Source organism: Mastigoproctus giganteus, chromosome 5 (genome assembly GCF_048544385.1).
Source record: "Mastigoproctus giganteus isolate SK-2022 chromosome 5, ASM4854438v1, whole genome shotgun sequence".
Taxonomy (NCBI): domain Eukaryota; kingdom Metazoa; phylum Arthropoda; class Arachnida; order Uropygi; family Thelyphonidae; genus Mastigoproctus; species Mastigoproctus giganteus.
Genome location: NC_143579.1, coordinates 155724128 through 155847041, shown reverse-complemented (window position 1 = coordinate 155847041; position 122914 = coordinate 155724128). Strand labels below are relative to the sequence as shown.

The 122914-nt window shown below is 39.2% G+C and overlaps 1 protein-coding gene across 1 annotated transcript; it reads right to left on the bottom strand.

The window, feature by feature from the left end:
- Positions 1–39288: 39288 nt before the first annotated feature.
- Positions 39289–120470, bottom strand: LOC150085779 (dCTP pyrophosphatase 1-like). The gene is made up of 4 exons (XM_090373482.1): positions 120096–120470; positions 106533–106643; positions 89420–89460; positions 39289–39525 (listed from the first exon to the last, which is right to left on the bottom strand). Exons 1-4 carry the CDS (start codon positions 120314–120316, stop codon positions 39335–39337), a joined length of 564 nt encoding a protein of 187 aa, XP_090229608.1. The 5' UTR covers positions 120317–120470; the 3' UTR covers positions 39289–39334.
- Between the last annotated feature and the right edge of the window lie 2444 nt (positions 120471–122914).

Sequence of the window (122914 nt, the reverse complement as noted above, 5' to 3'; positions counted from 1 at the left end):
GAGAAATTTTGAACAGTTACTTCGCAAAGGAATGCCGCGGATCTAGCATAATAGTAATTTGTTTCAGGTCAACAATATGATAAGATCATCTTTCGCTCTAAGATATTATACAAAAGTGGACTCTAAGAAAAGGTGACTGAACGAAGGGAATTCGTTTTCGATTTAAATCAGAAGACATTTGTCTTCCTTGAAGATAAATTTTGAACAGTTAGTTCGCAAAGGAATGCCGCGGATCTAGCATAATAGTAATTTGTTTCAGGTCAACAATATGATAAGATCATCTTTCCTCTAAGATATTATACAAAAGTGGACTCTAAGAAAAGGTGACTGAACGAAGGGAATTCGTTTTCGATTTAAATCAGAAGACATTTGTCTTCCTTGAAGAGAAATTTTGAACAGTTAGTTCGCAAAGGAATGCCGCGGATCTAGCATAATAGTAATTTGTTTCAGGTCAACAATATGATAAGATCATCTTTCGCTCTAAGATATTATACAAAAGTGAACTCTAAGAAAAGGTGACTGAACGAAGGGAATTCGTTTTCGATTTAAATCAGAAGACATTTGTCTTCCTTGAAGATAAATGTTGAACAGTTAGTTCGCAAAGGAATGCCGCGGATCTAGCATAATAGTAATTTGTTTCAGGTCAACAATATGATAAGATCATCTTTCGCTCTAAGATATTATACAAAAGTGGACTCTAAGAAAAGGTGACTGAACGAAGGGAATTCGTTTTCGATTTAAATCAGAAGACATTTGTCTTCCTTGAAGAGAAATTTTGAACAGTTAGTTCGCAAAGGAATGCCGCGGATCTAGCATAATAGTAATTTGTTTCAGGTCAACAATATGATAAGATCATCTTTCGCTCTAAGATATTATACAAAAGTGGACTCTAAGAAAAGGTGACTGAACGAAGGGAATTCGTTTTCGATTTAAATCAGAAGACATTTGTCTTCCTTGAAGATAAATTTTGAACAGTTAGTTCGCAAAGGAATGCCGCGGATCTAGCATAATAGTAATTTGTTTCAGGTCAACAATATGATAAGATCATCTTTCGCTCTAAGATATTATACAAAAGTGGACTCTAAGAAAAGGTGACTGAACGAAGGGAATTCGTTTTCGATTTAAATCAGAAGACATTTGTCTTCCTTGAAGATAAATTTTGAACAGTTAGTTCGCAAAGGAATGCCGCGGATCTAGCATAATAGTAATTTGTTTCAGGTCAACAATATGATAAGATCATCTTTCGCTCTAAGATATTATACAAAAGTGGACTCTAAGAAAAGGTGACTGAACGAAGGGAATTCGTTTTCGATTTAAATCAGAAGACATTTGTCTTCCTTGAAGATAAATTTTGAACAGTTAGTTCGCAAAGGAATGCCGCGGATCTAGCATAATAGTAATTTGTTTCAGGTCAACAATATGATAAGATCATCTTTCGCTCTAAGATATTATACAAAAGTGGACTCTAAGAAAAGGTGACTGAACGAAGGGAATTCGTTTTCGATTTAAATCAGAAGACATTTGTCTTCCTTGAAGATAAATTTTGAACAGTTAGTTCGCAAAGGAATGCCGCGGATCTAGCATAATAGTAATTTGTTTCAGGTCAACAATATGATAAGATCATCTTTCGCTCTAAGATATTATACAAAGTGGACTCTAAGAAAAGGTGACTGAACGAAGGGAATTCGTTTTCGATTTAAATCAGAAGACATTTGTCTTCCTTGAAGATAAATTTTGAACAGTTAGTTCGCAAAGGAATGCCGCGGATCTAGCATAATAGTAATTTGTTTCAGGTCAACAATATGATAAGATCATCTTTCGCTCTAAGATATTATACAAAAGTGGACTCTAAGAAAAGGTGACTGAACGAAGGGAATTCGTTTTCGATTTAAATCAGAAGACATTTGTCTTCCTTGAAGATAAATTTTGAACAGTTAGTTCGCAAAGGAATGCCGCGGATCTAGCATAATAGTAATTTGTTTCAGGTCAACAATATGATAAGATCATCTTTCGCTCTAAGATATTATACAAAAGTGGACTCTAAGAAAAGGTGACTGAACGAAGGGAATTCGTTTTCGATTTAAATCAGAAGACATTTGTCTTCCTTGAAGATAAATTTTGAACAGTTAGTTCGCAAAGGAATGCCGCGGATCTAGCATAATAGTAATTTGTTTCAGGTCAACAATATGATAAGATCATCTTTCGCTCTAAGATATTATACAAAAGTGGACTCTAAGAAAAGGTGACTGAACGAAGGGAATTCGTTTTCGATTTAAATCAGAAGACATTTGTCTTCCTTGAAGATAAATTTTGAACAGTTAGCTTCGCAAAGGAATGCCGCGGATCTAGCATAATAGTAATTTGTTTCAGGTCAACAATATGATAAGATCATCTTTCGCTCTAAGATATTATACAAAAGTGGACTCTAAGAAAAGGTGACTGAACGAAGGGAATTCGTTTTCGATTTAAATCAGAAGACATTTGTCTTCCTTGAAGATAAATTTTGAACAGTTAGTTCGCAAAGGAATGCCGCGGATCTAGCATAATAGTAATTTGTTTCAGGTCAACAATATGATAAGATCATCTTTCGCTCTAAGATATTATACAAAAGTGGACTCTAAGAAAAGGTGACTGAACGAAGGGAATTCGTTTTCGATTTAAATCAGAAGACATTTGTCTTCCTTGAAGAGAAATTTTGAACAGTTAGTTCGCAAAGGAATGCCGCGGATCTAGCATAATAGTAATTTGTTTCAGGTCAACAATATGATAAGATCATCTTTCGCTCTAAGATATTATACAAAAGTGGACTCTAAGAAAAGGTGACTGAACGAAGGGAATTCGTTTTCGATTTAAATCAGAAGACATTTGTCTTCCTTGAAGATAAATTTTGAACAGTTAGTTCGCAAAGGAATGCCGCGGATCTAGCATAATAGTAATTTGTTTCAGGTCAACAATATGATAAGATCATCTTTCGCTCTAAGATATTATACAAAAGTGGACTCTAAGAAAAGGTGACTGAACGAAGGGAATTCGTTTTCGATTTAAATCAGAAGACATTTGTCTTCCTTGAAGAGAAATTTTGAACAGTTAGTTCGCAAAGGAATGCCGCGGATCTAGCATAATAGTAATTTGTTTCAGGTCAACAATATGATAAGATCATCTTTCGCTCTAAGATATTATACAAAAGTGGACTCTAAGAAAAGGTGACTGAACGAAGGGAATTCGTTTTCGATTTAAATCAGAAGACATTTGTCTTCCTTGAAGAGAAATTTTGAACAGTTAGTTCGCAAAGGAATGCCGCGGATCTAGCATAATAGTAATTTGTTTCAGGTCAACAATATGATAAGATCATCTTTCGCTCTAAGATATTATACAAAAGTGGACTCTAAGAAAAGGTGACTGAACGAAGGGAATTCGTTTTCGATTTAAATCAGAAGACATTTGTCTTCCTTGAAGATAAATTTTGAACAGTTAGTTCGCAAAGGAATGCCGCGGATCTAGCATAATAGTAATTTGTTTCAGGTCAACAATATGATAAGATCATCTTTCGCTCTAAGATATTATACAAAAGTGGACTCTAAGAAAAGGTGACTGAACGAAGGGAATTCGTTTTCGATTTAAATCAGAAGACATTTGTCTTCCTTGAAGATAAATTTTGAACAGTTAGTTCGCAAAGGAATGCCGCAGATCTAGCATAATAGTAATTTGTTTCAGGTCAACAATATGATAAGATCATCTTTCGCTCTAAGATATTATACAAAAGTGGACTCTAAGAAAAGGTGACTGAACGAAGGGAATTCGTTTTCGATTTAAATCAGAAGACATTTGTCTTCCTTGAAGATAAATTTTGAACAGTTAGTTCGCAAAGGAATGCCGCGGATCTAGCATAATAGTAATTTGTTTCAGGTCAACAATATGATAAGATCATCTTTCGCTCTAAGATATTATACAAAAGTGGACTCTAAGAAAAGGTGACTGAACGAAGGGAATTCGTTTTCGATTTAAATCAGAAGACATTTGTCTTCCTTGAAGATAAATTTTGAACAGTTAGTTCGCAAAGGAATGCCGCGGATCTAGCATAATAGTAATTTGTTTCAGGTCAACAATATGATAAGATCATCTTTCGCTCTAAGATATTATACAAAAGTGGACTCTAAGAAAAGGTGACTGAACGAAGGGAATTCGTTTTCGATTTAAATCAGAAGACATTTGTCTTCCTTGAAGATAAATTTTGAACAGTTAGTTCGCAAAGGAATGCCGCGGATCTAGCATAATAGTAATTTGTTTCAGGTCAACAATATGATAAGATCATCTTTCGCTCTAAGATATTATACAAAAGTGGACTCTAAGAAAAGGTGACTGAACGAAGGGAATTCGTTTTCGATTTAAATCAGAAGACATTTGTCTTCCTTGAAGATAAATTTTGAACAGTTAGTTCGCAAAGGAATGCCGCGGATCTAGCATAATAGTAATTTGTTTCAGGTCAACAATATGATAAGATCATCTTTCGCTCTAAGATATTATACAAAAGTGGACTCTAAGAAAAGGTGACTGAACGAAGGGAATTCGTTTTCGATTTAAATCAGAAGACATTTGTCTTCCTTGAAGATAAATTTTGAACAGTTAGTTCGCAAAGGAATGCCGCGGATCTAGCATAATAGTAATTTGTTTCAGGTCAACAATATGATAAGATCATCTTTCGCTCTAAGATATTATACAAAAGTGGACTCTAAGAAAAGGTGACTGAACGAAGGGAATTCGTTTTCGATTTAAATCAGAAGACATTTGTCTTCCTTGAAGAGAAATTTTGAACAGTTACGTTCGCAAAGGAATGCCGCGGATCTAGCATAATAGTAATTTGTTTCAGGTCAACAATATGATAAGATCATCTTTCGCTCTAAGATATTATACAAAAGTGGACTCTAAGAAAAGGTGACTGAACGAAGGGAATTCGTTTTCGATTTAAATCAGAAGACATTTGTCTTCCTTGAAGATAAATTTTGAACAGTTAGTTCGCAAAGGAATGCCGCGGATCTAGCATAATAGTAATTTGTTTCAGGTCAACAATATGATAAGATCATCTTTCGCTCTAAGATATTATACAAAAGTGGACTCTAAGAAAAGGTGACTGAACGAAGGGAATTCGTTTTCGATTTAAATCAGAAGACATTTGTCTTCCTTGAAGAGAAATTTTGAACAGTTAGTTCGCAAAGGAATGCCGCGGATCTAGCATAATAGTAATTTGTTTCAGGTCAACAATATGATAAGATCATCTTTCGCTCTAAGATATTATACAAAAGTGGACTCTAAGAAAAGGTGACTGAACGAAGGGAATTCGTTTTCGATTTAAATCAGAAGACATTTGTCTTCCTTGAAGATAAATTTTGAACAGTTAGTTCGCAAAGGAATGCCGCGGATCTAGCATAATAGTAATTTGTTTCAGGTCAACAATATGATAAGATCATCTTTCGCTCTAAGATATTATACAAAAGTGGACTCTAAGAAAAGGTGACTGAACGAAGGGAATTCGTTTTCGATTTAAAACAGAAGACATTTGTCTTCCTTGAAGAGAAATTTTGAACAGTTAGTTCGCAAAGGAATGCCGCGGATCTAGCATAATAGTAATTTGTTTCAGGTCAACAATATGATAAGATCATCTTTCGCTCTAAGATATTATACAAAAGTGGACTCTAAGAAAAGGTGACTGAACGAAGGGAATTCGTTTTCGATTTAAATCAGAAGACATTTGTCTTCCTTGAAGATAAATTTTGAACAGTTAGTTCGCAAAGGAATGCCGCGGATCTAGCATAATAGTAATTTGTTTCAGGTCAACAATATGATAAGATCATCTTTCGCTCTAAGATATTATACAAAAGTGGACTCTAAGAAAAGGTGACTGAACGAAGGGAATTCGTTTTCGATTTAAATCAGAAGACATTTGTCTTCCTTGAAGATAAATTTTGAACAGTTAGTTCGCAAAGGAATGCCGCAGATCTAGCATAATAGTAATTTGTTTCAGGTCAACAATATGATAAGATCATCTTTCGCTCTAAGATATTATACAAAAGTGGACTCTAAGAAAAGGTGACTGAACGAAGGGAATTCGTTTTCGATTTAAATCAGAAGACATTTGTCTTCCTTGAAGATAAATTTTGAACAGTTAGTTCGCAAAGGAATGCCGCGGATCTAGCATAATAGTAATTTGTTTCAGGTCAACAATATGATAAGATCATCTTTCGCTCTAAGATATTATACAAAAGTGGACTCTAAGAAAAGGTGACTGAACGAAGGGAATTCGTTTTCGATTTAAATCAGAAGACATTTGTCTTCCTTGAAGATAAATTTTGAACAGTTAGTTCGCAAAGGAATGCCGCGGATCTAGCATAATAGTAATTTGTTTCAGGTCAACAATATGATAAGATCATCTTTCGCTCTAAGATATTATACAAAAGTGGACTCTAAGAAAAGGTGACTGAACGAAGGGAATTCGTTTTCGATTTAAATCAGAAGACATTTGTCTTCCTTGAAGATAAATTTTGAACAGTTAGTTCGCAAAGGAATGCCGCGGATCTAGCATAATAGTAATTTGTTTCAGGTCAACAATATGATAAGATCATCTTTCGCTCTAAGATATTATACAAAAGTGGACTCTAAGAAAAGGTGACTGAACGAAGGGAATTCGTTTTCGATTTAAATCAGAAGACATTTGTCTTCCTTGAAGAGAAATTTTGAACAGTTAGTTCGCAAAGGAATGCCGCGGATCTAGCATAATAGTAATTTGTTTCAGGTCAACAATATGATAAGATCATCTTTCGCTCTAAGATATTATACAAAAGTGGACTCTAAGAAAAGGTGACTGAACGAAGGAATTCGTTTTCGATTTAAATCAGAAGACATTTGTCTTCCTTGAAGATAAATTTTGAACAGTTAGTTCGCAAAGGAATGCCGCGGATCTAGCATAATAGTAATTTGTTTCAGGTCAACAATATGATAAGATCATCTTTCGCTCTAAGATATTATACAAAAGTGGACTCTAAGAAAAGGTGACTGAACGAAGGGAATTCGTTTTCGATTTAAATCAGAAGACATTTGTCTTCCTTGAAGATAAATTTTGAACAGTTAGTTCGCAAAGGAATGCCGCGGATCTAGCATAATAGTAATTTGTTTCAGGTCAACAATATGATAAAATCATCTTTCGCTCTAAGATATTATACAAAAGTGGACTCTAAGAAAAGGTGACTGAACGAAGGGAATTCGTTTTCGATTTAAATCAGAAGACATTTGTCTTCCTTGAAGATAAATTTTGAACAGTTAGTTCGCAAAGGAATGCCGCGGATCTAGCATAATAGTAATTTGTTTCAGGTCAACAATATGATAAGATCATCTTTCGCTCTAAGATATTATACAAAAGTGGACTCTAAGAAAAGGTGACTGAACGAAGGGAATTCGTTTTCGATTTAAATCAGAAGACATTTGTCTTCCTTGAAGAGAAATTTTGAACAGTTAGTTCGCAAAGGAATGCCGCGGATCTAGCATAATAGTAATTTGTTTCAGGTCAACAATATGATAAGATCATCTTTCGCTCTAAGATATTATACAAAAGTGGACTCTAAGAAAAGGTGACTGAACGAAGGAATTCGTTTTCGATTTAAATCAGAAGACATTTGTCTTCCTTGAAGAGAAATTTTGAACAGTTAGTTCGCAAAGGAATGCCGCGGATCTAGCATAATAGTAATTTGTTTCAGGTCAACAATATGATAAGATCATCTTTCGCTCTAAGATATTATACAAAAGTGGACTCTAAGAAAAGGTGACTGAACGAAGGAATTCGTTTTCGATTTAAATCAGAAGACATTTGTCTTCCTTGAAGAGAAATTTTGAACAGTTAGTTCGCAAAGGAATGCCGCGGATCTAGCATAATAGTAATTTGTTTCAGGTCAACAATATGATAAGATCATCTTTCGCTCTAAGATATTATACAAAAGTGGACTCTAAGAAAAGGTGACTGAACGAAGGAATTCGTTTTCGATTTAAATCAGAAGACATTTGTCTTCCTTGAAGATAAATTTTGAACAGTTAGTTCGCAAAGGAATGCCGCGGATCTAGCGTAATAGTAATTTGTTTCAGGTCAAGAAAAGGGATAAATGACCAGGAAAGGTGTGTTTTTATAATTTTAAATCGCTTTCATGAATTTTTTAAACTTTGATTGCAAATTTCTTCATTTTATTAACATAATTCACTTACTATTTTATTTAATAAATTAATATAATTTATCTTTTAATATAAAAGTGTAAATTAATTTTGATAAAAATTTACAAAAATGCATCATTTTGTGCGGTGCGCATGTTGTAAAAGAGTTTGGATGTTATATTGGTGTTTATCTCAATTTGGTTCAACCTGCTATTGCAACTTCTGCTAGTAGTAGTAGCGGGAAAGGGAAAAATTACTGGCAAAAAATGTCATATACCGTAAGTAAAAAAAAAAAAAAAAAACACGCACACAGTTCATCGATCTGTTCCCTCCGAGAAAGTTGTGTAATTCTTCCTTGAATCCATCCCCTTCCACAACGACAGATGGAACCCTGTTCCAATGAACAACCCTCCGCTGGCTGAAGGCAAACTGCTGCACATCGATCCCGCCCCCATCTTTCCTCAACTTGAATTGTTGTCCCCTCTTGTGTGCAGTCTCAGCAAGGGGATGAACGCCTTTCACATTCAGCTTACTCAATCTATTGAACGCTTTATACCCCTCAATCAGTGTTCCACATAGGTGCTTGGACTGCAGACGATGTTGAATAACAGACGCCTTTCTAGGTAAGAGAACCCTTTTGTTCCCTTCACCAATGTCGTTGCCCATCGCTGCACCCATTACAGAAGATCTTCATCCTTCTTAAAGTGAGGCCAGCACACTTGTATACAATACTCAAGATGCGCCTAAGCATGGCCTTATTTATACAAAGGGATATTACTGCCAACACCCCATGAGGTGGCCTGGCAGCATGTCTACACTGCTCTGAGAATTCTAATGTCCCACTGCACAATAAACCCCAGGCATATTTCATTCTCCACTACCCTGAATGTTATACCACACAGTTGGTTCGTTGCTCTGGGATAATTGATACCCGGATGCAATATTTTTGCATTGGTCAATGTTGAATTTCAACTGCCACATCTCAGCGCATCCAGCAGTTTTCATGGATTCTGTTGCAGTTAATGAGTTATTTAGGGAGGGGAATGTTTGCAGTTCATCAAAATCTATTTTGTGTTAGATATGCTAAAAGACCAAGACTCCTGCCCTGATTTCATAGAAGTTGGGAAATACAGGAATGCTGAACACAGCAAAAGGTAATTAGTGTTTTGAGGTGAAATCCTCGTGGTTTGCATTAGGTTCAAAGATTAACAGGGACATGCGACGGAGCATTATCGTGATGAAGAAAACGTGTATAAGTAAGAATACATGTACGTCATCAGAGCGTGGCATTAGATAAAAGTCAGGCGTTGGCATTTATAAGCCAATGAACACCCACCAATGATGCTACACCATCAGAAACAGTGACGCAATATAACCATAACCCAACATCCTCCGAACTTAGTTGGTGGCACAAGGCACAACAATAACAACAGATATTATTCCTGCATTAACCACAGCACAACCCAAACCCTGCAGTAATAATATGAAGAATATGTGAAGGAGTATAGATTTGGGGTACTACTAGTTAGAGCTGAATACACCCAACGACCATAAATAAATATACACTGGTGTGCAAAACGTAAGGTCCAACACTATTTCTAAATGTTACAACTACATAATGAAACGAATTAGCCTGTGGCGATTTACGTAACTGTCGCCGTTTACTAGAAAAATGGTGCACGGGCAAAACTTGAATCGTGATGAGAGGACTCACATAAACAGATAAAAGTAACACTTCAGCAGTTTCTTTATTTTTTATTTGGTTTTTAGGAGCATTAGGGACAAAGGGCATATTGCTCCAGGGATATGCGGTGGTCATTCCCTGACCTTTCCGCCTCCTCCGTATTTGGTGGTCATGGGCTCGAACCCAGGTCTAATCAAAAAGTGTGTGCTACGCACTGCAGCTGCTGCCGCCCACTTGGTTATGGAGGCGGGAGCAATTCAGAAATTACCGACTGGTGAGCACGATTGGTACAGACGTTCCAATGGTACGATTCATATATTGCTACAGACAACGTCTCGATAACTGTACCCGGGGTGGTTCGAATATTTGGGAAAGTCGAAGTGCGAGGAGTGTGGCTGCAGAGTTCGGTATCGCACATGGCATCGTCTAACATGCGTGGTCAGCCTTCCCACAACGACAGGTACAGCTTTTTGAATGGCGAGTGAGTGTTGCTGGTTGACGAAAAACAATGCCGAACGATGGTCGCTATATACTCGTACAGGCGAAGAGGGACCGACACGAGACAGCTGGCACCATTGAAAACCAGCTGCCCAGGAGCACAAGAATCAGAGGCCATCGTGGTTTACAGTGGCCAGGCGACTGTACAAAGTTGGACTGTTTGCCCGACGGCCAGTACGCTGTGTCCCTTTAACACCTGACCATCAGACACACCGTTTACAATGGTGCCTCGAACACAAGGACTGGACAGCAGCGCAATGGGATAAGATACAAAGATAAGGTATTCATTACTGATGAGAGTACATTAAGTCTCAGCAGCGATTCTGGAAGTCAGCTGGTCTGGAGAGAGGTTGGCACACGGTTTCACCCCGCAAACATCACTGAAAGGGATCGATATGGTGGTCGGGATGTGCTTGTCCTGGGATGCGTTATCTTGGATGGACGTACACAACGCCATATACTGGAAGGCGGTACGGTAACCTGTGCATGCTACTGTGCTGAGGTAATACTTCCCCATGTACGTGTGTTCGGAGGTGCCATTGACCGCGAGTTCGTGTTTATGGATGATAACGCCACACCCCATCGCACTGCAGCTGTCAATATGCTTTTCGAAAGTGAGCACAATGTTCGTATTGATTGGTCTGACCGTTCAAGACGATTTAAATCCCATCGAACACACGTGGAACGCTCTGGGGAGATGCTAAGCGGCACCTCGACACCCACCAGAAAATGTTCACCAGCAGAAGATGGCGCAGACAGAGGAATGGGCGATGTTACCGCAAGAACCTGTCAACAACATTGTTCTAAGTAAGGACAGGAGGTGCAAACCCTGCATCTACATTAGGGGTGGCCATATCTCTACTGAGGACCACCTCTTCCCTTTGTTCTATCTTTGGCAGTGATGATCGGTATCATGACAGCCAGTGCCATGTTGCCATTTTTGAATGAAGTCCCTCTGCACCATTTTGTTTCCGTTGTAGTTTCCTTCATCACTTCTGTTGTTGTTACTTGGTTTTTGGGAGCATTAGCAACTAAGGCCATATTGCTCCAGGAATATGCGGTGGTCATTCCCTGACCTTTCCCCATCCTCCGTATTTGTTGGTATTTGGCTCGAACCTCGGTCTATTCAAGAAGCATGTGCTACGCACTGCTGCCCCTTCTCACCTAGCTGTGGAGGTGCCATTTTCATCACTTCTGTACTTCACGAGGTTCCTTTGGTATGCTTTTCAAATTTCCAAGCCACTCCTAAGAGAAGCTACAGGTGAAAACCTGACTGGTCCTTAACTTTTTCACATCAGTGTATAACTGTAAGCGATAATGATTTCAAAGTGGATAGGGGTAGTACCATCAACCGTAGGGCAATAATGCAATTCGAACCTGTAAAAGTAAAAAAAAAAAAAAAAATAATAATAATATTAAAAATAGTTGATGCTACAATTTCGATGATTTTAACGTCGTTGTCAAGGGCCAACCGTCAAAAACAAGAAAAAAAGCGGCAAGAAGTAAGGCCTCCGTTTCTAATGAAAGCTGTCCACGATGAGATCTTATTCTGGAAGTAGCGTATTCTCGACACTCTGTCGATCGAGGATAGTTCAATTTTTGTACAACCTCCGCGATAATGTGAGCCATGCGTCGGGCCCGAAGTATCATCCCTCTTTCAAAGTCGGACGCTTATCCAGACTAACATCGAATTGCCGTGTATGTGTAAGCAGCGTGCTTATCTGACAAGCGGTGGGTGATCAACAGCGCTAATTCTTCGAGGCACCAACTCCATTCCCAAAGATGTCTGAAAATATGTTTTCTGCAAAGCATTCCACAGTTTACGATTTGATGACAGTTGCATGTACATACGACTCCCTTCCTGTTGCAAAATACACTTTAACTGGATTACTGAGGTCAGCAGAATCTGGACATCGATCAAGATGCGTGATACCTTCGCTCTGTTCCTTCGACCACTCGTGGCTTAAGTTGTTAATGCTCCTAAAAACCAACATAACAACATAACATCAACCACTCGTGCACACGGGATCTGATGACGTCGGCAATTTTTTTACTGCCTTTTTCTCAACGGGATTGAATTAGTCGATCTAAGGTGAGGGAACGATGCTTTTTGTCCAGCAAATCGATCCGACAACACGAGCAATTTTCAGCCAGAAGATATTATACAAACGTTAACCCTTAAGAAAAGTCGTCTCAACGAAGGGAATACGTTTTCAATTGAAATCAGAAGACATTTGTCTTCCATGAAAGAGAAATTGCACCATCAGACTGGACATTCGTCGGTCTACCATAATAGTAATTTGTTTCAGGTCAACAATATGATAAGATCATCTTTCGCTCTAAGATATTATACAAAGGTGGATTCTAAGAAAAGGTGACTCAACGAAGGGAATTCGTTTTCAATTGAAATCAGAAGACATTTGTCTTCCATGAGAAGAAATTGCACCATCGGAATGGACAGTCGTGGATCTAGCAAATCGATCCGACAAGACGAGCAATTTATAGACAGAAGGGTGGAAGCAATATTAGTCGCCGATGCTCCTAAAACCCTCCTACAACAAGAGTGGGCTCGACAAAGGCGCTGTATGAGCTACCACAACATCATAATCGCAGCAATACCCACTAAGATAGGATTCTTGTGAGCCTCTTAACTCTGTTATCCGAACCTAATAACCAGTTTGCATACACTGGCGACAAGTTTATAGGTAAACGTTGATATTAGTGAGCTGTTAGGTGATTGACATCAATTTGATTTTGCTGTTGAGAAAGGAACACCCTGGACTAAGGAAGCGAACGCAGCACTCTTCGCTATGCACATATTTGACTGTGCTGGGGGATCATTTAAACACAGTCTGGCTTTTTACTTTTGATGAATTTTGGACGGTGACGTGAATGTAGGTATGTCTTCCAGCTTCTTGATTAGACCGGGGTTCGAGTCCGTCACCACCAAATACGGAAGATGCGGAAAGGTAAGGGAATGACCACCGCATATTCCCGGAGCAGTATGGCATTAGTTGCTAATGCTCCTAAAAACCAAACAACAACAACTGTGATGGGTGCACTGCTCTGTACAAGGCCAGAAGTGTGTGTAATATTCTGTTCGTGCAGTGTGCGTGTTTAGTTGTTTCTGGCCTCTTTGTCACCAGGCAGGCGATCACCTGGAAATGCTGCCCAGTGTCCGTCAACCTCACGGAGATATGATAGGCCACAAGTACTCATGTAGTCCCTTATACAGAGATAGGACAAGAAATCAGAACAATCTGCATGATGCTGAGTGCGGTTTCATGGGTGCATTCTTGAGTTGCACAGTTGCTATAATTACCATCATCCCTAAACACGGTGGAAAACACTCGGGTTCGAATCGTGCTGTCAATGACGTGAACAATTTCTGTGGGCTCTTTTTTTGACAACTCGATAAGTTTGTCTTTATCACGCGAGGGGCCGACCGGGCTAGCCAGGTGGGTAAAGTGCCTGCCTGGCAACCCAAAAGTCGCGGGTTCGAATCCCGCCTCGGGCTTGGATCAAAGTACTGCAAAAACCTTGGGAGGTGCACTATGGCTACAGAAGCAGATGCGCCAACAACTATAAAAAAAAAAAAAAGTCACGCGAGGGTAGCAAACATTTTTACTTCCGCAAACTACTTTTCGGTTAGAAATCACGCCGTTTTCAGACATTATACAATGTGGCCTCTCATCGCTGGGAGGATACCTGTTCACCCACGCACTCATCCACCGAAGAGAACCCAATAGGCTTCTAACCGGTACCGTCTGGGTGTCGGTATCCGCCGAAAATAAGTAGTAGTCTCCACAGGTGAAGGGTTACTTATTCGAGTGCAATACCACGGCAACGCTTTGTGAAGGTATTCACAATATGATATATAACAAAAACTTCGGTATAAATAGAAATGGTGCGTGTGTGTGTGTGTGTGGTACCCACGCCTAAGTAAACGCCTTCATCTTCTTGGACATTGTACAGTTGACACTCAATCCCATTTAATACACCTGTATTAAACTTTTACCCCACAATAAAATTAAACCATTTTTCTTCTACGTATTGTTTCAATTCAATTTGGGTCTCATTAACAAATCTCTTGCTTTCTGCTCCCATTTCACAAACAATCTTTAGTGACGTCTTTCAGTAGAAGAAGATTGGAGCTCGATGGGTGACCAAGGCCCCCACTATTATAACTCCATTCGATTAATGTACCCTATTATTCAATTCAATCCGATGTATATAATCATAAAATCCAATGTACAATCTTATGCAAAAAAGTAAAAAGCATAATTCGTTTGTACAGTTCCCAAACAGAGCCAGAAGTGCACTTAAGAAGTGGTGGCTCGTCTCCTTTAGTCAACTCGTACGCATTTCTGAAGTGCTACAATTGGTTTGTTTGTTCATTTAGAAATAAAGTTAGATCCTTCAAATGAGAATTCATTTCGTGTCTCATTAATGAATCGCTTACTTTCTCTTTAAGCCCATCTTTCGCTCTAAGATATTATACAAAAGTGGACCCTTAAGAAAAGTCGTCTCAACGAAGGTAATACGTTTTCGATTTAAATCAGAAGACATTTGTCTTCCTTGAAAAGAAATTGTACGATCGGAAAGGACTGCCGTGGATCTAGCATAATAGTAATTTGTTTCAGGTCAACAATATGATAAGATCATCTTTCGCTCTAAGATATTATACAAAAGTGGACTCTAAGAAAAGGTGACTGAACGAAGGGAATTCGTTTTCGATTTAAATCAGAAGACATTTGTCTTCCTTGAAGATAAATTTTGAACAGTTAGTTCGCAAAGGAATGCCGCGGATCTAGCATAATAGTAATTTGTTTCAGGTCAAGAAAAGGGATAAATGACCAGGAAAGGTGTGTTTATATAATTTTAAATCGCTTTCATGAATTTTTTAAACTTTGATTGCAAATTTCTTCATTTTATTAACATAATTCACTTACTATTTTATTTAATAAATTAATATAATTTATCTTTTAATATAAAAGTGTAAATTAATTTTGATAAAAATTTACAAAAATGCATCATTTTGTGCGGTGCGCATGTTGTAAAAGAGTTTGGATGTTATATTGGTGTTTATCTCAATTTGGTTCAACCTGCTATTACAACTTCTGCTAGTAGTAGTAGCGGGAAAGGGAAAAATTACTGGCAAAAAATGTCATATACCGTAAGTAAAAAAAAAAAAAAAACACGCACACAGTTCATCGATCTGTTCCCTCCGAGAAAGTTGTGTAATTCTTCCTTGAATCCATCTCCTTCCACAACGACAGATGGAACCCTGTTCCAATGAACAACCCCCCGCTGGCTGAAGGCAAACTGCCGCACATCGATACCGCCCCCATCTTTCCTCAACTTGAATTGTTGTCCCCTCTTGTGTGCAGTCTCAGCAAGGGGATGAACGCCTTTCACATTCAGCTTACTCAATCTATTGAACGCTTTATACCCCTCAATCAGTGTTCTACATAGGTGCTTGGACTGCAGACGATGTTGAATAACAGACGCCTTTCTAGGTAAGAGAATACTTTTGTTCCCTTCACCAATGTCGTTGCCCATCGCTGCACCCATTACAGAAGATCTACATCCTTCTTAAAGTGAGGCCAGCACACTTGTATACAATACTCAAGATGCGCCTAAGCATGGCCTTATTTATACAAAGGGATATTACTGCCAACACCCCATGAGGTGGCCTGGCAGCATGTCTACACTGCTCTGAGAATTGGTACGATTCATATGGTGCTACAGACAACGTTCGGGTCACTGCACCCGGGGTGGTTCGTATATTTGGGAAGGTCGAAGTGGGAGGAGTTTGGCTTCATAGTTCGGTATCGCACATAGCATCGTCTAACATGAGTGGTAAGCCTTCCCAAACGACAGGTACAGCTTTTCAAATGACGAGTGTTGCTGGTTAACGCAAAACAATGTCGAACGATGGCAGCTATATACTCGTACAGGCCAAGAGGGACCGACACAAGACAGCTGGAACCACTGAAAACCAGCTGCTCAGGATGCAGACGCTATCGTGGTTTACAGTGGCCAGCCGACTGCACAAAGTTGGACTGTTTGCCCGAGGGCCAGTACGCTGTGTCCCTTTAACACCTGACCATCAAACACACCGTTTACAATGTTGCCTCGAACACAATGACTGGACAGCAGCGCAATGGGATAAGGTATTCATTACTAATGAAAGTACGTCCAATCCCAGCAGCGATTCTTTACGTCAGCCGGTCTGGCGAGAGGTTGGCACACGGTATCACCCCGCAAACATCAGTGAAAGGGATCGATATGGTGGTCGCAGTGTTCTTGTCCTGGGAGGCGTTATCTTGGATGGACGTACACAACTCCAGATACTGGAAGGCGGTATGGTAACCGGTGCACGCTACTGTACTGAGGTAATACTTCCCCTTGTACGTGGGTCCCGAGGTGACATTGACCCCTAGTTCATGTTTATGGATGATAACGCCACACCCCATCGCACTGCAGCTGTCAACATGCCTTTCGAAAGTGAGGACAATGTTTATGGATTTGTCTGCCCGTTTCAGACGATCTAAATCCCATCGAACACACGTGGTACGCTCTGGGGAGATGCCTAGCGGCAGTCGACACCCATCAGAAAATGTTCACTAGCAGAAGATGGAGCTGACAGAGGAATGGACGATGTTACCGCAAGAACTTATCAACAACATTGTTCTAAGTATGGACAGGCGGTGCAAACCCTGCATCGACATTTGAGGTGACCATATCTCCTACTGAGGGCCATCCCTTCCCTTTGTTCTTTCTTTGGCAGTGATGATCTGTATTATGGCAGCCAGTGCCATGTTGCCATTTTTGAATGAAGTCCCTCTGTACCATTTTGTTTCCGTTGTAGTTTCCTTCCTCACTTCTGTTGTCGTTATTTGGTTTTTAGGAGCATTAGCAACTAAAGCCATATTGCTCCAGGAATATGCGGTGGTCATTCCCTGACCTTTCTACATCCTCTGTATTTGTTGGTGACGGTTCTCCAACCCTGGTCTATTCAAGAAGCATGTGCTACGCGCTGCTGTCCCTTCCCACCTGACTATGGTGGTGCCATTTTCATCACTTCTGTACCTCACGAGGTTCCTTTGGTATGCTTTTCCTATATCCAAGCCACGCCTAAGAGAGGCTACAGGTGAAAACCTGACTGGTCCTTAACTTTTTCACACCGGTGTATAACTGCAAGCGATAATGATTTCAAAGTGGATAGGGGTAGTACCATCAACCATCAACCGTAGGTCAATAATGCAATTCGAACCTGTAAAAATTAAAAATATATATATATAATAATATTAAAAGTGGTTGATGCTACAATTTCGATGATTTTAACTTCATTGTCAAGGGTCAATCGTCAAAACCAAGAAAAAGTGGGGCAAGAAGTAAGGCCTCCGTTTCTAATGAAAGCTGTCCACGATGAGATCTTATTCTGGAAGTGGCGTATTCTCGACACTCTGTCGATCGGGGATATTGCGATTTTTGTACCACCTCCGCGATACTATGACCCGTGCGTCGGGCACCAAGTATCATTCCTCTTTCTAGGTCGGACAGTTATCCAGGCTAACATCGAATTACCGTGTATGTGTAAGCAGCGTCCTTATATATCTGACAAGCGGTGGGTTCATCCACTAAAGAGAGCAGTGACAGCCTCGCGTTGCCCAGGAACCAGATATCCCATGAATTGCGTCCTTTCAGTGTATCCCATGTAGGCTGATTTAAGAATTTTGAACAACTCACGCTTTTATATGTAACACTGAACTGTAAGGTGCATAAAAGTAAATATAACAGAATTGCTTAAAACACGAATGTATTTGTTGGTAGAATTTGTATTTTTTTCAGGAATGAAAGCTGAAATCTCATTAATAAATCACTTCCTTTTTGTTTACATTTCATTACCAACATTGGACAGGTGTTTCACTCTAATCCCAAGGGGACTCAGGACTCAATGAGACCAATTCTTTCTTTTGCAATAAAATCAGAAGTCTTCCAAGACATATTTAGAAATTCGCTTTATTTATTGCATTGACAAAGGCTTTCCTTTAGGTCTTCCATCATCAATAGAATGCACCAATTCCAAAGAATGGAATTGTTATCTAATTTTAAATCACTTTCATATACAGTATTTAAAAAAAACTTTATTTCCATTTTTTTTTATTAGCATAATTCACCTACTATTTTATTTAATAAATTATATTAATAAATATTTAAAAATATTTCATAACTTGTATTTATGTAAAGTTTTAAAACTAATGTTTATTAAAATTTCCATTTGTACACAGGTTTCTAATTTAATATCACGCGATCACACAAAACACGCAAGGGTCGTTTTATTGTCGTTATGCATTATCACAGGTTTCTTGTGTGCCTTTTCCCTCCCCATTAACAACTTCAAATACACTGCATCGCCACTTTATTAGCTACACACACATTGAGGTAGCGATGTCATGGCTGTTGCTCATTAAACTGGCTTTGGTCCTAACGAAAGGCACATCTTGGAGTGAAATAATATGAGTCCCACCCTGCATGATCTTTCAGTTATGACCTCAGAGGTGTTCCGCCACCGTTCGCAAGAATAACAGCGCTAATTCTTCGAGGCACCGTTTCCATTCCCAAAGATGTCTGAAAAGATGTTTTGTGCAAAGGTTTCCACAGTTTACGATTTGATGACAGTTGCGTGTACATACGACTCCGTTCCTGTTGCAAAATAGACTTCAACTGGATTACTGAGGTCAGGAGAATCTGGACACCGATCAAGATGGGTGATACCTTCGCTCTGGTCCTTCAACCACTCGTGCACACTGGGCCTGATGACGTCAGCAATTTTGTACAGCCTTTTTCTCAACGAGGCTGAATTAGTCGATCTAAGGTGAGGGAAGAATGCTTTTTTTGTCCAGCAAATCGATCCGACAACACGAGCAATTTATAGACAGAAGGGAGGAAGCAATATTAGTCGCTGATGCTCCTAAACCCTTCTACAACAAGAGTGGGCTCGACCAAGGTGCATTATGAGCTACCACAGCAGCATAATCGCAGCAATACCCATTAAGAGAGGTTTCTTGTGAGCCTCTTAAATCTGTTATCTGTCCTTAATAACCAGTTTGTATACACTGGCGACAAGTTGATTAGGTACACGTTGATATTAGTGAGCTATTCGTTGGTTGACATCAATTTGATTTTTCTGCTGAGAAAGGAACACCATGGACTAAGGAAGCGAAGGCAGCACTCCTCGCTATGCACAGCTTTTGGCTGTCCTGGGGGATCATTAAACACAGTCTGGATTTTTGCCTTTGGTGAACGTTGGACGGTGGCGTGAGTGTAGATATGTCTTACAACTTCTCTATGTAGAAAACGATCTGTGCTCCGAAGTCAGTAGTGGTTCTTCGATGATACGAAGTTGGTGGTGTTCATTCGGTAACGGCTGCAAGATCTCATCTGGAATGCATTTTGTGTTTGGGAATTGCAGTAATAAAGCTGTGTAATTGGCAGTATCATTAACACAGGCATATGATGCAAGAGATGAAGCTCATATTTCATATAGAGGACCCGTGAGTTGTCTAGCAGCATGTAGACAACCTGACTGGGCCGCAAAACACCAGCTGAAAATTTCACCCATAAAGATCTCTTCAGTCCTGCTTAAAGGAACCCTTCAATTGCGACGACCGCCGCAAATCAAAATTTACAATGTCACCATTAAATTTGTAAACCAACTTAAGTAGCTAGGCGTAGTCCTGGATAACAACCTCTCGTTCCTGCCGCTCCTTAAGTACATAAGAAAAAAACATCAGGAGCTATTCTGCACTGGTAGTCAGAGTTACTAGGAAAGTTTGGGACTCAAAAAAAGAACCCTAACGCTGTATTATAAGACAACGGTTCTCCCAGCAATTACTTATGCCTCAGCAATTTGGTTCAAAAAATTGCATTGGCAATGAATAGAAGAATCCTGGACATGATCCAAAGGATGATACTCTTAACTACGATGCGTGGATATAGCACAGTGAGTATCCCAATACTGCAGGTACTTGCTGGAGCGCTTCCTTTGGACCTGTAGGTCGTTCGCATAGGTCTGCTATACTTGCTATCCAGGGGAGTAGCGGCCACACATCTGGACTACACAAGTGACCCAGCGAACAACCTAAAAACAGAAAAAGCTACACTACAGACCCACCTGCTAACATTATGACAGAGAAGATGGACGGAGACCACCAATGGCGAAATAACCAGAAGATATCTACCAGACCTCCAGAAAATCTAACCAAAACAGCCCACCTGGTACTTCCCAGGGTATCATATGACATATGGCATTACAGTCACTAAAAGTGTCGAAGTAGGGATCCCACAAAGTGGTTCTCTCTCAGCCTTGCTATTTGCAGCAATATTCGTTCCAATAATGGATCAAATTCCAGCTTTCCTATCGTATGCTGATGATATTGTATGCTGCTTGCCATGCAAACGCCATGTTGGTGATTCAAAAGAAAGACAAACCTCCTCTGAAACTGTAAACAGCTACCTAAATACATTCTATAAGTATGCCAAATTTTTTGGCCTGTCAGTCAATCCAGAGAAGTCAAACAATCTCATCTTTACGCCAAGTCGGATGACTTCTGCTGATACTGCATCTTCTCTATTTGTGCAAATAGAGAAGATGCAGTATCAGCAACTCTTGTGCAAATAGTAAGTGAATTTATTAGCATAATTCACTTACTATTTTATTTAATAAGTTGTATCCATTTATTAAATATTCAAATACTCAGTACGTCAGGACTCAACGAGACCAATTCTTTCTTTTGCAATAAAATCAGAAGACTTTTGTCTTCCAAGAGATAGAAATTTGCCTTATTTATTGCGGTGGCAAATACTTTCATTTAGGTCTTCCATCATCAATAAAATGCATGAATTCCACAGAATGGTATGGTTATCTAATTTTAAATCACTTTCATACATTTAAAAAATTGCATTTTTTTATTTTATTAGCATAATTCATTTACTATTTTATTTAATAAATTGATACAATTTATTAAATATTTCATAAATATTCAAATATTTAATAAACTGTATTCATGTAAAGGTTTGAACTAATGTTTATTAAAATTTCCATTTGTGCACTCGTTTCTAATTGACATTTTCACGTGGTCACGCAAAACATGTAAGGGTCGTTTCGGAAGAAATTCTTCAGACAACACAGGTTGCACAGTATAGCATACAACGGTAGGTAGGGGTTGTCATTACTGCGTCCAGCGCGTGGAGTACAGATAAGTCCTCGAAGACTGGTGGCATCAGTCACACCAGTAGTCATCTGAGAGAGAGAAGAAGAATATTCCTGGATGCAACGTGAGTGATTTTTAGATTGGTATACAAAACAGCTCTGGGATCAGAAGGTGAATGCGTTCCCCATGACCCTGTTCATCCAATCCATCGCATTACCCAGTACTCGACTGCCAGGAATCTGTTTATATAAGACGTCGTGGCAGAAGACCAGATTGGTGACGCATACACGTGATCACAATGGGTTGTAGGCACCGCTGGACATATCCTCCAACTACATCGACCTTGAGTAACCCCGTCAACTCTTGTGCAATTGCCCATATCGCTGAGAACGTCTTCGATTTCATTGTCGAAAAATGGTTCTGAAAAGTGAGACCCTCGACCCAAGTCAAGCCGAGGTCGGTATGAAACTTTACTTTCTTTATGTGCAATCCGTCGTGTGATGTCATTTTTGATTCTCTTTTTTTTTAAGGTAAGTTGAGCTGATTTTGATATGTTTAGCCCCAGTTCTATTTGCAGTAGACAGGCTACGAAGCTGATGATGAGGACGGAGACTCGCTGATTTTTGTTCTGCGTCTTTAGATGTTATGTATAATTTAAGATTATCTGCATATGATGAGAAATTGGTGTACCTTGCGAGGAAAGGTTCAAGAGCAGCAGCGAACAGCAGACCGGACAGGTCACCTCCCTGCGGTACTCCTCGCGTTATAACGCACTCCTGTTGGGAGGATTTATGGCTGATGATCAGTTGTCTTGGTGTAAGGATACGGTTGATGGTTTCTAAAAGGCTTCCTGTAATGCCAAAGCACTTTTCCAGAATGTAGATGGGAGCTTATCATAAACAGATCAAATATCAAGGAAGATGACGTCCAGCTGACAGCAGTTTCAATTTTAAGTTCAGTCTCACGCATGTAAGTGTTCTTATACGCGAACAGAGATTGGATGTGAGAACTTTCCTGTCTAATCCATCCCTAACTACTTCAAATGCACTTTATTAGCTACACCTTTCTTCGAATAGTGAGCAGATGGGTGTTCCAAATGCAATTGGGTTTAGTCCTCAGAAAAGGTGGATCCTGGATTGAAAAATGCAAGGCAGTACACTCATTAATCAACGAAATATGGCCACCTACCTCAGTGTTCAGCCACCGTTCGTGCCCTCGTGGGTAGCACAGATGGTAGGATTACCTTCAGTTATAGTCCCCCACTTGTAATTAAATCGCTCTCCTTTATCTTTGACCACAGCGGTTTCTTTACATGCAGTCCATTTTATGGTATTGTGGTCAAAAACAAATCCGTGAGAAGATGAAAGCTGAATATAAGGAGTTCGTTGTATTCGGGTTTTAGGTCCATCAGTGTCTAAGGCCATATTCATACTATCTCTGCGAATTCCGTGTGTTCTGTGGTCGATTTTCTGTTTGTTGGATGAAAAAATTCCGAGTTTCCTGGAGGAAAACACCATTCTAACTTCGCCTGAGACCGACTAATTCGGCCACGTTGTGAAAAATGCCCGTAAAAATTCGTTACGTCGTCGACAGCAATCGGGTATTTTTCAACCGGTGTGGGAGGACAGAGATGCTACCAACGAGGACATATGAGGAAGACCGCTCATCTTATGAGGCCTTGAAAAATTTGAAGAGGCAGTTCTGATGTCGACGAAGCAGTGTGCACGTGGACAAAGAGCAAGAAGGCCATCTCCACCACAGATCCTACCATTGTGGCTAAAGTGGAACAGCTAGCCCTTGAAGACAGATGTGTGACTATAAATTTTATACCAAATGAAAATTAGCCATGGGTTTGTTTACACTATATAACATAATACATGAGTGCCCACATGTGTCTCACATGACAGCTTGATGGATTCCAAGATTCTTGACTCTATTTCAAAAGCCCTAACCGCTGGAGCTTTGTAGAGAATGTTGATGATTTTTTTCATCCAATTGCGACGATTGAAGAATGTTTGCTACATTGCTTTGGCTCTGCAACAAAACTGATGAACAAAAATGGAAACATTCATCTTTACCAACTCCCAAAAATCCAAGATTCAATTGTCTACCAGCAAGTTCATGTTTTCAGTCTTCTTGGACTTAAAAGTATTACCCATGCAAATTATATCCCAAAAGGCAACAGCATCACTAGGGTTACAGAAACCCCCTGAGGAAGTTTAAAGAGGGCTTTCAAGTTTAAGAGACCCTTGCCAGCAAATTTAAAAATTCCTTACTGCAATTTCTAGGCGAACATAAATACTGATTGACCATCGCTCGTAATAGAAGTAGGTCTGTGTTCTGTGAAGTGGGTGGCTTATTCAAACTATCCATAATGCCATCTAGAATTTCCGAATCGACCATTCGGACAACCGATCCATTAGCCTTATTTACTTGGTACCATTTTGTACCGTTTTTTGTGCCTGGCTAATATTGTTGCTTTCTGCCACATCCATTTCAACAGATCCACGTCATTTTAAAATGACAGGTCTGGAGGCCTCATTTTAGGAAGGATGTAGAGTTGCTAGAATGAGTACAGAGAAGGGCAACAAGATTGGTGAGAGGAACAGAGGGGTGCTCTTATAAAGAAAGGCTTAAGTTCTGCAAGTTGCAGCATCTGGACTGCGACATGATCTGATTGAGGTGTACAACGACTTCAATGGATTGATAAGGCTCAATGCTGATGGAATATTTCCGCTTGCTCAGATTAAGAACCTGAGGGGACACAGCTTGAAATTGAGAAAAGACAGCTGTAAAATAGATGCGCCGAAGTTTGCTTTTAGTGAGCGGGTAGTTGATTGGTGGAATAAACTTCCATCTGTTGTTGTGTAAGTTGTTAGCTTAAATAAATAGCAGAACTAGACAAACATTTGGAGCGAGTGGATGAGGGAAATGAGAAGTTTGTTTTTTTTTTTTTTTTTTTTGGCTGATACTGTATAACCTTGCTTTCTTGCATCATGTGCCTCAACTAATGTGAATGTGCCTTCCAGACCTGTATGCAGTATTCAATATGAATCCTAATCAATGCCTTATACAACCAGGTAAAACAGGATAACTGGATCCCTTGATACCAGTGAAGCAAACTTTGGATGCCAGTGGTAATTGTTCCCAACCGGCGCATCTGCGAATGGTTCTTCCAAGGAAGGATAATACCTATCTGTGGTTTCTCTGATACAAAATGAATATTGGTACAGCAAGTAGTGCTTTATATTTCAGTTTAACACTCCACCCAGTGTCTTTTCTTTCTTTACCATGCTGCTGGTCAAAGAAAGGTTTCTCCTGGGAAATCAAAGAGAAACACCTCTGAGACAGTTGGTACCTTGACGTGGTTCAGAGGCTTTTTACAAAATCCAACTGGCAGCACAAGTGTCATCACATTACGCACACAGTCGACTTCACATGAAGCAGGATTCAAACTGCCTTGAAAACGCACTGGACTTAATTCTCGCTGTAGAACAAGCTTGCCTTTGCAACAAGTTTCCCTGGTATTGCACTACTTTCAAACAGATGGCCTCTCCAAAAGGCCAATCCACCATTTGTTTAAATTAAAACTGACAGCCAATTTCAGGCACTGCTTCCACATCAGATAGTCGCTGTCTTCTAGTGGCAACCCTCAGACAAAAGAGTTTAATTTTATCTCAACTTTTAAAACTGATTTTTCTATACTGCATGACATCGAACAACTGTTGTGTCTGTGTTGCCACCAGAGGCCATCTGCTAACTGATGAGGGGGAGTAAATTATACCCGAAGCAGTCTCATCTTTTAAACAAGTTGCTGATTAAGGAGAGGACATCCGTTGAAAATAATGCAATACCGGGGCAACCCGTTGCACGGTTTAATTTCCTTTGATGGGTTTGGTTCTACAGCCAGAATTCAACTCATCAAAGGAGTTCAAATCCTACTGGCTCTTAAAACAGATGAAAATCCAAGACAGGTTTGCAAGCATTTTATAAAGACAGAAATGTCACTTAAAGTGCCAGATTTTACAGAGTTCGCTGTAATAATTTTAACGCACGATACCAAATCCAACAGAAAATATCTAAGAATTTTGTCCATGGTTTGCAGGGTAATTGGCTAAAGCCTTGGGGTAGGGTGCAGACGTATTGCTTAATCGAACCAGTAAGCTATTAACAAGACAATGCCACACGGATTGACAGGTTGTGTATTCAGGAACATGACAACGAACTCACCATCCTCTCATAGCTGCCCAGTTCAGCCGATCTAAACCCAATTGACCAACTGGAAAAGGACGTTCGACTCTATGACCATCGACCTGACAAAGTGCAGGCATTGCTGGATTCATAGTTTAACGCATGGGTACGTGTTCTACAGGACAACCTGCAGCACCTTTTTGAGTCCATGCCAATACGTGTATTGGGCATATTACGGGATAAACACGTTGTCCCAGGAGAAATTCGGTAAGTATTCGAATTATACCCGAAGCAGTGTAAATGGTCTGGACTTTGTGTTGATTTTTATGTAGTGTGATTGTAATTCTATGAATTATTAATACTTAACAACTTATTTTCATCATCTTTATCTTGTGTGAGGGCTGAATGAATTCACTGTTTTGGCAAGGACCCATATTTGGCGATATACACCTATCGTTAAAAGGCGAAACCCTTCAGCTGAACATACTGAGTGTGCGCGGTAGCACAGTGGTTATGATCCCCGTCTTCTTCCAACCGGATGGAAAAGGCCCATGTTCGAAACCCCCCATGGATTCGTTCAATTAGTAATTGTAAAAATCCACAAGAGTAGTGTGTCATTCAAAGTCGACAGTTGGCGGTGTTAGTCAGGGTGTGCCAGTACCACCATTCTTCAAATTTTTTTTTGATAATCTACGTGATTGATATTATTTGCCACCACCATTCCACATTGAAAATCTTCCAATCTACCAATGTGGCTGAATTAATCGGTCTCAAAAGAGGACAACGGGTCTAGTCGATGTGGGATCACGAGACAGACAAGTACCTTCCACAGTGTGTTCTCTTCCCCCACCAACATAGGGCTCTGTGGGCCTATGACTTTTCTCTCCCATCTCAGCCTCTTTACATGGTGGACCCCACCACAAAACGTTTTCTACTGTTGACAGTTTCCCTCTATCCCTTTAATTACCAATTTCAAGGTGGGTAGTCTTCCTATCACCCACTCCCTTTTACCTCACCCCCTTTCCGTGGGGCCAAATGACGCAGCACATTATCGATTTGGAAAATCACATTTCTGTCCGGAAAAATGAAACATGGCAGAGTACACACGGTCTCCTAAGGTAGTGATGGGCAAACTACAGCCACCGGACCAGATGTGGCCCGCTTAGAGGTTCTATCCGGCCCACCGCAGATTTTAAAACAATAGTATAGAAATTTTCAATTCAATGTTTTAAAAAAATTCATTTAAGGTCGTGTTCCATTTTTTGCATATGCGAAAATTTACATAGAAATTTGAATATTTTTTGCATATGCGAAAATTTACATAGAAATTTGAATATTTTTTGCATAGCCAAAATATAGTTGTGATAATTTATATAGAAATAGATTTTAAAAACTTTTGCATGTGCAAAAAATGGAACCCGCCCTAATAAATATGTATAAAATTATTAAAATACAGGGTGTCTCAAAAATATTGGTACAAATGTTTAGGGGAGGTAGGTAACATATAAAGCAACGTAAATCGCATAGGAACCCATAACCGGAAACGTCACTGGAAAGTAGTAGCAGAGGCACAAGAAACAGAAATGACACAAGACAGTAATTAGTGGCAAACATTTATTTGACATAATATTAACAATGGAGTACGAGATGGATGCATTTCATGATGTTACAACAGATGCTCGAAGGTTCCACCATGAGACGCGATGCATGCGTGACACCGAAGCAGCATGGATTGGCGGACACGGTCGAACACACTTGGAGTTTCTTTGACAGTAGCAGCAGCGCAGGCGAGTCTCGCCACGAGATCCATTTCCGTCTCCACAGGCGATTCATACACGATAGATTTGAGGGTCCGCCACAGAAAGAAATCAAGGCTCCATAAATCAGGTGAGCGTGGGGAGGGGAGCAGGCAACGGGTCCACCACGGCCAATCCATCGACGCCTAAAACGCCTGTTCCAAATGGTCACGAACCCACCTTCCATAATGGGCAGGCGCCCCGTCATGTTGAAACCAAATGTTGCGTCTCACATTTGCTGGAACATCGTCAAATAACCCTGGTAGAACTTGTTCAAGAAAGATTCGATATTTAGCAGAGTTCATGCGGGATGGTAACAGGTATGCGTCGACTAAGCAGTCACCGACCATACCTGCCCACACATTTATTCGAAGTGATGTTGTGCCGCATGGGGGCGCACATCGTGTGGGTTGTCGTGAGCCCACACCTGAGCATTGTGCTGATTGAATAAGATTTCCCGAGTGAAATAAGCTTCATCCGTGAACAAAACATAGGCTGGAAAATTCAAGTCTTGAACACTTTCTTGGAAAAACCACTGTGCAAGAGCCACACGTGCAGGATGATCTTGGGGGAGCAGTAACTGAACCCTTTGGAGATGAAAGGGATGTAAGGAATCATCATGCCAGACACGCTGTACACTGCAATGAGACACTCCTAAGGCAGAAGCAACGGCGCGTGTGCTAGTAGTAGGATTATTCTGGATGGCATTCAACACACTTTCTTCCATGCGGGAGTTCGCGTCGAACGCGGGCTACCCGCACTACTACTGTTACCTCTAAATGACCCATAATCCCACAAATTTTGATGAACACGTGCAAGCAAATGGTGGTCCAGTACATGTCTGTCTGTCTGGGAAGCGTTCTCCATAAATTCGTTGAGCGGCTCGTCCATTGCCCTCTGCTAATCCATACACTAGATGCATGTTTGCCAGCTCACAGTTCGTATATCTGTGCATGCTCTTCGTGCAGCGACTATCGTGCCGTCTACCAACTTATAGTGACATTTCCGGTTATGGGTTCCTATGCGATTCATATTCCTTTAGATGTTACCTTCCTCCTCCAAACGTTTGTACCCATATTTTTGAGACACCCTGTATAGTTATTTGCTTTTATATTTAAATTTAAAAAAAATAGAAAGGAGATTTTGAAAGAAGAATTTGGATATACCGCTTACAAGTTTATATTGTAAAAAAAGGCCTTCATTTTTACCCCTTTGACTTGCCTTTAACAAGCAATCTTTACTTCAATTCACCCAATACTATTTTCACGGCCTATATAAAGGCGCCTCCGTAGCCAGGTGGCAGGAGCAGCAGTGCGTAGCACACGCTTCTTGATTAGACCGGGGTTCGAGCCCGTGACCACTAAATACGGAGGATGCGGAAAGGTTAGAGAATGGCCACCGCATATCCCCGGAGCAATATGGCCTTAGTTGCTAATGCTCCTAAAAACCAAATAACAACAACAATATATGTAAAACGGCTCCCACTCTCCGTGGACGACCGCGTTACTCTCCCGTTGGCATGTGCAGGCAACGCCACACCCTGAAACTCTATACTACTGTCCGGTGTCCGCTGGTTAGCAACAAATGGTCATTTGCTCGATCGGAATGGACGAAATTCCGGACGCATTGTTTACAAATACGGAGAGACAAGATTAACACACGAAGGATAGAGAGAAGCCTCCTTCCTAAGAATCATGCTTTTGGTCTAGTCTGAATCATGTATCTATGGAATGTTTGGCATTTTGCAGACTCATCATCTTGAAGGGGCGAATTTTATGTTGCATGAACCCCCTCCCCCTTGAAATCACCCTATACAAATATTCGAAGTCTAAAAGTGACAGTACCCAAGCCTTTTTTTCTACCCGATAAAATTAATACCTGCATATGCGAGGGAAAAGCAAAAAGGGGCAAACATATATACAGGGTGATTCACTACCAGTGCGACAAACTTGCAGGAGGTGTAGGGGACCCAAAGACGAATCGGAATCACATAGCATTTCAGGGTCCGAAATGCCTTCATCATGTGGTAGAGGACGTTGAACGGGAGGTTGCGTGAACAGCGATCCCGCTGGAAGTCAGCATTTGCCAACCGTTTCTGTTGAAGAAACCAAGTAGCAAAAGTCCTCCGGAGTGGATAATCCGCAGGCTCCAATGATTGGACGCGTTGCAGATGGTATGAACTCATTTGGTTTGTTGACAGTATCCTCCATACAGTGGATTGGGAAATACCCAATCGTTGGCCTATCGCTCGAGTACTCGTACTCTTATTGCCTTCTGCAAGACGTAGGACATTCTCCCCATTGTCTGGCGTCCTCGTCGTTCGCTCTCGATTCATGGTACCTCTCGTGAAACAACCAGTCTCACATAACCTTCTGTGCACACGTGCGAAAATCGTATGATGAGGAGCACGCCTGTGCGGGAAACGTTCCCGGTACAAGCGCAGAGCGGCGCGTCCGTTACAGTCCGCAGCTCCATACGCGAGGTACATGTCGGCCAGTTCAACGTTTGAATACTCGTAATGCTGAATTCCAGCGGGATTGCTGTTCACGCGACATCCCGTTCAGCGTCCTCTACCGCATGACGAAGGCATTTTGGACCCTGCAATGCTATGTGATTCCGATTCGTCTTTGTGCCCCCTACACCTCCTGCAAGTTTGTCGCACTGGTAGTGAATCACCCTGTATATATATATATATACAAATTTGTATATATATATATATATGGAGAAAAAAATTTATAGATCATCAGGGGAGAGAGAAAAAAGAGCAGGGACAGCAGAGAGAGAAAGAGAGCGAGTAGTGAGTGTTTCTAGAAAGTTTTGTTAACAGGACAGCAGAGAGGCTCGAAATAAGAACTTTTTGGGGAGAAGAGAACCTATGATCAGCTACATGGAGGCACCAACGCCCAAGAGCAACAGGGAACTTTCTGGTAAGTTCGCCCATGGTTTAGCTGATAGAACTGAATGAAATTAGCCACAATTTAATCATAGTCTCTCCTTGAGTACTATTCGTGTTTACACACCTTTCTTTTCCTAGGAACATCTCTAAAAGGTACTCGAGTTTTTCTCATGATTCCGGCCAAAGTGTATTTTTCTGCAGAAGTTAAAAAATAGCACTTTTTTATGACAAACATCACGATCGGTCGATATCTGCTATAAGCTTTCGGCGGTTTGGTTTTCAGTATTGTGACTTACACTCTGTGATCACTGAATTGTGACCGCCCAGTCCTTAATGGACTGTGCTGCATAACTCCGGTTATAAAAATCTGAACAACTTCGTACGCTAGAGAAATGGTACTTTGTAGCTGGTTGTACATCAAACTGATATAGTAGCAATAATGGGACCTTGTAAAGAGATCAAGGTCTTTCAAAAGGGCATGATTGCGAGATCTCGTGCATCAGTTGTTCACGCCCCATTGTGGGTAAGGTGTACAAAGAATGGTGTCGAGTGATCAAACCATCTCCCATCGACAAAACTAAAAGGGAATATACAAAATGTATGTCCGTGGTGACTGAAGGGTGCACGCATTGTACGGGCTCAATAGCAGGTCACTGTGCGACAGTTGACATCCCAATACAATATGGGGAATGCAAGAAAAATATCCCACATAACGATGCGCCGCCCGAGACACATGGGGTTCCACAGCACAAGACCCAAAGAACGCTTCTCCTCACCACTTATCATCGTTGACGGCGAATGGTTGGTGTCAGCAACACGCCGGTTAGATACTGGAGGACTGGAAACGAATGTGCTGGACTGATTTGTCGAAATACCTTGTCCAAACGCCTTCTGTGTGATGCAAGCAACACGAGTCTAGGGATCTATTGTGCACGGTCCCACTATCCAGGTAGGTGACGGTGGTTGCTTAATATCAGGCATGTTTTGCTGGCTAGAATTAGATCCCTGGTACGTATGGACCAATATTTCACTGATGAGGTCTAGCGGCAGCTCTTAGGAGACCCTGTGCACCCTGCCATGTTACATTTTTTCCCAACAGAAATGGGGTCTTCCAAGACGATAATGCACCGTGTCATCGGGCCTGCGCTGTGCACGAATGGTTCGAGAAACATAATGGTACCGCCTATATTGATTGGCCTCCAAATCTGCCCGACCTTACTCCAATTGAACATCTCTGGGATGTTTTGGAAGGCGTATAAACACTCAACCATCATCTATTCCAGCATTGTGGAAAGCCTTGCATGAAGCACGGCTGCAGATCTCTACGGCTGTTGCTGTCTTCATTCGTCTATTGGAGTCAATGCCTAGGCGAATAGCGGGTGTTATACGTGCGATAGGTGTGTGGCCCAACACGGTATTATGTAGGTGGTCAGATTTCAATGATCACTGAGTGTGTATATATATTTTGACCAGTATTGTAAACTAAACCTGTGGAAAATGCATATTCATGAAGCTACTCTATAGATGCATCTTAAAGTTCATTTCTAAATCGAAAGTACTGTACACTTTGCACTTTTGTGTTAGAAAACGATCTCCATTTCTTATTAGGTTGGTATATTCCTTTTAGCATTAGCATTAGTAGAGGCATTTGATGCAAGAAAGCAAGCTTATGCAGCATCAGGCAAAAAAAAAAAAAAAACACTTCTACTTCACCCCTCCGTTCGTTCAAAATACCTGTCCAGCTGGGCCTTAAACTTATTTAGGCTATCAACCTCCACGACAAGGGATGGAAGTCTGTTCCACCAACCAACCACCCGCTGGCTAAAGGCAAATTTCCGCACGTCTATCCTACATCTATCTTTACTCAATTTGAATTTATGCCCTCTCAGGTGATTATTCTGAGCTAGAGGAAGAATCCCATCAGCATTGAGCATGCTCAAACCATTCAAGGCTTTATACACCTCTATCAGATCACCTCGCTGATGCCTAGTCTCCAGACACTGTAATTTGCAAAACTTAAGCCATTCTTCGTAAGAGCACCCCTTTGTTCCATTCACTAATCTTGTTGCCCTTCTCTGTACTCGTTCCAGCAGCTCTACATCCTTCTTGAAATGAGGCCTCCAGACCTGTATACAGTACTCTAGGTGTGGCCTGACCATTGCCTTATACAAGGGAATAATCACCTCCTTATCCCTGCTGGAAAAATTCCTGTATATCATTGACAATACTCCATGAGCTACTCTTGCAGCCCGTCTGCACTGCTTAGAGAACTTCATATCTGCCTGCACAACCACCCCCAAGTCCCTTTCATTCTCTACCACTGTCAGTGTAGTACCACAGAGTTGATACGTTGCTCTGCGGTTCCTGTTTCCCATGTGTAGTACTTTACATTTGTCAATGTTAAACTTCATTTGCCACCTCTCAGCCCATCTGCTCAACCTTTCCAGATCCTGGAAAGCAGCATAGTGTCAGTAGTGTCCTTGACAACCCTGCCAACCTTTGTATCGTCTGCAAACTTGGGCATTAAGCTTGATATACCATCATCAATATCATTTATAAATACAGAAAATAATAATGGACCCAACACTGAGCCCTGAGGGACTCCACTAATAACATTGGTCCACGATGAGCAGTGCCCATTGATTACCACTCTCTGTCTTCTCCCCCTCAACCACCCCTTTATCCATAGCAGCAATTTGCCTCCAATGTCACACTGCTCCAATTTGTGCAGCAGTCTTCCATGTGCAACAGTATCAAAAGCCTTTCTAAGATCCAAGTATATAATATCAAAGTTATTCCCTGCATCCAGTTCTTTTGTGACTGCATCATAGTATCCAATCAAATTGGTCAGGCAAGACTTCCCCTTAACAAAACCATGCTGTGTCCGAGCTATAACTGAAGTCTTGTCTAAATGATCCTGCAGTGCTTCTTTAACCAGTGCCTCCATTAATTTTCCTGGAACAGAAGTTAAGCTCACAGGTCTATAATTACTTGTGTCAGCCTTTGGTCCTCCTTTGTGAATTGGGGTCACATTTGCACATTTCCAGTCTACGGGTACCTCCCCTGAGTCCAAGGAAGCTCTCATAATTATGGCTAAGGGTTTGCTTACTTCCTTTGCTGCCTCCTTTAATATAACTGGATAGATCCCATCCACCCCACGTGCCTTTCTTGTGTTTATCTTCAACAATTTCTCCTCCACTTTACTCCTAGTTATTTCAAGATTCTGTAGCTTACTGCTAGAGTTGAATACACCTCTGGCATTCCCCTCGCTGAATAACTCCTCATGTGTGAATGTCGATGCAAAATATTCATTTAGTTTGTTAGCTACCTGAGCAGGATCATCAACAGTTGACCCATCAATATCAAGTGGACCAATCTGATTCATCCCCTTCCTTCTAGAGTTTACATAAGTAAAGAACTCTTTGCTATTTTTCTTTGCATCCCTTGCCAAGGATTTCTCGTAATCTGCCTTCCCCTCCTAACCTCCTTTGTAACTTGGTTGCAGATCAACTTGTATCTATCATAGGCTTCTGTGTCATGTGTTAATTTGTAAGTATCCCATGCATTTTTCTTTTCTGCCATACGCCTCATTAGTTCATCTGACATCCATTTTGGCCTAAACCTTGAACAATATTTCTTAGTTGGTATGTAAAGCCTAGTAGCTTCCAAGATAAGTTCTTTGAATGCTTCCCATTTTGAATTTGCTGTTGGTAACATCATCAGTTGGTCCCACTGTATAGAATTTAAATAGTCTCAGTCCATCGTAGTCGCCTTTACGGAAGCAATAACCCTTCCCTTTACCCCTAATGGTAGTTACCTCTTTGAGTAAATCCCACTTCAGCACAATGTGATCACTGCCACCTAGTGGTTCATTTATCTGCAGATTCTTAATGCATGAAGAATCACTGCTGATCATCAAATCAAGAGTATTACTCCCTGTAGTTGCCTCTCGAACATGCTGATGTAGAAAACAATCATCCAATAAATCCACAAAAGCCTTGCTAGTGTGTGAGTGACCAGCCCCCAAATTCCAGTCAATAACTGGGAAATTAAAATCTCCCATTATAAGACTCTCTGATTTACTGGCCCACTCTATTTCCCTGTACAGTTTCTTATTATACTCATCAGAGTCATTAGGCCTATAGCACACTCCCACTCTCAATTTTGATCTCCCAATGCTTATGTCACACCAAACTGACTCAACACTGCACTGTCCAGCGATGTCGACTGGCTTCACTTCCTTGGATTTTATGTGTTTCATAACTAATAGCATAACCCCTCCCCCCTTCCTATCCTGTTTATCCTTTCTGTAGACGTTGTACTCTCCAAATTCCAGTTCTGCATCGCTTATATCTGTGTGACACCACGTCTCTGATATCCCAACAATATCTGCCTTTGATGTTTTGAGCAATACCTCAAATTCATCAAATTTATTTACTAAACTCCTAGCATTGGTGTACACGCAAGTATACCGGCACCTGTTTCTATTCTTAGCTACCCTAACACAACCCATGTTTACTTGAACTCAATGGCTACCAGCAGTCTCTGAATTATCATGCATCTTGTTTTTCAGGCTTCTGCTCATTGTAATAGAAGCAGTGCAAGAATCTCTTTCACCTCTGCCAGTGGCTACTGTCAATCTATTGGTCTTTGTCTCCCCCCAAGCTAGCAGTTTTCCGACCCACCTAACACTGCCTTGATAGCATCAGCAAATATTCTTGCATCCTTTCTATTTAAGTGTATCCCATCCCTGTAGAAGCAATCTTTTTAACAGAAAGATTTTTTCCGCTGAAATATCTGAAAGTTTTGCACATCTCGCCATCAGACGTGTTCAGCTGAAGCTTTTAATAATATTTTCGATAAAAATATATGGAATGTTTATCAGTGCAATTTAAACTAGCTGCAGATTTTTATTATCCATATTATGGCCATAAAAGTCTTACTCCTACTTACAAACATAAAAAGCACCATGTATAAATTTCTCGGTACTCCAATTCCACCTTAGGCAAACCTGGAGGAAACAAATTGAATTCATTCTCAATGAAATCAATTTGTTTGCGGATTGGAAAGTTGCAGTACTGCATACATACATACCTGCAGGCTATCAAAACCTAGCACCCGCATATTGATAAAGTTTCCGATTTCTCCTAACCGTAGTGCGGTGTGTCTTTTGAAAATCATATTTCCGTAATCAATGACAGTCTTCTGCTTCTTGATTTAGAACACACTGAAGTGCTGTCTATTCTGCAGAATTAATAACACACGTGCTGACTGGCTTCGTATGTGCGTTGAGCCCGTTATGAGAACTAGGCAGCAGCAGCATTGGAATGCTATCTGCATGGACTCTTTATGCACAAGGACAATTTTATGCGCGTTAGAATATGCGCTTAATGAGCCTATTGCATTCACCATGTCCATTGGTGTATTCATCAGTCCAATTATAATAACTCGGCCCCTAGTTGGGGGATTGACCAGGGATTCAACAAAGAGAACTTGTTTCTTCTGGTTTGATTTAGTCAGGGTATTCCAGATCTGTCTAAGTAAGGGGTTATCATTCTTTGTAAGGAGGTGTGTAGGGAAGTGGAGGCCAGAAGCTTATCAAATACTGGCAGGGAGCTAAATGATTTTGTAATAACTGAGAGCAAAGTGGAGGAGAAATTGTTGAAATTGAACATAAGAAAGGAACCAGGGGTGGATGGGATCTATCTATCTATAAAAGAAGCATCAAAGGAAGTAGGCAAACCCTTAGCCATAATTATGAAAGCTTCCTTGGACTCAGAGGAGGTCCCTATGGAGTGGAGATGTGCAAATGAGTCCCCAATTCAAAAAGGGGAGATCAAAGGATGACACAGATAATTGCAGACCTGTTCCAGGGAAAATAATGAAGTCACTGGTTAAGGAAGCAATGCAGAATCATCTAGACAAGACTGCAGTTATAGTTCAGACACAGCATGAGTTTGCTAATGGGAAGTCTGTCTGACAAATCTGATTGGATACTATGGTGTGGTCACAAAGGAGCTGGATGCAAAGAATATTGATATCATATACTTGAATTTTAGGAAAGTTTTTGATACTGTGGCACATGGAAGACTACTGTACAAATTGGAGCAGTATGGCATTAATGGCAAGTTGCTACAATGGATAAAAGGATGGTTGAGTGGAAGAAGACAGAGTAGTTATCAATGGACACTGCTCTTCATGGACTAATGTTATTAGTGGAGTCCCCCAGGGTTCAGTATTGGACCCATTGTTATTTTCAGTATTTATCAATGATGTTAATGAAGGTATATCAGGGTTAATATCCAAGTTTGCGGACGATAAAGGTTGGCAGGGTTGTTAATGACAGTACGCTACTGCAACAGGATCCAGAGCAGATAGGCTGAGAGGTGGCAACTGAAGTTTAACATTGACAAATGAAAAGTACTGCATATGGGTGGCTATTGTTGTTTGGTTTTTAGGAGCATTAGCAACTAAGGCCATATTGCTCCGGGATATGCAGTGGTCATTCCCTGACCTTTCCGCGTTCTCCGTATTTGGTGGTGACGGGCTCTAACCCCGGTCTAATCAAGAAGCGTATGGCATATGGGTGGCAGTAACTCCAGAGTAACGTATCAACTGGGTGGTACTACACTCAGGGTAGTGGAGAATGAAAAGGACCTGGGGATAATTGTGCAGGCAGATATGAAGTTTTCTGAGCAGTGCAGACGATCTGCAAGAGTAGCTCATGGTGTCGTGTCAATGATATACAGGAATTTTTCTTGCAGGGATAAGGTGATTATCCCCTTGTATAAGGTCACACCTTGAGTACTATATACAGGTCTGGAGGCCTCATTTTAGGAAAGACGTAGAGCTGCTGGAACAAGTACAGAGAAGGGCAACGAGATTGGTGAGTGGAACAAAGGGTTGGTGTTACCGAGAAAGGCTTAAGTTCTGCAAATTGCAGCTTCTGGAGACTAGGCACCTACGAGGTGTATGAGGCCTTGCATGGATTGAGCAAGCTCAATGCTAATGGGATTCTTTCCCTTGCTCAGATTATTCACCTGAGGGGACTTAAATTCAAATTGAGGAAAGACAATTGCAGAATAGATGTGTAGAAATTCGCCTTTAGCCAGCGGGTAGTTGATGGTTGGAACCAACTTCGATCTGTTGTTGTGGAGGTAAGCAACTTAATTAAGTTCAAACAGAACTAGACAAACATTTGGGGGGAATGGATAGGTGAAATGGGAAGGGGTTTTTTTCTTTTTTTTTTTTTTTTTGGCTGATGCTATATAAGCTTGCTTTCTTGCATCATGTCTCTACTAATGCTAATACATATGAGGATTATCTTAAAAGTAATGTACAAAAGCAGTTAATTTAAAATTAATTTATTTTATAACATAATTTACATTAAAAACTTCAACATAGTCTCCTTATGGCTGCTTCATTTGGTAAATTTTTGAATACCACTTAACTGTATGCTGAAGTTAAAATGGTTGATGTTTGGTCAAGCCTGCACTCAATGCTTCTAAAGACAAATCTCTGTACATGCAATGGTTCCGTTAGCTAGAGGAATAAAACATAATAGCAAGGGCTCGTATCAAGACTTTGGGGGAGGGGGAGATGAGGTAGCGCTTCCTACTTACAATCAGTGAAAACAAGCTGTGATACGTGGCCTTGCGTTCTCATGCAAATACACCAGTTTCCAACGTCTGCCTGCTTCTGACAAATTTTTCTGGCATAATTTCCCATGAAGACTTGTTGCCTAGTAGTGGTAATAATTGCCCTTATAATCATAGGCCATGAAGCTCATTTGTTTCACCTTTGGTTGTTGATGTTTAAAGAAGTGTGGCAAATATGAATACTTCCAGTGATCTGATTGTGACTTCAGTTCAGGTTCAAAGATGAGTGTCCAACTCAGCAATACCAAAAATGCATTTCAAAAGCTCTTCACCTTCTTGTCAGTAACATGCAAGTAATTTTGTTGCAATTTCTTTATGCTTTGCTCATCTGACAGCAAATACAGGATCCATCAGGCAGTGAACTTTCATTATTGTAACATCTCAGTTAAAATTCAGTGAACAGATGATTTTGGTATTCTAGATTTATTGGATATTTCTTCACATGTCATACATATCTCTTCCTCCAAAGAAGTGGTAATAATGATTACCAACATATAATCTGTACATGCTTTTGGTTTACCTGAGCGTTGCTTGTTCATCACTGGTCTGACCTGGGCAAAACCTCCGATACCAATGAGAAATCGTGCTATGATCTACTGTTGACACACCACACAGTTCCCACAATAATTCATAGATTTGTGTTTATGAATTATTGTGGCCAAGTAGTTTCAATTTTGATAAAAGATTTTTAATCTGAAACTGTAATATGACATTAATTAATATACCATCCATTTTTAAAAGCCTCTACACAAACACTCAATGCAGGAATTGTTTCAAGCACACTAATGTTGAAGTTAAACTTGAAATCATTATCCTGATAAACATCAGTTACACAGGCATATAGTGTGAGGAGCACATGTACAGTGTGACACTACTTTTGGGATAACCCTACAGTGCAAATGGATAATCAAACTTCTACTGCACATGATGAAATAAAGTAATATATTTCACAATCCTAGTAACTCTATGTATAGACTTTTACTGCACCCAGACTAATTTTGAGAGTATTTTCAATATTTCAATAAAAACAAAATTTATTCTTTATATTTTTTGACATTTTATTAGTTTCTGCAGCTTTTTTATTATTTTTTATAATAAGTTTATTGATTATCATGAGGACCAAATTATTAAAATAAGTTTATAAAATGCTACCTTTAAATGGCAAAATACATTAGTTACTTGAGAACATTTTTCATATATTAATGATATTCTGTGTATTTTTTCCTCAACCCACAAACTTTACTGGCAGGATACTTTTCCTTATTCAAAGCAATCTTATCCAGTGCTGCTGAAGAAAGATCTATGTGACATTTTTCTGCTAGTCGCACTAGATATATCAAAACATCACTGAGTTCTTCAGCCAGTCTTTTCTTGTCCTCTTCTGACCAGTCTGTAAAGATATAAATATTTTTAAAATATACTGCTCAGCAAAATTAACAGAAAATGCTTTTCATGAATATTTTATTATTACCAGTGTCACCAAAGGTGAATGTTTGATATAATAGACATCCTGGCATGCAAATTCCGAGTATCCAATAGAAATTGATCTACCCCATCAGAGCCCCATTATGCAAATTATTTGTGCCCATAAAAACACAGGTTGCGACTGCATCACTTCATTCCCGTTTTTTGCCTTGCTCAGTGGGATAGCCACATCTCCAGCACTCAGGATGACAAATCACTATTTAGATGATTCTTTCAGATTGCAGGCCATTGAATGACTTGAAGCCGGGCAGGAGGTGATGGCACATTGGCTTAATGTGTCACACACTATCATCTCGGCACTATGAAAGTAGTTTCAGGAGACAGGAACCATTATAAGAAGAGCTGGCCAAGGTCACCTGAGGGCTACATCAACCAGCACAGACTGCTATCTGGCTCTAATGGCAATATAAAACTGTGTTAAGAAGGCTCCATTCAAGTGGACTCTACACAAGGAAGCCAGTGATCTGTATCCCAACCCCAAACCATCACAGAGCTCATCAAAATGGGTGCCATGAACATAACTTGGAGCTGTGACAAATGGGGTACAGTTCTGTTCTTTGATAACCCCAGGGGCTCATATCTGGTGAGTATGGGCTTGGCAAACCCAGGGTCCTGAGCTGGACATCATTCTTCTTTTTCTCTCTCTCTCTCTCAGGGTAATTCAGGATTCTTTTTTTACTGGTGCAGCATAAGCCTCAGGCTTCCTTGTACCATATGGCTAATAATAATAATAATAATAACAAGTCCTGATTTAGCCTACAGATTCTAAATGTTACAATGGAGACAGTTTTCTCGTGTGGGGCAGAATAATGATCAACAGCCACACTCCTCAGATATCCAAACAACTGCTATAGTCAGCATGATCACAACTTAATTCCAATTGAACATGTGTCGGATGCCTTTGAGCATCGCTTTGCATGCTAGCAGCCAACATCCCATCACTTAGTGAGCTAAGATCTGTGTTGGTGGAAGAATGGGATTTGTTGCCATTCTTCCACCCGAATTTTATAGACATCCTTATATCGAGCATAGTTCACCAATGTCAGGCCTATTTAGCCGTTGGAGGGATCACAGGCCATACTGATGTCATGTGACCACATATTCGAGCACCTTGCATCGATTTCTGTAATGGGATCTTTTTGGTAATTCTTATACAACCCCTATAAAACATGGTGTAATTAGTGCAAGCTGCATGAATTACACCATGTTTTCCATGTGTTCCGTTCATTTTGTTGAGCAGTGCATAATAAGAAAAGGAATTCTTTATTAAAGATATATGACTATTCAAATATCAGGGAATATTATGCTCGGCATACCATGGTGTCGGTTAAACTGCAGGTCAAATCATCCTCCTCTAAAAATGTGAAATATTGTGCAGTGCAGTTCAGTTCAGTTCACATAATTCCAGTTTAAATGGCATCTAGTGTCAAAATTCACTTTTTTAAAATTATTTCTTGTGAATTTACAAAGAAATATATTATTTTCCTTGGTTACAACAAGCTAAGACATCAAAGGCACATTCAGGTCCTCTGACTTCATAAACTGAGTGGTATTATTAAATTGGTAGTAAAATTAAAGCTGCAGTCCTGGTGAATTCATTCGTTTGTTGGGAAATTCCCCTGGAAAAGACAGGGGAGTCCAACAGCTAGTCTGGTATGGGCATTAAAGAGTAGAGGAGATGGAGAATTTATTGTTCTGTTACTATATTAAAAGTTATTCACAAAACTTTAACTTAAGATCATATAGTCAACCCTCCCAAATTTGGCAGTTCATTATCTGGTACTGCCCATTTTCCAGCAGTTTAGGAAAATCAGACAATCCACCAAGAATTAGTAAATTTAATCCTTGGTTGCATATTGCATCAATATATTACACATGTAGCAGTGCATGTCCATAGGCTGATTTATATGTTTCTCTGGCTGATAAACCCAAAATAACTCATTGGAAAAACTGCTCCCTTCACCTGAGTTTTACAAAACTATTCAAGAAAACCTTTAGGAATCCCCGTCTCAGAGCAGAATTCGAACCAAAACCTCTCCAAACAATTGGCAAGTGGTGAAATTTGCATTCAATATAACAGACTAATCGCCTCCACATCATTTCGTTTCTGTCAAAGTTATTATAATTAGCTATATGGTGCAAGGAAGCCTGGGGCATATGCTGCACCAGCCAAAAAAAAAATAAATAAATTCCGAGTTACCCTGCGAGAGAGAGAGAGAGAGAGAGAGAGAGAGAGAGAGAGAGAGAGAGTCAAAAGTAGAAGGGAATTACCAAGAAAGAGAATAATGATATTCTGCTTAGGACCCTAGTTGTGCCAGGCCCATACTCACCAGATGTGAGCCCCTGGGGTTACCTATATATATATCACTGGCAGAACTCACAAATGTACTAGCAGCCTACCTACACTATTTAGAAAATTTCATTTACTGTATTAGTTACTCCCAAGTCCTATTCATTATCAATTATCTTGAGAATGTAGTGCCAATGCAGTGTCAAGGTACATCTGTATGCATAGACATTATCTTTAAATTTTATATGGGTATGATACTACCTGCATTTACAAATAATAGAAGCTGTTTCTAAATTTACAATAAATTTGAAAAGTGACAGAAAGGTGCAACCTTTGAACAAGGTTCTAAACAAAATGGACTTACATAAGCCAAAACTGAAATTAAAACAAAAAAAAGAGAGAAATTAATTTAATGGTGTTTTTTTAAATTTTTTTTCTGTCGGTTTATGATATTACAGTCAGTCCTCATATAGCACGATAGTTGTGTTCCTAGAAACCCAACAATATAAACAACATGCCCTATGGTAAAAATAGGGTTATGTGCCGACCACCCAAGATTGAATACACATTTGTAACTAAAACATTACCAAACACAATAAATTATCGTAATAAAATACGTAAGTATTTTATTACGACTATTACGTAATGAAATATTGCTAACGCTTTTGCTTCTATTGTAAGCAAAGTTGTTTTTTGTTTGATTTTCTATCCAAACAGATGACAGCCGTTCCATCTCTTCCAATTCTTTGTCTTAATCTAATGGATTTTAATAACACTAAGTTGTTCCTGCTATGAAAGTTGTTATTTTCTCTGCATTCTTCCTAATTCTCGGCGTTGCCTCATTTAGGCCTGTAGCACGTGCAATATCACATGGTCTTTCATTTCGCTCAAAGCGTTTCACAATTTCATATTTTTTCTTTATCGACAGAGGGGGACTGGCCATAAGCCTTACCGGGAAACCCCGGTGGGCCGGAGGCCAGTGTGATTTTGGCCATAAACGCTAGTATGAGGCCACTACAAATTTTGCCGGGTAAGAATTTTTGACCCAGTCCGCCTCTGTTTATTGATATTGCTTTTCTTTTTCTCTCTCAATCTGTAGTGTCTTCACCAGGACGCTTCCTTTTCACACCTTTTAAGTATTTTACTCGTTTTTAGGGAATAAAGCACAAATACAAAATGAGGAGGCATGCTTGATACACATAAACAAAGCTGTGCACGTGCGTAGCAACTGAATAAACAACACCGTAAAGGCAGGGACACTATGAACACTTCACTAGCTCACATTTTACTTAAGCACATTTCTGGGGGTTACTACCATAAAACAATAAAAACAATTTTCAGTTGCGTTCCTGCTAGTGGAATATGTTATAAACTTGGTAGTAAACTCGATCTAATTGCATTTGCGATAATACCGATAGATGGAATTGTGTGGCTTTTTACATTATTATGGTGAAATGTGTTTCCCCTTCACTGATATAAAAAACAAATACATTTTCAGAATCTTCATTCCTATCGTGTTGCATTCAATTGGGGTGATTCCACGTTCGACTGCCATTTCTTGTAAACACAAAGGCAAATCGTGCATAAGCGAATTCGGTTCATGTTATATACGATATCGTTCCCCTCTTTATAAATCGTGTATGATTGAATTCGTGTAGTGTAAATATATGTTATACAAGGACTGACTGTATTTTTAAAAATAATCTCACTCTAATGTTCAGCTAAGTCAAAAAAAAAAAAAAAAAGACTAATATTTAAAACCATCTCTGTACATGTTTTACAAACTTCCAAATTCTTGGAAAAAAATGACTCCAAGTCTTTGCATATTATCTGGGTACTCATTCAAGAAAGAAATAATGTGACGGTATCATTTAAAGGTATAGAAAAATTATTTATCATTTGCAGCTAGAAGGTGGTAGAGCAAGAGTTTTTACAGCTACTGCTGTTTGTCCACTGGAATTAATCTGAACAAAGATGCAGTCAAAGAAACTTAAGTTACTTTGTTAAATGTTTTACTACTTTGAAGAAATCATTGGGCAGCATGGCTATTTGACTGGATAACATATAACAACAGCAACAAACTGATGTTTCTTTTTTCTTTTTTTGTAAATGTATTAGAGAACCTTGACCTTTTTACATATATATTATACACTATTATTATTATTGCTCTTATATTATTTCTTCCTGATTGGGGGTTCCACCTCGCACCAGGTATTGCTACCAAGTACACAGGGTGGTGGTTGTTATGTCTGGTGTTACTGTTGCGCGAGGAACTCTCTGACTATCCTACAGGTGTTCAGGATTGTGGGTTTCTGGAGTTCCTTGTAGGTGTTTGCTGGGAGACCTATTGCTGCTAGGCTGTTATGTAGGGTCTTTGGCACCATACCTGTGGTTGACACGATGATTTGGATGGTCGTTACTTGTTGCATATGCAACATCTCTTTGATCCCCTGTCTTAGGTTTGTTTACTTCCTGATTTTTCCCCCATGGGTTTTCTGCAGGTTGCCAGTGTTGGGTACTGCTATGTCAATCAGATAGGTAGCCTTTTCCTTCTTGTCCATAAGGGTTATGTCCGGTATGTTGTGCGGAATTATCCTATCCGTTTTTATGGCACGGTCCCAATACAGCTTGTGGGTTGGGATCTCTAGTACTGACAGGGATTCTTATTATTATTATTAGCTATATGGTGCAAGGAAGCCTGAGGCTTATGCTGCATCAGCCAAAAAAAAATTCCCAAGTTACCCAAAGAGAGAGAGAGAGAGAAGAGGTAGATGACTTATCAACCAGTACAATAGAACCACTTTGCTTACTGGAGGCTTGAAGCAGTGAAACCCATATTTAATCTCCAGAACAAAGCTCTGGCAACCCCATCTCTTCCATCATGCAGTACAATTCGATGTATTTTGAGGTAGTAGTGGCATGTGATGCAAGAAAGCAAGTGTATGAGCTTATGCAGCATCATCAGCCAAAAAAAAAAAAAAAAAAAAAAACACACCATTCCCTCCAAATGCCTGTCCAGTTGCTCCTTAAATTTATTTAACCTATCAACTTCCACGACAGATGGAAGTTTGTTCCAGCAATTAACCACCCGCTGGCTAAAGGCAAATTTCCACACATCTATCCTACATCTGTCTTTTCTTAATTTGAATTTATGTCCCCTTAGGTTTGTAATCTAAACAAGTGGAAGGATCCCATCAGAATTCAGTGTGCTCAACCCATTCAAGGCGTTATACACCTCAATCAGATCGCCAAGCAGGTGCCTAGTCTCCAGCCACTGCAATTTGCAGAACTTAAACCTCTCGTAGAAAACACTAGATACCGAAAAAATAAATATAGCGTTATAACTGTTTTGGGATATAATTTAAGGATTTAATTTTGTTTTGAAATTTTATTGAATTAAATCGTAATTATGACTCAGACCAGAGCAGCAAAGCAAAAGGCTCAAGCTAATGGGAGTGCTGTGGTTCAGGGGAGAACTGAGGGGGGCAGTTGCCCTCTGAATCACAGTCTTTTAAAATGCACTGTTTGCTTGATGTTTGCGGAGCAGTCGGGTACGGGACATGATACTGCCAAGGGGGATGTCTTTGTGTGTGCACGATGTAAGGAGAGCAAGGAAATCAGGCGACAACTCAGCATTGTTATGGGCCTTTATGAGAGCTTGAAGGACAGGGTGGATGCCCTCGAAGGAAATAAATTGAGGGGCCCATCAAGCTCTCAGCCGCCCACATCAACGCCAGAGCTTGCACTTGGTCATCAGGCAACGCAGAGGCAGCCCCCTAGGCAGAATGCGCTGGTCCCACAGGAACTAGTAGTTGTTGGTGACTCTATTGTCAGGGAAACAGGAAACATGCTTTGTAAAAAGGATAGGTGGAATAGGACCAGGGTATGTCTGCCAGGGGCAAAGGTTGATGACGTTGTAGAGCGGATATCATCTTTTAAGGGCACAAAAGGTGATATAGTTGTACACGTTGGCACTAATGATATTAAGAGTAGGAGACCGGCGGAATTACTTAGCAAGTACAGGTCACTGTTGAAAAAAAGCCGTGAATTAGGGTTGAATTTGAAAGTGTCTGCAATTCTGCCCAGACACGATAGGAGGGAGTATATGATGAGAGCCTTGTCGATCAATTCGGCCCTGGAGGGATTGTGCAAGGCTCAAGGGGTAGAATTTTTTTCAGCCTGGACTGTACTTGTTAACAGGAGAGATTGCTTCTACAGGGATGGGATACACTTAAATAGAAAGGGTGCAAGAATTTTTGCTGATGCTGTCGAGGCAGAGTTAGGTGGGTCGGAAAACTGATAGTTGGGGGGGATACAAGGACTAATAGATTAACAGTAGCCACTGGCAGAGGTGGAAGTGATTCTGGCACTGCTTCTATTGAAATGAGCAGAAGCCTGAAAAACAAGATGCAGGATATTTCAGAGACTGCTGGGAGTCATTGCGGTACAAGTAAACACATGGGTTGTGTTAGGGTAGCCAAGAATAGAAACAGGTGCATGTATACCTACGTGTACACCAATGCTAGGAGTTTGGTAAATAAATTTGATGAATTTGAGGTATTGCTCAAAACATCAAAGGCAGATATTGTTGGGATATCAGAGACGTGGTGTCACAAAGATATAAGGAATGCGGAACTGGAATTTGGGGAATACAATGTGTATAGAAAGGATAGACAGGACAGGAGGGGAGGAGGGGTTATGCTATTAGTTAAGAAACACATAAAGTCCAAGGAAGTGAAGCCAGTCGACATCGATGGACAGCGCAGTGTCGAGTCAGTTTGGTGTGACATAAGCATAGGGAAATCAAAATTGAGAGTAGGAGTGTGCTATAGGCCTAATGACTCTGATGAGTATAATAAGATATTGTACAGGGAAATAGAGTGGGCCAGTAAATCAGAGAGTCTTATAATGGGGGATTTTAATTTCCCAGATATTGACTGGAATTTGTGGGTTGGTCACTCGCACAGTAGCAAGGCTTTTGTGGATTTATTGGATGATTGTTTTCTACATCAGCATGTTTATGAAGCAACAAGAGGGAGCAATACTCTTGATCTGATTATCAGTAGTGATTCTTCATGCATTAAGAATCTGCAGATAAATGAACCACTAGGTGGCAGTGATCACAGTGTGTTGAAGTGGGATTTACTCAAGGAGGTAACAACCATCAGAGGTAAAGGGAAGGGTTTTTGTTTTCGTAAAGGCGACTATGATGGTCTGAGACAGTATTTAAATTCTATACAGTGGGACCAACTGATGATGTTACCAACAGCAAACTCAAAATGGGAAGCATTCAAGGAACTAATCTTGGAGGCTACCAGGCTTTACATACCAACTAAGAAATATTGTTCAAGGTTTAGGCCTAAATGGTTGTCAGATGAACTAATGAGACATGTGGCAGAGAAGAAAAATGCATGGGATACATACAAATTAATGGGTGAGATGGAAGCCTATGATAGATATAAGTTGGTCTGTAACCAAGTCACAAAGGAGATTAGGCAGGCAAAGGCAGACTACGAAAAATCCTTGGCAAAGGATGCAAAGAAAAACAGAAAAGAGTTCTTTACCTATTTAAACTCAAGAAGGAAAGGGATGAATCAGATTGGTCCACTGGATATTGATGGTTCAACAGTTGAGGATCCTGCTCAGATGGCTAACAATCTAAACGAGTATTTTGCATCTACATTCACGCATGAGGAGTTATTCAGGAAGGAGAATGATATAGGTAAAGTAAACATTGGCAGTGAGCTGGATGATTTTGTAATAACTGAGAGGAAAGTGGAGGAGAGATTGTTGAGGATAAACATAAAAAAGGCACCTGGGGTGGATGGGATCTATCCAGTTATATTAAAGGAGGCAGCAAAGGAAGTAAGCAAACCCCTAGCCATAATTATGAGAGCTTCTTTGGACTCAGGGGAGGTACCCATAGACTGGAGATGCGCAAATGTAACCCCAATTCACAAAGGAGGATCAAAGGCTGACACAAGTAATTATAGACCTGTTGGTTTAACTTCTCTTCCGGGTAAATTAATGGAGGCACTGGTTAAAGAAGCACTGCAGGATCATCTAGACAAGAATTCAGTTATAGCTCAGACGCAGCATGGTTTTGTTAAGGGCAGGTCTTGCCTGACCAATTTGATTGGATACTATGATGTAGTCACAAAAGAACTGGATGCAGGGAATAACTTTGATATTATATATTTGGATCTTAGAAAGGCTTTTGATACTGTTGCACATGGAAGACTGCTGCACAAATTGGAGCAGTGTGGCATTGGAGGCAAATTGCTGCTATTGATAAGGGGATGGTTGAGTGGCAGAAGACAGAGAGTGGTAATCAATGGACACTGCTCAACGTGGACTAATGTTATTAGTGGAGTTCCTCAGGGTTCAGTGTTGGGTCCGTTGTTGTTTTCGGTGTTTATGAATGATACTGATGGTGGGATATCAAGTTTAATGTCCAAGTTTGCAGATGATACAAAGGTTGGCAGGGTTGTTAAGGACACCACTGACGCTATGCTGCTGCAACAGGATCTTGAAAGGTTGAACAGATGGGCTGAGAGGTGGCAAATGAAGTTTAACATTGACAAATGTAAAGTACTACATATGGGAAACAGTAACCCAAGAGCAACGTATCAACTCTGCGGTACTACACTGACAGTGGTGGAGAATGAAAAGGACCTGGGGGTAATTGTGCAGGCAGATATGAAGTTTTCTGAGCAGTGCAGACGAGCTGCAAGAGTAGCTCATGGTGTCTTGTCAATGATATACAGGAATTTTTCTAGCAGGGATAAGGAGGTGATTATTCCCTTGTATAAGGCAATGGTTAGGCCACATCTTGAGTACTGTATACAGGTCTGGAGGCCTCATTTCAAGAAGGATGTAGAGCTGCTGGAACGGGTACAGAGAAGGGCAACAAGATTAATGAATGGAACAAAGGGTTGCTCTTACGAAGAAAGCATTAGCATTAGCATTAGCATTAGCAGAGGCATATGATGCAAGAAAGCAAGCTTATTCAGCATCAGCCAAAAAAAAAAAAAAAAAAACCCACTCCCATTTCACCCCTCCGTTCGTTCGAAATACCTGTCCAGTTGAGCTTTAAATTTGTTTAGGCTATCAACTTCAACAACCAGTGATGGAAGTCGGTTCCACCAACCAACCACCCGCTGGCCAAAGGCAAATTTCCGCACATCTATCCGACATCCGTCCTTCCTCAATTTGAATTTATGCCCTCTGAGGTGATTATTCTGAGAAAGATGAAGAATCCCATTGGCATTGAGCATGCTCAAACCATTCAAAGCCTTATACACCTCTATCAGATCACCTCGCCGGTGCCTAGTCTCCAGACTCTGTAATTTGCAAAACTTAAGCCTTTCTTCGTAAGAGCAACCCTTTGTTCCATTTACTAATCTTGTTGCCCTTCTCTGTACCCGTTCCAGCAGCTCTACATCCTTCTTGAAATGAGGCCTCCAGACCTGTATACAGTACTCAAGATGTGGCCTTACCATTGCCTTATACAAGGGAATAATCACCTCCTTATCCCTGCTAGAAAAATTCCTGTATATCATTGATAAGACACCATGAGCTACTCTTGCAGCTCGTCTGCACTGCTCAGAGAACTTCATATCTGCCTGCACAATTACCCCCAGGTCCTTTTCATTCTCCACCACTGTCAGTGTAGTACCGCAGAGTTGATACGTTGCTCTGGGGTTACTGTTTCCCATATGCAGCGCTTTACATTTGTCGATGTTAAATCTCATTTGCCACCTCTCAGCCCATCTGTTCAACCTGTCCAGATCCTGTTGCAGCAGCATAGCGTCAGTATTGTCCTTAACGACCCTGCCAACCTTTGTATCATCTGCAAACTTGTACATTAAACTTGATATCCCATCATCAATATCATTCATAAACACCGAAAACAACAACGGACCCAACACTGAACCTTGAGGAACTCCACTAATAACATTAGTCCACGTTGAGCAGTGTCCATTGATTACCACTCTCTGTCTTCTGCCACTCAACCATCCCCTTATCCATAGCAGCAATTTGCCTCCAATGCCACACTGCTCCAATTTGTGCAGCAGTCTTCCATGTGCAATAGTATCAAAAGCCTTTCTAAGATCCAAATATATAATATCAAAGTTATTCCCTGCATCCAGTTCTTTTGTGACATCATAGTATCCAATCAAATTGGTCAGGCAAGACCTGCCCTTAACAAAACCATGCTGCGTCTGAGCTATAACTGAATTCTTCTCTAGATGATCCTGCAGTGCTTCTTTAACCAGTGCCTCCATTAATTTACCTGGAACAGAAGTTAAACTAACAGGTCAATAATTACTTGTGTCAGCCTTTGAACCTCCTTTGTGAATTGGGGTCACATTTGCACATCTCCAGTCCATAGGTACCTCCCCTGAGTCCAAGGAAGCTCTCATAATTATGGCTAAGGGTTTGCTTACTTCCTTTGCTGCCTCCTTTAATATAACTGGATAGATCCCATCCACCCCAGGTGCCTTTTTTATGTTTATCCTCAACAATCTCTCCTCCACTTTCCTCTCAGTTATTACAAAATCATCCAGCTCACTGCCAATGTTTACTTTACCTACATCATTCTCCTTCCTGAATAACTCCTCATGCGTGAATGTAGATGCAAAATACTCGTTTAGATTGTTAGCCACCTGAGCAGGATCCTCAACTGTTGAACCATCAATATCCAGTGGACCAATATGGTTCATCCCTTTCCTTTTCGAGTTCAAGTATGTAAAGAACTCTTTTCTGTTTTTCTTTGCATCCTTTGCCAAGGATTTTTCGTAGTCTGCCTTTGCCTGCCTAATCTCCTTTGTGACTTGGTTACAGACCAACTTATATCTATCATAGGCTTCCATGCCACCCATTAATTTGTATGTATCCCATGCATTTTTCTTCTCTGCCACATGTCTCATTAGTTCATCTGACAACCATTTAGGCCTAAACCTTGAACAATATTTCTTAGTTGGTATGTAAAGCCTGGTAGCCTCCAAGATTAGTTCCTTGAATGCTTCCCATTTTGAGTTTGCTGTTGGTAACATCATCAGTCGGTCCCACTGTATAGAATTTAAATACTGTCTCAGACCATCATAGTCGCCTTTACGAAAACAAAAACCCTTCCCTTTACCTCTGATGGTAGTTACCTCCTTGAGTAAATCCCACTTCAACACACTGTGATCACTGCCACCTAGTGGTTCATTTATCTGCAGGTTCTTAATGCATGAAGAATCACTACTGATAATCAGATCAAGAGTATTGCTCCCTCTTGTTGCCTCACGAACATGCTGATGTAGAAAACAATCATCCAATAAATCCACAAAAGCCTTGCTAGTGTGCGAGTGACCAACCCACAAATTCCAGTCAATATCTGGGAAATTAAAGTCCCCCATTATAAGACTCTCTGATTTACTGGCCCACTCTATTTCCCTGTACAACATCTTATTATACTCATCAGAGTCATTAGGCCTATAGCACACTCCTACTCTCAATTTTGATTTCCCTATGCTTATGTCACACCAAACTGACTCGACACTGCCCTGTCCATCGATGTCGACTGGCTTCACTTCCTTGGACTTTATGTGTTTCTTAACTAATAGCATAACCCCTCCTCCCCTCCTGTCCTGTCTATCCTTTCTATACACATTGTATTCCCCAAATTCCAGTTCCGCATTACTTATATCTGTGTGACACCACGTCTCTGATATCCCAACAATATCTGCCTTTGATGTTTTGAGCAATACCTCAAATTCATCAAATTTATTTACCAAACTCCTAGCATTGGTGTACACGCAGGTATACATGCACCTGTTTCTATTCTTAGCTACCCTAACACAACCCATGTGTTTACTTGTACCGCAATGACTACCAGCAGTCTCTGAAATATCCTGCATCCTGTTTTTCAGACTTCTGCTCATTTCAATAGAAGCAGTGCAAGAATCACTTCCACCTCTGCCACTGGCTACTGTTAATCTATTAATCCTTGTATCCCCCCCAACTAGCAGTTTTCCGACCCACCTAACACTGCCTCGACAGCATCAGCAAAAAAGGCTTAAGTTTTGCAAATTACAGAGTCTGGAGACTAGGCACTGGCGAGGTGATCTGATAGAGGTGTATAAGGCTTTGAATGGTTTGAGTATGCTCAATGCCAATGGGATTCTTCATCTTGCTCAGAGGGCATAAATTCAAATTGAGGAAGGACGGATGTCGGATAGATGTGCGGAAATTTGCCTTTGGCCAGCGGGTGGTTGGTTGGTGGAACCGACTTCCATCACTTGTTGTTGAAGTTGATAGCCTAAACAAATTTAAGGCTCAACTGGACAGGTATTTCGAGCGAACGGAAGGGTGAAATGGGAGTGGTCTGGTTTTTTTTTTTTTTTTTTTGGCTGATGCTGAATAAGCTTGCTTTCTTGCATCATATGCCTCTACAAATGCTAATGCTCTCTTGGTAAGAGGATCCCTTCATTCCCATCACCAATCTTGTTTCCCTTCTCTGTACACGTTCAAGCAAATCTATATCCTTCCTAAAATGAGGCCTCCAGACCTGTACGCAGTACTCAAGGCGTGGCCTGATCATTGCCTTATACAGAAGGACAATCACCTCCTTTTCCCTGCTAGCAAAATTCCTATATATCATTGACAAAACCCCATGACCTGCCCTGGCAGCTTGTCTGCATTGCTCAGAAAACTTCATATCTGACTGCACAATTACTCCCAGGTCTTTTTCATTTTCTACCACCTTAAGTGTAGTACCACACAGTTGGTACGTTTCTCTGGGGTTACTTCTACCCATATGTAGTACTTTGCATTTGTCAAGGTTAAACTTCAGTTGCCACTGCTTAGCCCATCTGCCCAAATTTTCTAGATACTGTTGCAATAGCACACTGCCATTACTGTAATTAACAACCCTGCCAACCTTTGTACCATCTGCAAACTTCAACACAAACCTGATATACCTTCATCAATATCATTGATAAATATACAAAACAACAGTGGGCCCAACACTGAACTGTGGGACTCCACTGATAACATTAGTCCACAAAGAGCAGCACCCATTGATTACCACCCTCTGTCTTCTCCCACTCAACCATCCTTTTATCCATTGTATCAATTTACTTTTAATACCATTCTACTCCAATTTGTACATTAGTCTTCCATGCGCAACAGTGTCAAAAGCTTTCCTGAAATCCAAATATTTGATATCAAAATTATTTTTTGCATTCAGTTCCTTTGTAACCACATCATAATATCCTATCAAATTTGTCAGACAAGACTTTCCCTTAACAAACCCATGCTGTGTCTGAATTATTGCTGCAGTCTTGTCTAGATGATCCTGCAATGCATCTTTAACCAGTGTCTCTATTAATTTCCCCAGAACAGAAGTTAAACTAACAGATCTATAATTACTTATGTTGTCCTTTGATATCCCCCCCCTTTGTGAATTGGGGACACATTTGCACATATCCAATCCATGGGGACCTACCCTGAGTCCAAGGAAGCTCTCATAATTATGGCTAAGGGTTTCTTACTTCCTTTTCTGCCTCCTTTAATATAACTGGATAGATCCCATCCACCCCAGGTGCCTTTCTTATGTTTAACTTCAACAATATCTCCTCCACTTTGCTCTCAGTTATTACAAAATCATTAAGCACCCTGCTACAATTTGACAACCTTCTTCCATTTTCAAACTGTAATAATTCCTCACGTGTGAATGTAGATGCAAAATACTCATTCAGTTTGTTTGCTTTCTGAGCAGGATCATCAACAGTCGAACCATCGATATCAAGTGGACCAATCAGATTCATCCCCTTCCTTTTAGAGTTTATATAAGTAAAGAAATCCCTGCTGCTTTTCTTAGCATCCTTTGCCAAAGATTTCTTGAAATCTGCCTTCGCCTGTCTAACCTCCTTTGTGACCTGATTACAGATTAGCTTATATCTGCCATAGGCTTCAGAGTCGCTTGATAATTTATATGCATCTCATGCATTTTTCTTCTCTGTCACGAGTCTCATTAGTTCATTTGATAACCATTTAGGCCTAAACATTCAACAATATTTTTTAATAGGCATGAAACTTTTAGTAGTTTCCCACGATTAATTCCTTGAATGCTTCCCACTAAGAATTTACTGTTGGTAACATCGACAGTTGATCCCACTGTACAGACCTTTACGGAAGCAAAAACCCTTTCCTTTACCCTTGATGGTAATTATATCTTTAAGTAAATCCCACATCAGTACACTGTGATTACTGCCACCTAGTGATTCCTTTATCTACAAATTCTTAATACACAAATGATCACTGCTGATAACCAGATCAAGAGTATTACCCTCTCTGGTTGCCTCTCGAACATGCTGCTGCAGAAAACAATCATCCAATAAATCCACAAAAGTCTTACTAGTGTGTGAGTGACCAACCCACAAGTTCCAGTCAATATCTGGGAAGATAAAATACCCCATTATAAGACATTCTGATTTAGTAGCCCACTATTTCTCTGTACAATTGTTCATTGTACTCATTCGAGTCATTAGGCCTATAACACACTCCTACTCTTATTTTTGCTCGTGAAGTGCTTATGTCACACCAAACTGACTCAACAGTGCACTGTTCATCTATATCAACTGGATGCACTTCTTTTGATTTCATGTTTTTCTTAATTAACAGCATTAAACCTCCTCCCTTCCTATCCTTTCTGTACAAATTGTACTCCCCAAATTCCAACTCTGCATTCCTAATATCAGTGTGATACCAAGTCTCTGATATCCCAACAATATCCACCTTTGATGTCTTGACCAACACTTCAAATTCATCAAATTTATTTACTCTACTTCTAGCATTGGTTGTTTGTTTGTTATTTGGTTTTTAGGAGCATTAGCAACTAAGGCCATATTGCTCCGGGAATATGCAGTGGTCATTCCCTTGACCTTTCCGCATCCTCCGTATTTGGTGGTGACGGGCTCGAACCCCGGTCTAATCAAGAAGCATGTGCTATGCACTGCTGCTGATTCCCACCTGGCTACGGAGGCGCCACTTCTAGCATTGGTATACATGCACCTATTCCTAGTTACCCTGACATCCCATATACCCACCTGTTTCACGATGATTGCCATCAGTCCCTGAAACTCCCAGCACCCGTCGCTCCAGGTCGCTACTTATTCTAATAGAAGTTGTGCAGGAATCACCTTCACCTCTGCCTGCAGCTACTTTTAACCTTTTAGTCTGTGAATCCCCCCAAGCTAGCAGTTTTCCGACCCACCTAACACTGCCTCGATAGCATCAGCAAATATTCTTGCACCCTTTCTATTTAAGTGTATCCCATCCCTGTAGAAGCAGTCTCTCCTGTTAACTAGCACAGACCACACTGAAAAAAATTCTACCCCTTGAGCCTTGCACATTCCCTCCAGGGCTAAATTGATTGACAAGGCTCTCATCATGTACTCCCTCCTATCGTGTCTGGGCAGAATTGCAGTCACTTTCAAATTTAACCCTGACTCACGACTTTTTTGCAAAATTGACCTGTACTTGTTAAGTAAATCTGCAGATCTCCTACTCTTAATGTCATTGGTGCCAACATGTACAACAATATCACCTTTTGTGCCCTTAAAAGTTGATATATGCTTTACAACGTCATCAACTTTTGCCCCTGGCAGACATACCCTGGTCCTGTTCCATCTATCCTTTTTACACAATATATTCCCTGTCTCCCTGACAATAGTCACCAACAATAACTAGTTCCTTTGGGACCAGCACATTCTGCCTTGGAGATTGCCGCTGTGTTGCCTGATGCCCAGGAGTGAGCTCTGGCGTTGAGTTGGGCAGCTGAGAGCTTAACGGGCCCCTCATATTAATTTCTTCGAGGGCATCTACCCTACACCTCAAGCTCTCATAGATGCCCAGTAGAACACTGAGTTGATGCCTAATTTCTAGACACACACTGCACCTGGCACACACAAAGACATCCTCCTTGGCTAGATATGTTCTGTTCCAGAGAGTTCGGCAAACATTTCACAAGTTGCACATTTTTTTAGGCTGTGATGCATTGGAGAATCGCCCCCCCCTCAAGTTCTCCCCGGAGTCACAGCACTCCTGCCACTTTGTGCCCGTTGCTTTGCTGTTCTAGTCTGGGGCATGATATTTTAAATTAATAAGATCAATAAATTTAATTAATTGTCAATACTACGCTATCTAATAGAATCCTAAATGCAGTGATGCATATTATGCTATATAATTATATGTTAGAGCTACCTAGTTACCACTATTAAAAATTTGAATTCCCTACTACTCTTTACAAAAAACAATGGCTGCAAGATTCGAACGAAATAGCGGTTTTATGTATATTAAGTAGTAATCTACAAAAACTCTTTATCTAAATTAAAAATAAAAATAACCAGCGTAACTATAACTATAAAACTATATAAAGTACAATATAAAATAACAATTAGGTAAATAAAAAGGCAAACACTTATCGCTTTTTCAGAGCCTGTAATTCACAGCTGTAATTTTTAAAGAGAGTCGGCACCCTTTCAAGCATAATCATCATCAACTGATGATGATGGGCATCACGGCAAGATACAATCTTCCTTACATTTTGAGGGTACAGCTCTAAAACAGTGTTTGCAGGCTGCCTACTAGATAGTCCACTGGACAGAACCCATTGGTAACTCTCTAGGAGGCATCTGGATCTACATCTCGCTGCTTCTACTCTGCCAGACAGTGACTGGAGGGAATCTGAGTAGTATATGGGAAGCATTGTTGAAGCCACATTATGTCCAGGAGCTGGTATATTCTTGCTGTGTACACCATAACAAAATATTTCACATGGTGTACTTCATATAATAGGTCCCCCCTCTTCCTTTACTACTGAATGTTTGTTCTATTAGTCAAACTAACATAACAAATTTATCTGCAAAAGGTCTAAACCTCCCAAACACTTCCTCATTCATTTCACAAATATATGAGATCTCAGTTCCCATCCCAGTGAGGTCCATTTCTACTTACAGTCCGCCAAGCCCACACTTACTTACTCAACCCCAACCTATTTATTCACTGCACGATTCCTTTTGCTTCAAAGGTGCATTTGTCCTCTCTGAATTTCCCTGTCAAAGACTTTGTAATTTGGAAATCTCCTTTTCGATCTTTTCTTGTTTAAAATGTCTCTACCCAATTCTATCAATTTCATTTGCTGCCTCTATCATTCTCCCAACTCCACTAATCATTTGAAACTCTTTGATTCATTTTCTATGAAACATTTTCTCCAATCTGACTTTCCCTAACAGTGAGGTCATTTTTCTCGATTTTAACATTCAAAACTCTAACTGGTGTCAGTTTCCTAATCACATGGACCCAGCTGGTCAAGATGCTGTCTTTTGCAATTACTAATGACCTCACATAGACTGTTAATTTCGCTACAAGAAGACCAGACAATCCCAAACACACACCCAACACCCTTAACCTTTTTATCATAAACACCCTTCTGAGTACATGATTGAGGTGAGTGGTCCTCTGAGCACCTCAGATCGGAATTTGGTGATGATCTCTTCTCCAATGGAGTCTTTCCCTTGTGGCTATTCTCAGCCATGTATTGTTTGTCATTACAAGAATGCGAAATGGAGTGATCTTGAGATTTCTATTCTTCTTTTCCTTGGTTGGATTACTGTTTTAAATATTCTGATGTCAACATTTGCTCAGGACATGTCAGAGAAATTCTTGTATGGATGCAATACTTTATTTCATACTCCACCTTAAAATCTTGTCCTTTATCCTTGCTTTTCCAATAAATGTGTAAGGCTGTTCAAGGCAAGAATGTTGTATATGCAATTGGCTCACATCAAATCTCCAGGTTCACTTGCTTTTTGTCCAAACGGTGATCTAGCATTTGGGTCTCTTCCCAAAATTATTGGCAACAACTTTTGCTCGCCTATACTCCCACCTCAGTTAAAACCTGATGGCTGCATTGCCTCTTCAGCAAAAGAAAAAGCTGACTTACTGACATCCTAATTTTCTTCTAACTCCTGTATTGATGATCTTGCTAAACCACCTCTTATCATTTCCTCCTGTGATCTTCCATCACAAGGATGTCAGAAGAATTTTGAACAATCCTGATGCCAAGAAATCTCCAGGTCTTGATGACATTTCTCCACTTGTTCTCAAAACCTGTGCTCATGAGCTAGCTACAGTTCTGTGTTCATTTTACACTTTCTTATACCACTGGTATCTTTCCTTATGCAATCAGTCCTCGTATAGCACGATAGTTGTGTTCCTAGAAATCCTCGTGCAATGCAAAATCGTGCAATATATAAAAAACAGGCACTGTGGGAAAAATAGGGTTAGGTGCCGACCACCCAAGATTGAACACACATTTTTAACCAAAACATTACCAAACACAATAAATAATCATAATAAAATACGTATTTTATTACGACTATTACGTAATAAAATATTGCTAATGCTTTTGCTTCTATTGTAAGCAAACTTGTTATTTTGTCTGATTTTCTATCCAAACAGATGACAGCCATTCCATTTCTTCCAATTCTTTGTGTCTTGATCTAATGGATTTTAATTACACTTGGAGTTGTTCCTGCTATGAAAGTTGTTTTTATTTTCTCTGCATTCTTTGTAATTCTCGGCGGTGCCTCATTTAGGCCAGTAGCACGTGCAATATCACATGGTCTTTCATTTCACTCAAAGCATTTCACAATTTCATATTTTTTCTGTATTGACAGAGGCGGACTGGCCATAAGCCTTACCAGGGAAATCCCAGTGGGCCAGAGGCCAGTGTGATTTTGGCCATAAACGCTAGTATGAGGCCGCTACAAATTTTCCAGGGTAAGAATTTTTGACCCAGTCTGCCTCTGTTTATCGATATTGCTTTTCTTTTTCTCTCTGAATCTGTAGTGTCTTCACCAGGACATTTCCTTTTCACACCTTTTAAGTATTTTACTCATTTTTAGGGAATAAAGCACAATTACAAAATGAGGAGGCACGTTTGATACACATAAACAAAGCTGTGCACGTGTTGCAACTGAATAAACAATACCGTAAAGGCAGACACACTAACACCTCACTAGCTCACATTTTACTAAAGCACATTTCTGGGGGGTTACAATACCATAAAACAAAAAAACAATTTCCAGCTGCGTTTCTGCTGGTGGAATCTGTTATAAACTGGTAGTAAACTCGATCTAATTGCATTTGCAATTATACTGATAGCTGGAATTGTGTGAGTTTTTACATTATTATGGCGAAAAGCGTTTCCCCTTCACTGATATAAAAAACAAATACATTTTCAGAATCTTCTCTTAATTCCTATCATGTTGCGTTCAGTTGGGGTGATTCTGCGTTTGACTGCCATTTCTTGTAAACACAAAGGCGAATAGTGCATAAACTAATTCGGTTCGTGTTATATACAATATCGTTCCCCTATTTATAAATTGTGTATGATCGAATTCGTCTAGAGTTATACGAGGACTGACTGTGCTTGGAAATTGCTCATATCCAGCTGATTCCTAAAAAGGATGACAAATCCTTCCCATCCAATTATCATTCCACTGCACTTACCTGTACTCCTTCCAAATTAATAGAGAAATCCATTAACTGGCAACTCCTAAACTATTTCAAAACCTTCCATGTGATTAATTATCACCAGTATGGATTCCACCAATGCCAATCCACTGGTGGTATGCTGGCTTACCCATCTATGGACAAATTCAATGGAAACATTTAGCAATACTTAAGTAGTTGCTCTTGACATTTCTAATTCTTTTGGACTGTGTTTGGCATAAAGGTCTATAAATCTATAAGATGTAAGCTTATAGACAAACTTCCATCTTATAGATTGCCAACTGTTGTTTGCAATTAGGAATTCAGTTTTCTCTGTGATTGCTCACTTCAGCTGATGATAGATGGGTGTCTGTCTTCTACCTTTTTCACTAATGTTGGTATCCCAAGGTTCAATTCTTTCTCCTACTCTTTTCTTCTTTTACATTAATATCTTCTTCCACTGACTGAAAATCCTATCCATACTTTTGTTGATGATAGCATGTTGCATTCCACCTTCAGTTTGGGAAACCTCACCCTACACAAACAGCTTTTGAAGGTAACACTCATATCTCTACACAAGGTCACATATCCTGACTTCTAATCTCTCTTGGTATTAGCATATCACAAATATTGCCTCCTTTGCATCCAAAAAACTGGGTTTTCTCTTGCACTCTTGGCATTACTTTTCTTCTAAACAATTACCCTGTACAAATTTCAAATCTGCCCTGCCATGGAATATTTTTCCCATATCTAGGATGGTGTACCCAAAACCTCTTTCAGGCTTGATTCAAAAGAGGTTTATTGGTGATCATCTCTTACAAAGTCTGTCACTCTGTTTTAAAGACATTGTTTCTGCTGCATACCTTTTCTTTAGAGACTTCAATGGGCACTGTTCTTCTGAATGGATTTATAATTGCACTCCCCCCCCTCTTCCAAACCAGTTAACATCCTTTTACTGTTCAACTTTTCTTCTTCCTCATTTATTCCTTCATCTTCCATTTTCTGGAACAATCTTCCTTCACATATATTTCCTGAAAATTACAATCTACAGAAATTCAAATCTAATATCAACTATCTTCTGTCTTCTCAACTTTCAAACCTCACAAAATACTATAGTATTATAGGTTGAAATACCTTACGTGTTTGAGGTTTTCATAAATATAAAAAAAAAAATTCTGATGTGTTAGAATTTTCTGTTTCTATTACAATAAAAATTAATGAAGCAAGCTGTCAAGATTAAAAACCAACTAATGTGTAGAAATACAAATCTCTACAACTTTCAGCACAAGAAAGCATTTCTAGTTAATCTAAACCCACCAAATAGCAATCTTAATTTTATTTCTACTAACTTGCTAATATCACCAAACTGCTACTAATTAAGATCACACTAAATGGAAATCTGTGTTCTCTTCTATATCCCCTGCCTATTTACTCCATTTTTTTTTATGTGAATTCATTTTCTAGCTGCAACTATTTCCAACTATCAGGCATAATGTCCAAGTTTGCATATGATACAAAGGTTGGCAGGGTGGTTAATGAGAGGAATAGTAGTATGCCACTGCACCAGGATCTAGGAAAGTTAGGCAGAAAGGCTGAGAAATGGCAATTGAAGTTTACATTGACAAATGCAAAATATTGCATATGGGTAGCAGATACATTACTCGTATCTGCTACCAATATGCAGTATTTTGTACTTTGTATGCATTCCTTTGTACCAACTGTGTTGGTACAAAGTAATGCACCAACTGTGTTGGATTACACTCGGGGTAGTGGAAAATGTCAAAAAACCTGCGAGTAACTGTGCAGTCAGACAGGATGTTCTCTGAGCAATGCAGACAGGGTGCCAGGACAGCTCACGGGGCTTTGTCAATGATATACAGGAATTTTGCTAGCAGGGAGAAGGAGGTGATTATCCTATTGTATAAGGCAGAGGTCCCCAAACTTTTACAGAAGCGGGCTGCATATGAAATTTTGGAATATTTGGTGGCCACAGAAAATTCCTAATTACTGAAAACTACATTCTCTGTATAACTTTAATGTAGTGCAGAGAAACAAACTTTATACCTACCTATATTTGCAGATTCAAAAATAAATCAATGGATATGTAATATAAAATATACCAGTTTTTTATATCAAATTTTAATTATTACTTATTTATTGTACTAATCACAAATTACAGTTAATAATACAACAAAATTATAATTAATGCGATGAATGTGGTTGTAGAGTGTGACTAAGTTTTGTAATATCGGGTTTTAAAGTACAGCACTAGTTCCAATTCTTAAAAATTCACGTAAATTCGGGTTAGTTGGACATGATCGTAATTTTGATTTTACATATTTCATTTTTGAAAAGGTCTGCTCACATATACATGTACTTCCGAAAATTTATGTAACCTTTCTAACAAAATTTTTAATTTTTGGATAATCTATCACAGATAATGTTGAATAAAATTGAATTAGATTTTCATTTTTAAATATTGTATTCGGTGCATCATTAGATTGAAGATCTACCAACTCTAATTGTAAATTCTCATCAACATCATTGACAGGTACGGCAAACGTATTTTGAAAAAGTTCAAACACCTTTGAATTATTTTTAAAATCAAAAAATCCAGCTGCAAAATTTTCCTGCAACAAACTAACATTTTGAACACACGTTTCAATGAAAAAATTGGAACTAGGCATATTTTTAGATAAATTATTGCAACATGGAAAATGTGAAAAATTATTCCAAAATAGATGACTTAAATAACTCCAGTTTTCTTTCAAATGCTTTGACATTATAATACAATTCATTGACAAGTTTGTCTCGTCCTTGTAGTTTCATATTAAGAAAATTCAGGTGTTCACATATATATGTTAAAAAGGCAAGATTCCACAACCATTTTAGATTTGACAGTTCCAGAACAGGTTTAAATTTTTCATTCATAAATAGATCTATTTCGATCCTAAGTTCAAAAAATCGCTTCAACACATTACAGCGACTCAACCATCATTCTTCAGTGTAGTACAACAAATTACCGTATTCAGCCTCAATAGTTTCAAGAAAATTTTTGGATTGCCAATGATTCAGACCAGTCTTGCGAATAAAATTTACTGTTGATATTACAGTTAACATGACTGAATCTACGCCCAAACAATTTCTGCACAAAGACTGCTAATGAAATTCCATTGGTTTTTTAATATTTTTACTCTCAAAATATTTATGAAGCTGACCCATGAACCCAATTTTAGTACCGACCATATTTTTAGCACCATCCGTCGTAACCGCTGATAGCAAAATCCAGTTAAATTTGAGGCCATAAATTTCTTCCGACACACTCAAAAATATATTTTCACCTGTTGTATCTTTCAATGACTCTCATCAACCAGTACAATACCACCACTTTGCTTATTGGAGGCTTGAAGTGGTGGAACCCATGTTTAGTCTCCAGAGCTAAGTTCCAGTCAACCTTTCCCCATCTCTTCCATCATGCAGTATGACTGATGACTTTTAAAGTTATGATGAACAACAAGGCGAGATCCAATCTTCATTACATTTTTGAGAGTACAGCTCTAAAACGGTGTTCGCGGGTCGACCGCTAGTTAGTACACCAGACCGTACCTATTGGTAACTCTTTAGGAGGCTTCCGGATCAGCTAGTGTATAATCTTGTTACCTCTACTCTATATATCTACTCTAGATAGTGACTGGAGGGAGTCCGAGTAGTGTGTATGCGGGGGGCATTGTCGAGGCAACGTTATGTCAAGAATCCGGGTATGTTCCTACCATCTGTACACCATATCCAAAAATTTCATTACTTCATACAGCAAGCCCCCCCCCCACACTTTTTCTTACTATTGAATACACCATGAATTGTCACACTAATAGAGTAAACTTATCTGCGAAAAGAACTAAACCTCCCAAAAACTTCCTAGTTCATTTCACAAATATACGTGGTCTCAATTGTAATCTCAACAATGAACATTTCCACTTGCAGTCTGCCAAACCCCATTTACTTTTTCTGACAGAATCGCAGTTATCGGTTGATTCAACTACTGCTCATCTCAGGTGCCCAAATTATTCGCTGTATGATTCCTTTCACCTCAAAGGTGGTACTTGTGCATATGTCTGTTCCAATATTCCCTGTCAGAGACTTGGTAATTTGGAATCTTCTCTCTTTGATCTTCTCTGGCTTAAAATCTCTCTACCTCATTGTGTTAAATTCATCTGTTGTCTCTACCGTTCTCCCAACTCACAGACCTGTGGACTCTGGTTTTTTTAATAAACTAATATAAGAGAGTGGGTGCGAGAGCACATGTGAACAGGCAAAGTTTTCACGGCTCCAGCAAATAGAGAAGTTTTTGCTTTTTTATTGACTTAAATTGGCATATTAATTTATTTTTTAGACTTGCTTTATATTCCTGGTAACAATACTTTAGTTTAAACTGAATTTAGATAGATATTATGTAGGTTATTACTTAGCATCGGTAAGGGTATCAAATACACGTTTGGACAGGTTTTGAAGCTCCCACAAATGCTAGGTTTTTAATTATAATTAACTGCTTTATTGACTTAATTGTTAGATTAAATTATTTTCTATAAGTAGCTTATAAGACCTAGTCAAGCTCCATGGTTTATTTTGAATTTAGATAGTGCGATTTGGAAAGTAAATAATACCTCATGTCCGTAGATTAACCGTTCGTAACCTGCCACCATTGTTATACGATACAACGTGGGCTAGCTTAAAGTTTAACGAAAAACTAGATAGCAAGTATAGTAGTATCAATTAATCAGTAAAATTTATTAATCTTATTAAATTTCATTGTCAACTCGTGGATTTATTGGATGATTGTTTTCTACAGCAGCATGTTCGGGAGGCAACTAGAGGGAATAATACTCTTAATCTGATTATCAATAGTGATCTGATTATCAGTAGTAATTCTTCATGCATCAAGAATCTGCAGATAAAGGAACCACTAGGTGGCAGTGATCACAGTATGCTGAAATGGAATTTACTCAAAGATGTAACTACCATCAAGGGTAAAGGGAAGGGTTTTTGCTTTCGTTAAGGTGACTACGGTGGTCTGAGACAGTATTAAAATTCTATACGGTGAAACCAACTGATGATGTTACCAACAGCAAATTCAAAATGGGAAGCATTCAAAGAATTAATCTTGGAAGCTACTAGGCTTTTCATACCAACAAAGAAATATTGTTCAAGATTTAGGCCTAAATCTTGAACTAATTAGACATGTGACAGGGAAGAAAAATGCATGGGATACATATAAATTAACACGTGACACAGAAGCCTATGATAGATATAAGCTGGTCTGTAACCAAGTTACAAAGGAGGTTAGGCAGGCGAAGGCAGATTACGAGAAATCTTTGGCAAAGAATGCAAAAAAAAACAGCAAAGAGTTCTTTACTTATGTAAACTCTAGAAGGAAGGGGATGAATCAAATTGGTCCACTTGATATCGATTCAACTGTTGATGATGCTGCTCAGGTAGCTAACAAACTATATGAATATTTTGCATCGACATTCACACGAGGAGTTATTCAGGAAGGGGAATGCCATAGATGAAGTAAACACTTGCAGTGAGCTAAATGATCTTGTAATAATTGAGAGTAAAGTGGAGGAGAAATTGTTGAAGATAAACACAAGAAAGGCACCTGGAGTGGATGGAATCTATCCAGTTATATTAAAGGAGGCGACAAAGGAAGTAAGCAAACCCTTAGCCATAAACCCACAAACTCGAGATGTGCAAATGTGACCCCAATTCACAAAGGAGGATCAAAGGGAGACACAGGTAATTACAGACGTGTTAGTTTAACTTCTGCTCCAAGGAAATTAATGGAAGCACTGGTTAAAGAAGCACTGCAGGATCGTCTAGACAAGACTTCAGTTATAGTTCGGACACAGCATGGGTTCGTTAAGGGGAAGTCTTGTCTGATTAATTTCATTGGATACTATGATGTAGTCACAAAGAAACTGGATGCAAAGAATAACTTTGATATCATATATTTGGATCTTAGAAAAGCCTTTAATACTGTTGCACATGGAAGACTGCTGCACAAATTGAGGGAGTGTGGCATTGGAGGCAAATTGCTGCTATGGATAAAGGGATGGTTGAGTGAGAGAAGACAGAGTGGTAATCAATTGAAACTGCTCTTCGTGGACTAATGTTATTAGTGGAGTCCCTCAGGGTTCAGTGTTGGGTCCATTGTTGTTTTCTGTGTTTATAAATGATATTGGTGATGGTATATCAGACTTAATGTCCAAATTTGCAGACAATACAAAGGTTGGCAGGGTTGTTAACAACATTAATGACAGTACACTACTGCAACAGGATCTAGAAAAGTTGAGCAGATGGGCTGAGAGGTGGCAAATGAAGTTTAACATTGACAAATGTAAAATACTACATATGGGAAGCAATAATCCCAGAGTAATGTATCAACTCTGTGATACCACACTGACAGCGGTAGAGAATGAAAAGGACCTGGGGGTAATTATGCAGGCAGATATGAAGTTTTCTGAGCAGTGCAGACGGTCTGCAAGAGTAGCTCATGGTGTGTTGTCAATGATATACAAGAATTTTTCTAGCAGGCAAAAGGAGGTGATTATCCCCTTGTATAAGGCAATGATCACGCCAAATCTTGAGTACTGTATACAGGTCTGGAGGCCTCATTTTCAGAAGGATGTAGAGCTGTTGGAACAAGAACAGAGAAGGGTAACAAGATTAGTGAATGGAACAAAGGGTTGCTCATACGAAGGAAGGCTTAAGTTTTGCAAATTACAGTGTCTGGAGACTAGGCACCTGCGAGTTGATCTGATTGAGGTGTATAAAGCCTTGAATGGTTTGAGCATGCTCAATGCGGATGGGATTTTTCCTCTTGCTCAGAATAATCGCCTGAGAGGGCATAAATTCAAATTGAGGAAAGACGGTTGTAGGATAGATGTGTGAAAGTTTGCCTTTAGCCAGCGGGTGGTTGATTGCTGGAAAAAACTTCCATCTGTTATTGTAGAAGTTGATAGCTTAAATAGATTCAACGCAGAACTTGACAAACATTTGGAGCGAGTGGATGGATGAAATAAGGGTGTGTTTTTTTTTTTGTTTTTAGGCTGATGCTATATAAGCTTGCTTTCTTCCATCATGTGTCTTTGCTAATGCTAATCTCCTCTCTTCGATCTTCTGTGACTTAAAATCTCTCTACCTCATTGTGTCAAATTCATCTGTTGTCTCTACCGTTCTCCCAAATCCACTAATCACTTGGAGCTCTTTGACTTCCTCTCTTTGCAACTTGACTTTCTCCAGTCCAACTTTCCTAACAGTGAGGTAATTTTCCTTGGTGATTTTCATGTTCACAACTCCAGTTGGCTTCCGTTTTCTAGTCACATCGACCCAGCTGGTCGAGATGCTGAGGCTTTGGAATTACTAATGACCTTGCACAGATTGTTCATTTACCTACAAGAATACTAGACAATCCTGACCATTCAGCCAACATGCTTGATCTTTTTCTCACAAACAACCCTTCTAAGTACACGGTGAAGTGAGTGGTCCTTTAGGCACCTCAGATCACAACTTGGTGATTGTCTCTTCTCCAATGGAGCCTTTATCTCATTGCTATTCCCAACCTAGTGTTGTTTGGCATTACAAGACCTGCGAGATCATGGGATGACCTGCGAGATTTCTTTTCTTCTTTTCCTTGGTCAGATTACTGTTTCAGAACTTCTGATGTCAACATTTGCTCAGATCGTGTCAGTGAAATTATTCTTGTAGGAATAGAATCCTTTATTCCACACTCCTCTTTAAAATCTCATCCTTTATCTAAACCTTGGCTTTCCAATAAATGTGCTAAGGCTGTTCAAGAGAAGAACGTCGCATATTGTAATTGGCTTGTTTCCAATTCTTCAGTTTCATTTTCTGCCTATACCAAAGCTCGCAAAAATTGTAAAGCAGTTATTAATCAGTCCAAACTAGAATTTGAACAGGCTAAGAGTAGAAAACTTGCTTCCTGTCCTAATAGTAGCCGAGCATTCTGGTCTCTTGCCAAAGCTATTGGCCGCAACTTTTGCCCATCTCTGCTCCCACCTCTGTTAAAACCAGATGGTTCTGTTGTCATTTCAGCCAAGGTTAAAGCTAACCTGCTAGCATCCCATTTTTCTTCCAACTCGTGTATTAATGATCTTGGTAAAACACCTCCCACCATTCCCAACACACTCCATTCACAATGCCTCTTATGGTTTTCCATCAAAAGGGTGTCAGAAGGATGTTGACAAATCTTGATGCTAAGAAAGCTCCAGGTCCTGATGGTATTTCTCCACTTGTTCTCAAAACCTGTGCTCCTGAACTTACTCCTGTTCTTTGCTGGCTTTTTTCACTTTCTTATTCCAAAGGTGTTTTTCCTTCTGCTTAGAAATTTGCTCATATCCAGCCAGTTCCTAAAAAGTGTGAGAAATCCCTCCCATCCAATTATCGTCAAATTGCAATTACTTCTACTGTTTCTAAAGTAATGGAGAAATCAATTAACCGCCAAATCTTAAACTACATAGAAACCTTCTGTCTGATCAACGATCACCAGTATGGATTCCATCAGTGTCGATCCACTGGTGATATTCTGGCTTATGTTACCCATTTATGGACAAATCTAATGGAAAAGTTACAATTACTATGTGTGCAAATGCCACCGGGATGCACAGATTGTCCGTGCATGTTATCGGTAAGTCGGAAAAACCGAGAGCATTTAAAAATCTTCCTAAATTTTCCTGTTTTGTATAAAAATCATGAAAATGCCAGGATGGATGTTTCTGTTTCCCTGAGATTGGTTTATAATTTTTTTAAATTTAATTATCTTATTTAATCGTAAGGTAAGATTAAGTTTATTTACTCTTACCTTATGATTAAATTTATTTAACCTTACCAGAAAAATTATCCGGAAAATTTTGGCTATTCAGAAGAGGTCTGACATCGATTATTCCGGATAAGTCTGTTTGTTGTTGTTTGGTTTTTAGGAGCATTAGCAAGTAAGACCATATTGCTCCGGGAATATGCAGTGGTCATTCCCTGACCTTTCCACATCCTCCGGATTTGGTGGTCACGGGCTGGAACTCCGGTCTAATGCTATGCACTGCTGCTCCTGCCCACCTGGCTATGGAGGCGCCTCCGATTAAGTTTTGTTGTTTTTTAGTTAGCTGTTGGCGCATCGGCTTCTATGGCCATAATGCACCTTCAAGATTTTTGCAGTACTCTGATCCAAGCCCGAGGCAGGATTCGAACCCGCGACCTTTGGGTTGCTAGGCAGGCACTTTACCCACCCGGCTAGCCCGGTCGGCTGTCCGATTAAGTGCACTCTACTGTATTTGTATTGTTCTCAATACAATTTGTATATTTGTATTGAGAGTATCGAGCAAGACAACCTAACAAAATAAAGATAGCAATGAGTGGGCGAGAACGACAAAGACTATCGAGATTGCATAAAAGACAAATAAAAAATCAAGCATTGGATTTAGTTATGCCTTCAACCAGCAATGCCGCTCCATCTAACAAAAAGGTACCCAAAGCGAGTATTAATTATGTACAACAGAACATTTCTCCAATTCCATTAGCATTAGTAGAGGCATATGATGCAAGAAAGCAAGCTTATGCAGCATCAGCCAAAATAAAAAAAAAAAAAAAAAAAACCCTTCCACTGCACCCCTCCCGTTCGTTCAAAATACCTGTCCAGCTGAGCCTTAAATTTATTTAGGTTATCAACTTCCACAACAAGGGATGGAAGTCTGTTCCACCAACCAACTACCCGCTGGCTAAAGGCAAATTTTCACACATCTATCCTACATCTGTCTTTCCTCAATTTGAATTTATGCCCTCTCAGGTGATTATTCTGAGCAAGAGGCAGTATCGCATCAGCATTGAGCAGGCTCAAACCATTCAAGGCTTTGTACACCTCTATCAGATCACCTCGCCCGTGCCTAGTCTCCAGACACTAATTTGCAAACTTAAGCCTTTCTTCGTAAGAGCAACCCTTTGTTCCGTTCACTAAGCTTGTTGCCCTTTCTGTACTCGTTCCAGCAGCTCTACATCCTTCTTGAAATGAGGCCTCCAGACCTGTATACAGTACTCAAGGTGCGGCCTGACCATTGCCTTATACAAGGGAATAATCATCTCCATATCCCTGCTAGAAAAATTCCTCTGTATCATTGATAAGACACCATGAGCTACTCTTGCAGCCCGTCTGCACTGCTCAGAGAACTTCATATCTGCCTGCACAATTACCCCCAGGTCCTTTTCATTCTCTACCACTGTCAGTGTAGTACCAGAGTTGATATGTTGCTCTGGGGTTGCTGTTTCCCATATGTAGTACTTTACATTTGTCAATGTTAAACTTCACTTGTCACCTCTCAGCCCATCTGCTCAACTTTTCTAGATCCTGTTGCAGCAGTGTACTGTCATTAGTGTCGTTAACAACCCTGCCAACCTTTGTATCGTCTGCAAACTTGGACATTAAGCTTGATATACCATCATCAATATTCTTTATAAATACAGAAAACAACAATGGACCCAACACTGAACCCTGAGGGACTCCACTAATAACATTCGTCCACGATGAGCAGTGTCCATTAATTACCACTCTCTATCTTCTGCCACTCAACCATCCCTTTATCCATAGCAACAATTTAACAATTTGCCACCAATGCCACACTGCTCCAATTTGGGAAGCAGTCTTCCACGTGCAACAGTATCAAAAGCCTTTCTAAGATCCAAATATATAATATCAAAGTTATTCCCTGCATCCAATTCTTTTGTGACTAAATCATAGTATCCAATCAAATTGGTCAGGCAAGACCTTCCCTTAACAAAACCATGCTGTGTCTGAGCTATAACTGAATTCTTGTCAAGATGATCCTGCAATGCTTCTTTAACCAGTGCTTCCATTAATTTTTCTGGAACAGAAGTTAAACTCACAGGTCTATAATTACTTGTGTCAGCCTTTGATCCTCCTTTGTGAATTGGGGTTACATTTGCACATCTCCAGTCTGTGGGTACCTCCCCTGAGTCCAAGGAAGCTCTCATAATTATGGCTAATGGATTGCTTACTTTCTTTGCTGCCTCCTTTAATATAACTGGATAGATCCCATCCACCCCAGGTGCCTTTCATTTATTTATCTTCAACAATTTCTCCTCCACTTTACTCTCAATTATTACAAGATCATCTAGCTCACTGCCAGTGTTTATTTCATCTATGGCATTCCCCTTCCTGAATAACTCCTCATGTGTGAATATAGATGCAACATATTGATTTAGTTTGTTAGCTACCTGAGCAGGATCATGAACAGTTGAACCATCGATATCAAGTGGACCAATCTGATTCATCCCCTTCCTTCTAGAGTTTACATAAGTAAAGAACTCCTTGCTGTTTTTCTTTGCATCCCTTGCCAAAGATTTCTCGTAATCTGCCTTCGCCTGCCTAACCTCCTTTGTAACTTGGTTACAGATCAACTTATATCTGTCATAGGCTTCTGTGTCACGTGTTAATTTATATGTATCCCATGCATTTTTCTTCTCTGCCATATTTCTCATTAGTTCATCTGACATCCATTTAGGCCTGAACCTTGAACAATATTTCTTAGTTGGTATGTAAAGCCTAGTAGCTTCCAAGATAAGTTCTTTGAATGCTTCCCATTTTGAGTTTGCTGTTGGTAACATCATCAGTTGGTCCCACTATACAGAATTTAAATACTGTCTCAGACCATTGTAGTCGCCTTTACGAAAGCAATAACCCTTCCCTTTACCCCTGATGGCAGTTACCTCCTTGAGTAAATCCCACTTCGGCACACTGTGATCACTGCCACCTAGTGGTTCCTGTATCTGCAGATTCTTAATGCATGAAGAATCACTACTGATAATCAAATCAAGAGTACTGCTCCCTCTAGTTGCCTCCCGAACATGCTGATTTAGAAAACAATCATCCAATAAATCCACAAAAGCCTTGCTAGTGTGTGAGTGACCAACCCACAAATTCCAGTCAATATCTGGGAAATTAAAATCCCCCATTATAAGACTCTCTGATTTACTGGCCCACTCTATTTCCCTGTACAGTTTCTTATTATACTCATCAGAGTCATTAGGCCTATAGCACACTCCTACTCTCAATTTTGATCTCCCAATGTTTATGTCACACCAAACTGACTCGACACTGCACTGTCCAGCGATGTCGACTGGCTTCACTTCCTTGGATTTTATGTGTTTCTTAACTAATAGCATAACCCCTCCTCCCTTCCTATCCTGTCTATCCTTTCTGTAGACGTTCTACTCCCCAAATTCCAGTTCTGCATTACTTATATCTGTGTGACACCACGTCTCTGATATCCCAACAATTTGCCTTTGATGCTTTGAGCAATACCTCAAATTCATCAACCAAACTCCTAGCATTGGTGTACACGCAAGTATGCATGCACCTGTTCTTTTTCTTAGCTACCCTAACACAACCCATGTGTTTACTTGTACCCCAATGACTCCCAGCAGTCTCTGAAATATCCTGCATCTTGTTTTGCAGGCTGCTGCTCATTCCAATAGAAGCAGTGCAAGAATCACTTTCACCTCTGCCAGTGGCTACTGTTAATCTATTAGTCCTTGTATCCCCTCAATCTAGCAGTTTTCCGACCCACCTAACACTGCCTCGATAGCATCAGCAAACATTCTTGCCCCCTTTCCATTTAAGTGTATCCCATCCCTGTAGAAGCAATCTCTCCTGTTAACAAACACAGACCAGGCTGAAAAAAATTCTACCCCTTGAGCCATGCACAATCTTTCCAGGGCCGAATTGATCGACAGGGCTCTCATCATATACTCCCTCCTATCATGTCTGGACAGAATTGCAGACACTTTCAAATTCAACCCTAATTCACAGCTTTTTTTTCAACAGTGATCTGTACTTGTTAAGTAATTCCGCCGGACTCCTACTCTTAATATCATTAGTGCCAACGTGTACAACTATATCACCTTTTGTGCCCTTAAAAGATGATATCCGCTCTACAACGTCATCAACCTTTGCCCCTGGCAGACATACCCTGGTCCTGTTCCACCTATCCTTTTTACAAAGCATGTTTCCTGTTTCCCTGACAATAGAGTCACCAACAACTACTAGTTCCTTTGGGACCAGCGCATTCTGCCTTGGGGGTTGCTGCTGTGTTGCGTGATGCCCAGATGCAAGCTCTGGCGTTGGTGTGGGCAGCTGAGAGCTTGATGGGTCCCTCACTTTTAATCCTTCGAGGGCATCCACCCTGTCCTTCAAGATCTCATATAGGCCCATAACAATGCTGAGTTGTCGCCTGATTTCCTTACACTCCTTGCATCGCGCACATACAAAGACATCCCCCATGGCAGTATCATGTCCCGTACCTGACTGCTCCACAAACATCAAGCAAATAGTGCATTTTAAAAGGCTGTGATTCAGAGGGCAACTGCCCCCGCCTCAGTTCTCCCCTGAGCCACAGCACTTCCATTAGCTTGAGCCTTTTGCTTTGCTGCTCTGAGTCATGATTTCGATTTAATTTCAATAAAATTTCAAAACCCTAAACTTGTATAACACAGTTATAATGCTATATTTATGTTTCAGTATTGAGTGTTATCTACAAAATCCCTTTATGTAACTTCCATATCAAGTTAAGTATTAATTATTTGTTTTTGCTAATTATTTATGTTACGTAATCTAAGTCGTTATATGTATATAGTTAACAGTACAATTTAATTGACAATGAAGTTCAACAAGATTAATAGATTTACTGATTAATTGACAATATTATATTATGTACTATACTATACTAAGCTTATGCTATCTAGTTCGAGATATTTGAGATATTTTGTATCGAATAACAATGGTGGCAATTTACAAACGGTAAGTCTACGGACACTTAAGTATTGATTAACTTCCAAATCTCGCTGTCTCAATTCAGAATAAACTAAGGATCCTGACTAGCTACTTACAGAAAATAATTTGATATAACAATTGGTTAATAAATCGGCTAAATATGGTTTAAAAAAAAAACACCTCACGTTCAACGGAGCTGTAACTTGTAACAAGTGGATTTGATACCCTTACCGAGACTAAGTAATACCTACAAAATCTCTATCTAAGTTAAACTTTAAACTACGTATCGTAACTAGGAATATAAAGCTACTCTAGAAAATAAGTTAATATGCCAATTTAAGCTAATAAAACAGAAAATAAATCAGAAAAAAACTTTTCTGTTCCACGAGTGGCAATAAGCTACATCCGCACAGGCTACTCTCATTCTCAAATTCGTCCTCTGTAGCTGTTACAAGGATCCTGCTGACGTCAACATTGGGAAATGCAGCGTGTATTAATGGTGCATTTTTAGCATAATTCTCAAATTGCAGACCAAATGAGTTTAAATGATCAAGCTCATTTTCTTTACACTGACCACAAAAGAATGCACCTCGAGAGTTTGAAAGGATATTTACGAAAAATGATTTCTGTTCTGTATGCTACATTTGCGATTGTCCATGGTTCAAAAACTATGCAAAGAAACCACCTACTAAAAATGCACCATTAATACATGCTGCATTTCCCAATGTTGACGTCAGCAGGATCCTTGTAACAGCTACAGAGGAACACCTAAGAACATCATTCCAGCACTATCGAAGTCGAATGGCTTTGTCTACCCAGAAATTTCATCACATTCACCGAAGTTTGATTTAGCAATAGAGAGGCTTATTTCTCCTCACTTACCATTCATGCAAATAAGGTGCCTCAGACACACATACGTACAATACAGTATTCTGAGCCATGTGATCAATGTGCCTGTTTCAGTCAACGCAATGGTCCATCGTGTACCAAGGGAGATTGAAACAGGCACACTGATCACTTCACCCAGAATGCCATATTGTCTGTATGCATGTCTTGAGTGCCTTATTTGTGCATATAAAATGCAAGAAAATACACAAGTCTAGCTATTTGATCGGTTAGTAAGAAAGCGAGTGGTTAAAGCGTGGCTTCATATTTGGTCGCATGCCTCTATCGATTGTATCAAATCATGAGAGATCAGTCGTTCTTTGATGACAGTCACATGGAAATTAATTTGGCTAAAGATGACATAAGCGAAGCAGTTCCAATCAAGGAAAGTCTCATCGCCGAACAGCAAACGTTGCTGTGGAGCGACGATATCTTAGAATCGCCCCAGGAGAAACTAACGTACCACAGAGCTTACTGTTTTACGAGCATGCAGAGGAACTGTCCTTTCCCAGTATTTACTTTGGACAATTCAGAACTTTCAGAGAGAATTTGTGTGACTCCGTTCATGATGGCAATGAGCGAGCTCAGACGATCTGACCGATGCAGTATTACTCTATAGCAATGAAGATAATGAGATTGAGACTCTGATGGTGGTTTTCAAATACATAGGTAAAGATACAAAACTGACCTGCGAGCAAGTTCAATCTAAAGAATACATTAACAGCTGTAACAAAAACAATTTGGCCTTCCTAAGAACAATTCCAAACTCTACCTACTTCTGGGCTCAATGTAAGCATGATCTATTTGCTATGATTAGACAGCTCGGTAAACCTACAATGTTCTTGACTCTAAGTGCCAATGAAATCGGTTGGCTGCACTTGCATCAGCTATCGTACAAGTTACAGAATAAGGGGCATGATATTAGTGAGGATGATGCAAGCGATGACTTCGTGTAGAAGGCGATGCTAGTGAACAAAATGTGCAGTATACTTCAAGAAGACTGGGAATGTAATTATGAACATATTGCATCGAAACGTTATAGCCCATTTGGTCAATTTTATATTGTCAACTTTTTCGTGCATAAAATTTCAACTTTGTGGAAGTCTACATTCACACATTTTGCTATGGCTAAATAATGCTCCCAAAGATCCTTTGGGCATGAAGAAGAAGTCATTGCAATCATTGACAAGTTAGCGTCTGTCTCCGCTAGCAAGGCTTCAAGGAAGCATCAAGCTTCAAACTCACAAACATGCATTCATGTTACAAGAAAATAATGCCAGATAAATGACAGACATCGATTTGAAGCACCATTCATGCTTTCGCACGAATGGTGCTTCAAATCGACAAAATCATGTCGACACGTGATTTTGCAAAACGGACGGAAATGACGTGCAGCAAAATCGTCATTGACACCTCTTTCATCCCCTTGGAATTTACGATTTGATGACGTCTCGCAAAATAGTAATGATTTTGCGACATGTCATTTTCGTGTCACAAAATTGTTGTTTCCGGTTTATCAGTCAAATCGACAAACCAGAAGTGACATCAAATAACATAATTTCCGTGTTGCAAAATCGTGACAAATTGGATTTACTTCAGTCCAAAATTTAGTAGGTGCTGCAAACGATGTTTTCACATCAAAAAAAGTTATTTCGTGAGTTTGAAGTTGGACAGTGAAGGAAGTTGACTGGTTGAACATGTTCAGATTAGTTTTAAAGAGAGCAGTGGAATTACAATCACCACTTCAGAAGAACAGTGCCCATGGAAGTATCCATAGAAAAGCATACAGCAGGAATTTAACATCTATGAGAATTTGTGCAAAGTTGGTAGCTGTTTAGAAGAAAAGTAATGTCAAGAATGAAAAAGCAAGCTAAAGTATTATGATGCAGATGAAGTAGTATTTGTGATGTGCTTATGCCAAGAGAGGGATTAGAGTCACCATTATCCCTAACAGACCTATTTGATCTTGTCTAGAAATCCGAGTGTCATTGAAGCTGAGAATAGGAGCGGAATAAATTTCTGTGAGATATAAAACAGGATTACCTGGAGATCGGCATTTAAGGAACTGGTGGTGAATATTGAGAAGTGGAATTTGTGATGGGTAAGGTTTCTCAAACCTTGAAAATGGAGTGTAGTGTGCTATCATCAGTAAAACTATAAACAGGATTGCCAATCAGTTGAAGAAGGTTGCTAATATACAAGAGGAAAAGAGTAAGAGAAGGATCTCAATGTCCCAAAATTAATAACATAACCATAGACAGAATTCATACTTGCAATCTACTGAGTACATGGTAGCAAGTGGAATGGGACAATAATTGGTTGGGAGGGATTTATCACCATTTTTAGGAACTAGCTGGATATGAGAAAATTTCCACCTCCTTTTTAGTTTCTTATTTCACTAGTGGAATAAGAAACTGTAAAAAGGCAGCACAATACAGGAGCAAACTCAGGAGTAGTTTTCAGAACAGGTGCAGAAATGCCATCAAGGTTGTTCAGAATTCTTCTCAGTGCCTTCCATCAGAAGACCACAGAAAGCACTGAATGGAGTGTTTTATATGATAGGAGATGATTTGCTGAGATCATCAATACAATTATTAGAAAAGTAGGATGTTAATAAGTCAGCTTTATCTTTAGCTGAGGATACAACAGTAACATCATGTTGTAACAAAGTACAGATGGACATCAGTTGGAGCCAATAGCTTTGTAAAGAGACTAAAAGGCAAGAGACCAAGAAGCAAGTTGTCTACTCTTAGCATATTCCAGAATGAGTTTAGATTAATATATAACACTAGTTTACAAATTTAAGTTTGTTCACTGGGGTTTGAATTTCAATAGGTCCTGCTGCCGAAATATGTTGCTGTGATTTCAAATATGACTTAGATTTTTTTTCTATCACATCCAGATACATCACAATTTAAGAAATAAAAAAGTATTGTTTTTTACGAAAGTATATAACTTTATTGTATTTAGTAATGACAAATTGATAGGATTACATTTTCATATATCAAAAAATATGTAAATACTAACAAGTATTAATCAAAATTCTGAAACTTTCATTAATCAGACTTTTGTCTCTTCATTTGAAAAGAACATTTAATCGTTTTTCTTTTATGTACAGTGCCAGGTTTCACTCTTTTTAAACACCAGCAGTAGTCAGCCATCATGCTTGTATTCCACCTTCCCTGGTACCTCAGCTCCATTTCCTTTATATCCTGATGGAATCTCTCCCCTTGTTCTTTGCTCATCTGTGCAAGATTTTTGGGGAAAAAATCAAGATGGGCATGCAAAAAGTGAATTTTGATGCTCGTATTGCAACTTAAATTGCGAAGCTTTTCGAGCATATTTTGAACAATTTTCTCATAATCCTGTGATTTATGATTTCCTAGAAAGTTTTCCATTATAATCACCACTTCAGAAGAATAGTGGAACTTTCTTTTAAGTAGACTGAATGAGCAACTGGCACTTTTAAAAGCAATCCAGGCTTCCCTTTCAACATCAGTCATAATAGTTTTGAACTGACCATCTAAAACCAATTTTCTAATTTGGGGACCAATGAATATACCCTCTAAGTTTTGCGTCAGATAAACCGGGAAATTTACTGCAAAGGTACTTAAAGCAATTGCCGTCCTTATTCAATGCTTTAACAAATTGCTTCATTATACCTAACTTGATATGCAGTGGAGGTAAAAGTATTTTATCTTCACCAAACTTTCGTGCACAATATTTTTTGACCCCGGTGTAAGGTTGTGCCTCTGAGGCCATTGCTTCTTTGTCCAATGCAGCACTTTAGCTCTGCTATCCCATTCACAAATAAAGCATGGCATTTCAGTGTACCCACCCTGTTGCCCCAACAACATACATAACACTTTTAAGTCTCCACATAGTTGCCATTCATGATCTTGATATTTAATTTTCTCCAGAAGCAACTTTAGATTGTCATAAGTTTCTTTTAAGTAGACTGAATGAGCAACTGGCACAGATGTGTACTTATCTCCATTATACAAGAGAACACCTTTTAAACTAGTCTTAGAAGAGTCTATAAATAGTCTCCATTCACTAGGAACATATGATGAAGCACCTAAGGCACTTATTAAATCAGCAATATCACTGCAATATACGAAAGGACCTTAATGCTGTGGCATTAAAATATTTTCTGGTTGATAACATTCCTCTTCGCTAACCTCTTTAGCTTCTGCTTCGGTGGAAGAAGATGTGGACTCCAAAGTTTCTGGTGGAGGTTTTACAGGCAGATCAGGTCCATGTGGAACCGGTCTTATGGCTGATGGTAGATCTGGATATTTTATGTCCTTTTTATTTTTTGAATTGTAACCTTTAACGTCACAAACACAAAAGTAACATTCGGCATGGCTTACTGGATTGTGCCACACCATAGGAATAGCAAATGACAAGCACACCTTTTTTCCTTGACTCCATTTTCTAAGATGTTCGACACATGTATGGCACACTTTGTGGTGCCCACGATTTATCCTGATCACCTAGTTTTATGTCAAAGTATGCATAATACGATTTTTTTACAAATTCAGTAATATTTCGCCTCTGCTTTACAGGAACAAAACAACCACATATGTAACAAAATATGTCGGGACTGTTTATACACTTTCTGGTTGCCATACTAAAAGAAAACTAACACACAGTGAGAGCTCACGACGGTTTTTACAGGAGTACTGTAACCGCATAAGGGATGTGCCACTTATATAGGCTCTGTGATTGAATGGACTGTACAAACAAGTGAGTGCATGCTCAGACAAGTTTAACCCATAACTACACACAGGAGTCTTCTGGACTCCACTCGGAAAATAAAATTCTGGGAATCACAGATGAGCCAGAAAAGTGGGGTGGGTTAAACATGCACAATCTGTTGTATTTGAGGAAAATATTTGATACTGATTACGAATATAGGGGTATAAAACTTGTAAACCATTGAAGAAACTATAGTTATGTACACTTTTGCATATAATACCTAGGTAATATTTTGTTAATGAATTGTGAAAAATCTTTACGTGATATAAACAAACGGACTTCGGTTTAGTAATCAGTAAACATGCATAAATAACTGCACATACTTTTACTCAAACCCCAGATACACTGTAAACCAGTGTAATTGTTTCACAATTGTCAAAATTTTATTGCAGGCAAAAAATTAAGCTGGAGATTTGTATACAAGGCAATTGTGATATGCCACATTCTTGTGTTGAACAGCCTTAGCACATTTATTGGAAAACCAAGGTGTACATAAATTATGAGATTTTAGGATGGAACATGGAATGAAGGATTTCATCCCTACAAGAATAATTTCAGTGACACAATATGAAAAACATCAGGATGGAAAATTTAAAACAGTAATCCAACCAAACACAAGAGGAATATAAATCATTCAGATTATCCCATTTCACCTGATTGTAATGCCAAACAACATGAGGCTACGGAGAGAGAGGCTCCACTGGAGAATAGACCATCTTTGGAATGGTTGTGGAATACCTAGAGGACTACTAACATTAACTATATACTGTGAAGGTTTATTGGTGAAGAAAAATTAAAAATTGTTGGGTAGATGGTTAGGATTGTCTGATATTCTGGTAGGTAAATGCACAAGTGAAGGTATTTTTTTTTTTGTATTATGTATATGGTCATTAGAATGAGGGTTACCCCAAAAGTAATGCCAGCGGCATTTAGAAGGGCATGGCAAAGATAGATACTTCCACTGGAACTGATTGTGACTTCAGTTCAAAGTCATGTGTCCATGTCTCATCAATAGAAACTGTATTTTAAAACTATTCACCTCTTTTTTTTTTTTTTTTTTTTTTTTATGTGAACCCCAAACACGAGAGGTATTAGAACCTATAGTACTTAGTACCGTGCTTGGGTTGGAGGTTGAGAAGACGAAAGAAGATATTTGTTGACATTGGACTTGAACTTCTGTAGATTGTAATTTTCAGGAAATACGTATGAAGGAAGGTTGTTCCAGAAAACGGCAGTTGAATGAATAAATGAGGAAGATGAAAAGTTGGTTCTGTGGGTTTGAAGTTGGACAGTAAATGGATGTTGGCTGGTGGCGGCACGTGTTCGGACTGTTTTGAAAGAGAGAGCGGGAATTATAGAAGCCAATTCAGAAGAACATTATTCGCTGTATGATTCCTTTCGCCTCAAAGGTGGTACTTGTGCATATGTCCGTTCTGATATTCCCTGTCAGAGACTTGGCAATTTGGAATCTCCTCTCTTTGATCTTCTCTGGCTTAAAATCTCTCTACCTCATTGTGTCAAATTCATCTGTTGTCTCTACCGTTCTCCCAACTCCACTAATCACTTGGAGCTCTTTGACTTCCTCTCGTTGCAACTTGACTTTCTCCAGTCCAACTTTCCTAACAGTGAGGTAATTTTCCTTGGTGATTTTAATGTTCACAACTCCAGCTGGCTTCCGTTTTCTAGTCACACCGACCCAGCAGGTCGAGATGCTGAGGCTTTTGCAATTACTAATGACCTAGCACAGATTGTTCATTTACCTACAAGAATACCGGACAATCCTAATCATACAGCCAATACGCTTGATCTTTTTCTCACAAACAACCCTTCTAAGTACACGGTCGAAGTGAGAGGTCCTTTAGGCACTTCAGATCACAACTTGGTGATTGTCTCTTCTCCAATGGAACCTTTATCTCATGGCTATTCCCAACCTCGTGTTGTTTGGCATTACAAGAATGCAAAATGGGATGACCTGCGAGACTTCTTTTCTTCTTTTCCTTGGTCGGATTACTGTTTCAAAACTCCTGATGTCAACGTTTGCTCAGATCGTGTCAGTGAAATTATTCTTGCAGGAATGGAATCCTTTATCCCACACTCCACTTTAAAATCTCATCCTTTATCTAAACCTTGGTTTTCCAATAAATGTGCTAAGGCTGTTCAAGAGAAGAATGTTGCATATCGTAAATGGCTTGTTTCTAATTCTTCAGTTTCATTTTCTGCCTACACCAAAGCTCGCAACAATTGTAAAGCAGTTATTAATCAGTCCAAACTAGAGTTTGAACAGGCTAAGAGTAGAAAACTTGCTTCTTGCCCTAACGGTAGCCGAGCATTCTGGTCTCTTGCCAAAGCTATTGGCCGCAACTTTTGCCCATCTCTGCTTCCACCTCTGTCCAAACCAGATGGTTCTGTTGTCACTTCAGCCAAGGATAAAGCTGACCTGCTAGCATCCCATTTTTTTTCCAGCTCATGTATTAATGAACTTGGTAAAACACCTCCCACCATTCCCAACACGGTCCATTCAATGCCTCCTGTGGTCTTCCGTCAAAAGGATATCAGAAGGATTTTGATGAATCTTGATGCTAAGAAAGCTCCAGGTCCTGATGGTATTTCTCCACTTGTTCTCAAAATCTGTGCTCCTGAACTTACTCCTATTCTTTGCCGCCTTTTTTCACTTTCTTATTCCAAAGGTGTTTTTCCTTCTGCTTGGAAATTTGCTCATATCCAGCCAGTTCCTAAAAAGGGTGACAAATCCCTCCCATCCAATTATCGTCCCATTGCAATTACTTCTACTCTTTCTAAAGTAATGGAGAAATCAATTAACCGCCAACTCTTAAACTACCTAGAAACCTTCCGTCTGATCAACGATCGCCAGTATGGATTCCGTCGGTGTCGATCCACTGGTGATATTCTGGCTTATGTTACCCATTTATGGACTACTTCAATGGAAAGGTTCGGTGAAACACAAGTAGTTGCTCTTGACATCTCAAAGGCTTTCGATCGTGTTTGGCATAAAGGTCTTCTAAACAAGCTTCCATCTTATGGTTTGCCAACTGTTTTTAGTAATTGGTTATCCAGTTTTCTCTCTGATCGCTCACTGAGGGTGATGGTAGATGGCTCTCTGTCTTCTAACTTCTCCACTAATGCCGCTGTCCCCCAAGGTTCAGTTCTTTCCCCCACTCTTTTCCTCTTGTATATCAATGACCTTCTTCCATTGACTGGAAATCCTATCCATAGTTTTGCCGATGATAGCACATTGCATTCAACTTTCCATTTTGAGAAACCTTGCCCTGCTCAATCAGCTTCAACTTCTCGAAAATCTGCTACCAATTCCTTAAATGCCGATCTTCAGGTAATTCTCCAGTGGGGCAAAGACAACTTAGTTGATTTCAACCCTTCTAAAACTCAGTCTTGTCTTATATCTCGCAAAAAGGATTCTTCTGCTCCTATGCTTATCTTTAGTGACACTCCAATTTCTAGGCAAAAGGATATATCTCTTTTGGGGATTACCCTGACTTCTAATCTCTCTTGGCACAAGCACATTACAAATATTGCTTCCTCTGCATCTAAAAAACTTGGTTTTCTCTTTCGCTCTCGGCGTTACTTTTCTTCCAAACAGCTGCTCACTCTGTATAAATCGCAAATCCGCCCTGCCATGGAATATTGTTCCCACATTTGGGGCGGTGCCCCCAAAACCTCTCTCAGGCTCCTTGATTCCATTCAGAAGAGGGCAGTTAGGTTAATTAATGATTCATCTCTAACAGAGTCTCTCCACTCGCTTTCTCATAGACGTACTGTTTCTGCTGCATGCCTCTTCTACAGATATTTCCATGGGCACTGTTGTCCGTAACGTGCAAGTAACTGGGTTGTAATTTATTTACACTTTGTTCATTGTTCTTCTGACAGAAAATGTGGGACCGATTGGACAGAAAACTTTCATTTTTGTAACACATCAGTTAAAATTCATTGAAGAGATCAGTATTCCAGATTCGTTGGCTATTTCTTCACAAGTCACACATCTGTCTTCATTCAAAATGGTGGTAATTATGACTGATGATGTGTTGTACATAGATAGTCTCAGTCTACCTGAGCTTGTTTGTTTGTTTGGGGATTTATTAGACGCATTGGCATCTGTGGCCATAGTCTACCTGAGCACTGTTTATCTTCAACACTAGTGTAACCTCGACAAAAACCTTTGAGACCAATGTGAATTCATGCTATGATTAACTTTGATCCACCACACTTTCCACAATTCATAAATTTGTGCCTGCATTCAATCACGTAAAGTTACAATTTCATTTTCCATTTTTTTTTTGTATTATCTAATTTTTTATTTTTTCCAAATAAAAAAAATATCAAATCACAAAATAAAGTATAGTTAAACATTAAAACAAAGTTCATATCTAAAGTCAATATAAAGTTTACCTCCTGTGTGACAATTGGGCTTGTTTCTTTTTGCATAAATGTTGAATTCTTTGTCAGATTTTTGACAAAAACATTTGCAATTCTTCCTCAGCAGATAGGATATATATCTTTCTTTGCTTTTAATGTCAGCCATGAGAAACCTTGTTCACAGAGGTAAGAAGTTGAAAACTGCTTCTGCTGACATTACAGAATACTCTTTTCTTATTGAAATCCAAAACATATCAAGTGGCACTTCAATGAATTTTTTTCTTCTGAGTTTGATCATACTATAATTCAGCCAGTTCTTCTTGCAGGTTGAGTAAATTTTGTAAATGCCATGAGAACATAACAAAAGGGTTCCTAATCCAGTCATACAAAATACTGATGACAAAGGAAAGTACTGATAAGCTTTTCTGTCAGTCATTCCAAATGACTAATAATTAATGGAATGGCTTCCTTATAACCTGTCTGACTCTAAACCTAAAGTAGGAGCAGAAACATTTCAATATTTCCACTTGAAAGGTGTTTTTTTCCCAAAACTCAAATTTATTCTTGAATACAAAAAGTTTGTCTATGGAGGTTAGAATGTTTTCTTTTGGGTCCTGCATGCAAGTGTTCAAAATTTTTTAAATCTTTCATTAATATCTCTTGCTACAACAGTACTGGCATGATGCCATAGGTGGAACAGGACCAGGGTATGTCTGTACAGAAGTGAAAGTTTATGATGTTGTAGAGCAAATATCTTTTAAGGGCACAAAAGGTGATATTGTTGTACACATTGGCACTAATGAGCTTAAGAGTAAGAGATCTGCAGATTTATTTAACAAGTACAGGTCAATTCTGAACAAAAGTCATGAATTAGTCATGAATTAATGAGCTTAAGAGTAAGAGATCTGCAGATTTATTTAACAAGTACAGGTCAAATCTGAACAAAAGTCATGAATTAGGTTGAAAATGTCTCTAATTCTGCCCAGACATCATAGGAGGGAGTATATGATGAGAGCATTGTCAATAAATTCGGCTCTGAAAAGATTGTGCAAGGCTCACGGGTAGAATTTTTTTAGCGTGGTCTGTGCTTGCTAATAGGAGAGACTGCTTCTACAGGGATGAGATACACTTAAAAAGAAAGGGTGCAAGAATATTTGCTGATGCTATTCGAGGCAGTGTTAGGTGGGTCGGAAAACTGCTAGCATGGGTGGATTCACAGACTAAAAGATTAACAGTAACCGCAGGCAGAGGGGAAATGATTCTTGCACTGCTTCTATTATAATGAGCAGCAGCCTAGAGAGCAAATTGGTGGGAATTTCAAGAGCTGCTGGGAGTCATCATGGAACAAGTAAATACATGGGCTGTGTTAGGGTAACTAAGAGTAAGAACAGGTGCATGTACACCAATGTTAGACGTATAGTAAATAAATTTGTTGAATTTGAAGTGCTGATCAAGACATCAAAGGCAGATATTGTTGGAATATCAGAGACATGGTGTCACACAGATATAAGCGGTGCAGAATTGGAATATGGAGAGTACAATGTTTACAGAAAGGACAGACAGGGTAGGAAGGGAGGAGGAGTTATGCTGTTAAGAAACACAAAATCTAAGGAAGTGCATCCACAGTTGAAATGGGTGGACAGTGCAGTGTTGAGTCTGTTTGGTGTGACAAACACTGGGAAAGGAAAAATGAGATTAGGAGTGTGTTATAGGCCTAATGACTGATAGTACAATGAACAGGTGTGCAGAGAAATAGGGTGGGCCAGTAAATCAGAATGTCTTGTAATGGGGGATAACTTTCCAGATATTGACTGGAACTTGTTGGTTGGTCCCTCGCATGCTATCAAGAATTCTGTGGGTTTATTGGAGGATTGTTTTCTACAGCAACATGTTCGAGGGGCAACCAGAGGGAGTAATACTCTTGATAGGATTATCAGCAGTGATTATTCATGCATTAAGAATTTGCAGATAAAGGAACCACTAGGGGACAGTGATCATAGTGTACTGATGTAGAATTTATTCAAAGAGGTAACTACCATCAGGGGTAAAGGGAAGAGTTTTTGCTTTCATAAAGGGTGACTACAATTTTCTCAGACAGTTTTTAAATTCTATACAGTGGGATCAACTGATGATGGTACCAAAGGTGAATTCTAAATGGGCAGCCTTAAGGGACTTAATCTTGGAGGCTACTCGACTTTTCATACCAACTAAGAAATAATGTTTAAGGTTCAGGCATAAATGGATGTCACATGAATTAATGAGGCTCATGGCAAAGAAGAAAAATGCACGGGATGCATATAAATTATCAAGCAATACAGAAGCCTACGGCAGATACACCGATGAGCCAAAACATTAGCTGGTATGATATGTTCCTTCATGCAAATTATATGGTTGTTGGTATCACTACTCAGTGAATGAAAGTACTGTATCTGTATCATGGAAGTACTGTATCTGTATTGGCTGATGCTGCATAAGCTTGCTTTCTTGCATCATATGCCTCTACTAATGCTAATTACTAATTCTGTGGTAATTAAATTGCAATCTGACTATTTTGCAATAGAGCATTAACCCTTTTCTAATTCTTGATTTTAATATTTTCTTTATTTGTTTTTTATGGTTTGTATGGATTTCCAGAAACATTTTGACAATTTCATTTTATTGATGATATTCTTGAAGAAATAGTGGACTGTCAAATTAAAGTATTTTATATTGCTTGACTTTAATGTTTTATTTTTGTCCACTTCCACCTTCTTAGGTACACATTTCCACTCTGCATCAATAAATACCATCAATCAGCTACATTCTTGTTTCTTCGGTTATTGTTATCATTTCAACTGAGTCCCAAAGTAATCACAATAAGCAGCAGTCCACTTATTTTCAATTTCCCCTTACAAATGAATCCTCAGTACGACTATCTCCTATGGAACCAAACAATCTGTACTGAAAGATTCCCCTTCTGGATTCCCAAGACTCAAGAGAGTATTTACTTGATATAGAATTAGACACTTCAGTCTATGTCAAGCTCCTAGTTCTTTTCTCATATTCTCAAAGATTCAATCTCACCTAACAAGTATGTTAGGTGAGATTGAACACCAGGTTGTAATTTAAGGTCATTGTATCCTCTACATCTCACACACACACACACACACACACACACACACACACACACACACACACACACACACACACACACACACACACACACACACACACACACACAGAGAGATAGGAATCGCCATCAGCTAGAGAAAGCGAGTACAAGGAAAAAAGCTGTAACTCACTAGATCGGTCATGGTATCCTGTGATATGTTACATACCTTTTCCAGTTGAAACCTCAATAAAATTTAAATTACAAAAACATCAAAATAAGAACTGATGAATTACCTCTTTTTAAAAATGTCCCACTTAAAAATCAAACTAAAATTACAAAAATGATCACAATACATTGAATAAGGTTAAAAGTTTAGTTCTAAATTCTGTCAAAATAGTTATATCATGGTATGTATGTTTGATAAGTTGCCTACTAATAACTGACCTGCATTTGAAATAAAAACTACACACTAATCCTCCAGGGACAAATATCTTATGCTTATCCTAATACAATGTCAAAGAAACCTAAATGTTATTAGACATTATATACAGGGTGTCTCAAAAATACTCGGCATAACTTCAGGAATGAGTTCCTCGTATGTAGACAATAAAACTATTTTATATCAACATAGTTCCGGAAATGCCTGGTTCCCGAGTTATTAACCGGAATGTCTTATCTCCCGTAGGTGATTTCCTTCATCACAAGGTACTGACAGAATCTGGTGGTTTTCCATTCCGACCATGTACTGAAATCAGAAGTGGATATTGCACTTTTTGTACAGTTTGGCGGATGGCAATGCTCTGGAGGCTCGTCGTTACCATGAAAGGTTCCCAGAACGAAGATGTCCAGACAGGAAAACGTTTGAAAGTAACCATCGCCGCCTTTGTGAACATGGGACCTTTACACCTTGTGCTCCCGGTCAGTAGGTAGGTAGAGGTGAACCAACTACCTGGCTTCCATGCTCACCTGATTTAAACCCACTAGATTTCTTCTTGTGGGGCCATTTAAAGTCATTGGTGTATTCGACTGCGGTAGCTGATGTGGAAACTCTCCGCAATCGAATTGTGGCAGGTTGTGAGACAATACAAAACATGCCAGGAATTTGGCATCGTCTTCACGAGTCCATGAGACATCGATGTGAGGCCTGTATTCAGGCAGAAGGTGGATATTTTGAACAATTACTATAAGGTGATGTGAACAGTTAAGTGTCACAGACAGACCATCAAAACTCGGAAACCAAGCATTTCCGGAACTATGTTGATATAAAATATTTTTATTGTCTACATATGAGGAACTCATTCCTGAAGTTATGTCGTGTATTTTTGAGACACCCTGTATTGTTACAAAAATGAAAACAATATATAATTAATACAATACTAATTATAATATAAGGATGTACTTTTTAAATATCCTATGCTACAATATTTATAATGAATTCTATATTAATTAAAAACAACCTAATCAGTGAAGTATATGTTTTCTCAAAAACATATACTTCACTGATTTTCTTGCCAAAAAACAACCTAATCAGTGAAGTATATGTTTTCTCAAAAACTAGTTTGTCAAGAGCACCTGACAAAATGTCTGTGCTATTCATAAGCCAAAACAAAAATGAAATTGCCATGCTTAACATTTTCGTAAGAATTTTTTTTTTTAATTCATTTATTAACTATGTTTACTTTGTAGTGCATAATGTCAGAGCATGGAAATTTGCATATAATCTGTTTAGACTACTGTTATTATTTATTAACCATACGTGTAGTATATATTTGATTATATTCATGGTCCTCTAAAACATTTTCTTCATCTGATTAGGCACTGACATTTCTTTAGCCATCCCCAAGTGGATAATGCTGTATTATATTATGATGCCAATTACAACTTTCAGCTAATGCCTCAAGATTGTTGATAGAAGAGGCTTTATTTACATGATAAATCTGATGATATCTCAGTCTGAGACATTTTCAGTCAATTGGGGAAACAACCTTTTCTTTGCCATCCAGTGTTTTTCAAAATTTAATATATATATGCTCTTTCTATTAAATTATTATAAAGTCCAGAATTAAAAGGAAATAACATTAAATCAAACCTAAGAATGAAAGCTTAGTGCAATTGGCTAAATCTCTCAAGAAAGTAAAAAAGGTCCCTGTGCAAATCAACTATTTCACTCAGTAGCTGATAACTGGCACTGCAATTTCCATTTTTTGAATGAAAATCTTCAAAACTGCAGAGCTCTTTGGAAACTGTTGGTTATCCACAGCAATCTGACTCAGTTAGGATTTCATATGTACCTTCTATGACAGCACCTTACTGAGCTGCATTTTTGTGAAAAGGGTATAAGACAATTGCAAATATTATACTAGAAGACAGCAAAAGTTCTGAATGAAAGATTGAAATGTTTGATTCGTAGTGAACCTTCCAGTAAAATTTTGCTCTTGCTAATGAAGCATTTAGCAATGGCTCACAACAGACAACATTCTGGAGTTCATCAAGGCTTCAAGATTGGCCCTATGGATGCACATATTTAACCTATTGGATTACAAAATGTGGATGGAGTGCACAGGCTGCAGTAGATCATACCACAATATTTGTGAGTATCTGGCAGTCTCCAATAAAAAATAAGTGGCCAGCTTCCCTTGATGATTGGTCTGCTTATCTGAAGCACAGATAATGCCTCAAGTTTTTTGAAAGAAGTTGTATATATGTGATAAATTCAGTGATGTCTCAGTCTAAGATATTTTTAGTCAATTGAGGAATTGAATACTTATTTACCATCATCTATATATTTATAAATTACAGAATCTTGGAAAACTGAGCTTCTCTGGATATTGTAGTACTGATTACATAAGAATATGGTATGTCAATAAAATTTTTCATTTATGATTCTCATTTAATTACTTAAATATTATCATATTTATGACAAGACATTTTAATTTTATAACTAAAATTTTATATAAAGAAAAGAAAAATTTTACAATTACCAGGTAAACCTTCTCTAGTTTCCTCGTCAGTCTTCCACTGCCTAAAAAGAAATCAAATCAGATGAGTCAGTTGACCTTGCATCAAACGATATTTATATAAAAAAAAAAAACAGATCCTCATTTACACTTACAAAACAAGTTTAACAAAGAAAACTTCAGAACATATTTTTACATATTTTAACATATTTTTTTTTTAAAAAAATTCCTTTCCAAATTTTCTAGAAAGACTTTTTTGAAGTATAGAAATTAAATAACCAATCACTTATTATAAACACTTTTCCAAAATAAGGCTATGCTAATTCTATTAATGTGAACAGTCATCATGAGTTGCTTAAGTTTGTTTGTTTGGGGATTTTTTAGGCATATCGGCATCTATGGCCATAGTGCGCCAGTTGCTTAAATACCTTAACAGTCACTTGGAAGTTCAATTTGCTCAATGAAGAGATGACCCTACATTGAGCAGACTTCTTCATAGGCTGCCTCCCAATTGCCTAAAAATTCAGTGATTTGCAAAGCTGACTTCACTTTGAACATCATCTTCCTCTGCACTGTAATGTTCAATGAAGGGATCTTGGTCTTGCAGATCTTCAGCTTTCTGGAATGAATGAGAAGAGACTTAACAAGCCTCTTCTCAACATCTCCAACATACACTTTCAGTCCCACAGGTCGGCCGCCACCCCTATGGAGAAATGAAAATACAGACAAAAATGGGCAGGATACTGAAAAATTTCTCAACAGATACAACTTGACACACACAAAATTTCTCAACAGATACAAAATAGATACAAACAAAATAGATACTTGACACACACAAAATTTCTCAACAGATACAAAATTTCTCAACAGATACAACTTGACACACAAAATTTCTCAACAGATACAACTTGACACACAAAATTTCTCAACAGATACAACACACACATAGGAATCGCCATCAGCTAGAGAAAGCGAGTACAAGGAAAAAAGCTGTAACTCACTAGATCGGTCATGGTATCCTGTGATATGTTACATACCTTTTCCAGTTGAAACCTCAATAAAATTTAAATTACAAAAACATCAAAATAAGAACTGATGAATTACCTCTTTTTAAAAATGTCCCACTTAAAAATCAAACTAAAATTACAAAAATGATCACAATACATTGAATAAGGTTAAAAGTTTAGTTCTAAATTCTGTCAAAATAGTTATATCATGGTATGTATGTTTGATAAGTTGCCTACTAATAACTGACCTGCATTTGAAATAAAAACTACACACTAATCCTCCAGGGACAAATATCTTATGCTTATCCGTAACACGGTTCCTATGGGTAACCAGTGTAGCAAACGACCTATCTATATGCACTCCAACTTGAGTGGGCAATACACAGTGACCCCATGAACAGCAACAGATCCAACAAACATCTGTTGACTCCAAAGTTGACTATGTAACGAACAAGCTCCTGAATACTGCAGAATTAATGATACAAAAAAATTTCCCACACAGCCGAAACCATGGTAATGAATCATGTTGTCAAGCAAAACAAGAGAAAATCAAAGCATGGAATACTTTCCAAAAATACCTTACCATAGACAATCAAACAAAATACAAAAAAGCAAGAGGAAAAGTTAGATGAATTACAAAGAAAAATAATGCTTTTCTTTGTAAGCATGAGTATTCTCAAACCCATTGTGTTTCAACAATAACCAGAAAAACAGATAGCATTACAGTCTGGAAGAAAATAAGCAAGATGTACAAGAGACTTCAGATCATTTCACTGCCATTTATTAAATGGAATGACAAGGTAAGCTAATCCAGAAGGCATTTCGAACATCCTTAGGGAAATCTTTGCAAAGATTTCCAATAATACCCCATACACAAATCTTTTCAGAAATACAAAAATCCAAACAGAAGCATATACTCTGAATTTATCAAATAAAAATAATGAACCAAACAATCAAGCTTACACTGTCAAAATTAGACAAAATACCGTGTCAAACAAAACAAAATGCAGCAGATCTAGATGGAATAGTCTATATTATGTTAAAACAATTAGAAGAAATATCACTACTACTATACAACAGAATATATCTAGAAAATTGTTTTCCAAATCAATGGTGTTACACAATAGTTTTGGCATTTCCAAAACCAAAAAAAGATTGTACAAATCCAAAACATCACCCAAGACCCAGCTGCCTATACACCTAGAAAAAATTATAAACACATGATTAATGTGGCATATCAAATCCTATAACCTAACTTAGTCTGGCTCAACCTCAAAAAGGTGGTTTCAGGGAAAAACAGGTCAATTTTAGATTTAATGATTAAAGCAGAAAACAACATAAGAAATACATTAGCAAGAAAAGAACATTTCTTAATATGTTTCGATAAAGACCAAGCATATGATACATCATGGCATTATGGAACACTCAGAGACTTGTAAAGCTCTGGAATGAGAGAGCACCTCCCAATATTTATAAGAAATTTTTTAAAACATTGGACTTTCCAAATCAGAATGCTAAACACTCTCTCAAGGGTCTTTCCACAGGATGAAGGGGCACCGCAGAGTCAATACTCAACATTTCCCTCTTTGCCATAAAAATAAAGTCAATAGCAAAACAAATGCCAAATACAGTGGACATAGTCCTTTACATAGATTATTTCAGAATTTCTACTCTCATGTGAACAATATGTGAATAATAGAATGTCACCTGCATGGAGCAATTAATAAAGTTCTCAAATGGCCCAAAAAAAAAAAAAAAAAATGGCTTTCAAATCTCCACACAAATGACAGTTGGGATACATTTCTGAAGGAAGTGAAACATATAGCAAGACCTGGGCTAAAACTTGGAGCATCTTTAACTCCAAGTCTGGAGAATAGGGAATTCCAATAACACTAAGTATAAAATTTCTAGGATTAACTAATAAAAAAAACTGGCCTTTTTGAAATACGTTATATGTTTAACACTTTTGCTGCCACTTAAATGTGAGAGAACTCGTTCAAAGTGCCGTAATTTTCAGAATGTTGAAATCAATATTCCATCCCCCAGCACTCCAAAAATTTGTATATAATGGTTGAAAATTAAAAGTTTGCAATTAATTTCTAAAACTGAACACTTACTTTTGTGCCAAGTTGTAAATTAGAACAAATCTTAAAAGTTTATTCGTGTGCATAAACATAACATCAACACAAGCAAAAAATAAACAAAACTGTATGCCAAATGCCAAGCATTACTGCAAAGTATTCAGTCAGTGTGCCAACACAGACATTAATTTCAGGTGCCTTTATGTTTACAGCATTTGCTGGTTGACTGTTTAAGAATAACCGCTTGTATGCATTACGGCACTGCTTGATGCATTTTGAATGATCCATTTGTGCATTTAAGCACAACACTCCTAGTGCCATTTTATGCATATATGCATTTAAACAGTGAAATTGTTAAGAACAACTGTTTAAAGAAACTATATGTACCATAAAAGTTGTATCTGACACAACATGAGGAGTAGATACACACTACATTTATATCATTTATATAGAGTTTAATAAGATCACAACTCAATAACTCAATTAAGGAGCTGGTTGGTTGGTTGGTTGTTGGGTTTTATTGGCGCATTAGCAACTAAGGCTATAATGCGCCATTAAGGAACACTAGTTTATGACTCTGCTAAACAAATCCTATACATCAGTGTCCTCCATGTAGCTCTAGAAGCAAACTGCCTCTCTAGTTCCAAGTATATATGCTCAAACCTATGAAACTTCACTTCATCTAAGATGACAAGTTCTGCTTTTAAACTATGCAGCCAAAACAAAAAGCAAACCTAACCATCCTGTATGGGAAAATTTGAATACATCAAAATATGAAAGAATCTAACACTGTACATCCAATGATAAACCACCCAGCAAGCTTACACCTGAAAGAATTATTCTTGAGTTAGTCACTTGACTTTAATAAACTAGCTACTGCACCTCTGGAATACAGTATCACAACCTGTGACCTTCTCTTCACAAATGGCAAAAATATCCACCTATCTAAAAACAACTAACATTTACATGCTAAGCATGTAACACATTTCCTGCTGTATACAAAAATATATTAGTGGCAGACAAAAAAACTGCATCACCTTAAAAAAAGTAACATTTGTAGTGAAATGTACAAGATATTGTTTGATTACAGTCATTTTATTTGTTGCAAAGCAAAGGTATTGCATCAGATAATGCTTCTATTGCATCAGCCATTTCTATAAATATGGCATTGGAAGGGTATACGTGCTCATTAGTATCCTGTTTTGCTGAGGTGTAAGCATGGCTTCATATGTACATTTTTTACATTTATTTATACACACAATTCTATATACATTCTCAAGATTTATATACATCCATTTATATATACATGATACAAGATTTATATACAATTTATATACATTCTCACATATATATCCATTCGCGACATGTATACAGATAAAGTGTATTTGTAAGTTATTAGCGGCTTCCAGGGTTTCCCCTATATCCGCCGTTTGTTAGGCTTTTTGCCAAGTTGCTGGCTTAGAAAAGAACTTAAAAGAGCATCAAAATTTCACGTATATATTTAACACAAAAAAAAAAAAAAAATTTCTTTAAATTTTTTAAGTTTTTTGAATTTTGAGAAGGAAAAAAAAAAAAAAAAATGCATCTGATAGATGAAATATGTAATTAGGTGTGCATTAGTGTTGTGTTTGCGTTGTGTGTTAGCCGGCACCTGGCATTTAGCAGTAGGGGGCTGTGGCAGGTTTGTGTCACAGCCCCTCACTCCCATCCCTAGCCACGTGGAGGCAGCCAGGATCTACTTTATCTTAAGAGGACACGGACTGATCCGGTCCTGTGGTTAAGTTTTTGGACGTCTGATGTCCCATCAAGTTAATCCTGTGTGGCCGGGTAATGCATCAGGGAAGGTCCCCTCAGAATTACCAGGGCACACTTTTTTGGTTTTATTTCCCCTTAGATATGAAATAAAATAAAATAAAATAAATAAAACAATTAAAATAAAGTAAAGTAAAATAAAATAAATAAAACAATTAAAATAAAGTAAAGTAAAATAAAATAAGATAATTAAAATAAATAAAATAAAGTAAAATATATTAAAATAAAATAAATAAAATAAAATAAATTAAACTAAAATAATATAAGGACTATCATTTACTTTTCGATATCCCTATACCCCATCTCTCACAGGGCTCAGTCCTGGCCAAGAGTGGGAGGGATGTACTATTCCATCTCTTGCAGGGCTCAATCCTGACCAAGAGTGGGAATGATGTGATCAGTTCATATTGGTACGCAATCTGGCATGGTAGTGTCCATTTCTTCTTGTCTTTCTTTTTCCCCTCTCTTCCATTTTCCTTCTTCTTCTTTCTTCCCTTCTTCCCTCTTTTCTCCTTCTTTCCTCTCTTTTCTTTCCTCCTGGATATGTCCTTGTGTGTACCATTTCCTATACACTCTAGATATTCCTTTGGCTCAGGCACTGGCAGATTCATCTGGTCTTGTTAAGCCTGGCACTTGTGATTTATGGTACATACAAAGTTTATGACCATTGTTATGGTTCTCTGAGATGTTAGGATTGTAGGTAACATCAACATGCTTTGTTCTCATTGGCACATAACCTCTTGTAGGTGAGAGTGCTGTAATGCCTGGAACTTGGACACTGGGGATGTAGGTCTGTATCTTGCCCCTTGGTTTTATTTTTGTTGTTTTCAATATCATAGTCATTACTTTTGTTCGTGCAATACTACTGTGATCTGGGATTATTCTTCACCATTACCTATACACTCTAGGTGTTCCTTAAGTTCAGGCACTGACAGATTTACCTGGTGTTGGTGAGCATTGCACTGGTAGTTTATGGTTCTTCCGTAGGTTATGACCATTTCTATGGTTCTCTGGGATGACAGGTCTGTGGTCATTATGCATTGTTTTTAATATCACATGTCTACTTATTGTAGAGTACTGTGGTGTCTGCAACATAGACACTGTGAATGTAGGTCAGTGTCTTGTCCCTTGATTTTAGTTTTGTTGTTTTCAATGTCACAGTCATTGCTTCTGTTCATGTAATACTACTGTGATCCAGGGTGATTACTCCCCATTGTCTATATACTCTAGATATTCCTTAGGCTTAAGCCATGGCAGTTCCATCTGGTCTTGTTGAGCATGGCACTGTTGAATTATGGTACATACAAAGTTTATGGCCGTTGTTATGGTTCTCTGAGATGTTAGGGCTGTAGGTGACATGCAACATGCTTTCTTCTCATTAGCACATAACCTCTTGTAAGGTGAGAGTACTATAATGCCTGGAACATGGACACTGGGGATGGAGGTCTATATCTTGCCCCTTGATTTTATTTTTGCTGTTTTCAATGTCACAATCATTACTTTTATTCATGCAATACAACTGTGACCTAGGATTTTTACTCACCATTACCTATTCACTCTAGGTGTTCCTTAGGCTTAGGCAATGATAGAGCTACCTAGTGTTGGTAAGCATGGCACTAGTAGTTTATGGTACTTCCATAGTTTATGACCATTGCTATGGTTCTCTAGAATGTCAGGTCTGTATTCATCATTCATTGTTTTCAATAGCCTATCTATTTATAGTAGAGTACTGTGATGTCTGAATCATGGACACTGAGGATGTTGGTCAGTATCATGCCCTTGATTTCATTTTTGTTATTTTCAATGTCTCAGTCAGTACTGTGGTGTCTGCTACATAGACACTGAAAATGTAGGTCAGTGTCTTGTCCCTTGATTTTAGTTTTGTTGTTTTCAATGTCACAGTCATTGCTTCTGTTCATATAGTACTACTGTGATCCAGGGTGATTACTCCCCATTATCTATGTACTCTAGATATTCCTTAAGCCTAAGCCATGACAGATTTATCTGGTCTTATTGAGCATGGCACTGGTGATTTATGGTACATACAAGTTTATGACCAGTGTTATGTTTCTCTGAGTTGTTAGGGCTGTAGGTGTCATGCACATGCTTTCTTCTCATTAGCACATAACCTCTTGTAAGGTAAGAGTACAGTAATACCCCGACTTACGCGAACTTGGAGTTACGCGGTTCTTGATTTTTTCGTTTGGCAACGCTGCCGCCCACTATCTTCAAGGTCGTTTTTCATATGTTATCGATATACGGTGCGACGGCGGAGAATGAGAGCGAAAGATGAACAAAATTCAACTTTGCTGCTTTTATGTTTTTTATATCAGTGAAGGGGAAACACATTTCACCATAATAACGTAAAAACCAACACAATTCCAGCTATCGGTATAATCGCAAATGCAATTAGATCGACTTTACTACCAGTTTATAACAGATTTCACTAGCAGAAACACAACTGGATTTTTTATTGTTTTATGGTAGTAACCCCTAGAAATGTGAGGTGTTAATAGTGTATCTCTGCCTTTATGGTGTTGTTTATTCAGTTGCTACATGCGCGCAGCTTTGTTTATGCGTATCAAGCGTGCCTCCTCGTTTTGTAATTGTGCTTTATTCCCTAAAAATGAGTAAAATACTTAAAAGGTGTGAAAAGGAAGCGTACTGGTGAAGACACTGCAGATTCAGAGAGAAAAAGAAAAGCAATTATCGATAAACAGAGGCGGACTGGGTCAAAAATTCTTACCCGGGAAAATTTGTAGTGGCCTCATACTATGGTTTATGGCCAAAATCACACCGGCCCACCGGGGTTTCCCCGGTAAGGCTTATGGCCAGTCCGCCTCTGTCGATAGAGAAAAAATATGAAATTGTGAAACGCTTTGAGCGAAATGAAAGACCATGTGATATTGCACGTGCTACAGGCCTAAATGAAGCAACGGCGAAAAGCACATGACAATTGCAAACTTGACAGGTTGAAAATTGAAAAGGGCTCAATTGTAAAGGGCTTAAAAATTTTAGAAAACATAGACTCCAACGAAGAACGCGTTATAGCTACAAAGCAAGGAATAAAAAAATTATTAGCTTGCTACGAAGAAATTCTGCGTGAAAAAAAGAACGCTCTGTGTCGTCAGACGAATTTGTTAGATTTTATGAAGCCATCGACATCGAAATAACTTTTTAACGTAAGTCATTTGTTTTTTTAATACATATTTTGTATTAATATGTATAAAGAACTGCAATTTTATTAATATTTTTCTTCTAAACTAGGTGTTTTTGTTAGTCCTTGGTCCCAATTAAGCAATATTTATATGTATTTATATGCAAAGTTGTACCCCGACTTACGCGAATTCGACTTACGCGATTTTCGTCGGACCCACCTATCGCGTAACTTCGGGGTATTACTGTACTATAATGCCTGGAACATGGACACTGGGGATGTAGGTCTATATCTTGCCCCTTGACTTTATTTTTGCTGTTTTCAATGTCACAATCATTACTTTTGTTCATGTAACACAACTGTGATCTAGGATTTTTACTCACCATTACCCATTCATTCTAGGTGTTCCCTAGGCTTAGGCAGTGATAGGGTTGACTGGTGTTGGTGAGCATGGCACTAGTAGTTTGGGGTACTTCCATAGTTTATGACCATTGCTATGGTTCTCTAGAATGACAGGTCTGTATTCATCATTCATTGTTTCCAATAGCCCATCTTCTTTTAGTAGAGTGCTGTGATGTCTGAATCATGGACACTGATAATGTTGGTCAGTATCACGCCCCTTGATTTTATTTTTGTTGTTTTCATGTCTCAGTCATTACTTTTTCTTCATGCTGTACTACTAATTTGGTCAGGGATAATTATGTATGTCAGTCCCTTTCCGTACATCTGACCCCGTTCTTGTTGTGTTTCCTTCCCATTTTAGATATGGGCTTGTGTGTTGCAGCATGCCTTACTCTGGCATGCCTTGGAGAGTTCTCCTTCTTTTAAATGCTTTTGTTGCAAAGGTTGCTAGTGCTTGGAATTTTTCTGGTGATTCCAATACTTTTGGAAAATCATCTGTGTGGTACACCTCTGTTATAAGCTGGAGTGGTTGCCTCAGATCCGTGTAGTTTATGCATTCCAGCATTATATGTTGCACTGTTTCTTGCAACCCGCATTTGCAGTTGGGGGAATCTGTTAGCCTCAGAGCATGCAGTCTTGCATTTAGGCTTCCATGACCCGATAAGAGGAAGGTAGTGTATAAACCTGGTTGCAGCCAGGGTTTATTTATTTTACTTACTTCCTGTGCCAGGGGGAAGAACTGGTATGTTGTTCTCCCTTTGGTGTCTTCTCTCCATTCTCTTTGCCATTGTGTGAGAAACATTTCTCTTAGTCTTCTTTGTTCTTCTTTGTCTGTTTCATTTGGATCTGTTGTATATTCTTCAAAGGAATGTGCTATTCTTTGTCTCCTGTAGTATTTTAAGTATGCTTGTATTATTTCGAATGTTATTGGAAGTTTTCCACAGATTATCTGGAGTGCTGATGTGGAGATGGTTCTACATGCTCTAGAGGAGGCCAGTAGGAATATTCTTTGTGCCTGTATTAGGTATTTTTTTACTAGGCTGTGTCTGATTCTGGGTGCCCAGGCACCTGCTCCATAGCATATTATGGGTAGGAATAAACATTTGTAGTACATTGCCAATGTGGATGATTTTATGTTCCATTTTTTTCTTGCTATTCTTAGTAGTTTCCCTGTTAATTGTTGGGTTTTATTCCTTAGGTATTTTGCATGCTCCACAAAGTTTAATTTTTCATCTAGTACTACTCCTAGATATTTGTATTTGGATTCCATACCTATGCTCTGTTCATTGATTTTGATTAATGGGGGTCTGTTTCTGTTAAGCTTTCCCTTGAATAGGACTTGTTTTGCTTTTTCTGCTGACAGTTCCAGTTTGTTTGTTATACACCATGAAATTAGATCATTCAGTACCTCTTTTGCACTGGTTTCCAGCTGTCGCCGTGAGTTGCCATGTAGGAGCAGAACAAGATCGTCTGCGTATGCTATTTTTGTTGTTTGGGGGGAGTCTTTTGCGAGCCACTCATCAAGGACCATGTTCCAACAGACAGGGCCAAGAACAGATCCCTGTGGGCAGCCGCGGGTCACTGGTCTTGTTACGGAGCATGCTCCACTTGAGACCACAAGGTGCCTGTTTGAGAAGTAGTCTGTAATTAGACGATAGATCGGAATTGAGACCTCTGCCTCTCGAAACCTCACCAGCACACTTTGCCACCATAAGGTGTCAAAGGCACCTTTGAAGTCTACAAAGAGACCTAGGACATAATTGAATTCCGAGGAAGTGATAGTGTTTAGAACCTGCTTGATAGCTCCCACGGCTGACTTGCCAGGGGTGAAACCAAACTGGCATTGTGTGGATAGATTTTTCTTAGCATAGTATTGTAGGAATCTGCCTACTATACTATTAGTTTTTCTAGTACTTTACCTATGACAGGAAGCAGGGCAATGGGGCGGTAGGAGGAAGCTAAGTTTAGGGGTTTGTCTGGGTGTTTAATTAGGACTTTAAGGTTTGCTGTTTTCCAGGGGGCAGGAAAGGTGCCCTCATGCAGACATTTATTAAATAGGGTTTCCAGTACTGTGCTATTCTTTTTCCACAGTCTTTTCATGATAGTCACCTCTATTAAATCCAATCCTGGGCATTTTCCATCACTAAAGGAGAGTATTGCCTCATTTATCTCCCCATGTGTGAAGTCATCCTCTTTATCTGTTGCTCTGTATGCCAGGTGTTGTATTCGGATGGTTGTTTGTGTGGGGCTTTCAGGGTTTGCAGTGTCCTGCTTTATTATTCCATCCAGAATTTTATTTACTGACTGTTCCCATGTCAGTGTCTCATTGTTTGGGGAGCTTATGATGAGGAGAATACTTCTCCCGGGTGTATTTTTTCAAACACTAGCCTGTAGACCAGGCCCCATGGGTCTTTCCCCAGTGTGACCTCAACCAGCCTCTTCCATGCTATATGTTTTTCTTTGTATATTTCATTGCAATATCCTCGTCTGGTCTCTTTGTATATTTCTTGGAGTCTTTCTATTTGGTCCTGTGGTCTGTGTGTTCTCCTTGCTTTCTTTAAGTCTTTTCTGGATTTTTTCACTGTCTTCCTTAGAGTAGATAAGTCATTGGTCCACCAGGGCACCTGGTTTTCTCTTCTCCGTTTTTTCTTTAATGTGACGTCACATATTTCTGTGAGGAGTGACATTACTCTTTCCACTAGTTGTTCTGCAGGCAGTTGTTTCATTGTTTCTAGGAGGTTAGTTGTGAATTTATCTGTTACTTGTTTGTCAAATCTTTCCCAGTTTATATTTTTTGTTTTATATCTGGGAGCAACCTGGGGGATTCTGTTACCATGGGGGTTCTGTGTTGTTGTGTAGGTAAATGTTATTACTGCGTGGTCACTTGTTGACCAGTATGGGTGGACTGTCCAGTTAGTTATTGCATTTGCTAGTGAGCTGCTGGTGAGGGTGACATCTATGTATGATTCTCCTGATGCTGAGGAGAATGTTGGTGGGTGTCCTGGAGTATTGTGCACTATCAAATTTTTTGAAATGATGAGTTCCTCCAATAGCTCCCCTTTTGCATCTTGATTGGGGCTATTCCATAATGGTGAGGATGCATTGGCGTCCGCCATTATTATTATTTGTTTTCCTGGGAGGGTATTTAGGACTGCCTCTATGAAGTTTATATATGGGGCTATGTCTTGGTTTCTACCTGAGCATCTCATGTAGATTGAGGTTGCATATATTTGCCCACATGGGCCCTCTAGGCAGGCAGTTGCTGCATATTTTGTGCATAAGCTGTTTATTTTGGTCACTGTTATTGTTGGATTTAATACTGCCAGTGCAGCCCCACACCCTTGTTACTGCCCCTCTCCCCACTCCGTCAGTTGAGGGTTCTGCTTGTATAATCCTTGTGTTGTGTGGCAATCCTTTTACCTTGTCCCTATAGTTATAGGGTTCCTGTAGGCCTAATATATCAAATTTCTTTTCTAGTGCAGTTTTTGCGAGATCTGAGGTCACTGAAGCCGAGCGTTGGCAATTCAGTTGGCAGAAGGTTAATTTGTCACTACTTGTGTTATTATTGATCTGATTGAATGTAGCTGGTCTTTTGTTTGGTAATCTCTTGGGCCCTTACAAACTCCGGGCATGTATGATCTCTATAAGAATGATTGCTATCTCGCTTCCGTATTTTGCAGTTTGGGCATGTAGCCGGTCCATCCGGCTTAGTGCAGGAGGCCTGTTGGTGCCCCACCTCGCCACAGTGGCCACATGTGTGTTCACTCTGCCTGCAGTACTTTGCTGAGTGCCCATAGGCTAGGCACTTGAAGCATCTGGTTGCTACAAAAAAGTCTTTCAGGTAGTGCACCGACCACCCTATGTATATGCGCCCCTCGTGGTTGAGTAGGTGCTTACGTGCGCGTGGTGAGACCTCAAGTACCAGGTGCTTGTTGGTTTTTTGTCTGGCGTTTATTCTGAAATGCACTTTTACTTCATTTGTATATTCCTCTAGTGAAATTTTGGAGCCCTCGAAGTTTTTTTCGTATAAGTCTTCCAAAAATTCCTTGTCTGGGAGGTCCTTGTCGACATCATATACTATTACTGTTGGTCTTAATTTACGTGGGGAGTCAATTTTAAAATTGTATTCTTGGAATTTAGTGCATTGTTTTAGTTTGTTTAGGTCATTGAGTGTGGCTGTCTCTATGACCACTCCTCTGTCCCTTAGTTTCCTTATCGATTTTATTCTTATGTTTTTGAATTCTCTCTTGAAATTTCTTGTGATTGTGTTGCTGACTTCTTCACTCGTTTTGATTTTACTCTGGTCATTCGGTTTTACCAGGATTACATGTTTAGTCTGAGACCCTGATGGTATTAGATCTTGCTCTGTTTTCCCATCGACTTTAGCTGCCACTGTACTGGCATATGTTGCCACTGGAGTGGACGTGGGCATGGGTTTCTCCTTGAAAACTTTCAGTCTCTCTAATTCCAGGGATGACTGTATTACTAAGTTCTCTACAGAGCCCCATATTTTTACCAGCTCCACTACCATATTTGCTGTGACTGTTTTCCCCTTTTTGAAGACTTGTAGGAATTTGGTTTTTAATTCCATTAAGGTCTCTAGGTTGGATTCACATGTGGGATGGTCCAGTCCATTTGTGTCGTTTATTGTTGTGTCATTTTCATTTCCCCTTGTGGAGGTATTTGGTAACTTGTTTCTTAGTTCGGTCGCTAATTCTTCTAGGGGGTCTTTCCCCCCTGGTGCCAGAGTCAGGTTTCCTGCCATCTCAATCGTGGAGGCTGATGTCCCACTACTGGTTGAGGTATCCATTTTTTCCTGGTTTCAATGCCTGCTTCCGCTACTCAGTTAAATATGTTGCCTTTGGGGAACCAGTGTTTTCGCTATATTTTTTGTTCTAATTGTCCCAGGCCTTTGAAATTTTCTGGGTGTGTCGGTAACGTCTGGAATAGGCCAGATACCGATTTTTATCGCATTTGGTTAATTTGGGGCCGAGTTATCAGCTTTTGAAAATTTTCCCGCCAGGGGGCGCTGTAACTTGGGGGGGAGGTAAAATTTCTTATCCCCTACTTGTGACCTGAATATCAACTCTGTAGTGCCCCGGGGAGCTGAGTTATGGGCAGCCAAAGTTTTCTTACTAAATACTGCGATGTTCTTGTCTCCAGTTCAATATTGTCATCTCGTTGTCTTTATTATTTATGGGCTTAGTCGGGGCAGCAATTCCGAGGTTTCTATCTCTGTTTGCTCTCCTCCTTTTAGTTGCTTCTTTTACTTGTCTTCCAGTACATATTTTTCCTGAAGTTGGTGATGTTCTTGGATGTAGGCAGTGTTGTATGTCTGGGTAGTTGGGATCTGTTGAGGAGGCCACCGGCCAAATATCAGCTTTATCAGCCCAGTAGTTGATTAGATATGAGTTTGGTGATAAGGATGGTGATGTTCCTGTCCTTTTCTGTATATGGTGTGTCTGCGTGATAGGGGTTAGGCTATTGGGGGCCTGTCCCAAGTACCATCCGATTTGACCCAGTATTCCCGGAGTTATGCATGTTTAAAAATTTTTTTTTTGGGGTGACGATGTTCTTGTCTTCTTTTTTTTTTTTTTTTTTTTTTTGATTTGGTAGTTGTTGGCGCATCGGCTTCTGTGGCCATATTGCACCTCCCAAGGTTTTTGCAGTACTTTGATCCAAGCCCGAGGCAGGAATCGAACCCGCGACCTTTGGGTTGCCAGGCAGGTACTTTACCCACTCGGCTAGCCCGGTCGGCCGTTCTTGTCTTCCTTGTCTGTTGTGTTTTTACGCTAGCCCGTACGTAGCTTTGACGACCGCGTGTGCTGATCCGTTCCCTACTCTCACTATTGCAACCCCCAGATGCCTGTATGTTCACTGCTGTTGTCAATCGCGCCCTTCCCGTCAATTCCTTTGTTTGGACATTGGGGAAGAAGGCAATATGTCCACCTGGGTTGTTGTTGTTTTTTGTATGTAGGCCGCACGGCCGACGGAGATTTTCTCTTTCCGGCGTCTAATCACGCTATTTCTACTTTGGAGGTGTCCCCAGAGTCACCGACATTATCCCCAGTGTTCCAAAATACACAACAATATAAAATTAATGCCATAACATAAAGTTTTGTTGTCAGCAATTTCCTATATATCAGGCTGTATAGCTTCCCATGTTAAGTCTATAGGCCAAGCAACTATTCCATACGATTTTTTAATTTTAGTCTTACGACGCTAATTATTGCTGACAGCAATTAAAAAAAAAAAAAACACTCTATATCACTAACCCGTTGTTCCTTCGTCCGTCCGATATCTTTTTATATCCATTTTGGCACTTTTAACCGTATTTTTAATCACTTTTTGATAACTTTTTCAGGAGCGCTGAAATTCACGACAGTCCGGCACCATCATTCTGGGACCGCTTCATATGTACAGTTGACACCAAACAAAAAAAAAGGATAGCTGTTGCTCTGTCCCAGGAAGGGCTTTCTAGGCGTGCTATCACTAATAAAATAGGCTGCCAGCAGTCAACAGTATCCCGGGTGCTGAAATTGAAGCATGAACCCGGTGATGTGAAGAGAAGACCTGGATCAGGCCGTAAGAGAGTGACTACGCCTTCCCAAGACCAATATTTGAAATGGCTATGCCTTCATAATCACCATGCTAGTGCTTCTGATCTAAAACTGGACTTTGAGATTGCCTCTGGTGTTGAAACAAGCACAAACTATCCAAAGATGGCTTTCGGAATGTGATCTGCATGCCTATCGGCCCAAGAAGAAGCCATTGTTGACCCAACAAATGAAGAAGAAGCAACTTGCTTGGGCTAAAAAGCATGTTTCATGGATAAAAGAGCAATGAGACACCGTCATATTTTCTGATGAATCGAAATTCAGCCTGCATGGCTCAGATGGGAAGCGATATGTCAGAAGACGAAAATCGGAGGCATACTATCCTGACTGCATAACACCAACTGTAAAGTTCCCCACCAGTCAGATGGTCTGGGGATGCATAACAAGCAAAGGGGGTGGAGCGAATTAAGCTTATTAACAGAACAGTGAATGCAGAAACCTATACTGCTATCTTGTATGAGTGCCTGAAACCAATTATAGGGATCACCACACAGACGGCCAAAACTGCATTTTGGCCGTCTGTGTGGATATAAGACTCAGCACCTTGCCACACAGCAAAATTGGTAAGTTTTATGCTATTTAGATTTCATGATGAGTTTGTTTTCTTGTCTCACAATGCTTAAAACATACTTATACCAATGTTTTCTCTCGTTTTTCTCCCTTAAGGTGCAGTCATACCTCAGAAATTCTGAGGTATGACTGCACCTTTGAACCCTATTGAAAATTTCTGGTACATAATGTCATCTAAAATTGCTCAGAAGTCAACAAGTACGATTCTGCTGCAGGACAGCATGTAAGGGTGTGGTACCACGAAATTGGACAACCGTATATCCTGAAGTTGATTAACTCTATGCCAAGTCGTTGCAAGGCTGTAATTGCAGCTCGAGGAGGAACAATAAAAGATTAAGGACTTATTTTGCTGATTTACAGTACATAATACTATTACATTAACTTGTCATTTCAGTTTGTACACATAAATGCAAAAAAAATGTATGTCTTGTTTTTTCATGATTGCCATTTGCATGATTTCTCATATTTCCATTAATTATGCATTTTACCCTTTGGGAAGATATTTATGACAATTAGGTATATCAGGTGGAGTCTTTTTATTGGATTTCATTCACAGAGATATATATCCCATCTAACAGATGCATTTCGAACATTTCTGCAACCCACAATGCAGCGCAAAACACATTATTTGCAAAATTCACAAGTGATGCAGTTTTTTTTTGTCTGCTACTGTAGATGATCTCAGTTCCAATCTCGGTGATGTCCATTTCCACTTACAGTCTGCTAAGACCCCACTTACTGTTTCTGATAGTTTTTGAGGCAATTATCAATTGCCTCAAAAATTGCTCATCTCAGTTGTAATAATTATTCACTATACAATTCCTTTTGTTTCAAAGATGGTACATGTGCACATATCCACTCTAATAATCTCAATCAAAGACTTAGTACTCAATTCAAAAGAGCACAGTCAGGCTAATTAACAATCCACCTCTTACAAAGGCTCTCCGTTCTATGTCTCATAGATGTTTTGTTTTTTGCTGCATGCCTTTTCTTTAGATACTTCCATAGGCACTGTTCTTCTGAATTGGCATCTATAATACCCTCTCTCTTCTAGACCAGTCTGAACATGTGCTGAACCAGTCAACAAATTTTTACTGTCCAACTTCAAACTTACAGAACAAATTTTTCCTCTTCCTCATTTATCTTCAACTTCTGTTTTCTGAAACAACCTTCTACACATGCTTTCCTGAAAATTTACAATCTACAGACATTTAAGTCTAATGTTCACAAGTAACTTCTGTCTTCTTAGTCTTCAACCCATACATGGTCCTATGTACTATAGATTCTAATACCTTTCGTGTTTGAGGTTTTCATAAAAAAAAAAAACTAAATACTTTTCTCAAAACTTAAGGTTAAAATTTTATTTTTTATTATTTATCAATGTACTTTATTGATAAATAATAAATTGAGCAACAAGATAAAACATATAAAACACAAAAGATATAGTTTATGAAATACGGGGGAGAGAATAAAAAATATTGCTATACTAACATGAGCTCAGCTACTTCTCCAACTTCTCCAACCAATGCTATAAATAAATTCCGTGGCCTGTGATATTGGTCCCAATCTCGTTCACTACAAAAATCTGCAGTTATTTTTCGGCTGAAAAATATACAATATCCTTTCAAATAAAACTGCCAATATAAACTAATGAACTATACATTACAGTGTTCCTCTCAGAAAATTTTGTCAGCCAGTTGGCATTATGAAGTAGCTGTTATGAGGTGGGGAAGTGTAATACTTTGCAATATTATAAAATTTTCTGTTATTTATAAATGTGACTTATGCGATCCACAGCAAAAATTAATTGTATCATTTAACATTATATGCTAGTGTCGCATTGACCTTGATTGCATAGTATGTTCGAATTAATATTGATCAAGATCAATGAGCAGTACCATACGGTACCACTAGAATCGCTTAAATTTTAGGCGGGCAGTCAGTTAAATTCACTGAGAAGTGCGCCCACTCAATAGATCCTGGGGAGAACACTGCATTATGCTAATTTGACAATAATGCAATTCCTTAAAATCATTATTTAACCTAAATGTATTTTTATATAAATATTGGGAGAGTGGTTTTAACTATCCTGCACCATTTGTGTATGTGTGTGTGCACATTTTCTTCGAAATTTGATGAATCAAAGTTCTATTTCAGTTGCGATTCCAATGCAAATGTTGAGCAACTACTAATTTTCGTTATGAAAGAGAATTACAGAGGAAGAAGTAGCACACAGTAATGGCAGTGTACTACTGCAACAGGATCTAGAAAATTTGGGCAGATGGGCTGAGAAGTGGAAACTGAAGTTTAACCTTGACAAATGCAAAGTACTGTATATGGGTAGAAGTAACCCAAGAGAAACGTACCAACTGTGTGGTACTACACTTAAGGTGGTAGAAAATGAAAAAGACCTGGGAGTAATTGTGCAGTCAGATGTGAAGTTTTCTGAGCAATGCAGACAGGCTGCCAGGGCAGGTCATGGGGTTTTGTCAATGATATATAGGAATTTTGCTAGCAGGGAAAAGGAGGCGATTGTCCTTCTGTATAAGGCAATGGTCAGGCCACGCCTTGAGTACTGCATACAGGTCTGGAGGCCTCATTTTAGGAAGAATGTAGATTTGCTTGAGCGTGTACAGAGAAGGGCAACAAGATTGGTGAGGGGAATGAAGGGATCCTCTTACCAAGAGAGGCTTAAGTTCTGCAAATTGCAATGGCTGGAGACTAGGCACCTGCGCAGTGATCTGATTGAGGTGTATAAGGTCTTGAATAGGCTGAGCACGCTAAATTCTGATGGGATTCTTCCACTTGTTCGGATTATGAACCTAAAAGGGCATATATTGTGAGTATGGGCTTGGCAAACCCAGGGTCCTGAGCTGGATATCATCATTCTTCTCTTTCTTGGTGATTCCTTTCTACTTCTCTCTCTCTCTCTCAGGGGGTAACTTGGGAATTTTTTTTTTTTTTTTTTTTTTTTGGCTGGTGCAGCATAAGCCTCAGGCTTCCTTGTACCATATGGCCATTAATAATAATAATAATAATAATAATAATTAAAATTAAGGAAAGACAGATGTGCGGAAATTTGCCTTTAACCAGCGGGTGGTTAATTGCTGGAACAAACTTCCATCTGTCGTTGTGGAAGTTGATAGGTTAAATAAATTTAAGGAGGAACTGGACAAACATTTAGAGGGAATGGTTGTGTAATTTTTTTTTTTTTTTGGCTGATGCTGCATAAGCTCATACACTGCTTTCTTATATCACATGCCACTACTACTACTACTATGCACTAGTTTTTAATGTATTCTACTTCAGTGGGTCAAAATGAATAAGTTTACCTAACTTATTCATTTTGACAAAATCTACTTGTGAATAATATATCATTTATTTTTAATAGTGAAATACAGGGTGGCCATAATTAAAGTATCCCTATTCAGAGCTCTCTATAGCTCTAAGTTATAAGTGGAATGCCACCAAAATTAGTAAGTAAACTATTCAAGGCATACGGAGAAGGATCCCACGAAAAAAAAAAATTAGTTCCAAAATCTGCCGATAGGGGATAATATGGTGCTGTACAAGAGGAAAGACATGACAAAGTACCAACAAATAAATAACTAAGACAAACTTTAATGAATTACAAATTTTTATTTGTGCTCTTTGCAGAAACACCGAATTTCACTAAAGTTTTAAATCCAAACTAAAAAATAAATCACCTAAGAGAGCAGAAAATTTGCATAAATCTGAGTTAATTTAATTTCCCCAGCAGCAGAGAGCTATAAAGGCACAACGTGAACATCGCAAGCACATTCTATAAGTTTACTGTTAACATTATTCCTCAACTGCAACAAAGAGGATGCCTTAATGAGACAATTTTTATGCAAGATGGGGGCTCCTCTTCATATCACATGACCAGTACAGCAGCTTCTCCAGCATCACTTTACTGCAGATAGGGTCATTAGTCATTTGTTTCCCATTGCATGGCCACCACGTTCACCTGACCTTACACCATGTGATTTTCGGCTGTGGGGTAACCTCAATGCCAATATCCATCGAGGAAGTGTCGCTAAAGTGGCTGTCTTAAAGGACAACGTAACGCAACAAGTGCGGAAGATTACTCCAGAGACATTGCACTCCGCAGTGGAGCACACTGTGCATCGAATGCAATTTCTGGTCGAGAACAATGGTAATCACATCAAAAACCAACTCCACCACGGCGACATCGTCGACCATTAGGAGTATACTGTGAGTGAGTTTGGAACTGTGAAACCATTTCCTCTGGCAGTTTAGTTGTTTCTTTCTGTTTTTTTGCAAAGAGCACAAATAAAAATTAATAATTTCATTAAGGTTTGTCTTAATTATTTATTTGTTGGTGGTTTGTCATGTCTTTCCTCTTGCATAGCGCCATATTATCTCCTGTTGCAGATTTTGGAACTAATTTTTTTTTTTCATGGGATCCTTCTCCCCATGCCTTGAATAGTTTACTTACTAATTTTGGTGGCATTCTGCTTATTACTTAGAGCTGCAGAGAGCTCTGAATAGGGATACTTAAATTATGGCCACCCTCTATGTACATGACATTACTGATTCATGTGATGAAACAGAACAACACCCCCAGTCCATTCTAAGCCATGATTCTACTTACTTACTGCATCTACATTCACATGAGGAATTCTTTGGAGAAGGGGATGCCAGAAGTTTATCAAACTCTAACAAGGAACTAAATTACTTAGTGAAAACTGAAATGAAAGTGGAGGGAAAATTGATGAAGATAGACATAAAAAAAGACACCTGGGGCAGATAGAATCAATCCAATTATATTAAGGGAGGCAACAAAAGAAGTAAGGAAAATGTTAACCACAATTATGAGAGCATGCTTGGATTAAGGGGCAGTACCTATGGACTGGAGATGTGCAAATGTATCCCCAATTCATAAAGGGGGATTAAAAGGTGACATAATTACAGACATGTAGCTTAACATCTCTTCCAGGGAAAATAATGGAAACACTGGTTAAAGACGCAATGCAGGACCATCTGGACAGGCATACAATTACAGCAGAGATTTGTTAAGGGGCAGTCTTGTCTAACCAATCTGATAGGTTATTATAATGCAATGACCAAGGAACTGAATGCAAATAACAATTCTGACATGATATACTTGCATTTCAGGAAGACTTTTGATACTGTTGCACAAAAAAGACGGCTGTACAAACATTAGCAATGTGGCTTTAGGGGCAAGTTACTGCTATGGATAAAGGAATGGTAAAGTGGAAGAAGACAGTGAAGATCAAGGCAATGTTAGGTGGGTCGGAAAACTGCTAGCTTGGGGATACACAGACTAAAAGATTAACAGTGGACGCAAGCAGAGGTGAAAGTATTTCTTGCACTGCTACTATTATAATAAGCAGCAGCCTGGAAAGCAAGGTACTGAAGATTTCCAGGACTGATGAGAGTCATCATGGAATAAGTAAATACATGGGCTGTGTTAGGGTAACTAAGAGTAGGAACAGGTGCATGTATACCTGCATGTACATCAATACTAGAAGTATAGTTAATAAATTTGATGAGTTTGAAGTGCTAATCAAAACGTCAAATGCAGATATTGTTCAGATATCAGAGATGTAGTGTCACACAGATATAAGCAGTGCAGAATTGGAATTTTGGGAGTACAATGTGTGCAAAAAGGATAGACAGGACAGGAAGGGAGGAGGGGTCATGCTGTCAATTAGGAAACACAAAATCTAAAGAAGTGCACCCAAATGACATTGGTGGACAATGCAATGTTGAGTCAGTGTGGTGTGACATAAGCACTGGGTAAGGGAAAAAATGACAGTAGGTGTGTGTGTTATAGGTCTATTGAATCTGATAAGTATAATGAGAAATTATGCAGAGAAATGGAGTGAGCCAGTAAATCAGAATGTCTTATAATGGAGGATTTTAACTTTCCAGATATTGACTGGTTACTCACACGCTAGCAAGAGTTTTGTGGATTTATCATTACTAGCCATATAGTGCAAGGAAGCCTGAAGCTTATGCTGCACCAGCTAAAAAAAATTTCTTGAATAAATTTCTTTCACCTTGAATAAATATATTCAAGGTGAAACAAAACTTCAAAATAATCGGTAAACATATATCAGCAAATTAGCCATTTCTGAGTTAAACAGCAATTTTTGTTAGGGTGTTTACTTGAAAAGTAACTGTATTAGCTCAAAAGTGTTCACATGATTCACCCTGTTGTTTTGTGAATGTGAGGAATGAAAAGGCAAAGCAATCCCATTTTTTATCGACAGTTTTACAATTTGGTTAGATCATTTTAAAATGTGCATTTCTTAGAGAAGATGTCCGAAATGTTGCCCATTCATCTAAATGCAGTTTTCTCATCATTGAAGCATGTACTCTTTCAAAAATTCCTGGAACATCTCTGATTTCCTGATAGCTATATTGAACGTGCTGTTGTAGTTCTCCCATCATATCTGCAGGTGATGAAATTTGAAAGCCAGAGCTTTCAAATAACACCAGATACAAAAATCTGTGGGATTTAAGTCAAATGGCCTGGGATTGGATTTGGATTTTAATGGCAAAAAAGCAACTAAGGCTATAGTGCACCATGATCAGATGACCTGGGAGTACAAGCCACAGGACCATCTCATCCTATTAATTGTGAGCCATATCTTTCACTCAGATGTTCTCTCATATAAATGTGCTGGTGCATCATCATGCATAAACCAAACTTTTGAAGCTGCTGAAGAGAAAAATCCTCCAGAAGCTTTGGTAGATCATTTTTAGGAAATGAAGGGCCTTTAAGTCTGTTAGGGAGAATCATCACCAGTCATTTTCAATCCACTGCATGATGAAGGCCTCTCCAGCAACTTTCCAATTCCTTCTGTTTTGTGCAATGGCCATCCATTTACTACCCACGAACTCCTGAATTTCATCTGTTCATCACTGTTATCTTCCAGATTTTCTTTTAGTTTCTCTTGGGTACTTTTCCGTTATTTTCTTAGTCCATCTTTCATCATATCTTTGAGCTATGTGTCCTCTCCAAGTCCATTTTAATTCTTTAGTTTTGATAAGAATGTCCTTTACTTGTATTTGCTGCCTAATCCATGTTTCTCTTCTAATCCAACGGTCCGATTCCTAATAAGATTTGTTCCATTCTTCCCTGTGTAGTTTTCAGCTTCTCTTCCATTCTTTTGGGTGAGTGCCCAAGTTTCACTTCCATAAGTCATGGTGGAGAGTATACATTGGTTCATTATTTTACGTTTCAGACAAATTGGGATATTGCTCCTCAGTATGTGACTATATTTCCTGAATGCTATCCATCAGAAATTTATTCTTCCCTTGATTTCCAGCCATTTATCACTGTTACAGTTAATGACTTGTCCAAGATAAGTATATGAATCCACATTTTCAATTTCTACTCCAACAATTATATCCCTTTCTGTGACATACTTGTTCATCATTACTTTTCCTTTAGCCATATTCATCTTTAGTCTGAAATCCTTACTAACTCTGCATAACTGATTAAGGTTTTCCTCTAATTCTTCTATATCATGGCTTATGATCACAATGTCATCTACAAACTGTAAATGGTTTAGGTACTTTCCATTCACATTGACACCTCTCTGTGACCAGTCCAATCTTCTGAAAGCTTCCTCAAAGGCAGCAGTAAACAACTTCTGAGATATTGTCTCCCCTTGTCGAACTTTCTCAATTTTAAATTTGCTACTGTCTTTGTCTAGTCTAATAAAGGAGATAGAATTCTCATGTATCTTCTTCAAAATCATAATGTATGGGTGTCTATGCATTGTCTTTCCAGTGCCCAAAACATTGCCTTATGCTGTATGGAATCAAATGCCTTTTCATAATCCAAGGCACTTCCGTAGCCAGGTGGGTAGTAGCAGCAGTGCATAGCACGTGCTTCTTGATTAGACCGGAGTTCAAGCCCGTGACCTTGTCTAGCCTAATAAAGGAGGTAGAATTCTCATATATCTTCTTCAAAATCATAATGTATGGGGTGTCTATGCCTTGTCTTTCCAGTGCCCAAAACATTGTCTTATGCTGTATAGAATCAAATGCCTTTTCATAATCCAAGGCACCTCCATAGCCAGGAGCAGCAGTGCGTAGCACACACTCCTTGATTAGACCGGAGTTCAAGCCCGTGACCACCAAATACGGAGGATGTGGAAAGGTCAGGGAATGACCACCGCATATCCCCGGAGCAATATGGCCTTAGTTGCTAATGCTCCTAAAAACCAAATAACAACAACATTTTCATAATCCAAAAATACCAGTTAGGGAGAATATGCAATCCTATCCAATGGTCTCCTAGGATATCTGCCCACACATTCAATGTTGATGTTGCAATCGAACAATTCAGATTTTCTTCATCCTAAACATGGCAACTGTGAAAATTAAAAATACCATTTTGAGTGAAAGATTCTCCATCTGTGAAAAAACATTACTTGTGAACATAGGATTTCTGATACATTTCTGCAGCATTCACTGGCTGAAGTTGATTCTTGGTGGGTAGTCATTTCCACTGCAAACTTGAATGTCTTGGCCTTCCTGGTCTTTTCATGCAAAATCCACCAAACAATGTTGTGGTTAATGTACTCTACTACAGCAATCCTTGTGCTTGGATTTGTATACTCTGCAGCATGGTTTCCTCCAGTTCCAAAGTACTAACTGATCTCGGCCTCCCTTCACTCCGCTGGATGAAAAGCATCCATGCTCTCTAAGGTAGTAGTAGTAGTAGTGGCATGTGATGCAAAAAAGCAAGTGTATGAGCTTATGCAGCATCAGCCAAAAAAAAAAAAAAAAAAAAATCACACCATTCCCTCCAAATGCCTGTCCAGTTCCTCCTTAAATTTATTTAACCTGTCAACTTCCACAACGACAGATGGAAGTTTGTTCCAGCAATTAACCACCCGCTGGCTAAAGGTAAATTTCCACACATCTATTCTACATGTCTTTTCTTAATTTGAATTTATGCCCCCTTAGGTTCGTAATCTAAACAAGTGGAAGGATCCCATCAGAATTCAGCGTGCTCAACCGATTCAAGGCCTTATATACCTCAATCAGATCACCGCGCAGGTGCCTAGTCTCCAGCCACTGCAATTTGCAGAACTTAAGCTTCTCTTGGTAAGAGGATCCCTTCATTCCCCTCAACAATCTTGTTGTCCTTCTCTGTACACGCTCAAGTAAATCTACATCCTTCCTAAAATGAGGCCTCCAGACCTGTACGCAGTACTCAAGGCATAGCCTGACCATTGCCTTATACAGAGGGACAATCACCTCCTTCTCCCTGCTAGAAAAATTCCTATATATCATTGACAAAACCCCATGACCTGCCCGGCAGCCTGTCTGCATTGCTCAGAAAACTTCATATCTGACTGCACAATTACTCCCAGGTCTTTTTCATTTTCTACCACCTTAAGTGTAGTACCACACAGTTGGTACGTTTCTCTGGGGTTACTTCTACCCATATGCAGTACTTTGCATTTGTCAGGGTTAAACTTCAGTTGCCACTTCTTAGCCCATCTGCCCAAATTATCTAGATCCTGTTGCAGTAGCACACTGCCATTAACAACCCTGCCAACCTTTGTATCATATTGTTTGCTTGATGTTTGCAGAGCAATCGGGTACGGGACATGATACTGCCAAGGGGGATGTCTTTGTGTGTGCGCGATGCAAGGAGTGTATCGATATCAGGCAACAACTCGGCGTTCTTGTGGGCCTATATGAGAGATTGAAGGACAGGGTGGATGCCCTCGAAGAAACTAAATTGAGGGGCCCATCAAGCTCTCAGCTGCCCACATCAATGCCAGAGCTTGCACTTGGGCATTGCGTGACACAGAGACAACCCCCAAGGCAGAATGCGCTGGTCCCGAAGGAACTAGTAGTTGTTGGTGACTCTATTGTCAGGGAAACGGGGAACATGCTTTGTAAAAAAGATAGGTGGAACAGGACCAGGGTATGTCTGCCAGGGGCAAAGGTTGATGACGTTGTAGAGCGGATATCATCTTTTAAGGGCACAAAAGGTGATATAGTTGTACACGTTGGCACTAATGATATTAAGAGTAGGAGACCGGCGGAATTACTTAGCAAGTACAGGTCACTGTTGAAAAAAAGCCGTGAATTAGGGTTGAATTTGAAAGTGTCTGCAATTCTGCCCAGACACGATAGGAGGGAGTATATGATGAGAGCCTTGTCGATCAATTCGGCCCTGGAGGGATTGTGCAAGGCTCAAGGGGTAGAATTTTTTTCAGCCTGGACTGTACTTGTTAACAGGAGAGATTGCTTCTACAGGGATGGGATACACTTAAATAGAAAGGGTGCAAGAATATTTGCTGATGCTATCGAGGCAGTGTTAGGTGGGTCGGAAAACTGCTAGCTTGGGGGGAGACAAAGACCAATAGATTGACAGTAGCCACTGGCAGAGGTGAAAGAGATTCTTGCACTGCTTCTATTAGAATGAGCAGAAGCCTGAAAAACAAGATGCACGGTATTTCAGAGACTGCTGGGAGCCATTGCGGTACAAGTAAACACATGGGTTGTGTTAGGGTAGCTAAGAATAGAAACAGGTGCAGGTATACTTGCGTGTACACCAATGCTAGGAGTTTAGTAAATAAATTTGATGAATTTGAGGTATTGCTCAAAACATCAAAGGCAGATATTGTTGGGATATCAGAGACGTGGTGTCACACAGATATAAGGGATGCAGAACTGCAATTTGGGGAGTACAACGTCTACAGAAAGGATAGAGAGGATAGGAAGGGGGGAGGGATTATGCTATTAGTTAAGAAACACATAAAAACCAAGGAAGTGAAGCCAGTCGACATCGCTGGACAGTGCAGTGTTGAGTCAGTTTGGTGTGACATAAGCATTGGGAGATCAAAATTGAGAGTAGGAGTGTGCTATAGGCCTAATGACTCTGATGAGTATAATAAGGAACTGTACAGGGAAATAGAGTGGGCCAGTAAATCAGAGAGTCTTATAATGGGAGATTTTAATTTCCCAGATATTGACTGGAATTTGGGGGCTGGTTACTCACACACTAGCAGGGCTTTTGTGGATTTATTGGATGATTGTTTTCTACACCAGCATGTTCGGGAGGCAACTAGAGGGAGTAATACTCTTGATTTGATTATCAGCAGTGATTCTTCATGCATTAAGAATCTGCAGATAAATGAACCACTAGGTGGCAGTGATCACAGTGTGCCGAAGTGGGATTTACTGAAAGAGGTAACTACCATTAGGGGTAAAGGGAAGGGTTATTGCTTCCGTAAAGGCGACTACGATGGATTGAGACAGTATTTAAATTCTATACAGTGGGACCAACTGATGATGTTACCAACAGCAAATTCAAAATGGGAAGCATTCAAAGAACTTATCTTGGAAGCTACTAGGCTTTACATACCAACTAAGAAATATTGTTCAAGGTTTAGGCCAAAATGGATGTCAGATGAACTAATGAGGCATATGGCAGAGAAGAAAAATGCATGGGATACTTACAAATTAACACATGACACAGAAGCCTATGACAGATACAAGTTGATATGCAACCAAGTTACAAAGGAGGTTAGGCAGGCGAAGGCAGATTACGAGAAATCCTTGGCAAGGGATGCAAAGAAAAACAGCAAAGAGTTCTTTACTTATGTAAACTCTAGAAGGAAGGGGATGAATCTGATTGGTCCACTTGATATTGATGGGTCAACTGTTGATGATCCTGCTCAGGTAGCTAACAAACTAAATGAATATTTTGCATCGACATTCACACATGAGGAGTTATTCAGCAAGGGGAATGCCAGAGGTGTATTCAACTCTAGCAGTAAGCTACAGAATCTTGAAATAACTGGGAGTAAAGTGGAGGAGAAACTGTTGAAGATAAACACAAGAAAGGCACCCGGGGTGGATGGGATCTATCCAGTTATATTAAAGGAGGCAGCAAAGGAAGTAAGCAAACCCTTAGCCATAATTATGAGAGCTTCCTTGGACTCAGGGGAGGTACCCATAGACTGGAAATGTGCAAATGTGACCCCAATTCACAAAGGAGGATCAAAGGCTGACACAAGTAATTATAGACCTGTGAGCTTAACTTCTGTTCCAGGAAAATTAATGGAGGCACTGGTTAAAGAAGCACTGCAGGATCATTTAGACAAGACTTCAGTTATAGCTCAGACACAGCATGGTTTTGTTAAGGGGAAGTCTTGCCTGACCAACTTGATTGGATACTATGATGCGGTCACAAAGGAACTGGATGCAGGGAATAACTTTGATATTATATACTTGTATCTTAGAAAGGCTTTTGATACTGTTGCACATGGAAGACTGCTACACAAATTGGAGCAGTGTGACATTGGAGGCTTGTTATTTGTTAGTTTGTTATTTGGTTTTTAGGAACATTAGCAACTAAGGCCATATTGCTCCGGGATATGCGGTGGTCATTCCTGACCTTTCCGCATCTTCCGTATTTGGTGGTGACGGGCTCGAACCCCGGTCTAATCAAGAAGCGTGTGCTACGCACTGCTGCTCCTTCCCACCTGGCTACGGAGGCGCCTACACTGGAGGCAAATTGCTGCTATGGATAAAGGGGTGGTTGAGGGGGAGAAGACAGAGAGTGGTAATCAATGGACACTGCTCATCGTGGACTAATGTTATTAGTGGAGTCACTCAGGGCTCAGTGTTGGGTCCATTATTGTTTTCTGTATTTATAAATGATATTGATGATGGTATATCAAGCTTAATGTCCAAGTTTGCAGATGATACAAAGGTTGGCAGGGTTGTCAAGGACACTACTGACACTATGCTGCTGCAACAGGATCTGGAAAGGTTGAGCAGATGGGCTGAGAGGTGGCAAATGAAGTTTAACATTGACAAATGTAAAGTACTACACATGGGAAAGAGCAACCCCAGAGCAACGTATCAACTCTGTGGTACTACACTGACAGTGGTAGAGAATGAAAGGGACTTGGGGGTGATTGTGCAGGCAAATATGAAGTTCTCTGAGCAGTGCAGACGGGCTGCAAGAGTAGCTCATGGAGTATTGTCAATGATATACAGGAATTTTTCCAGCAGGGATAAGGAGGTGATTATTCCCTTGTATAAGGCAATGGTCAGGCCACACCTAGAGTACTGTATACAGGTCTGGAGGCCTCATTTCAAGAAGGACGTAGAGCTGCTGGAACGAGTACAGAGAAGGGCAACAAGATTAGTGAATGGAACAAAGGGGTGCTCTTACGAAGAAAGGCTTAAGTTTTGCAAATTACAGTGTATGGAGACTAGGCACCAGCGAGGTGATCTGATAGAGGTGTATAAAGCCTTGAATGGTTTAAGCATGCTCAATGCTGATGGGATTCTTCCTCTAGCTCAGAAAAATCACCTGAGAGGGCATAAATTCAAATTGAGGAAAGATAGATGTAGGATAGACGTGCGGAAATTTGCCTTTAGCCAGCGGGTGGTTGGTTGGTGGAACAGACTGCCATCCCTTGTGGTGGAGGTTGATAGCCTAAATAAGTTTAAGGCTCAGCTGGACAGGTATTTTGAACGAACAGAGGGGTGAAGTGGAAGTGGGTTTTTTTTTTTTTTTTTTTTGGCTGATGCTGCATAAGCTTGCTTTCTTGCATCAAATGCCTCTACTAATGCTAATGCTAATCTGCAAACTTCAACACTAAGCCTGATATACCTTCATCAATATCATTGATAAACATACAAAACAACAGTGGACCTAACACCGAACCCTGTGGAACTCCACTAATAACATTAGTCCACGAAGAGCAGCACCCATTGATTACCACCCTCTGTCTTCTCCCACTTAACCATCCTTTTATCCATTGTAGCAACTTACCCTTAATACCATTCTGCTCCAATTTGTACAATCCATCAGGTGCTGATGGATAGTAAAAAAGTAAGACTGTCTGGTATCTTTGATTGAAAAAAGCCTCACAGTACAAATGTGCAGCCTCCAATGCAATGTCATTAGCTTCACCATACATTAAATACATATCTGCATTAGTGTAAATGCCATCCATTAATGAATTAAACACTAACTACAATAACTCACAACAGAAGGCACAACCTCAGAGGCACTTGATCTACGGTAAATGTGAAGTACTGGCAACATCTTGCACTACTAGTTTCTTCACTCAGTGGGAGGAGGAAGAGATAACAATACCACATGTGTGTACAGTTGTATTGGGTAGAGGCCATGGAAGGTAAACATGCATTACCCTATATGTTTACCTTCCATGTGTTCCCTGTTCTCAGTGTTTAGTTTGAAATTGAATTCCTGATGTCCATTTAAACTGAGAACCCACATTTGTTCACTTTTTCATGCTGTTCCAAAAATTAAACATGCAAATGAAGCAAACACTTCTATGTAACCAAATGTTTACCAAAAATGCTATTTATCTCTGCACCACCTGATTTGCAGACTTTTTTTGCTGTTTTTTAAGTGTTCTTTTCACCCTGAAAATATTAACCATCATTTTTTAAACACCTTGTATACACAGGGTATTTAAAATTACAGAGCATATATATACAGGGTATTTTTTATTGGCTGATGCTGCATAAGCTCATGCACTTGCTTTCTTGCATCACATGCCACTATTACTTATTTTGCTTAATTTTGCTGGGGTTTAATTTTGCTTATTTTTAGGTTTAAGCTATTTGCCATCTGCACCTTTTTGTCAAATCTGGGGTTGAAATGTCTGAATTCATTGTTTTGAATATAAAAATACGGTTAATAATATGTCCAAAGTATTACCGTTTCGATTTTACGATTTTCAAATTAAATTTTTTCCAATAAACTTTTTTTTTTTTTCAATAGAACCACAGAGAAGTAAGTTATGTTAACCATAGCGGTTTTTCCAATTCAAAATTTTCAGCCCATATATGACAAAAAAAGGTCCAGTAAGCCTAAAAATGGGCGAGATACATGCCGGTGCTTTTAGAACACACTCTTATGTATAATTCTCTGAATGCATAATCGGTTCTGCACAGATAGCCTAACCTCGCATCTTGCATATTGTTCTGCAAAAGCCAGAGCCCACGACTACTCACATTTCTTCGAGGCTTGGCTTATCACTGAATGTGAAAGCACTTATAGTATTTCTCACGTTTTCATCGGAAGGCAATTCAGTTCGTGAGACGTTACGACCTATGTCTATATCTTCCACACGATCTTTTTTCTCACTCTCGTCTATGATCGTGTTATTTTCGTTGGTGAATATTTGTCTTTCATTACTATCTGCATGACATTCCAATTCACTGTGACAGGCCATTCTAATATGACAAGAACTAAATTTAAAATATATAATGAATAAATGACACTACTGTACTTCCAGAGACAGATTACCAACGACAAAACGTAGTAGTACAATCTTACTACTCTGTGCTCTATTTAGTCAGAATTTAGGATATAGACCGACAAGCAGTGGTATTCAGCACAATTAGTGCATACAGGTAGCAGCTCGGCAGTGATTGGTAGTTGCGAATTTGCGATGACGTTACCTTGTAGGGAAAAGCAAAAAATATTTCTAGTAAGCTTATAATAATAATAATTATTATTATTATTAGCTATATGGTGCAAGGAAGCCTGAGGCTTATGCTGCACCAGCCAAAAAAAAAAATTCCTGAGCCACCCTGAGAGAGAGAGAGAGAAAAGGGAATCACCAAGAAAGAGAAGAATGACGATATCCAGCTCAGGACCCTGGGTGTGCCATGCCCATACTCGCCAGATGTGGGACCCTGGGGTGAAATTAGCCATATGGTGCAAGGAAGCCTGAGGCTTTTGCTGCACCCAGGGCCGGCCTTACAGTTTTGGAGATCATAGGCAAAAGTTATTTTTTGGGTTCTATGAGTTGTAACATTTTTTATATTTTCACTTATAGTATAAAAAAATATAATATAGTTAGGATTGAATTTATTGGAAAGTTTTATAAAACACAATTCTATAATTTAAATGTCAATATAATTAATTTTAAATAGACAGCTTTCTTGCTTTTTTGTTTACAAATTCTGCTATTATTTCACTATAGTCTAAAGATTAACAAATTTCACTTTCAATTGAAATGTCTGATAGGTCTACCAATCTTTCTTCAGTCATTGTAGACCTCAGAACTGATTTTATTAATTTTAACTTAGAAAAACTACACTCACCAGAAGCTACTCTCATAAGAATGGTCAATAGCATTCGTAGAGCGATAGAGATATTTGTCAATACCTCATTCAATCTACAGTATTGTTATGTATGTATTTCAGTACCTCTAAAGGTGATAATTGTGAAGGTAAAACATTTGACAGGGTCCTAAGCTCAGTAAGAAGATTTTGGCCTTCCAAGTCACTCTCAGCTCCGTTTTCTGGATTAGATAGAAACAATTGCAAATGATTACAAAAACTTTAGCAGTTCTTCATCGCTTAAAACTTTTAAACTATGAATATCAAATAAAAATCCGAATGATTCTTTAAATTTTTCCTGCTCTTGAAATCGTTCAGTAATTGACATTATTGCTTGATCTAACAGTACATTAAAGAATTCTACCTGGAACCGTTTTTTAGGATCACAGATTATTTCATCTTCTGCCTCACCAGAGAATTGCTTTTTGATACGTCTACATCGGACTGAATCGGCAGAAGGGAAAACAGCTTCTTCAGAAGACATTCTAATTCATTAGATAATTGTTTGGCTATTCTCTGTGAAGTTTGAAACCCATTTTCCTTATAACATATTAAAAATTTCTTTGTCCTTTCCAAAAGTACCAACACTGTCTCTAATTGCACGTGCTTCCCTTGAAAAACTTTGCTCACAAGATTCACCTGAGTTAGAATATCATACCAAATGTATAGCATCACGAGAAATTTAGAACTTTTAAGTTCTCTTGCCAGTGAAAGAGCTTCTGTTCGGCATTTGAAATCGACGGTTGTTTCAAAAACATCAATTAGTGCGTCATAAATGTCACCTATTTGGAATCTAAGAGCTTTGACACTTTCAACCCTGCATTCCCATCTTGTTTCCGATAGTTCCTTGATTGTAAGATGTTTTACATCTTACAATCAGTAAGATGTAAAACAATCTTACTGATTGTTTTACATCTACAATTACAGACAAGTTAGTAATTACAGACCAGTTAGTTTAACTTCTGTTCCTGGTAAAATAATGGAGTCACTGGTTAAAGATGCATTGCAGGATCATCTAGACAAGACTGCAGCAATAATTCAGACACAGCATGGGTTTGTTAAGGGAAAGTCTTGTCTGACAAATTTGATAGGATATTATGATGTGGTTACAAAGGAACTGGATGCAAAAAATAATTTTGATATCATATATTTGGATTTCAGGAAAGCTTTTGACACTGTTGCGCATGGAAGACTATTGTACAAATTGGAGCAGAATGGTATTAAGGGTAAGTTGCTACAATGGATAAAAGGATGGTTAAGTGGGAGAAGACAGAGGGTGGTAATCAATGGGTGCTGCTCCACTTGGACTAATGTTATTAGTGGGGTCCCACAGGGTTCGGTGTTAGGTCCACTGTTGTTTTGTATATTTATCAATGATATTGATGAAGGTATATCAGGCTTAATGTCGAAGTTTGCAGATGATACAAAGGTTGGCAGGGTTGTTAATAACAGTAATGGCAGTGTGCTACTGCAACAGGATCTGGATAATTTGGGCAGATGGGCTAAGAAGTGGCAACTGAAGTTTAACCTTGACAAATGCAAAGTACTGCATATGGGTAGAAGTAACCCAAGAGAAACGTACCAACTGTGTGGTACTACACTTAAGGCGGTAGAAAATGAAAAAGACCTGGGAGTAATTGTGCAGTCAGATATGAAGTTTTCTGAGCAATGCAGACAGGCTGCCAGGGCAGGTCATGGGGTTT

Bases quoted from the DNA above. Each gene is read 5' to 3' on its own strand.
- LOC150085779 (XM_090373482.1), bottom strand. From the start codon at position 120,316: ATGGCCTGTCACAGTGAATTGGAATGTCATGCAGATAGTAATGAAAGA. The intron at 106,644-120,095 runs GTGAGTAGTCGT...TATATTTTTCAG, and splicing joins AAGCCAAGCCTCGAAGAAAT to CCGAAAAATAACTGCAGATT. The intron at 89,461-106,532 runs GTTAGTATAGCA...ATTTCTTTTTAG, and splicing joins GGAGAAGTAGCTGAGCTCAT to GCAGTGGAAGACTGACGAGG.